The sequence below is a fragment of the Dama dama genome, chromosome 21 (genome assembly GCF_033118175.1).
Source record: "Dama dama isolate Ldn47 chromosome 21, ASM3311817v1, whole genome shotgun sequence".
Lineage (NCBI taxonomy): Eukaryota > Metazoa > Chordata > Mammalia > Artiodactyla > Cervidae > Dama > Dama dama.
The window spans coordinates 16,672,988-16,777,500 of record NC_083701.1 but is presented as its reverse complement, the minus strand read 5'-3'; the positions used below and the strand labels follow the sequence as shown (position 1 = coordinate 16,777,500).

Sequence of the window (104,513 nt, the reverse complement as noted above, 5' to 3'; positions counted from 1 at the left end):
CACCGTCATCCTGAGAGTCAGTCAAGCCAGCAACTCTGTGCTGTCTCTTCCTTGTTCCCCACCTCCTCCCCTTTGTGCATCAGTCACTGTCCAGCTCCCTGTGGGTTCTGTTAGCTTGTTTCCTAAGTCCCTGCTGTTCTATTAACAGCTGTAGCTCATCGTGGGATGGGAATAGCAGCGCGTCTAAACTCTCTGGATTCCTCCATCCTTCCCCGGGCTGCCTGCAGAGTGGTCTTCCTTCAGCCCTCCCCTGGAGGGGTTGAGCATTCATTTGTTGAGCAAACCTGTGTTGGTTACCTTCTCTGTGTCAGGAACCAAGGAGACAGATGTGGCCAAAGCAACCCTGTTCTTCGTCCTCATGGGACTTCCATTTGGGTGAGGGCATCAGCTAAATAAAGTCAGGAAAGCAAATTAAACAATAAACAGTTATGATTAAAGGTATGAAAGCTAGACAAAGGGGTGAGAAAGAATAATGCAGTGGGTGGGGTGGAGGCTGTATTTTATTGTAAACAGTTGATTTTTTTCTTTTTTTGGCTTTACAGCATGCAGGATCTTAGTTCCCTGACCAGGGATCGAACCCTATCCCCTGCATTGGAAGTACAGAGTCTTAACCACTGGACTGCCAGGGAAATTCCAGAAGGTATTTTATATAGGGTTTCAGGAAGGTGCTGAGGTGAATCTGGAAGAGTCTTGTGATACCTGAGACAGGTAATATGGGTACAGTGCTTAGTAAGGGGGCAGTAAATGTTAGTCATTGTCATTCATGGATTACTTCACTCAGCAAACATTTTCTGAAGGCTAATTTTTATACTGGCTTCCCTGATGGCTCAACAGATAAAGAATCTGACTGCTAATGCAGGAGATGTGGGTTCAATCCCTGGTCTGGGAAGATCCCCTGGAGAAGGAAATGGTAACCCACTCCAGTATTCTTCCCTGGATAATCCCATGGACAGAGGAGCCTGGCAGGCTACAGTCCATGGGATCTGAAAAGAGCTGGACACAATTTATCAACTAAAAAGCAACTGTTACACCTATGTGCTCAGACCCTGGTGGTCTCAGTCTCAAGTGGAGAATTATCTGGGCCTTCTCAAATCCACTAGCATTCTTAGTTTTGCCCTGCAGATAAGTTAAGTCAAACACATCTATAGCCAAAGTGGGAATTAATTCTGTTTTCTTCTCCAGCACTTCACAAAAGATAAGTGTCTCAGAGGCTCCGCTAATGAATTCTACTATTTTCTCCTCAGTCTTATCTTGAGTATAGATGTCTCCACGTTGCCTCACTTCTAGGCTGTCTCAGAGGATTTTGATTTTGCAATTGCCCTGGGGTGGCCTCTGGGCTCTGAATGTGAGGAGAGCCAGAGGGTCTTTTGGGGAAATTGCAGAAACAGCCTCCAGTTTTGAATAGGACCAGGCTCTTGTGCTTGCATCTCCCTAACTTACAAACACTTGGGATTCTTGAATCTCTGTCCTCAAATCACCATTTTCTGGACCATCAAAACTTGTTCTGGGAGCATCACTGGGGATTTCTGGACTGTAGGCCCTGGAATCCTAATTAAATCAAACAAGTGAAATGAAAAAGAAAAGAGACTTGTGGATATCTTTAGGGAAAACAAAACCCAAACTCCCTGCATGAAGAGAGTGACGTGGTGTTTGAACGGGAGACTAGAATTCCTATAAGATTGCGTGAGAGCTGACATTTCAGAAACCAGATCCCTCCCTCCAGCCCCCTCAGCACTGGCTTCTGCGTTAAGGTGCAGCCTCTCACGACGTCACCCCAGAGGCTTATGTTGGCTAAACCGAGAATAGGACGTGGTGGTGAGATTGTGCTAACAGATGAGTTCTCTTAGATCATTTCTTCTGCCTGATCCTGGGCTTCTCCTCGCAGACCCTGATTCCTTCTTAATAGGCATTTGGCGAAAGTTGCTCACCTTGGGATTTGGGCAAGCTGCTCGAAAGCTCTATCTTGTATACATTGACCGTGGAGTCCATTAAAGAGTTGCTAGTCCCTATGAAATGGTTTGGTGGTGGTTTAGTCACTCAGTTGTGTCCAACTCTTTGACCGCATGAACTGTGGCCCACCAGGCTCCTCTGTCCATGGGATTCTTCAGGCAAGAATACTGGAGTGCATTGCCATTTCCTTCTCCAGTGAAATGGTTTAGTTCAGTTCAATACACATTTACTGAGTACCTTCTCTGACATGGTCCCCACCCATGATATGCCCCTGATGAAAAGGGAAGATGAGGAGGTGTCTGTCATGGTGACCTAGCCTGGGACTGAGGATGGTGCAGGTCATCAAGATGCCTTCTGGGGAGAATGTTGTCTATGTGGGATATATAATGGCTTCTCCCCAAATTCATGACAACTCAGAACCTCAGAATGTGACCTTGGTTGGAAGTAGGGTCTTTGCAGACGTAATAAGTTAAGGGTCGAGATGCGATCATACGAGTTAGGGTAAGCCCCAATCCAGTAAGAGACAGAGGAGGACATGCCAGAGAAGGTTGTGTGATGATGGAGGCAGAGATTGGAGCAATGCAGCCATCAGCCAAGGAAAGGCAGTGTTTTCCAGGAGCCCCTAGAAGCTGGAAGAGATGAGGCAAGATTCTTTCTTAGAGCCTTCAGAGGGAGCCCAGCCCTGCCCATACCTTGATTTTGGGTTTCCAGCCTCCAGAACATGGGAGAACAAATTTCTGTTGTTAGAAGCCGCCGAGTAGGTAGAGTTTGTTATGGCAGCCTTGGGAACCCCTGGGAGCCAACACAGTGTCTGAGCTGAGTCCTAAAGGAGGTATCAGAGTCTTGCCCTCATTCCCACACTCTTTTCCCAGGTTGGAGCACATGCAGTTGGGAAAACTCCATTGGTCTGTGACAGCAGGAGCCTCATTCACCTCCTTACCACTGTGCCTGGCATGTAGGGGTTTCTGCTCAGTACTTGTTGAATGCATAACAGCTTATAAGTGAATGAATGAAGAAGAGAGCAGTGCTCTCAAAGGAGGATCAGTGAGCAAGAGGAAGGAAATGGGTTTTTAGGTGTGAGAAACTGTGGCAGCCAGAGGGGAGGGGCTGCTGAGGGTTATCTGTGTCAATTGCTTCTCCTTGGTCCAAGTGGGTACTGAGTGAAGTTTTTCATGGGGGACGTGCAGACTGGCCAGTGAAGAAGACAGAGAAATACCTAATACAGGGGAAGAGAAGGGAACATGACTGTGTCCATTGTCCACTCAGTGTCAGACACTGTACTGTGTCTGTTAATGGCCATCATCTGTCTTGTCATTCTCCAGACAATCCCTCAGGTAGGTAAAAGTCCACCCATTTTCCAGATGTGGAAACTGAGGCTCGGAGAAGTGAAGTAGCTTGTTAGAAGTTGCACTGCCAGGGAGTGACAGACCCTGAATCCAGGCCCAGGTCTCTCCTGCTCCCACATTTCTGTTCCTGCTTCCACAAATAAATAATTGTGCAAGGGAAGGTCGTTGGGGTCCCTGAGGCTGGGGAAGGACGCAATGCTGTCCAAGTCCAGATGACTAGATTGAGTGAGGGGAAGGGGTAGATTCTCTGAAAAGTGATCCAGGTGGGTATGTGGAGTGCTGGGGACCTGGATCACCTGAAGGCCATTAGCTGTGCCATTGTGAATAGTGTTCCCGGGGTTAAAATCAATGTCATTTTCTTCCCCATAATATTTCATACTGCTTTAGTCTGTGTTTTTCATTGTTCTCAGGTCAGTCTGCAATAATAATTTTTAAAACTTAAGCACCATCGGGTTCATTCCTGAGTTAAATGCACCAATGCATCTGATAATTAAGCCCTACTTCTCACCCACAGCAGCATGAACACCCCAGTGGTGTTTAGGGCCTGTTCATCTGTGCAGGCACTCATTCATTCCACAAGCACTTCAGCGTCGTCTGAGTGCCAAGTATGATTGTACTTGGCCCAGAGGTTTGTAGGGCACTGAGACTCTGTCTTCGCCTCCATGAAGAGCACCCCTTCTGGTTTCATTCCAGGTCTCTATGGTGCTATAATATGAAAAGAGCTGGAATAAAGGGAGGGAGGGAGAGGGAAAGGTGGGTAGAAAAGTTAGAAAGGGATCCATGGAGGAGGTGAAGGCCAAGTCAGAGTTCAGTAGGTAGGGCTGGGGGAGGCATTGGAGCAGAAGAAAGTACCATGTGGAAAGGCCTGGGGTGTGTCGGAGCTGTGTGGAGAGGGTGGTGTCAGACGTACTGAGAACACGTTTGAGTCTAGCCAGTTATCATCCTTCTCAGGGTGTGACAGAGTTTTACTATAGGCGGCAAAGGTAAACTTAGTCTCCAGGGGTTCTTGGTTTTTAAAAGGTGGATATTTGGGGCTTGCTCTTGTTCATCAGACAGAGCATGTGCTCATGCTCGGTCACACAGTTGCGTCCGACTCTTTGGACCCCATGGACTGTAGCTCACCAGGCTCCTCTGTCCATGGAATTTTCCAGACAAGAATACTGGGGTGGATTACCATTCCCTCCTCCAAGGATCCCTCCCACCCAGGGATCGAACCCACGTCTCCTGCGTCTCCTGCATTGGCAAGCAGATTCTTTACTACTGAGCCACCTGGGAAACCCTCATCAGACAGAGTGGATATAAAAGGGGATGAAGCAGGATTATAAGGGGGAGACCATCTGGAGGGGAGACTGGACCCTCCAGGAGGGGGTTCACCTTCTGAGTCACCACCACTCATGGGGATGAGAGTCAGGAAGGGTCTGCATGGGGTGGGGCCAGGATGCCAGCAACTGTCTCTCACTGGGGCCATGTAGCTCTGCCAGGGGACCGCCGATGTCGTGTCTGCTGGTCATTTCCTGGTCAGTGTGTGGCCTGATGGTGGTCTCAGCACAGCAGACGTCCTTACAAGATGCCTGCTGGGAGCCAGGGTTACGCGGGGGGGACATGTCTTGGAGCTGGCAGCCCTTCCTGCGCCCCACTTACTCCTCCCCTGCTGCAGTTTCTTTCCTCGGATGCCGTTTTCTCCGCTAGTCGCTCTCCTGCTCCCTGGTGTGTGTTGGGACCGGGTGTTTGATGTTTTTGTTGAAGTTTTCTTGCTTCACCCTCACTCTGCTTCATTTCCCCCTCTTCCCTTGTTGCCTGTTGAGATGATTAGTCAGCCTAGTTGACATGTTTCCACTTAAAATGTTTCACTGCTCCTGGCTAAATATATTTTGACCTCAGCTCTGGACCGTGACTCTCTCCTCGACCAGCAAGACTGAGGACACTTTGTGCCAAAACCTTCTCTCTCTCTCGTGTTGGTCTGAGTTTACCCTCAGCAGATGGGAAAGGAGTCCTCACGTCCTGAGGGTCATTTTGCAGCCCAGCTCAGATGTGGGGCTTGACCTCGGGAGGCCCAGGTGTGTGGCATGCACCTGTCACAGAGGCATCTGATTGGACGCACGAAGCTGGCCTGCGATGTGTGTCCTAAATGGGTTTGGCTGCGGGACATCTTTCTTTATAAATCCCAGCAGGCAATTTACATAGTTTTGTTGCCCCAGGGAGACTTGGACGAGCTCTGAGTAGCCACAGACTCTGGCAGCTTATTAAATATTGGATGGAGACGAAGGGAAAAGAAAGTCAAAGCATTAGCAAGTCTCTGACAGAAGGATTGTTGGAGGCCACAGAAGGAGTTTATAGATGGCAAGACACCTCCTTCTAATTCCAGGCAAATAGGGCCCTCTGGACAAAGCCTCCAGGCTTGACTGAGGTAGGCTGTGCCACCCAGTCTCCAAATTTGATTTACGAGGGGAAAGGAGAGGGAAAGAGGGAGGGACAGAGGGTTCCCTTAGCAGAGGGCCTGGGGGAGCTTAAAGTAGTGCTTATGCATACTTACCTCTGCGTTTGAGATGGAGATCTCAGAGATGGTGTTGATTCAGCCTCTGTGTTCATTTACTAATTCTTTCATCCACTCATTGCATGTTTATCGAGGATCTATAATCCATGTGGCTAACACTGAGTCCAGCCAGCCCTGGCTCTGGGAATGCAGAGGAAAATGGGACAGACTATAGAGGGGAAGATGATGATCCAATTATCATCATAGGGTGATGATAGTTATCATAGGGTGATATTATCATCAGTTCAGTTCAGTCACTCAGTCATGTCCGACTCTTTGCGATCCCATGCACCACAGCACACCAGGCCTCCCTGTCCATCACCAACTCCTGGAGTCCACCCAAACCCATGTCCACTGAGTCAGTAATGCCATCCAACCATCTCATCCTCTGTTGTCCCCTTCTCCTCCTGCCCTCAATCTTTCCCAGCATCAGGGTCTTTTCAGATGAGTCAGCTCTTCACATCAGGTGGCCAAAGTATTGGAGTTTCAGCTTCAAAATCAGTCCTACCAATGAACACCCAGGACCGATTTCCTTTAGGATGGACTGGTTGGATCTCCTTGCGGTCCAAGGGACTCTCAAGAGTCTTCTCCAACACCACAGTACAAAAGCATCAGTTCTTCAGTGCTCAGCTTTCTTTATAGTCCAACTCTCACTTCCATACCTGACCACTGGAAAAACCATAGCCCTGACTAGACACACCTTTATCATAGTGTCAAATTATCATAGGGTGAGGGTTTCAAAGGGGTCATATCAGAGACAAGAGGGTCATTTAATAGGAGAGTTGACCCAGGCTGGGGTTGTGGGGGCCATGGAAGACCTCCTAGATGCAATGACTTTTAAATCTGGAGTGTTAAGTATAAGTTTAAATTACATTAGGTGAAGAGGTGAGGGAGGTGGTGTGTATTAGGCTGGGGCAAGAACAAGTGTAAAGGCCCTGTGGCAAGAGAGAGGAGGGGGACTAAGAAAGGATGACTGAAGCAGAGATGACTATGGGGAGCAGGGAAAGCAAAAGATGAAGTCAGAGAGACAGGCAGGGGCTGGGTCAGAGAAGCCCTGGAGGCTAAATAAAGGCTAGATTCATGCGAAGGTCTCTGAAAGACTTACCATCATTTTGAACAGGAAAGTAACATGATCAGAACTGAATTTTTGAAAGAATACTCTGCCTGTTATTTGAGGAACGATCAGAGGGACAGGAATGGAAGCAGTGAGTCTATTGGGAGGCTGGTAGGAGGAGGGGATGGCTGCACTCAGAGAAGCAGCGATGGAGACAGAGGGGGCAGAGGTATTGGTGGTCTATTTCAGGGGTGTCATCTGGTGACAGGACCAGATAAGGATGGATCAGATGCAGGCCATCAGCAGAGACTCCAGGGAGCAAACCACATGGTTATGACCTGGGCAAGCATTTTCTGATGGAGGGCACAGCAAGCTTGGAAACAGAAAGTGGAGAACTGCTGGAAATGTGTGAGCTGGAGGCTGAGGCTGAACAAGAAATGGGGGACATATTGGGAGGTGAGATCAGGAGATGAGCTCAGGAGATGAGAGCAGAGAGAGGGCTGGGGCTGGTGGGGGAGTGAGCTTGCGGGTTCCTGCAGGCGGCCTGAGACAGCTGGGAAGGCTCTGGAGGGAACAGGGGAATGATCGATTCTGTCTCACTTTTGTGTGTAGCAAAGGTCACTCCAGGTACATTGCAGGCAGGAGAAGGGGACGACAGAGGATGAGATGGGTGGATGACATCACTGACTCAATGGACATGAGTTTGCGTAAACTCCAGGAGTTGGCGATGGACAGGGAGACCTGGTGTGCTGCAGTCCATGGGGTCGCAAAGAGTCGGACACAACTGAGCGACTGAACTGAACTGAACTAAATTGAACTGAAGGGCACTCAGGCTGCTGTGTTGAGAAGAGGTTCAGGGGCAAAGTGGAAGCAGAGAGGCTGGTGAGGAAACGATGGTGATGGTTTAGCTGGAATCAAGGTGACGGCCAGGACCAGAGGCAGAGCTGTGGGTGGTGAGGCACTGTCAGTCTCTGGATATTCTTGGAACAAACAGAGGGAGGTGTGAGAGAAAGAGCCAAGAGGAGTGTCTGAGACTTTGGGCCTGAGAAACTGGGAGAGGGTATTGCTCTCTCCCAGAATGGAGAAGCCCATGGGAGGGGTCGTCTTGGAGAGAAAAGAGTGATCTTGAACATGTTTAGTTTGAAGTGTCTCCTTAACATCAACATGGAGATGCAGGGCAGGCAGTGGGGACTAGAGACAGAGAAAGTTGCCAGTCAGCAGTAGTGGGGCAGTGTGGACGGCCAGGCCCTGGGTGAGCTCGTGCAGCCGGGGAGTGATGTACTAAGTTGCTTCAGTTGTGTCTGACTCTTTTCGAGGCCGTGGACTGTAGCCTGCCTGGCTCCTCTGTCCCTGGGATTCTCCAGGTAAGAATACTGGAGTGAATTGCCATGTCCTCCTCCAGGGGATCTTCCTGACCCAAGAATCAAGCCCACGTCTCTTATGTCTCCTCCATTGGCATGTAGGCTCTTTATCCAGGGAGAGACAGTAGATCCAAAACAGCTCTCAGGGCTAAGCACTGAGGTTAGGAAAGCACCGCATAGTCTCCAGGAAAACAAGGAGACAGGCGTGAACTGCAGGGAGAAGGAAAAGAAGGAAGAGAGAGTGGTTGTTCCAGAGGCCCAGAGAGGAAGGTATTTCAAGGTGCAGGGAGGGTCCGCTGTGTCATATGCTGCTGACCATTCAGGTCAGATGAGAAGGGAAAGTGGGCTCCTTGTGTGGGTGCTTATGGAGTCACTGGTCACCTTCATGGGTACAGGGTCAGGGGAGCGGTGAGACTGACAGCCTACACAGAGAGGTTCAAGGAGAAAAAGCTGGAGTAAGGCCGCCAACAGCTCAGGCGCTGACCATCTGGGGAGGGTGTCTGGACAACAGGGCAGAGGGTGGCCCCCCAGAGGGTGCTCTGGGGAGCAGGGCAGAGCTTCCGACCTCAGCAGGAGAAGGAGTGTGAAAACTACAAACTGGGAGGAAGTGAAAAGTCCAGACCATGGTCCTGGAGAGCCAGGTGGGGAGGAAGGCTTCAGCTGGGGGGCACCGGGATGCAGGCCCAGGGCAGCAAGACCCATTCTGGACACTTCCCTTGGTGGGGAGAGGACGTGGCCTCCGCCGCTGGGCTGGGGCGGGGCCGGCAGGACAGGATGGGACTGGGAGCAGCACGTGAAGGTCTTCAGTGCCCGTGACTGAAGGGTGGTGGTTCTGGACCTGAGTGCATGCATGTTAGTCATCTGGGACGCTCTTCAAAAGTACAGAGCTCTGGGGACTTCCCTGGTGGTCCAGCGGTTAGGACGCCGTACTTTCATTGCCGAGCCGGGCAAGGGTTCAGTCTCTGGTTGGGGAACTGAGATCCTGCAAGCTGCGTGGTGTGGCCGAAAAAAACAACAACCAAAAAAAAAACAAAACAACCAGAGCTCTGACCCTGCCTCTGAGAATCCACATCTGTGCATCCTCAGTAAGGCTCGGCCCCATTTTCAGACTTTTTCCCAGGTGATTGTAATGTGCCAGCAGCTTCAGCTAATTCCCACGTGTGGGACTGAGCCAGCGTGGAAACACTTTGAGAGAAAGAGGGCCATAGGGACATGGCCAGCCTTGGCACTGGAATTGGCCACGATTGCGGTAAACTCGGAAGAAATTTGTTGGCTTTCCTTAGGACAGCAATTCTTATAACATTTACCAAAATGAAAATCTTGATACATTCTGCAGGTTTATAACTCCCCAGAGGCTGGAGAAAAACATCACCTGGCAGCAGAAACACACTTTATTTTTTATTTTTTTGTGGTGGTGCAGATAATTTTGCAAATACTAGATACTGAATTTCACATACTCTTCTGGCATTCCAATGCCCTACATCCTAGAATGCAGAGAAATAGTGTGTGGATGTGCTTAGTCACTTCAGTTGTGTCTGACTCTTTGTGACCCCATGGACTATAGCACGCCAGGCTCCTCTGTCCATGGGATTCTCCAGGCAAGAATACTGGAGGGGGTTGCCATCTCCTCCTCCAGGGGGTCTTCCCCACCCAGGGATCGAACCCACATGTCCTGCGTTGGCAGGTAGATGCTTTACCTCTGAACCACCTGGGAAGCCCACAGAGAAACACAGTCAAGACCCGTTGTTCCTGATGCCCCCTGGAAGAAGGGCTTCCAGGGACCCTGCTGGGTGTCTTTGCCCTCCCATTCTGAATTTCCAGGATGTTCTGGAAAGATGTGGTTTTGTGAGCTTAGCATTTATTTCTTGCACTGGGAAACTACTTCTATCCATTATGTTCAGTTTAGATAGATTGTCAGCAGCGATTGTTAGCCCCACCTTAGCCTGTAGAGACACAATCCAGGACAAGCCAACTATAGTAGCACAGTCACTGGAAGTGGTGATTGGCTCAAGAGGGAGGCTTGGAATTCAAAAAGGGCCAACCCGCATCGTTCTGGGGGAGCAGTTATTATATGGATAATGGTAAAGTTCTTTTCTGAAGCTAGACAGTGTGGGTCTGGATTGATCAGTTGCCATTGTTCCCACACGGTGTGGATAAAGAAGCCTTACAGATGAGGTAGAGAAGGAGGGAGGCAGAGAGACAGAGAAAGAGAGGAAAGACAGAGAGACAGAGATCGAGCAAGAGACAGAGAAACAGAGCTCTGTCAGCAGCGTGCTTGGTCCCAGGCCTCCGGGCTCTGGAACTTTCCATCCTGTTAGCTCCCCCGGCACCCTGCTCGGGTTAAGCTTTTTGGAGGTGGACTCTGTCTCTTGCAACCAGAGCATGTTGACCAGGGCAGATGACTTCTCAGTTTCTTGAGGACCTCAGGGGACGGTGGAGTGGTGGGGGATGCACTGCAGGGTGAGGCAGGCGTGGTCAAAGAGCTTGTGAGGCAGCTGCCCCTGGGACGCCCAGGTGTCTGTCTCGGGGTCATAGCAGTCGAAGGAGGCCGAGTCCTCGATGCTGCAGTCCGTGGTCAGCCGCCGCCCGCCCGTCACGTAGAGCTTGTTTCCCATCACCGTGGCCCCATGGTGCATCCTCCGGTCTTTCATGTCCGCGCATTTGACAAATTTGTTGGACTGAGGGTCATAAGCAAGGATCCTCCTCGTGTAACCTGAAAACCAAGTGGCATATCGAGAAGGTCAGCGATGCTTATTTGGGACTGGAGGTGGGCGGTCCGGGGACCTGTTTGACCTCTGCCATTGTCTAACCCTGAGGCTATACTTTGAACTAAAGCATGGAATGTTTCATTAAGCTGGGGTCTGGACCTGGATCTATCTGACTTGAGTCTCTGCGTCTTTTTTTTTTTTTTTAATTTTCTTTTTGGTCATGCTGCGTGGAATGTGAGATCTTAGTTCCCCAACCAGGGACTGAGCTTGTGCCCTCTGCGGTGGAAGTGTGGGGTCTTAACCACTGGAGTGCCAGGAAAGTCCCAAGTCTCGCATCTTAACTCAGAGTTAGGGCAGCACACATGTCATTCTTAAATTGAGAACTGAGATTCCAGTGGCCTCTCAGCTTCATTGGCTTTTTCATCTTTCACATATGCTCATTCAAGAGCCTTAACTATTCCAAGAAGGAGCTTTGGGAACTCAGAAATGAGTCCCCACAGCAGCCTTATCTGGTGTGTACTTTTAGGACCCCCATTTTACAGATCAGCAAACACAAGCACAGAGATTAAAAACTTGTCTAAGAGCATACGTCCAATTAGTAGCAGAGTCAGGGTTTGAACCCAGATCTATCTGCCCACCCCCCACCCCCCAAACCAGCCCTCTTAACTGTAACATCCTGCAATTGCAGAGAAATTATCCCTCAGCAGCTAGTCTTATTTACAATAGCAAGTTAGTTTTTGAGTTTTTGCCCTGGGTCTGGGATGGTGCTAAGTGGTTTAGATAGGTGAGCACATTTTATGATCACAACTCTGTACATTATTTCATTTCTTTTTTACAGATAAAGACAGGGAGAGACTTCAGGATGAGAAAATAGCTTTGTCAAGTCATCCACCCTCCCCTAGCTGGATAGATGTGCTTTTATTTTATTTCCTTATTTTTTTATTTTAATTTTTATTTTATATTCGGGGGTATAGCTGACTTACAATGTTGTGTTACATTCAGGTGGACAGCAAAGTGGTTCAGTTATGTGCTTTTAAAAAGGCTGTCTTATAGGACAACACCTGTCTATCAGTGACCCTTTTTCCATGAAAGATGCCAGGTTTGTGTCCGGCCTCGTGATCCTCCGTCCAAACTTACCTCCCACGATGACAATCCGCTCCCCAAGCACCACGGCAGGGGCACACACATTCTTGATCATTCTCGTCTCCATTTTGAACCATGTGTTTCTGGAAATGTGATACACCTGAGGGAGAAATAAAATCATGGCACTGCATTTTAAAGTGATATATGTTTTTAAGAAGTAGAAGTAGTAGTTAAGAGGGTAGAAGAGCAGTGATTTCTCTTTCTTTGCCTTTTTTCTCCGGTTCTGAAAATATAGGTATCTTACCATCAATAAACAAAATATAATGATATAACAGGAAGAAGAAACTGTTACCAGAAATTGGTCTTTATGTGGCCTGTGAGCTCAGTGGCTGTGCTTCTGTGGACTGGACCGAGAGTCATGCATTTTAGTTGATAGTATTGTGTTTGCTCACCTTCTTGGAACATTTCTTTCTCTTCAGTGAGAAATGGAGCAGCTTGGACTTGCATAAAACCAATGATCTTTGAATCATTTTTATTTCTGGCTCGTGTTTAGATTTCAACATGTTCCAGTGTATCTGAGAGGGTCTTAGGGCCAAGAATAAATTTGGGTCTAAACGAGGAAGGCTTTTGAACAGGTCATGCCTGAAAGTCATTAGAACTGTACGGGAAAAAAAAAAGGAAGCACGAGAAAAGGAAGAAAGAGTAAAGAGATGGGGGCAGGGTTTCTTGGCCTTGGTCTGGAACAGAGCAGCAGATCGTGATTCTCAGACGTGTGTGTGCGTGCTCAGTCGCTTTAGTCGGGTCCGACTCTTTGCGGCCCCATGGACTGTAGCCCGCCAGGCTCCTCTGTCCACGGCATTATCCAGGCAAGAATCCTGGAGTGGGTTGCCATTTCCTCCTCCAGGGGATCTTCCTGACCCAGGGATCAAACCTGCGTCTCCTCAGACTTCTGCATCACAGGTGGACTCTTTACTGCTGAACCACTGGGAAGCCTTCCCAGACATGTGCTCCTATTAAATCCCTCGGTTTAAAGTCTAAATATCAAATGTAAATTAGTTCATGAGAGATATGAGATGGACTTCACGTAAGAAAAGCAGGAACAAAACCTTTCCAATATTCTTCACCGAAAGTTCTTTCTGTGTGAAATATAATTGCCACCATGCTCAGCTCAGCCGCTCAGTCGTGTCCGACTCTTTGGGGCCCCATGGCCTGCAGCACGCCAGGCCTCCTGTCCATCACCAGCTCCTAGAGTTTACTCGAACTCATACCCATCGAGTCAGCGATGCCATCCAGCCATCTCATCCTCTGTCGTCCCCTTCTCCTCCCACCTTCAGTCTTTCCTAGCATCAGGGTCTTTTCAAATGAATCTGTTATTTGCATCAGGTGGCCAAAATATTGGAGTTTCAGCTTCAACATCAGTCCTTCCAATGAATATTCATGACTGATTTCCTTTAGGATGGACCGGTTTAATCTCCTTGCAGTCCAAGGGACTCTCAAGAGTCTTCTCCAACACCACAGTTCAAAAGTATCAATTCTTTGGCGCTCAGCTTTCTTTATAGTCCAACTCTCACTTCCATAAATGACCACTGGAAAAACCATAGCCTTGACCAGACGGACCTTTGTTGGCAAAGTAATGTCTCTGCTTTTTAATATTAAAGCCCTTATATTTTATCATTTTACCAAATTTGATCTTCACAACCTTCCTATGACATGGATACCACTACTTTCCTCCATTTTTTATATTAGACCATTAAGGCTGAGAGAGGTTAAGTAACATGTCCAAGATCACACAGCTAGACTGAGTGGGAGAGCCTGGAGTCCATGCTTTTATTCACCACACTCATGGCTCTGCTTGGGGCCATGGAAGTATGGCTTTTCTTTTCTTTTTAAAAGATTTTAAAAAATCGTGCACTACTCTAATTTGCATTTATTACAGTATTAGTAGTGTTTAAAGATATTTGGTGCTTAGTCAAGCTTCCCTGGTAGCTCAGCTGGTAAAGAATCTGTAGTGTTTAAAGATATTTGGTAACTATATTTTTGGCCACACCATGCAAAGCATACTGGATCTCAGTTCCTCAACCATGGCTCGAACCCATGCCCCCTGCGATGGAAGCTCAGAGTCACTGGACCACCAGGGAAGTCCCTTTTGTAAGTTTTTAAAAATCAAAGTATAGTTGATTTACAATGCTGTGTTAGTTTCAGGTATTGTTGGTTGTCTGTTTTATATGTAGTAGTGTGTATATGTTAATCCCAGTCTCCTAATTTATTCACCTGCTTTCTCAGCTTTCTATACCCCAGCTTTCTTCTTTGGTAACCGTAAGTTTGTTTTCTATGTTTTTGTGTTGTAAATATGTTCATTTGTAGCTCTCTCTGTCTTTTTTTTTTTTTTTTTAAAGATTCCCCATATAAGTGATATTATATGATGTTTGTCTTTCTCTGTCTGACTTAGGTCCATCCAAGTTACACAAATGGCATTATTTCATTCTTTTTTATGGCTGAGTAATATTCCATCGTATATATGTACCACATGTTTATTCATTTGTTGATGAACATTTAGGTTGCTTCCATGTCTTGACTATTGTAAATAGTGCTGCAATGAATATTGGAGCCATGTATCTTTTTTTTTTTATGTATCTTTTTGAATTATGGTTTTCTCCAGATATATTATATGTCCACAAGTGGGATTGCAGGATCGTATGATAACACTATTTCCGTTCTTTAAGGAACTCCCATACCGTTCTCCATGGGAATCCTTCGTGGTGCATCGGTAAAGAATCTGCCTGCAGTGCAGGAGATATGCGTTTGATCTCTGGGTCAGGAAGATCCCATGGAGAAGGAAATGGCAACCCATTCTTGCCTAAGGAATCTGATGGACAGAAAAGCCTGGCAGGCTACAGTCCAAGGGGTCGCAAGAGTTGGACATGACTTGGCAACGAAACCACCACCACTACCACCACTGCCTTACTGCTGCAACAATTTACATTCCCACCAACAGTGCAGAAGGGTTCCTTTTTCTCCTGTGTGCCTTTTCTTGACGGAGGCTTTCGAGACTGAAGCTCTCTTGAAGTCTCTGTCAGTTCTCAAAGTTGTTGAACCATAGAAGAGGCCACAGCTAGAGACAGGCGCAACCACAATGGCTGGCAAGCCTTGTGTTTTAAACCATCTGCAAATATGCAGGTGACACTCTGAAAAATGAGATCCTTGGAGGAAAGCAAACACTGATTGTATTTTACTTGAGTAACTGCCTCCTGGCTTGCTCTTCTTTATCAGTTTAGAGGATGGTTTCAAAAATAGATTAAACATTTGCTCACAATTCTCTTGATACCCTCAGAGAGTCTGAAGCAAGGACAACAAAGGATGGTTTGTGACCCTGGAGGAAGTGATACTTTGTTACGGTAGAGGGTTTGCTTAATGCCCTCCAGTAATAGAAACAGAAAGAAGGCCAGGTAGACACACAATTTGCTCAGTAACCCCACCCTCCCCAGGGCAGTTTAGTCCTTTAAAAGAATGCTTGCATGCAGGTAAACCATCTGATGAAGAAATCTTTGTCCCTATATCTGAAAACTCAACCTTCCCCATCAAGTAACCCAAGCATTCATACTGAACTATATATCTGAATGAGTACAATTTCCATGACAAAGCTAAATGCTAAGTAGATAAGAGCTTCCAAACTGATACTTTTTCCATTTTCCCCTTCTCTGGACTGCAGGGTAAAAGGATCACTCACATGCTAGTGTTTTGGGTTTTGGTTTTCGGTTTTTTAAGATTCTTGTTTGATTGTCTTGTGCATTTCTGGATGAGTTAGCTTATATAATCTTTTGAGTTTTGTATTTATTCTTAATAATTGATATCAATTTTGTAATGTGAAAATCATCAACATATTTGTTGACTTTATTTTGAAAAATAGTGTTTTTTTTTTTTTTTTTTTTTTTAAACAGGAGGGGCTCTAGCTTTTCATAGAAGCACTTTGTTATAAATCTGAGTGGTGTGGCCAGAGTTTGGAGGGGCACAGAACGTGTCTTTCTTGGCTCAAGTACACGAGTGAAATCTGGAACCGGCTTAGAATCTGCCTAGATGGTCAGGGAAACATGGGCTGGAGAAGTGACGGGAAGAGAAAAACAAGGAAAGGATTGAATAGAAATGATCACTTTTCTCTGTCATCACTGGCACCAACTTAGCCCAAGTTGCCATCATCCCTTGCCTGGGCCTCTAGAAAGACCTGCCTTTGCCTATTCGGGCCTCCTCCAGTTCCCTCTTCATGAAGTGTCCAAAGAAAATTCTAAAAATGTGAATTCGACTACTTCATCTGCACTGCTGCTCTCAGGATTGAACCCCAATTCCTTGATGAGGCCTGGAAAGCCAGACCAGCCTCATTAACACAAACACTCATCTCCTCAAGAATGTTCTAGAATTTCTGTAGGAAGGGCTCAGGGGCAGCAATCTGGGTAGAGGGAGCTGCTCACTATGACCTGGGAAGGGGCTGATGGAGATTACAGGGGGACTGACCATCCCCAGCTCCGCCTTGGTGCACAACCTTTCTGCCCCTTCCTCTGTGTTACAACCGTCTTGTCAAGCTTTTGGTTCCTCCAGGGGATGGGCTGCATCCCCTTTCTGCTTTAGGGTCTTCTGCCAGCTGTCCCCTTACCCAAGAACACCACCCCTCCCTCAGTAGAAGAGTCTGACTCCTGCTCCAGACAGCAGACTCATCTGCTCAGAGAAGCTGCCTGCCCATCTCGGTCCATGTCAGAGTCCTGTGTCCACCATGTGTCCTCTTCCTCTTATACCCTCCATCCTCACCTCCTTCTCTCTTCTCTTGCCTCTCTGCTAAAGTCCACTTAAACCAACCTCACAGAGTTCTCGCCAAAGGCCTCTGAATCCTCACACCCTCCTAGATTCCCCCCAGACTGCTTTAGGGGGCCCGTTAGAGCACCCCTCTATTCAGCAACTGAATCGCAGTTCTCTCCTAAGCTCCTGGAGAGTAAGTGGGATTTACAGCTCATGCCCATGTCCCCAGGGTGCCCAGTGTAACTCCTCTAAATGAACAGAGGAGATCTCAGGGGCCTCCTTGATTATCTTTAGGAGAGGGACTTCCCTGGTGGTCCAATGGTTGGGACTCTGTGCTTCCAATGCAGGGGGCTTGGGTTCAATTCCTGGGTGGGAAACCAAGATCCCACATGCCACATGTGTGACAAAAAAGTAAAAAAATAAAATAAAATAGAGGCCTTTTATTAAAGGTGAACTACAGAGATTAGAATGTGTATAAAGTTGGAAAACACTCAATATTCTGACATTTTGATTTTTATTAATAACACTTCTCAGGGAGCTTGTAAGTGAAATTGGCATCTACCTATCATTTAAGGCAGGGGTTTCACAACCTGGCCTGTACCTTAGAATCTCCTATAAACTTTAATAACACTGAATATCAGGATCCCACCCTTGGAGATTCAGATTTTGATTCAGCAGATCTGAGGTCTGGCTCCTGGACTTTTGGTAATAGACAACGGACCAGGGCTTGAGAATCTTCTTTTAAGGCCTTACTGATTTGGGTTAGAAGCATCTGCAATATTTCTATTTTGTTGTTGTTCAGTTGCTCAGTCGTGTCCAACTCTTTGGCCCCATGGACTGTAGCCCACAAGGCTTCTCTGTCCATGGAATTCTCCAGGCAAAAATACTAGAGTGGGTTGCCGTTTCCTACTCCAGGGGATCTTTCTGATCCAGGGATTGAACTCATGTCTCCTTCTTGGCAGGCAGATTCTTTATCACTAAGCCACCTGGGAAGCCCTGTAGGACTTCACTATCTGGCATTTGATGTGTTCTAGCTAGATCCTTTAGATGTATCTAATGTACATTTGTATGTATTAATCTAACACAAAAGAATTCATAAACGGATAAATTCTTGTTGAAATTAAACTTTCTTCCTTCCTCCCTCCCTTCCTTCCTCCTTTTTCCTTTTCCTGCAACTAACAAGCATGTATTATATCGGTGTATGTGCATATGTATGTGTATATGTGTATTCATGTATTTGTGTATATATACATGTGTTTGTGTGTGCACGTATGTATGCACACGCAGGTGCATCATGCACACACATGTACATGTATGCGTTCACGCAGTGCACACATGTGTGTATCAGTGTGTGTCACGTATACGTTTGTACATATATGTGTGTGCATGCATGCACACATGTGTGTAGGTGTGTGTAGACATAGTGGGAAGAACCATTTACCTGGATACATGTATACGTGTGTGTGCATGCGCACAGGTATAGTGGGAAGGACCATTTACCTGGATACATGCATGCATAAATGTGTGTGTGTGTGTGCATGTATGTGGGAAGTACTGGTTACCTGGATAAGGCGCACAGGGTTCTGCATGATGTCCTCTCCTCCGAAAAGGTAGAGTCTCTGGTCTTTGACAGCGACCGCAGGGTGGAGAACCCCCACTGGCATGCTGGCCATCATCTCCCAGACGTTGCCGACACTGTCGTATCTCTCCATGGAGCCCATGACCTCGTGCCCCTCACCAATCCCCCCAATGGAGAAGATGAAGTTCTTGTGGGCAGCGCTTCTGTGGGAGTAGCGGGCCACCAGCATGGGCTGCCCTGGCCTCCACTGGTTGAGCTTCAGGGAGAAGATGTAGACCTTGGCAGTGGGCACGCTCTTCCCCACAGCCATGCCCCCCAGCATGTAGACGCTGCGGTGCAGGGAGACGGCCGAGGCCTTATACAGGCGGGCCGGGAGTTTGGCAAGGCTCTGCCACCGGCCGGTCTGTCCGTCATACAACAGGACGTCCCTGGTGGTCTGCTGGTTGTCCTTCCTTCCACCCAGGAGGATGAGGAAGTCTTGGTAAGAGTTTCTTGGCGGGACATGCCACAGAGGTTGGAGGCCTGCGGAAGTAGTGGTACTGTACAGGGAAAACACCTGCCTCTTGGCGGTCTCCAGGATGGTCTGGCAGGGGGGCGAGGACTGGAGGAGGGCGTCGTTGGCGATGAAGTGGTGGAAGAAGGCCGGGTGGACGTACTGCAGCCTGACCTGCTTGAACAGTTCCTGCACGTATCGCTTCCGGGTCTGGAGGTCATGCTTGACCCAAACCATGAGGGCCTCGAACACCTTCTCCTCCTCCCCGCACAGCCCATCGTCGCCCAGGTAGTCTCTCAGTTCCAAGGCACAGAGCTCCTTCAGGTCAGCCGACGCGGCCACCTCTGGGAAATACGTCAGGGCCACCTCCCTGGCTTTCTTCCGGAGGGTCTCACAGCTGAAGATTTCAGAGAGTCTGGTCATGCCCAGGCAGTTGCTGGGGGTCAGCTGGCTCTGGAGGAAGGAGGAGCAGGCCTCAAACAGCTTAGGGTACTGTAGCATGGATGCGGCCTCCATCAGGGGCAGGACGCTTTCCACAGTGATGTGCGCCTCGCCCGTGTACACATACAGGACGATTCGCTCCAGAGTCGAGGCGTCGACGCCTTTCAGCTGGACCTTGGCCTCTCGGCTCTCCCGGAAGTTGCTGCAGAACATGGCCCTGAAGTAGGGGCTGCTGGAGGCCAGCACGTTGCGGTGGCAGGGGACCTCCGAGGCCCCGGAGCAGATGCTCACGTCGGTCAGGATCCGATTTTGCCTCAAGTCATTGAGCTGCCTCAGCAAGTCAGAGGAGAAGTCATGGTCTTTGAAGAGGAGCCCCTCTGATGACTCCTCGTCCATCCTGCAAAGACGGGGAGAAGTCCCAAGAGGGAGATCGTCCTGGAGGGTTAAGCTGTGGAGGCTCCGAGACTTAGAGCACGTCTGTCCATTCACTAAGATGTTTGTGGATACCACCAAGAATACTGCTTGGTGAAGACTGGAAAATGGGACCACCTAATGCATGGGTCTCACAGCGAAAATCTCTCTATTCGGTTATGATTATTCTCAAAGATAACAGAGAACTACCATCTGCAGACAATCTGAAAAAAAAAGAAAAAGAAAAAAAATTTTTAAAGAGAGAGAGAAGGTGGTTGGGTAAGTTGGGAGAGTCGAAGGTGGCAAGTGGTCACAGGGGCTGAAACGTTAGCTCAAAGCAAGATGACAGTTTGTGCATTTGAAGCAGAAGTCTATGAAACTTTCTCCGGATTCTCAGCATATCTCTTACTTAGTACACTCATCCAAACATCTTTCTGGGTGTTAGTCATTCCCCACAGATGTCATGCTGGGGGCGTGGCCTCTGGTATCGGGACAGAAATGAGGGATGGAAATGGACCTTTGCGATGTTTTGTTTTTATTTTTAAACATGACCTCATGGAGTCTTGTGGGTTTTGTTTTTAAAATGAGATAAATAGAAAGCAGAGACCAGACGATGCCCTGGGCAGGGTTTATTGGATGACATCTGGCCACCCGTCCACCTGCAGAAGAATTAAACATTAGAGCTATTTACCTCATTTTCCTGCAGTGACAACCACCGATACCTGCCGCGGCTGGTCCCTCCGGAGACTTTCCACCTCTGGCTCCAAGTGAAACCATAAACCCAGGCCTTTCCTTAAGCTGGCAAATAATTTGTCCTGGGAGAATTCTGGATTTGTTTATGCTGAAGGCACTTTCACAGTGTTTTAGAGCTTTGTGAAAGAACTGCTGGGCAGAGAGACCGTGTATACATTCCAGGGCTAAGAATAGTTGCGTATGTACTTTCCACTGTTATGACATGTGACTTTCCATTTGCCTTTTGCAGCAACCCGAGGGCCTGTGGGGCCGGCGCATGCCCACATGCCTTGTTTCCTTGGCAAATGTTTACATGGGCAGAAATAGATTTGGAGGAACAGCTTCTCTTAGATAAGACTTTGCTGCCCACTTGGACACATCCCGAGTCCCTTGTCCTAAAAGTGCCTGGGAATTCTAGATGTCTGTAAACAGGTTGCTGTGACCTGGGAAAAGTCACTGAAGATAGTTCTGGGTGAGTTTAAGGTGGCAGATGGTCACAGGGAAGCCAGAACATGGGGGCCCAAGGGCATTGCTCAGTTGGTCTCTATTTCCTACCGTCTGCGGGCAGGATTGTTGGAGGAGGGCTGTGAGTTCCTCCTCCAGGCTCCAAGGGTGATGGTCTTTGTGATGAAGACTGTTTTAAATATTTGTGAAGCACACCCAGGGTTTCCAGACTTGGGGAAGACCAAAGCATCATGGATCCTCCTTATCGCAGGGGCTTCTGTTTTAAAGTGGCCAGAGCAGTACTCTTGTGGATCACACCTGCTTCTCACCAGAGCCCTGCTGACTGTTCTTCAGTTCATTTTTTTAAAAAAAATAGTTCAGTCTTGCTTTTCTGTTTTATTTTTCCAATTTTTCCCATCAGAGAGGCTTGAACTATAGGAAGGAGGCAAAGTATGTTGCTCCAGGAGCAGAGTGTGGGCAGAAGAGAGAGTGAGGATGAAAGGAAGGAGAAGAAAGAGGAGGGTGAGGAAGAAGAGGAGGAGAGTGCTGATGGTGATGGAGTAGGATGCAACCTCCAAATATAAGCATTAGAGCCATGCTGGAGGGCTGTAGAGCCGCCAGGGTGAGTTAAAGGGACCCTGAATCTATCCTGGCTCTGCGCTCAGGGAGGTCCTGATTGAGGGTACCAGCAGTGAATGATGGCAGGGAAGCCTGGCTTTTTCTCCTTCTCAAGTCTTGCCGGGACTATTGCAACAGTCGCTCCTAACCCTCGCTCCTTGTCTCTCCCTCCAGTACATCCACCCTGTCACTACATTGGTCACCCCCGAGAAGTCAAATCGGAATATGCCCGTCCCTCAGCATCATGCCCTGACTGCAGGATAAAGTCCAGACTCTTTAGCAAGAATCAGATTGGCCTCCTGCCCTCCTCCAGAACCATCTCCTGCCACTTCCCTGTCCCACTTATGTTTTTCACTCTGGTTCCCTCAGACAACTTGCAGATCCCTGTAGGTGTCTGGTCCCTGTTGGGGAAGCTGGGCTGGGCTGCCTTTAAGGGCACCACAGAGCATGGTGGCTGGGGGCTGTCTCACATAGTTACACATCACAGAGTAGAGAATGCCCAGAAGAGTCTCGAAAATCGAGATCAGGAAAACATATCCATCACAGGTCACTGGGGCCAGGTGCCTAGAGGTCAGAATTAAGAGCAGAAGATCTGAGCCAAGGGCGGTCAGAGACCCTGGGAGGCAGAAGCAGGGGGCTGGAGAGAGCAGCTGTCAGAGTTGGTGGCTGTTTTTTGCACTTCTGCCAATGAAGAAACTGACTGCCAATTCAAGAGATGAAAGAGACACGGGTTCGATCCCTGGGTCAGTAAGATCCCCTGAAAGAGGAAATGGCCACCAGTTCTAGTACTCTTGCCTGAAAAATTCCGTGGACAGAGGAGCCTACAGTCCATGGGGTTGCAAAAAGTCGAACGTAACTGAGTGACTGAGCACACTTGCACTTCTGAGCTATGCTGGGGATATGTGAACGAGTAACCACATTCCTTCAAGGGCCTGAGATCCTTCTATATGTGCTTCCAGGCCTTTGCACATGCTCTTCCCTTTGCCATCCTTTCCATTTTCACTTCTGAACTCCTATTCATCCTTCAAAACCTTGTTTGTGTATCAGCATCTCCAAAAGTCTTCCTTGACCTTCTGAGTACTCAGTACTCCTCTGTACTGTTTCCATCCCCTCTACACACTTCTAGGGACATGCCTCACACCCTCATTGCAATTATGTTTGCCTATCTGCGTCCATTCTGTTAGAACGTAAGTGTCTGGACAGCAAGAACCTTTTCTTAATTGTCTCTATCTGCAGTGCCTAGCACAGTGCCTGGTACACTGTGGCTGGATTATATATAGTTCCTGAATTGAGCATGACAAAGGGGAGACTGGGGAAACAGAGTGAGTTCTGCTGGGTGCCCTTCATGCCCCCTGTTTGCCAAATAGGATTAGCCGGGCTGCCGTGTTCAAGACTTCCCTGATGGCTCAGTGAGGAAAGAATCCGCCTGCAGCGTATGAGACACAGGAAATCCAAGCTCAGTCCCTGGGTTGGGAAGAGCCCCTAGAGGAGGAAGTGGTGATCCACTCCAGTATTCTTGCCTGAAATATCCCATGGACTGAGAAGCCTGGTGGGCTTCGGTCCAAAGGGTCTCAGAATCGACTGAGCAACTGAACATGTGCATGCACAGCTTGGTACGTGTCCATTAGAACACAATGTAACCAATGCTCTGGAGCAGTCCTGGATGTTCCTCCTTTTAATCAAATCCAATAACATGGTGAAGTGAAAAGGAAAATGATTGCTTTATACCACAGAGCGAGAGTTAAGTTCAAGTTTGGGAACTGAACTGTGAAGTCTTCCCAACTCCAAACCTAGTGTTTTGGTCTTTGGCCTTGCAGTCAGCACAAGGAAAACCATAATTTCCGTATTGCTCTGAGGTTCCTGTATCATTTCTCTTCCAGACAGTGGGCAAGCTAAGATTTGGTGGGAGGGCAATAGGTAGGGATTTCTGTGCGTGAACTAACATGGCACCACCCATTGGTAGGAACCTTGGATCGTCCCCTACATTCTCTAATTAGACCTTCTGGGATCCAGCCCTGTCAAGTGTTCAGACGAGCCCTGGTGTGTAGCGTCAACGTCTGACCAACTTTAATACATCTTTTGGATTCTAAAGTTTTAGAAAAAACAAGCCCCCTTCTGTTGGCCTGCCTATGAGGAAAATTGCTTTTGCTTAGTCACTTTAGTTATGTCCAACTCTTTGGGACCCCATGGACTGTAGCCCACCAGGCTCCTCTGGCCATGGAATTCTCTAGGCAAGAATACTGGAGTAGGTTGCCATGCCCTCCTCCAGGGGATCTTCCCCACCCAGGTATCAAACCATGTTTCCTGCATTGGAGGTGGATTCTTTTACTGCTGAGCCACTGAAGAACACTATGAGGAGAATTCTACATTCAGTTCAGTTCAGTTCAGTCGCTCAGTTGTGTCTGACTCTGCAATCCCATGAATTGCAGCACGCCAGGCCTCCCTGTCCATCACCAACTCCTGGAGCTTACTCAAACCCATGTCCATTAAAATGTTTGGAAAAGACACAGAGTCTTGGTGTTTACCTCCTAGCAGGCATACATGTATAACACTAAATACATAAACACTAAACCCAACTCCAAATGTGTATCTACTACCCCCACCCCAGTGTAACCCCAATTGGCTAATTTCAATTCATGAATCTATTTGTGTCCAATAGTCTTATGCTCTTTGTCTTAACTTTATTTCCTGACCTTCTCTGGAAGATGTCTTAGTTTAGGGTCTGAACATATGGGAACTTAAGATAAATGAGCACATTCAGCTCCTTGCCCCTCCTTGTGATGAAAATCAGTGTCATAAGGACTCAACAGTCAGGCTTCAAAGGCATGAAGACTCAGGAGAATCTTCACATCTCCTCTCCGCATCTATGTGGTCTTGGGCAGGTAGCTTATTCTTAACTGAAGTATAATTAGTTTATGATATCATATTAATTCACTGCATAGTGATTCAGTATTTTTACAGATTGTACTCCATTTAAAGTTATTGTAAGATAATTGCTATAACTTCTTGTGCAGTACAATATGTCCTTGTTGCTCATCTATCTGATACAGAGCAGTTTGGATCTCTTTATCCCATACCCTTAATTTGCCCCTCCCCTTCTTTGGTAACTACTTTTCCAGCCTCAATTTCTCCATATGTTAAATGGGGGTAACTTGATCACAGAGAAATAATGTATGGGAAGCATCTAGTAAAGTGCCTGGCACAGCGTAGGTTCACAGGAAATTGTGGTTAGTGTTATTCTATTACTCTGAAAATAATCTCATGAGATCCCAATATTTCCTGTACTCAGTTTTCAGCATCTAATTTATTCTGCTGCTCACTGTGGCTGTTTCCTTTGCCCTAAGCAAGTGCCATGTTCCCTATTATCTAGTCAGCTTTCAGGAGTCCTGGATTCCAAGCTCTGCCAGGGTCAGGCTGTATGTTTTTAGACCAGTCACATAGCCTCTTTGTGCTTTGTCTCTTGGCCAAGAAGGTATGGGTGGGCAACTTCTGAATCCTGCCTCTCTCAGCTCACCCTGTGGTTTGTGACCTGAAAAGACCAGTGAAGGGACTGCTAGGACCTGAGCCTCAGCAAAGGGGCCTTGTCAGAGCTTCTGCACATCTCTGGCCTGAAGCCGAGACTCTGGCCTCCACATTGGTCAAGCTGCCAGCTGGTACTCTTTATTATTTTGCTCGCTGAAGTAAGTTCAGAAAGCTTTCAGTTTCCCCGTGGAGTTTTGCATTGCTGTCACTCGGTCTCAGGAGGTCTCTGTTTCCTGTCCTGAGCTGGGCCTGGATTCTCGTGGAAGGGCAGTGCTGCTGGCTCAGGTCTGACAACTACAGGCAAGGAAGTCACAAAATATGCTCTGCCACACGTGGCCAGTCCTCCTAACACCCCTCGAGACAGTCAGAAGGTGTTACCCTCACACTAACCACGGAATTGTGGCTGGGGCAGTTCCCAGGACCTGTGTTTCAAGAAGGAACATATGTACACTTAAAGGCCTAGGAACAACTCCCTGATACCTGGAAGACTGTTCTCTGTTGACATCAGAGTATCTGCAGCTTCCTCACTCTGCAGGTGCTGGAGAAAAGTGAGGAGCAGATAAATGAGGTTTCAGTGATCTGGATCATCCAAAGCTGTAAGAAGGAACTTGCCTCTTGAGATGTGGCTTTTAAACTTTTCTGTGTCTGTGAGTGCCTGGCTATCAGCATCTGTACCTATCTGACTGGGTATGTTTTTTTGACCAGCTTGTGGAAAGCTGAACAAGGACTTTGTGCTGCAGACAGTGGCCAAAAGGCACCCTGATTCTTGATTCTGGAGTTGCCATGACAACCATCCTCTGAGAGCTACAAGCCCAGCTCCTTTTACTAGGCCAGTAGTGCAAACGACTGCATTCCCAACTCTTCCTCCATCCTGTCCCACTGCCAGGAAATATTTTTTACTTTCTTGCCCCTGGGGAGGGCAAGGGGGAGAAAGGGCCGACAGAGATGACGTCAGGACTGCTAGGGGATTGTTGGTATATAACCCGGCCGTCTGGCCCCACTTCTCCCCACAAACTCAAGTCTGACCTCATATATCATTTATGCCACAGGTCAGCTTTCTGGGCTCTAAATCAAATCAGGAATAAAGAAATAGTATGATCAAGGATACATTCTCACTCTCCCATTTTAGCACTGTGAGTCACAAAAAATAATACACTGCCTTGGTGTTTCTGTTTCCTAGGTCGGGTGCTCCCTGATGGGGAGATAGGAATTTAGGCAGTAGCATCACTCTCTCTAGGCCACTGAGGCTTGATTTACCCACCCATACCTTCTTGGCCAAGTGACAGAACACAGAGAGGTTAGGTGATTGTTCTAAAACCCAGAGCCTATCCCAGACAGAGCCTGGATTGGAATCCAAGACTCCTGAAGTTTGGCAATTTGCAGCTGTGGTATAGAAGGTGGATGACCTACAGAGGAAGGTCTGTTGGGAGGGTAAATTTTAACCCTTTGAAAGTAGGAGTGATTAGAATCCCCAGGGCAATTGTGAACTGAACAAGGTAGGAGAAGGCGACAACAGAGGACAAGCTGGTTGGATGGCATCACCGACTCAATGGACGTGAGTTTCAGCAAGCTGCGGGAGATGGTGGACAGGGAAGGCTGGCATGCTGCAGTCCGTGGAGTTGCAAAAAATCAGACACGACTGAGAGAACAAAAACAAAGGGTCTAATTAACTAAGGGTCCATCCATCTGTCTATCCTATCGTCCATCCATTCATCCATCCTCCATCCATCCCTGGACCACCAGGGAAGTCTCTTTTAATTCTATGTTTGATTACTGCTTCTACTGAAGCTTTGTTTCTTCATGAACAACATTGATATATTATTTTTAACTTGGCCCCCTCATTTAAATTATTATCTCTTGTAAAATATTTACTTGCTTGTCCTTGCATTCTAGAATACCAACCCAAATTCACCTTTTATACCGTTGGTGTATTATTCCATATGGTTAGTTTTCCTCTTTGCTGCTTCTAGTGCAGAACTGAAATATGTTCCTGCATTTTTATTCCTCCAAAATAATCCCATAGCTCTTCTAGCTCTCTTCCTGTCTCAATCTGATTGTTATGGACTTCTGCCTATTTTACAGAAGGAATGGCATTTTTCTTTCTTTTGGTGCTGAAGGTTTTGAAAAGGTTTCTTCTGGACATACTCTTGAGTCTTCAGAGTGGTGTTCTCTTTTCTTGTCCTGCAGTATATGTTCAGTCTGTCTCTTTTCTTTATGCATTCATCTTTGAATGAGAAAATTTATCCAGACCCAGTGATGGAGCAACTAACAGACTACAGAGCTTGCCTTTGGAACTGTTAACTATCCCCTTGGGTGCTACTTGAATATCCTTCTTACTTCTACACTTGGAAGGATGGCTGATCATTCTTCCCACTTCCTAGCTCCATTCCCAGAGTTTAGTGACATCCATGAAGTTTGGCCCTGCTGGACTGATGAGTGATTTTCTTCTGTCTGCAATGTATTTGTGAGTCTATAGCCCCAACTCTCTAACAAATGCCTCCAACAGACTTTTCTGTCTCCCTCCATGGCTTTCAGAACTTTATGCCGATTGCACTCCACTTTTCGGATGCAAAGGGTCCCTGGCAGGGACTTTCCCCACCATCTTCTACATCCTGTCCTATTGGTTGCTTGAGAGTTGCAGTCTGTAAAAGGATAAGGAAAGCTTTTGTGGGATACATGTGTTGTGAATAAAATTGAACTCTGGCTCCCTCAAAAGATATCACTTGTGTAATAATGGATAACTGGTCAGTTTTTTTTTTTTTAATTCATTTTATTCTTGGCTGCATAGAGTCTTTGTTGCTGCATGCGGGCTTTCTCTAGTTTTGGTACATGGGCTTCTCTCTGCCGTGGTTTCTCTTACCGAGGAGCAAGGGCTCTAGGGCTCTAGGACTCAGTAGTTACGGCTTAGTGGCCCCACGGCATGTGGAATCCTCCCAGACCAAGGTTTGAACCTGTGTCACCTGCATTGGCAGGCCGATTCTTAACCAATGGACCACTAGGGAAGTCCCTAGCTGGTCAGTTTTAAGATTAGTCTAGTCTCTGGTTCTCTGAGTCAAGGAGCAGAAGTGTCAAAGAAATGAACTCTTCACTTACTTTCAAAGAATTGAATCTCCTCTCTTTCATGAGGTAAGCATGAATAGGTCACTCACTCTTTCTCACAAGCCAGCTGTACCTGCTTCTGGTATTGAGTTGATTCTGATATTGAGCTGTAATCAGTCCTACTTTTCTGAGGTTGTGGTGGGTGTTCCCCATTCCTTGTAAATAATTTTTGGTGGGAAATAGATGCTAACAGAGGGACACTTGTATATTAGCTTTACACAATGTTTTTGAGGTTCAGTTCTTAGAACCTATGAGGCATTCAGGAGCCCTCTGGGTAAAGTCTTCCCTTGTCAGCTCTTTACTTTCTCCTACACCTGAATAATCAGAAGGTAGGAAAAAAAAAAAAAAAAAGAATGGGCAAAGACAGATGCAGTTGATGTGGTGGCTCATACAATAAAACATCCACCTGCAGTGCAGGAGACCTGGGTTTGATCCCTGGGTCGGGAAGATCCCCTGGAGAAGGGAATGGCTACCCACTCCAGTATTCTTGCCTGGAGAATCCCATGGACAGAGGAGCCTGGCAGGCTGCAGTCCGTGGGGTCACACGGTGTCAGACACGACCGAGCGACTGAGCACAGGGTTACACACGATTGCTAGGAAAGCTTGTCCAAGCTTCCTGCGCTTTGGGTAAGGAGGTAGGAAGTATCTTCTTGTGTTTTCCATTCCAATGGGCAGGCCAGCACAGGCTGTGGAGTTTCAGACATGAGCTAGAGGTCAGGGAGTCTGCTATTTAAACTTTTCATGACATCTAGTGTGTTGTTGGTTGCCCGAAGGCATTACACAATATTGGTAATAATCATAGCAGTCAGAAACCTGCCATTCTACCTGGGAGACATGTACATTTTCCTATTGTCATCTCCAGAATTTTCTTCAGCACAAGTACCTGAAGGGAATCTTTCTCAGTAGCTCCCGCAGAAGAACACTAGACAGTGGAGGTGGCGGGTGGTGATGGTGGGCAACCAATGACACGACTGAGATTCCCAGTTGTTAGTGGGTGTTCCTCCAGAAAACATTGTGTAAGAACAGTAATGAGGGTGATCTTTTCTGAAATTAGGAAAGACACCAGGGCAGGCTAACTGATTAAATCGTCCCGACACAAAATGATTGAATGCCTACTGCACACCTACTGTCTTTACTGAAGACACGCAAAGATCTCATTTTTACCCACTCTTCTCCCTGAAAAGCATTGCTTACCCCAGTTAGAGCAGGTCATGAATTAGACAACAATGGGGAGAAAAGTGCAGGGGAGAAGGGGAAAAGATTGTTCCAGAAGATGTTTGTTGCTGTTGTTTACTTGCCTCTGACTCTTTGTGACTGTATGGACTGCAGCCCACCAGGCTCCCCTGTCCTTTGCTATCTCCAGGAGTTTGCTCAAACTCACATCTACATTAAGTCGGTGATGCCATCCCACCATCTCATCCTCTGCCACCTCCTTCTCCTCCTGTCCTCAATCTTTCCCAACATCAGGGTCTTTTCCAATGATCCGGCTTTTCACATAAGTTGGTCAAAGTATTGGAGCTTCAGCTTCAGCATCAGTCCTTCCAATGAATATTCAGGGTTGATTTCCTTTAGGATTGACCGGTTTGTGTGAATGAGCCCTAGAAAGAATGTCCCAGCCCCGTGGCTAGTTTGTCACGTAGGACTGAGGGTCTGAGAAGGAGCCCTTTGGACAAGTAAGCAGAGCAGTGCAAACCAGGGAGGAGGGGTTGGGGGTGAAGATGGTGCTTTTCTTAGAACTACGAGGGGATTACTGGGTAGAGGGGCGGCCAGCCTTGGTATTACTGCTGAAAAGGCAGAGGAAAAAGTGGCGAAGACAGATTTGTTGCCTTCCCAGCTGTGCCTGAGGTTGTCTGCGAACCTTTGAGAAATCATCCCCTGGGCTTCATGCAAAGCGCCCAGATGTTCTGATTTAGGCACAATGGGCCTTCCCCATTGACATTTTCCCATAAATTTTCTTCATGGGTCTTCCCAGGTCCTGTTTCTCTCCTTTTCCCCCACTCTCCACTATCTCCCCATCTCATTTTCTCCTCTTGCTCAGCCAAGTTATTTCTATCTGCAAAACTTCTCTCCTGTTATCTCCTCTATTATCGTTTCTCATGAGGGACTTTTCTGGACTTGAGTGGTTTGGCCACTGGATTCTACCCTTTGCCCCTGCTTTCCTTGGGGGCAAAGAGAGAGCAAGAGAACCTCACCTACCGAAAGGAGCAGTGTTTTCTCCTGGTGAATTTGCTTATTAAACTGTGAGTCAGTAATCCATGGTGGCTATTTTTCTGCTTTGCATGAGGGTCCAGGGCAGAGTTTGTCTGCCAACTCTGTTATATAAAGGACAAAAGGCAGTCTTTGAACAGACCTAGTGCTACACTCCACCATAGTCAGGTATCTTTGAGCACTTTATATCCTGTGTGTTCTTTACTTCTCGTGATAAACCTGGCAGGCAGGTCTTGTTAAGCTAGGGTTTTCAGCATAAGTCTGTCCCAAATATTGTTCAAGATGTACTTATGCTAAAATACTTTCTCGTGATTTGAAATTCAAATTTAAGTGCGCTTCCTCTACTTTCATTTGCTAATTCTGGCAACGGTTAAGTCCAAACTGCAGAGGAGGTAATGTGACTTGCTCGGGCGCTTGATCACGTTAGTTTCTTACTCCTGTCCTTCCCCATCTCCACCACTCAAGCAGTCCAAAGAGTGAAGAAAAGAAAAGAAATATTATGCAAAATGAATGAATATTCTCCAGCCCTCTGCCCACGGACCATTTCATTAAACACTTTCATCTATTATCAGCAGCATCCTGGCAGCACAGAACTCACTGGAGGGCACAGTGATGATCTGATACTTTGGCTGAATCCCGAACCAGAGTTTTGACCTTTCTGAAAGGGACGTGGTGAGGCAGAAGCCTGGAGGCTTTGGCATCCACAACCGTGAATAATTGCCCTGGCTTCGGCACCCACTGAATCTATGAACCAGGCTACCTCTGTTAATTCTTTCATGAGTTTTATTTTCTTTGTTGAAAAGTTGAGAATGGGACTATTGACCTGCATTCTTCGCAGGACCAGGCGATGATGCAGTGCAACTCAGCAGCTGGTACTGGACGGACCCTGGTTCGAATCCCAGCCCTGCAACTTACCAGCTGTGTGACCTGGGGCGAGTTACTTAATCTCTCTGTGCCTTGGCTTTCTCATCTGTAAACTGGAGATAATGTGAATGCGAATTAGACTGAAGACTGTGAGGTCTGGAGACAAGGTTTACTAACGAACTCATGCATTCGAACAAGCACTGAATTGCTAACAACCTAATCAAATCCTCCATTAAGAACGCTGGTCACGGGGTTTGAATGAATGCTTAGCTCTGTGCGAGGAAGGACTAGGGATACAGGGGAACAGAAAACCTGATTTATGCCCGGAGAGGCCAACAGTCCTATGGGAGGAGACCAGTTGTACCTAGGTGAAACAAGAAGACAACAAAATCAAGGGTGTGATGATTCAATGCAAATTCAGACAGAAGGCTCAGGAGGTGTGAGTAGCAACAATCGAGTCTTATGCTTTTACCCTCATTGTAGTTCACCTGGGGCATTCATAGACGTATACGGTGAAGTAACAGGCGGTCAGAATGTGGAGGGTCTGGACCCGGGAAGCTACTTAGAGGAGGGAGTTCTTTTAGCAGTCACAGATCTGGATTGGAAGATGGCATTTCTGATAGGACGAATCCAAAATGTGAAGGTGGGGAAGCTGGTGGCCCCCGGTGGACAGCAGAGGCGTTGAAGTGGCCCTACAGGAGACTGAGGCTAGGCCTTTTACGTATTTCTCCCTCAGGGAGTCACACGGCTGGCTTCTCAATGCTCAGGACTTGGCTCACATTATCCCATCACATGTATCTTCCCTGGCCACCTGAAGTGGCTTGCATTCCCTCACCTGCTGATGTCATATCACCCTGTTTTATTTTTTTTTAAATCATACTTTATGTTTTATAGAATTATTCTATTTATTACATTAGATTATTTATTCTGTCTCCCCTAGCAGAATGAAAGCCTCATGAAAGCAAGAACATAGAACCTGTAGTGATGTTCAATGAATATTTGTTGGATGAATGTACAAGCAGGTAGAAAGATGGCTCAGAATTCTAGCTTAAGGAATTGGGATTTTTATAGGAAATTATGAGGACTTCAAATAAAACCTGTATCAAGGTACGTCCTATGTTCCCAGAAGGCCCTCTTGTAACAGGAGTCAGTGAGTGGTCCTTCCCTTTTCTCTTTGCTTAAAATGAGTCTGGAGAATGATGCGAGTTTCTGGGAGTGTCCATGGGTAAAGACACGGGTGGGTTGCGGAGCCATCAATCTGCAGCTGTTTTAGGGCAGTGGTTCTCCCCCGAGCTTCCCATTAAAGCCCTGGGGAAATTAAAAAATTCCCAGTTCCCCGGCTGCACCCCTAAAATCCAGATCTCTCGGAGTGGGGCCCAGGCTCTGCATTCTATAAGCTTCCCTGGCAATCGTACTGTGCAGCCAAAGGTGGAAAACGCTGTGCTGGATCCCACTCACGTCACTTATAAACTCAGGCAGGAGCAACTAGCCTGTCTTACTCGCATTAAGATGTCAAGTAGAAACCATAACTCTTCTTTTGATCTTCCTTACAGACACCCTGCCCAGAGGTGAAGTGCGGCCAGCTAGCTTCTTGGGTACATTTGTATATTTGATAACCTGTTTGGAATTAGCCATACATTTCCGTCCGCTGGGGCAGGCCAGTCCTAGCCAGGACCCATATGTCCTCTGATGAAACGTTATTTTGGGGACTGGCGGTTGGCAACTCCTGACCTGGCTTCTGTTCTGCTGACCCCATTGGCTGGCTCAGTTCCAACCTCCACTTTCTCCGCCCTTGTGGTGGCCACATGGTCCAACTTCTACTTGTCACGTCTTCAGCAATGCTGGGGACCTAAGGTGACTTAACAGGGTTAATATTCATTTCATGTCACATGGAAGATGCCAAGCCGACGTCGCAGCAAATCTCATGTCCCTACTCTCTCCAGCTGGCCCAGGTTGAAGGGCCTGGAGAAGGCCAGGTGACCTGAGGTCTCCCTCTTGGAAAGGGACGGTTGAAATGCCTTTAAACCTTCTTGGCCTTTGAGACCTGTTTGGCTGAGTGTCGTCCCTTCCCCCACCCTCTGTGTGCCAAGATCTATGTTAATCTTCCCGGGCTGCATAGGCCATGTGACCTCTGATGAAATTGAACATCTGGGCAGTTAATCTACAGACCTGCTTCTAATTGGACTAATTGGCGTGGAATTGGTAGAGCTGTAGAGAGACCTGCTGCTCCTGTCTGGGCTCTTAGTGCCAAACAAAAGAAGCAAGCGGTCAGTCCTTCAGGCTGTGGATGCCCTGGAACAGTTGAAGAGCCTGTTTACTCAGTAGACAACAGTCTACTTGCCTCTTCTCCCCTCCCCTTCCCCCTCTCTGCACCAACATGTGCTTCAGAATGTGATTTTCATGAATCATGTCCCTGTGTCTTGTTTTGAAAACCATGAGTGACTGTTGTAAACATAGCATCGAATGCCCCTGCTCTTTGGGTATCCTGAGATATACAGGGGCCACAGTGGCTAATTGACTGACAGTTCTTCATTTAACAAATGTATTGAATAAGCCCATTGTGAACAGATCTTTATTGAGCACCTACTATGCGTCAGCCACTGTTTTAGTCACCAGAGATATAGTGCGGGGGACAGGTAATGTTAATAGATAAGCAGAACAAATAACTGAGTAACTAGAGATGAGATGATTTGGGATGATGATAAGTGCTACAGAGGTGGCACTGCATAGAGAAGAGGGTGGAGGAAAAGATTAGATATGAAATAATCTCGTGATCAGGGCTTCCCAAGTGGCTCAGTGGTAAAGAATCTGCTTGCAAAGCAGGAGCCACAGGAGACATGGGTTTGATCCCCGAGTTGGAAAGATCCCCTGGAGGAGGGCATGGTAACCCACTCCAGTATTCTTGCCTGAAGAATCCCATGGATAGAGGAGCGTGGTGGGCTACAGACCACAGGGTCCCAAAGAGTTGGACGCGACTGAAGCGACTTAGCATGCAAGCACGTGTGATCAGGGCTGGCAGGGCGGTGAGAGATGTAGAGAATTGCTGTGTGGGTTGGGCCTGGAAGGCCGAGGAAGATGTGATCCTTCATCTCACGGATCTCCTGGTCTACTTGGGGACGTGGACGAAGAGAATGATGAAGAATAATACTTTAAGGGGTCTGATGGAATTGTGTAAAAGGGAGAGCTTAGAAGGGGGGACTGGCGGGGCAGGCAAGGCAAGAGTGTGAAGCTACAACAGAAAAGAAAAGTGGAAGTCAAAGGATAAAGTTGGGGGCCTTCCTTGGCGATCCAGTAAGACTTAACATTCCAATGCAGGGGATGCAAGTTCAGTTCCTGGTTGGGGAGCGAAGATCCCACATGCTTCACAGCCAAAAAACCAGGACATAAAAAAAAAACACAACAGAAGCAATATTGTAACAGATTTAATAGTCTTTAAAAATGGTCCACATAAAAAAATTCTTAAAACACACACACACACACACACACACAAGATAAAGTTGGCTGGAAAAGGGGAAGAAGGAAATTGTGCTAGGTGTTCATTTCTTTCTGGTAGTCATGTATGGATGTGAAAGTTGGACCATAAAGAAGGCTGAGCACCGAAGAATTGATGCTTTCGAAATGTGGTGCTGGAGAAGACTCTTGAGAGTCCCTTGGACAGCAAGGAAATCAAACTGGTCAATCCTAAAGGAAATCAACCCTAAATATTCATCGGAAGGACTGATGCTGAAGCTGAAGCTCCAATACTTCGGCCACCTGATGTGAAGAACTGACTCCTTGTAAAAGACCCTGATGCTGGGAAAGATTGAAGGCAAGAGGGGAAGGGGACTACAGAGAATGAGATGGTTGGATAGCATCACTGACTCAGTGGACATGAGTTTGAGCAAGCTCTGGGAGACGGTGAGGGACAGAGAAGCCTGATGGGCTGCAGTCCATGGGGCTGCAGGGTTGGATACGACTTAGCAACTGAACAGAGACAACCAAGTCCCAGGCATTGTTCTAGGTCCTGGGGTTACAGGAGTGAACAGCAGAGTAAAAGTCCGAGCCCCCACTGGAACTTATATTCCAATGGGGGAGGGTAGACATGAATATGTAAACAAATAAGATAACTTTGGATGGTGACAACTGTGATGAAGATAAGATGCGATAATGTTGAAGGAAGAATTTGGGTGTGTTTGGAGGGCAGTGATGGGAAGGAGACTTGACAGGGTAGCTGGTATAGGCCTCTGGAGGGGGAGATGTATGCTGAGATTGGATCATAGGATGGTCTGGGAGAAGGGGAGTTCTAGGTGGAGGAAACTACAAGTACAGAAGTCTTGAGGCAGGAGGAAGCCTGGCAAGTTTGAGGAACAGAAAAAAGGCCAGTGTGACTGGTGCCTGGTGAATAAGGGGACAGTGGGTCAGTTCTAGGAGTCAGAGATGAAGCAACCAGGGAGGCAGAAAACACAGATATGAAGCCATTGTAGCGATTCTGATTAGAGAGAGTGGAGGCCTGACCTGGAGGGAGAGCTTTGGAGGTATTTTGAGTAATAGAACTAGCACAATAGGACTTCTGATTCCTGGCCCTTGAGGACTGAGGGATGGACTGAATCAAAGATGACATTGGCTTGAACCACTGGGTAGTTGGGCGTGGTTACCAAGATAGGAAAGACCGGGAAGGGAACTGGTTTTGTGGGAGAAATCAAGATTTTTCTTTGGATGCCTTTAGTATGAGATGTTAGCTGGACATCCACCCCTGGAGAGGAAGCATAAAGGCTTGAGGTATAAGAGTAGCAGACCCTTCTGGGAATCTGGGATCAGTGTGGGGGAGAGCTGTGGTTAGGAGCGCTGCAGTGCTGGCTGTGGGATGAGACAGGCTGGAGGAGGGACGTGACTGGAGGCGGGGGGAGACCACTGCAGTCTGTCTTGTTAGTCCAGGTGGGGAAAGGTGGGAGTCCTGAATCCATCTGGTATTTGCAACTTAGATTCACTTCCTCGTGCAATAGACTCCTTTGTGATTGCATTTCAGAAATCATGGCCATTTAGTGCAGAGGATGGGGTAACTTGGCTAGATAAAAATTCAGCAAGCATACAGGGAGCTCATGTGATGGGTCCATCTCTTTGCTAAGGCTTTCTGATACCTCATCTCATTTAACCCTCACCGAGATCCTACCGGGTAGGTTCAGCTCCTCTGCATATGAATGAAGTTGTTCCTGACGTTTTTGGTAGACTCAAAACGACTCTGAATCAGTGACCGCTGAAGACATCTCTTGTTAGCTAGGACCTCTGTCGCCTTGTTTGTCCTGGAGGTGATTGTTCTCGTCTATGGAGGCTCTTCTACCTCTGGCCTTGCAAAAGGCACGATCTGCCAGAAGGGAGGGCTTCCTGGTCAGTGCCCTGCTAGCCGCCAGCCTTCAGAGCATCCAGGACCGCCACCAAAAGACTCTATAGAGAAGATGGGGCATGCTACTTAATGTGGCAAATTGGTTAAGTGTGATTCAATTAAAAGATCTCCTACTGATAGAAATACATATACAGTGCTTATTTGTATGTACCAGACACTTGAAGTGAATGAAATACTTGTATGGAAATGATTTTGCTTTTCTAATTTTTGTTCCTTCTGGCTCTACCGTTCCCAAAGACTGGTTCTAATTTGAACTGGTTCAGTAGGATTTTTAAAACAACAACCTTGATTTTGTTTTCAGTGCAGTTAAAAAAAAATTAATATGTGGGTTGGGTTCAGAGTTCAGCCAATTAGTGTGTCCATTTTGGTTTGTGAGTCATATTATCTTGGTCCACATTACTCACAGTGAGGAATGATTCAAAACCAGTGCTTTTTTCCTTCTGAGCCCAGAGTCTAAAAATGCTTCAGGCCTCTTTTGTCCTGAGACATCCTTGTTCTAAGGAATCCTGAAGTTACATTTATCAGGGAACAAAAGTCATTTACAGGAAGAGACTGGCATGAAAACCCACTCTCTTATGATTCTGACACTAAAGATGGTCTTTGTTTCCCTTTCCTTGAGTTGTATCAGTATTGGCTGAACACATTTTTTTTTTTTTTTTTTGGCCACGCTACGTGGTATGTGAGATCTTAGTTCCTCAACTAGGGATCGAACCCATGTCCCGTGCATTTGAAGCATGGAGTCTTAACCATTGGGGAAGTCCCAGCTGAACACAGTTTGAACTCATTGAAAGTTGGTTACCTTAGGAACAGAAGACTTTTGGTTTAGTCACAAAGGAGCACTGGAGCACTGTCTTCAGAACCTAAGGACAATTCCTTGGGTACCTGGTAGGGAGGTCCAAGGACCACTCTGCCATGGCCTACCCTTTCTCCTGAGATCTGGGCACAAAGTCTGCCGTTCAAAATGGAGATCCACTCAAACAGTGGCACACGCAGGCCACTGTGGTTTCTTTGCTTCTTCCCATGGCTTCTTTTTCTAGGAACTTCCCTCCCAAAGAAAGGAAAGTTTGATAAAAGAAGAGTGAGTCCAATGCTGGCTTCCTGGGTGTGCAACCAGTGATTCTGAAAGACGCTAACTATGTGTCGTAGTCTCACAATGTTTTCAAGATGTCAAAAATCAGACTTCACTGGTGGTCCAGTGGTTAAGACTCTGCCATTCCACTGCAGGGGGAACAGGTTTGACCCCTGGTGGGGGAAGTTCTGCATGCAGCGTGTTATGGCCAAAAAAAGAAAAAACTCAATGCCATTTCTATATGTTAACAACATACTTGTGGAGAGCAAAATTTAAAAAAACACAATACTGTTTATTATTTTAAAAAATGTCAAATGTCCTCCTAACATGAGCAACGTGGTCCTGAATGAAAGCTGAAGACATGGTATGAACTCATGTCTAGCTTAATGTGGCTGCAGGTGGATTTATGTCTGTGTCTACATTTACATCTGTACCTGCGCAGCTATATTATCTCTCTACATCTGTGTATAAATAGAGATATGGGTGCACACCTGGGTTAGTACATGCACTTATATTTCCAAACTCTGTCTACTGAGTGGGTCTGGAAGCAATGAGCACATCCTGTGCCCAGACTTTGGTTTCTAATATCATTCTCCCACAAAAGGAACCAGGATTTCTTGTAGAAATGGCAGGTTGTAGGGCTGGGAAGGGAACATGCAAAATGAACATAGAGCATAATATAGTGCCAGAAATAAAAGACATATTCAAGAAGCAAAGCAAGAGGGCATGTCCAAGGGACATAGGAGCAAACTGCAGGAGCTCCCAATAGGTGATGATGGAACAATTTGAGCAATGAATAGTATAGTCTTGAATTATAACCCAAAGTTGTTGTTCAGTTGCTACGTTGTGCCCTACTCTGCGACCCCATGGGCTGTAACCCACCAGTCCATGGAATTCTTTAGGCAAGAATGCTGGAGTAGGTAGCCATTCCCTTCTCCAGGGGATCTTCCTGACCCAGGGATCAAACCCTAGTCTCCCGCACTGCAGGCAGATTCTTTACCATCCAAGCCACCAGGGAAGCCCATCTTTAGTTCATAAGTTGTGACAAATGTACCATATAAATGATATATTTGGGAAACTGGGAGGAGGATACATGGGAACTCTAATATAATTTTACTTTTCTGTAAACCTAAAACTTATAAAATAAAACATTTGCTCTGAAACCCTCCTCTCCCCTAGCCACTTTCCGTTCTCTTGACCCAATGTCTTTTTAACATGCTGGTCGTCACTCTGAGTCCTGGTCACCTAAGAAATTGTAGTGACACAGACAGGCAGCCTTGACATCTGTCTGACCTCAGTGTGGCAGTTCTTGCTGTCAGTGTGGAGAGGCGAATACCATTTCCCAGCACTGTTGTTTCTTGGCTTATCTAGCTTCTGGGGGCTTATCTGAGGCATTTTTATTGGCTGTAGTGTGATCTGAGAAATAGTTTGCTGCCTGGAGGAGTCCTGGGCATCGCTCTTTTGCTGCTGAAGGAGCCAGACTCTCCATCTCCGACACAGGAACACAGTGTCCTAATTGGGCTGATACCCTCCTGAAGGCAGCCGGGGTATCCCTTTCTGCTTTAGCATCTATCTCCATTTATGTGGTAAAACCTCTGTCTCATCTTCTGGATCGTTGTTCTCATCTTTTTCTTCTTAATCTTTACTTTTAAACACTCTCCTTAGATTTACAGGAATTGATTATATCACTATGTGGGGTGCCAAGAGGGGCAGACTATAATATTTCTTAAAATAAGAAGCTGGTAGAAGCATTTTGTCCAGGCAGGAGTCTGTTGATGGGCCTCTCATACGTAAAATAGATTATTTACAGTTCCAGGACCAGTCCATATTGACACCTCAGTGAATATTAGTGGAAGGCGCCCTCTCTAGGCGGCTGCAGTCTTAGGGCTGGATTTCAGGTCCCAAACATTCCCTCCGTCAGGCAGCCGTGTGCAGTAGACAACATACACAACCATTCATTGTGCCCCTAAAATGTATGATAGGTAGCAACCCATTGCCATGAGGGAAGAGGATAATCACTGTTCAGGATAATCACTTCTTATGCAGGTACCTGGGGACAGGGTATGAATTGTTTCAGGAGTCTTCTGGAAGAAATGGGATGGAAACTCACAACAGATGGAGTGCTAGTGTTGGCTCCTGTTGGTTCATGGGAGCCAATTGTTAATTTTTCACAAATTTGATGAGCTGGTTGTTAATCACAGTCACTGTTAAAAATTATATTAATGTAAGTTCAGTTCAATTCAGTTCAGTTGCTCAGTCGTGTCTGATTCTTTGCGATCCCATGAATCGCAGCACGCCAGACCTCCCTGTCCATCACAAACTCCCAGAGTCTACCCAAACCCATGTCCATAGAGTTGGTGATGCCATCCAACCATCTCATCCTCTGTCATCCCCTTCTCCTCCTGCCCCCAATCCTTCCCAGCATTAGGGTCTTTTCCAATGAGTCAACTCTTTGCATGAGGTGGCCGAAGTATTGGAGTTTCAGCTTCAACATCAGTCCTTCCAATGAACACCCAGGACTGATCACATTTAGGGTGGACTGGTTGGATCTTCTTGCAGTCCAAGGGACTCTCAAGGGTCTTCTCCAACACCACAGTTCAAAAGCATCAATTTTTCGGCGCTCAGCTTTCTTCACCATCCAACTCTCACATCTATACATGACCACTGGAAAAACCATAGCCTTGACTAGATGGACCTTTGTTGGCAAAGTAATGTCTCTGCTTTTAAATATGCTATCTAGGTTGGTCATAACTTTCCTTCCAAGGAGTAAGCGTCTTTTAATTTCATGGCTGCAATCACCATCTGCAGTGATTTTGGAGCCCCCCAAAATAAAGTCTGGCACTGTTTCCATTGTTTCCCCATCTATTTGCCATGAAGTGATGGGACCGGATGCCATGATCTTAGTTTTCTGAATGTTGAGCTTTAAGCCAACTTTTTCACTCTCCTCCTTCACTTTCATCAAGAGGTTTTTTAGTTCCTCTTCACTCTCTGCCATAAGGGTGGTGTCGTCTGCATATCTGAGGTTATTGATATTTCTCCCGGCAGTCTTGATTCCAGCTTGTGCTTCTTCCAGCCCAGCGTTTCTCATGATGTATTCTGCATATAAGTTAAATAAGCAGGGTGACAGTATACAGCCTTGACATACTCCTTTACCTATTTGGAACCAGTCTGTTGTTACATGTCCAGTTCTAACCCGTTGCTTCCTGACCTGCATACAGGTTTCTCAAGAGACAGGTCAGATGGTCTGACCTGGTATTCCCATCTCTTTAAGAATTTTCCACAGTTTATTGTGGTCCACACAGTCAAAGGCTTTGGCATAGTCAATAAAGCAGAAATAGATGTTTTTCTGGAACTCTCTTGCTTTTTCGATGATCCAGCGGATGTTGGCAATTTGATCTCTGGTTTCTCTGCCCTTTCTGAAACCAGCTTGAACATCTGGAAGTTCACAGTTCACGTATTGCTGAAGTCTGGCTTGGAGAATTGAGCATTACTTTACTAGCATGTGAGATGAGTACAATTGTGTGGTAGTTTGAGTATTCTTTGGCATTACCTTTCTTTGGGATTGGAATGAAAACTGACCTTTTCCAGTCCTGTGGCCACTGCTGAGTTTTCCAAATTTGCTGGCATATTGAGTGCAGCACTTTCACAGCATCATCTTTCGGGATTTGAAATAGCTCAACTGGAATTCCATCACCTCTACTAGCTTTGTTTGTAGTGATGCTTTCTAAGGCCCACTTGACTTCACATTCCAGGATGTCGCTCTAGGTGAGTGATCACACCATCGTGATTATCTGGGTCATGAAGATCTTTTTTGTACAGTTCTTCTGTGTATTCTTGCCACCTCTTTTTAATATCTTCTGCTTCTGTTAGGTCCATACCATTTCTGTTCTTTATTGAGCCCATGTTTGCATGAAATGTTCCCTTGGTATCTCTAATTTTCTTGAAGAGATCTCTAGTCTTTCCCATTCTGTCGTTTTCCTCTATTTCTTTGCATTGATCACTGAGGAAGGCTTTCCCATCTCTCCTGGCTATTCTTTGGAACTCTGCATTCAGATGGTAGTATCTTTCCTTTTCTCCTTTGCTTTTGCTTCTCTTCTTTTCACAGCTATTTGTAAGGCCTCCTCAGACAGCCATTTTGCCTTTTTGCATTTCTTTTCCATGGGGATGGTCTTGATCCCTGTCTCCTGTACAATGTCACAAACCTCCATCCATAGTTCATCAGGCACTCTGTCTATCAGATCTAGTCCCTTAAATCTATTTCTCACTTCCACTGTATAATCATAAGGGATTTGATTTAGGTCATACCTGAATGGTCTAGTAGTTTTCCCTACTTTCTTCAATTTAAGTCTGAATTTGGCAATAAGGAGTTCATGATCTGAGCCACAGTCAGCTCCCGGTCTTGTTTTTGCTGACTGTATAGAGTTTCTCCATCTTTGGCTGCAAAGAACATAATCAATCTGATTTCGGTGTTGGCCATCTGGTGATGTCCATGTGTAGAGTCTTCTCTTGTGTTGTTGGAAGAGGGTGTTTGCTATGACCAGTGCGTTCTCTTGGCAAAACTCTATTAGCCTTTGCCCTGCTTCATTCCGTACTCCAAGGCAAAATTTGCTTGTTACTCCAGGTGTTTCTTGACTTCCTACTTTGCATCCCAGTCCCCTATAAAGAAAAGGACATCTTTCTGGCCTGGAGAATTCCATGGATTGTATAGAACATGGGGTCAAAAAAAGTCGGACATAACTGAGTGACTTTTACTACCATCTACCCGGTGCCAACAGCAATCCCTCCTTCCCAAGAGAAGAGCAACCCCACGTCCAAGGAGCGGCGGCTATGCAGGCACAGGAGGGCCGAGAGGAGCTACTCCACGTTCAAGGTCAGGAGGGGCGGCCGTGAGGAGATACACCTTGTCTAAGGTAAGGAGCAGTGGCTGCACTTCGCTGGAGCAGCTGTGAAGAGACAGCCCACATCCAAGGTAAGAGAAATCCAAGTAAGACAGTAGGTGTTGCGAGAGGGCATCAGAGGGCAGACACACTAAAACCATAATCACAGAAAACTAGCCAATCTGATCGATCACAGGACCACAGCCTTGTCTAACTCAATGAAACTAAGCCATGCCATGTGGGGCCACCCAAGATGGTCGGGTCATGGTGGAGAGGTCTGACGGAATGTGGTCCACTGGAGAAGGGAATGGGAAACCACTTCAGTATTCTTGCCTTGGGAACCCCACGAACAGTATGAGAAGGCAAAAAAAAAAAAAACAGGACACTGAAAGATGAACTCCTCAGGCCAGTAGGTGCCCAATATGCTACTGGAGATCAGTGGAGAAATAACTCCAGAAAGAATGAAGGGATGGAGCCAAAGCAAAAACAACACCCAGTTGTGGATGTGACTGGTGATAGAAGCAAGGTCCGATGCTGTAAAGAGCAATATTGCATAGGAACCTGGAATGTTAGGTCCATGAATCAAGGCAAACTGGAAGTGGTCAAACAGGAGATGGCAAGAGTGAACGTTGACATTCTAGGAATCAGCGAACTAAGATGGACTGGAATGGGTGAATTTAACTCAGATGACTATTATATCTACTACTGTGGGCAGGAATCCCTTAGAAGAAATGGAGTAGCCAACATGGTCAAAAAAGAGTCTGAAATGCAGTACTTGGATGCAATCTCAAAAATGACAGAATGATCTCTGTTTGTTTCCAAGGCAAACCATTCAAACCATTCAACCAAGGCACTCCATTCAACCATTCAATACCATTCAATATATTATGTAAACCTACAATTAAACTGGGGCTTCCCTGGTGGCTCAGTGGTAAAGAATTTGCCTACCAATGCAGGAGACATGGGTTCAATCCATGGTCCAAGAAGATCTCCTGGAGAAGGAAACAGCAACCTACTCCAGTATTCTTGCCTGGGAAACCCCATGGATGGAGGAGCCTGACAGTGCTACAGTCTATAGACTTGCAAAGAGTTAGACACCACTTAGTGGCTGAGCAACAACAAAAATTATGTTAATAACAAGTGTAATAGATACTCAGAATTTATTACCTTCTAATTATTTACTACATTTTACTTGCATTCGTGCTCTTGAAGTCATTTGCATTTATTGTATCTGTATAATGGAAAGACTATATGGGTGTGCACTCTTCTGTATCCTATGTTCAGTGACATTAGTAACTTGAAATTGGCTACGGTGGAGTATTTACACCACAGAAATCAGCAAAGGCTAGAGATCAGCTACGCTTCCCCCAAGAGAATTAACTATGAAACATTTACCAACACACCAGAGCCCTTCAATGTGATCCACTGGGATCTGGTGTTTCTAGAAACTCTGTGACATGGTCACATGGTTCTAAGTCACTTATGGGAAGGGACACCAAATCTTCTAAGAGAAACTCAACACTGAGAAGAGGAAGGGTGGGATGTTCTAGGACTGTGCTTGGGTGATATCACCCCCACTCTGCCTTGATCTCAGTCATACTGGGAACCCAGATGGGTCTGCCTCTTAACCACAGAGCTGTGGGTAAGAGGTGGAACCTCAGAGTTTGAACGTGGGGCTCCCTCACGGGAAAGACACTTGGAAACAAACCCAGACACCTTACCGTGTCCTGAGGATCCCGTTCCTGCCTTGCTGACCACCCCTCACTCTGCCCTCACTCACAGAGCATCAGCCACACTGGCCACCAAGGCTTTCCAGACCACTCCTGCTCTTTCCCATGTTGTCCCAAGTTGCTTTCATCTGTCCTGGTTGCTGAATCTCCTCCACCTGAGATATGGTTATTGTTGTTCAGTTGCTCAGTCATGTCCAACTCTTTATGATCCTATGGACTGCAGCACACCAGGCTTCCCTGTCCTTCACTATCTCCCGGAGTTTGCTCAAGCTCATGTCCGTTGAGTCGGTGATGCCATCCAACCGTCTCATCCTCTGTCACCCCTTTCTCCTCCTGCCCTCAGTCTTTCCCAGCATCAGGGTTTTCTTTTCCAATGAGTTGGCTCTTCACATCAGGTGGCCAAAGTATTGGATCTTCAGCTTCAGCATCAGTCCTTCCAATGAATATTCAAGGTTGATTTACTTTAGGATTGACTGGTTTGATCTCCTTACAGTCCAAGGGACTCTCAAGAGTCTTCTCCAACACCACATGTTATTGAAAACATCAATATGGGTGATTCTCTGTTATTCCTTAGGTCTTAATGTTCAATGCTCCCTCCTCTGAGAAGTAGGTCCCAGCTGCTACATTTAAAGTGGTTCCTTTCTCTGTCCCTCAAACCCAACCATCACTTCATTCCTTTAATTGTTGGTATCATAATCTGTGATTATTTTCTCTCTTGGTTTGTTTACTTGTGCTCTTGGTGGCTCAGATGGCAAAGAATCTGTCTGCAATGTGGGAGACCTGGGTTTGATCCCTGGGTCAGGAAGATCCCCTGGAGAAGGGAATGGCAACCCGCTCCAGTATTCTTGCTTGGAGAATTCCATGGGCAGAGAAGCCTAGTGGGTTACGGTCCATGGGGTCACAAACACTAGGACATGACTGAGTGACTAACACTTTCACTTTGTTTTCTTGGTAAATGTGTGTCTCTCCCTGGACAGGAAGCTCTCTGAGGGCAGAACCAGGTGTGATTGACTCACCTTTGCATCCTCACGGCCCAACACTGCACCTGGCTAGTGGGAGGTTGTCTGTTCCTGCTCGGGTTGCGTGATTAGAATAGGAATGAGTCAGTTGCCCTCCAGCCCCTTTCCTTTGATAATCCTGAGTCCAAATGAGGGAAGAGCCAAAATAAAGAAGAGAAAAATGACAAAAGGTGGTCTGCCTTGAGGCTGAGTCAGGCCCCAGAGGTCTGGTTAGGTGGAGTCACCTGTGCAGCAGATGGCAGTCTGTGGGTATTGATGGGGGCGGGTAGTTTGCTCATTTGGTGTGATTAAGGCTCATGCAGGGTCCCAGCAGCCTGAGCTGGCTCTGGTCTCCTGAAAGGAGAAGAGATGGGAGGCTGGAGGAAGGTAAGAAGGCAAGTGGCAAAAAAAAAAAAAAAAGAAGGCAAGTGGCCATTGCCACTCAGAATGGCTCATGGAAAGGACTCCCTGCTCTGGGCCCCTCTCTCAGGGAAGATACCCTGTCTTCCCCTAGCTGTAGTTCTCCTGTGGGGTGGGGGGTGCATGGGGCTGAGGAGACACACTGGCCTGCAGTTTGAAGCCCCTTCTCTAGAGCTTGTCTTTGCTGGGGCCCTGAGATGGCTTCTAGGCAGGCACCAACCTCTTCCCAAGGTTCACAGCAGGGGTGTGGACGGCACTTGGGTGTGTGGACTGCATCGTTCCCACAGAAAGGGAACATCGAGGAGGTGGGCTGGGACCCACAAAAGCTGAGAGTGGGCCTGCATGAGGGGCTCCGGAGCCCCTGGGAGGAGCGGCCGGGGGCTGGAGCCTGCGCGGTGGGCTGTGGGACTCTCTTAGCTCCTCAGGGGGAACCTCTGCTTCTGCCCAGCTTCCCACAGGCAAGCGTCCCAAAGTCTGCGTCACCAACCAGCCGTGGCCAGGTGAGTCTCTGTGGGTGAACCTGTCAGGGCCCGGAAGGGACTTGCCCTGGGAAATGGGTGGCGAGTTACCCCATGCACCCATGGGACCTGCTCTTCCTGAAGCCCCAGAGGAGGGATTCGCACCCACTCCCCACCTCCTCAAACCCCCTGGGTGGCAAGAACTAGGGTGTCCCCAGTGAGCGGCCCCAGAGGAAGGGAGTGGGGTGAGGGCACGGGGAGGGGACACGGCGGGGTTGCCTGCCCCCGCTTCCTTCTACCTTTGTCCTCTCCTCCTTCCCTCCCCACTGGCCGCCTGCCCTCTGAGAGCAGAGCGGGGGCTTGGGGAGCAGGGAGGGGGACCCTGGACAGGGCAGGGGTGTAGCAAGGGAAAAGGAGGGAATTCCTGACCAGAGGACTGGAGGCTGGGCATTCGGGGGACAGGCTGGATGGGCGTTCTCTCTGAGGCAGCCCCCAGATCAGGCACAAAAAGCTGGCTTCTGCTTGTGAGTGTGAGCGGTGAGCATCATCAGGGAGGCCCCTTGTGCCTTTTGCAGCAAGCTTTGGGGGAAACCCCGTGTGGACGTGAGCTCGTGTGGCTCAGACATCAGGATCAGAAGGACTTGGGTTTGAATTCTGGCCCTGATTCATTCTTCTTATGTGTGACCTTTTTTATAATCGCAATGTCTTTTATTTTTTTTTTAATGCCATACAGTATATATAATTATACATATATTTATAAATTCACATGTAAATTTATAAATATAAATTTATATAATGTAAATACATATAAATTTTTAAATAAGTGTATGATATAAATTTTATAAACATAAAATTTATATATATAGACATCTATGTATATATTTATATAATATATATTTCTATTAGTATATATATTTAATTTTATGAGCAGCTCATACAGCTCAGTATTAGGAAAACAAGCAACCCAATCAAAAAATGGGCAGAAGACCTAAACAGACATTTGTCCAAAGAAGACATACAGATTGCCAATAAATACCTGAAAAGATGCTATGGGTGACTTTGAACAAATGACTTTGCTTCTCCATCTTCCTCAGCCTGCTTCCTTCGCTGTGAAATCCCTTTCCTCTCTTCTTCATGTCAATCATGTCCTTCAACACTCTTCGAGGATGGCTGTTTTCAGTAGTTTTTCATAGATCTCTTTGTAGCCCTTTTTTCTGTCCTTACTATTAGCTCAGATCCCAAGAACTGGTCATTTTTGTTTCTGTTTTTTTTTCAAAAAGCAAAGGCCAGCTTTGTCAACAAGTAAATATGAGCAAGCTTTGTCACCGAGCCATGTTACCTGTTAGAGCTCTTAGTGACAGCCGTGACTGGTAGGTAAACACACGGGTACATTGAGGATGGGGATGTTAATGTAAGTTCTTCATTGTTGATCACCCTTTTACAACCACTGGAAAGATACGGCTCAGTATGTTTGGGCTATATACTCTGTGGTGATTACACCACCAAAGTGATTTCCCAGGCCCAAGTCTGATGGTGTTCTCAGTCACTCAAACATTCCCAGTGACCACCATTGCCCAGAGGGCCAAGCCTACACTTGGGAAGCAAAGCCACCGCTAATGTGGCCCAGACATACACCTCGGCAGCTTCACTGCCTGCCTCCCCAACCCTCTCCTTCTTTTGCCCACATGCAAGCCCCGGAGGAATGGATTTACCGCCTCCTGAACTCATCATGCGCCATCATGTTTCCAAGCCTCTACACACATCGTTCTTTGTTTTTCTGGAGAATTTCTATGCATTCAAACCCCAGCACGACTGCATCTCCGTTCCCCCAGGCGGAGCTCTGGTTCGCTTCTTGCTCATGGGTAGAGAGCTTTACATGCCCCTATGAATGTACTTAGGGCTTCCCTGGTGGCTCAGTGATACGGAATCTGTATGCAATGCAGGAGACGTGGGTTTGATCCCTGGGTTAGGAAGATCCCCTAGAGAAGGAAATGGCAACCCATTCCATATTCTTGCCTAGGGAATCGCATGGACAGCGAGCCTGGCAGGCTACAGTCCATGGGGTCGCAGAGTCAGACATGACTGAGCGACTAAACCGTCACCACCATTAATGTACTTACAGGGTCTGGTGAATATTGAGGCTTCTGGCAACACCAGTGACCTGGGAATGAAATGCCCAAGGTGTGGCTAGCATTCTGTTTATCTTTGTATCCCCAGAACCCAGCAACAGTGATTGGCAAGCACTAGGAACTTCAGCAGGTAAATGAATATAGACCCATTTTCATGTGCTTTGTGTTATTTTCCCAAGAAAAGCAATTACTAGTGTGGATTCTGGACTCAACCACCTCTGAATGCAAATCTCAGTTCTGTCACTTGTGAATGAATTTAGCCAGGTTGTTGAATGTCTCAGCTGCTTCAGCTAATAAATGGGTAACAATATTAACCTTAAAGGGATGTTGGGAAGATTAAATATGAAAGTAAGCTACTTAGCAGTGCCAGGCACAAATAACCATCCAATGAAGGATGACTGTAATAATTAGACCAAAGTGCCCATGTTCTCATGACAGACCCCTTTATGTGGAGCTGCACGTGGCTATGAGACAACCATCTTGGAACAGAGATGCTATTGGTACAGAATTAATCCATTTAAGAGTCAGACCATTAACCTTGATCCTGATGGCGCTGTGCCCAGCCTGATTGCATTTGAAGATCAGAGAGAAGACTCAAGTGGGTCAGTTGTCTAGAGGAGCAAGAAAAACCATTTAAACCAGGTAGCAGATCAGTGAATTATACCCTTCATTACATTTCGTATTGACAAGTCCATTGTTTCCTTGCTGTTGGCCTTCATGTCTGTCCTTGGTGATTATCCATAAATGTAACTGTTTGCATTTTCCAAATATGTTTGAATTTCACAAGTCATATATTTCCCGGACAAAAGCCAAAATGGAATCAACCCAGTCTTTGAAAAAGCAGCTGATGAAGGCATAATCCACACCTTTAATTAACATTGAGGATTGAAACTGAGTACACAGAGGGAAAATGAATGAATTGCTTAATTTTGTCTTTCTTCTACTTCACCTAGTCTCTCTTTACCCAAAACATCCATGCCCCTGTATGACATATTTTTCTAAAGGTTTTATTACGAATGCATAGTTTTTTCATCAACTGCAGATTTTATTTGTGCTTAGAAAGCGTTCAGTTATTACCCTCAAGGAAAGTTAAGAGACTGCCCAGGTACTCACTAAGCCAGCATTCAAGGTGATCAATTCAAGCGTCTCGAGGTTGCTGCCCTTAACTTAAGCAGCTTGGCCTGGCCACTTGGCTCAAGCTGCCAAGGAAATAAACCAGGACCCTTGAGGGTGTTTCATGCTGGAGCTGTATTTGCAAATCTGGTTTGGGAGAGGTTTTCAACAAAGGTTCCATCCTCTGCTCTTGCTGCGCTGGGCTGGTTCAGTGCAAGAGGGCGACCAGAAGCTTCTGGAAGTCCCCAGAGGTGTCTGAGCGAACCATGTCAGAGAGAGACTTCTGGTACTTCTCTTGGAATCTGGCTTTTATCCCCTGAAGATCCACCTGTAAGAGAGATGATAGCCAATGGGATGTTTATAGTGTTTTCACCACAAACACAGGCAGCCACTGTTCTGAGCACATTATTCTCACTTGCTCATTTATGCCTCAGAGCAGCCCTTGGAATTGGAGTTATTATTCTTCCTATTTTGTAGCTGAGAAAAAGAAAGCTGAGTTCAGCTCCCCAAAGGTGGCAGAGGTGTCTGTGTGTCTGTGTGTATGTTCCAGTACAGCTTGGTTTATGGACACTAAAACTTGAATTTCATATGAATTTATGTGTTACAAAAATATTATTTTTCCTTTGAGGTTTTTATACAGTTACTTTAAAATAATCACATTCTGATAATAGAGCTGTATAAAAATGAATGGTGAGCCTGATTAAACTTGCAGGCCACACTCTGCTGACTCTTAGTATAAAGTTAAGAAAATTGTCACCACAGTTTGAAATGAAGGCCTTTTTTTTTTTTGGTCTCTTATGCCCTGATCAGCAAGGATATTAGTGCCAAACAACAAAATTCAAATCATCATCAATTTGTAGGACTTAATTTTGAATCTACAATTGACCCTTGACAATACAGGAATTAGGAACACTGACTCCCAGGCAGTCTAGAATCTGTGTTGCTACCTCTGCCTCAAAAATGAAAGAATTGGTCAATGACTCATACAAGGGCGGGAAACTGAAACAGTTTGAATAGAATCAGGCCCCAAACCTTAGTTCTTCTGATGCTACACATTGTGATCTCTGAGGGAACACAAGGGCCTCCCTGGTGGTGCGGTGGTGAAGGATCAGCCTGCCAATGCAGGAGACCTGGGTTCCATCCTTGAGTTGGGAAGGCTCCCTGGAGAAGGAAATGACAAGCTACTCCAGTATTCTTGCCTGGGAAATCCCCTGGACAGAGGAGCCTGGCGGGCTACAGGCCATGGGGTCACAAAAGAATTAGACAACACTTAGTGACAAAATAACAAGGAAATACAAACTTTTCCTCACACTTAGTTAATTTAAAGATCCGTAAAATGAGAACACAGGTACTATTATTTATTGAAAAAAATCTGCATATGGGGGCACCCACACCGTTCAAATCTGTGTTGTTCAAGGATCAATTGAAAAACTTGAAAAGGTGCCAACTAGGTGCTGGAGGTGGAGAAAGGACTTAAGAAACACGAATAAAAAGGAGATAATAGTTGTGCCATGGAAGATATAATTTCAGATAGAACACAGGGAGTCTCATAAAAGAAGCACAGAGCTCTCTTTAACCAGGAATTTTTTGGGGTTTTGTTTGCAATTTTGTTTGTTATCATTATTGTTTTTAAATTAGACTATATCTTGCTTTCTAGTGTTTGTTCAGTCGCTCAGTCATGTTGACTCTTTGTGACTCCATAGACTGTAGCCCACCAGGCTCTGTCCATGGAATTCTGCAGGCAAGAATATTGGAGTGGGCTGCCATTTTGCTCCTCCAGGGGGTTCTCCCGACCCAGGGATCAAACCTGCATCTCTCGCATCTCCTACATTGGCAGGCAGATTCTTTACCATAAGCGCCACCTGGGAAGGGCTTTCTAGAGAGAGCCACAAACCATTGCTCAGGTTTCTGGTTCTTTTTTTCTCCTACCCCAATTAGAGGGCCCAACAGGAGACAGAAAGGTGAGCAGGAGAGGGTAGTAGAGTAAGGAATTGTTGGAAGTGGATGGTGTGCAAGAGATCAGCAGGTGGCCGGTGTCCCCTGCTCCCTTGGCTGGCAGGCTGCTTGGCTGGGGGAGAGGGGTGAGTGCAGGGACGGGATGGGGCTCTCCTGGGCCCCGTTCTAGTATCAGGCAGCTTTGGGGGACTAGGGGATCTGGTCAATATAACTGTTTGGGCCCAAAGCATTCAGAGGGAATGGTCCCCATGTGGAGATGACCCAGGGCCTGTGGTCAGCCCTGAGCTAGGATAGAGCATGTTGGAATAAACACTCCATGCATGCTGGAGTGAACATGGCACCCTGAGGATCACTTGGAGAGCTCCAACCCCTGGGGTCTTTGGCATCCTCACTGGCCTTTGTCACCAACCTGCTCCTAGGAGTGTCCCAGGATCTCCAGAGACTCTGACTGGGCTTGAGATACCAAGAGACAGAGAGACAGAGAAGGCAGAGACGTAGAGAGATTAGGGAAAGAGAGAGACTCAGAGCAGCCAAAACAAAGTGAAGAGGGCGGCAGAGAGACTGGGGGAGGGAGCGAGGAGGAGGAAAGGACAGGGGCTTTAGGAGAGAAAAGGAAATATGAATCAATCGTGGAGGAGGAGAGAGGGAGGAGAAATTCCAGGAATAGAAATAAAAACGAAAGAACGGTCGTGTTGCTAAGTTATGTTTCAAAACAGTGTCAGATGTTAAGTATTATTTGTCAGAAATATGGGGACCAGAATTTGGGTTGGTATCTCTTCCCCCTCATTTAACACGTTTTTGAGGGAAGATGTCAGTGGTTTTCAAGTTCCACTTCACTCTCCAAGGTTTCTCTGCTGTGGATGAAACGCCACTTCCCCTCTCCTCGGTAATTCCTCCTCTCTGTGGCCCTGTATTCCGAATCTGAGTCTTGACAGTTGTTTCCAAACTTTTTTGGCTATTCCTCTCCCTGGGCCTTTGTTATGCTCAGGTATTCTCAGAGCGGGGTGATAATGCTCCCAAAAGGGGCAAAATTGGTTCTTAGAGGATGAAAAAAATCTGAATGTTTTAATGTAAATGTAACTATGTATATACATAAGGAACCTAAACAGATATACAGTGTATGCCATGTTAACATTTCTTGGAGGGGAATAAGGATTAGGAAAAAATGAGGTCTAAAAAGGCTCCCTCGTGCGGGGATCACTAATTTTAAAAAGATTGGGAAACCTTGTCTTGTACTGACGTGGTTTTTGTGCAGAATTGTGCTTCGGGGGTGTGTTTAAGGAAATAAAGGCCTAACTCAGGAGTCTGGAAAGGACTTGCTAAGTCTCCCCTGCTGGGTGACCAGTCTGTTGCCAAGTGAAAGTGTTAGTCGCTCAGTCGTGTCCAACCCTTTGCAACTCCTGGACTGTAGCCCACCAGACTCCTCTGTCCATGGAATTCTCCAGGCAAGAATACTGGAGTGGGTAGGCATTGCCTTCTCCAGGGGATCTTCCTGTCCCAGGGATTGAACCAGGGTCTCCCACGTGGCAGACAGATTGTTTACCATCTGAGCCACCAGGGAAGCCCTTAAAAATGAGCTTCGCTACCCAGACCAGCCCCTCCAGGTTCCTTCCACGCACCACCCCAAGCTCGCTGGAGGCACCGATGGCAGAAATAGAAGCTGCCGACTTCCCTGGGGGTCCAGTGGTCAAGACTCTGCATTTCCACTGCAGGTGGCATGGGTTTGATCCCTGGTCCAGAAACTAAGATCTCATATGCCCCGCAGTGCAGGAAAACAATGATGAAAAAAGGAAAAGACATAGAAGCCGCTCTCGTTATTGTATTTTTATAAAAAGAAACCTACTGGAGCCCAGCACAATGTCCTCCACAAAGTCTGCGGAAGCAAGGGCCGTCTCTGTAGATAGACCCTTAATAAAAATGACCTGTTGATGACATCCGTGGTGGCAAAACAAGAAGGTGGAGCCAAATGCGTCTTACCTCAGCCCGGGTCACAATGATGTCAATGAGGGTCTCCTCGTTGGTCCCTGCACCCTTCATGGACTTGTACAGACGGTCAGCAAAGTAGCCCTGGAGGTCCCGGGCACTCCTCACTGCGCAGGACAGAGGGAAAGAGAGCATGAGGCGGTCACGTTTTGTTCAAGAACAGAGACACGCTGGGGAGGAGCAGAGCTGGCTGCCCTTGGAGCGGATGGAATCATGACCTTTGAAAGGCGCAGACTTCACACTCTTGGTAAAGGATCTGGAAGATTCCCCCAGGGTCAGGGCACCCGACTCTTCAACCAAGACCCCTTCAGACACATAAGAACCTCTCCTATTCCCTGAAGACCCTGGGGAGGAGGAGGAGCGTTGTGGGCACCCTCAGGCTCTCCCTGCAATTTTCACAATTCTCACCAGCAGAAATGCCTTCTCATCTTTAAGAGAAATCTCTGATGCCAGAGTCAGGTCTAGAAGGGAAACACAGTGGTGGTTTAGTCTCTAAGTCATGTCCGACTCTTGTGATTCCATGGACTATAGCCTGCCAGGCTCCTCTGTCCATGGGATTTTCCAGGCAAGAATACCAGAGAGGGTTGCCATTCCCTTCTCCAGGGGATCTTCCTGACCCAGGGATCAAACTCAGGTCTCCTGCATTGCAGGTGGATTCTTTACCGACTGAGCCACCAGGGAAGCCCGCGATGGGGAACACAGACTGGCCGGCAACCTCTCCATAATAAAACTTGATAATCTTGAAGACTGATTCAGTTGCACTGTGATCCTCTGACCTGCCGTGCTAGGCAAACTTCCTTCCCTTCGTTTTTCATCACTGGGTTTTAGATGTGAGCTTCATCTCTGAATCTTTTCTGAAATCCCCACACCCTTCATCGTGTGTGGTCTGGAATGTGGGCTTGATGAAATATTTAGTCCTGTCTACACAGCATCTTCCTGTGATGCTGCTAATTGCTCTTTTCGAGCCCTGCCCCAGTCAGAAATGAATGAAGTATGATCTAGTCCACAAATGAACAAAGTATGGTCTCTATTCACCCATCAGGGAATGGGGTGTACCTCTGCTCCTAGGGATAAATCTTGGTTTGTCCCCCCTCCTCCCAGGTTCATAGGAGTCTAACACTTTGGGGGAATGAACTCTTTTCTGTTTATGTTGTTGATGTTTTGCCTTGAACAATGAACATTTTTGATGTTCAGTTCAGTCGCTCGGTTGTGTCCAACTCTGCGACCCCATGAATCGCAGCACGCCAGGCCTCCCTGTCCATCACCAACTCCCGAGTCTACCCAAACTCATGTCCATCGACTCGGTGATGCCATCCAGCCATCTCATCCTCTGTCGTCCCCTTCTCCTCCTGCCCCCAATCCCTCCCAGCATCCGGGCCTTTTCCAATGAGTCAACTCTTCGCATGAGGTGGCCAAAGTATTGGAGTTTCAGCTTCAGCATCAGTCCTTCCAATGAACACCCAGGACTGATCTCCTTTAGGATGGACTGGTTGGATCTCCTTGCAGTTCAAGGGACTCTCAAGAGTCTTCTCCAACACCACAGTTCAAAAGCATCAATTTTTGATGTTAGGGATAAGTAATAAGTAATAAATGCAGCACAAGTGTGGAATGCGCATCCTTACCATGTCCTGTAATGAGAACTCTTGTTTTCTAGGTAATTGACAATGGGATTGATGCTTATAAGCCAGAGGGAGGAACAGAACTAGGAAAGCAGAGTCTAGCTTGGGGGTCTGTCTCCTTATTTTTTAGGTCATGTGGTGGCCACCAGAGTGTCAGTGGAGAAGCCCAGACCCAGGCGTCTGAATCCACAAGCTGCTGAATTGGTGGTGGTTTTGGGGGTGAACCTGGCAATTTGAGGAGCAGCGTATCTGAGACTCACTGTGGCATCCCCCTCCCAGGCATTCTGAGCTGGTGACCTCACAAGATTTTCCTGAGGACCCTCTGCCACGCATTTATATTAATTGATGTTGAAATAATCATCTGCCTGGTGTCAATGTGTTCTGAGCCTACACTGGTGGTGACTTCTCCCTTGAATTCCTTCTTCCTGATACTTTGGGGAGAAAATTCCCAACTTTGCTGCTGTGTACAGGTTATACCTGGTGAACGAGCCCTGCTGTTCACAGCTGCAGGAATGCCCCAAAAGTTTGGATGAGGCTAGCTTGGGAAGATTTCCCAGACGGCTCAGTGGTAAAGAACCTGCCTGCAAAGCAGGAGTCACAGGAGGTGTGGGTTCGATCCCTACATCGGGAAGATTCCTCGGAGGAGTACATGGCAACCCACTCTAGTATTCTTGCCTAGAGAATCCCATAGACAGAGGAGCCTGGTGGGTTGCAGTCCATAGGGTCACGCAGAGTCAGACACGACTAAAGCAATTTAGCATGCATGCTCACACAGCTCAGGAGGATATGGGAATAAAACTGTTTGTGGCTGTGGGTGCAGGGCAGCCATATGCCCTGCTGTGTCCCCTGCTCCTCTGGGCATGCAGAGCAGGGATTCTCAAACTCCAGGGAAAGTAAGACAACCACACGGGGAGCTTGTAAAGGTGTGGCTTTGGGCTGAATTCCTGCAAGTTCTAAGTGGGAGACCTGGACTGGGACTCTGAAAACTGCATTTTCACATCTCCTTCCCCCAGGTGGTTCTGATGCAGGGTGTCGTCAGACCCCACTTTGAGAACAGCTGTTCCAGAGACTGTGAGCAGTGGGAAACATTTGGTCTCATAAACACCTCCTCCTCAATTTTAACTTCACACTGGCATCTTTACAAGTTAGGCAGGAGCAGGGTGGGGAAGTATCTAGAGAATTTAGTTATGGAATCATGTTCCACTCTCTTCGTGGTTCATTTTCAAGGTCTTTTCTGATCTCTTTCTTATTTGCTGACGGGGGAGTCCACCTAACTACTGCATTTCACGGTCCCCCAGCTGTCGGGATGGGCCCTTTCCTTCCTCTCTACATGCTTCGCTCTAATTGCTCTTATCTGTGAGCATTTGTGCTTATGCATGTGTGCCCAGTCGTGTCTGACTCTTTGCAATCCTATGGACTGTAGTCTGCCAGGCTTCTCTGTCCACGGGGAGTTTCCAGGCAAGAATACTGGAAGGGGTTGCCATTTCCTTCTCCAGGGGAATCTTCCTGACCCAGGGATCAAACTCGCATCTCTTGTGTCTCCTGCTTTGCAGGTGGATTCTTTACCTGCTAAGCCATCAGAGAAGCCCATTTTTATCTTTACTATAGCTCAGTCCATTGATTTGTGTGTATTTGTCATAACCTTGATGCTTCTTAAGAAGAGGAACTGGACCTATTTCCCTCTGATTCCCATGCCTGGCACAACCCCTGGCCCAGGCAGGTGCTAAGTAAATGTTACAAACTTGAATGGTTTTATTACCATTAATACTTAGTATCAATAAAGATTGATATTAAACTTCTGACTGAATTCTGGTGTTTTCCTAATTCTTTACAACTGCAAGTACAGAAAGGATTTGGAGCCTTGTAGCTGGGCCATGAGTAGATCTCTCTGTTTACTTGAGACACTCATCCTTAAAATCCTAAGGACAGTCATCTGTGTGTATCCATAGTGGAACAGGAGCAACATTAAGGATGCTCAGGCCTCTGTGTTGGATCACAACAGCAGAGCTGCTAGTTTGAATGCAAAATGTTGATGGATTAAAAAAATAATCAATTGCTGACATTGCTCCCAAAAGTCCCATTAAAAAAAAAAAAGCAAAACAAAAGAGTTTGGCAGCAAGAGGACATTTTTTAGCTTCCAGGGGCTGCTTTTTTGGTTCTTCCTCTTCTTCTGGGGATATTCTCTCCATTTCTTGTGCCATTTGGGATGCTGCCCTGGCCTCCGCGCCACTGGAGTGTGGACAATGGACAATGCCTTCCTTCCAGGACTTGCAGACATGAGAAAGGAGCCTGCCAGTCACAGCCCAGTACCCATCTCTCTGCTATTTCCTGCCTTGCGGGCAACGCCTGGAGAGAAGGGCCTGGCGTTTGCTTGGCATGGCCATGATCTGGTCTCCTCCCCCTTGCTTTCTAAACAGACCTCATTCATTCCAATGCTGAAGGGAAACAAATGGAAAAGGTCACCCTCGAGCCATCAGGCGCCTGCGAAAACTTGTTCACGGATCAGAACCTGAGTGTTTTCTAGTGTGTGTCCTGTGAGCCCATGCGGCCCTAAGGCTAGACAGTGGTCCCAGGCTGTTGATGGTTGTTGCTGGGGACCCACAGTCCCAGTGGGACCATAGTGGATGCTGTGGTGTGCCCCAAAGCTTCTGTCTTCAGGACCCTGGCACTCAGGCAGTGTTACATGCTGGCTGCTCACAGCTGAGCAGCTTCTCAGGAGGGAGGGAGTGACTGGGTCGTACGCATTACGAGTCAAAGCAGGTAGGTGGCTTCCCCGAGGCTGCACGTGCCCCGTGGGTGCAGCCAGGCAGCTGCTTGGTGTGGGGTGCGAAGGCCTGGGACCCTTGCCTCCACTTCAGACATCCTGACTTCAGGGCTTCCTGGGGACCAGAGAAGTTCCAGTTGCAGCTGCATCACACCCATTCTCTCCCTTCCCAAGGCTGCTTAGATGTGTTGTGGTTCCCAGACTATTACCTGAAGTCTTCCTGAACGCAAACCTCTGTCTCTGAGTGTGGTTCCAGGGAGCCTTACTGAAGTCAGGGGTTCTCTGGCTTTACTTACCGAGTGTTAAGTAGGCCTTCTGCAGGTCTCCTGATGTTTCTGCCTCAATGGCCTCTTCGATGTCTTTGCCGATGAGCTGGATAGAGAAAGTCTTGCTGTTAGTCCAGCTTTTGCTCTTGGCCGTGGTGCACTGGAGGCTTGTTCCTCCATGAAAAGACTCACCCAGATTTGGTCATGCAACGACCAAGGAAACTTTGAAACTCCCAGCTGGCCTCATCCCTTGCAGGGCTGGGGGTGGTACTCCCCCACCATTCGAGTGGGGGCTCTCATGGCTGTGGGAGATATGACCCCTAATGGACGTGACCCCAGGCAGGACCACTCCCTCAGTCTCAGTTTCCTCCTCCGTAAGAATCAGGGAGTGGAAGAAAAATAAATACCGAAATAACATTCTTTGTGTTTCTATAGTACATGAGTTTCCTATGTGTTTATAAAAACTCTTTCCACTTCCAGTTTTTCAGGAGGCTGTGGTTATAATCATCTCCTCCATTGTAAACTGAGACCGGGAGCTCAGGCGGCTACAGTCTGGGCGACATAGGTAGAGGCTGTCAAGTTCGCGGCAAGGACTTGGTCTAATGTTTCTGATACGATGGGGCTACGTGGGCTAGGAGCAGGGTGGGGGACGTGTAGGGGGGCTGACCATGTCAAATGCCAATTTCCCTCCCTCTGGGGAGACTCCGAATGATCTTACATTCACTCCCAGCTCGCCTATCATTCTGCTAGCATTACATGTTAGGTTTCCTTCCAAATATTTATAGAAGCTGAAGTTTAGAGTAAATTGTGACCACACTTAGCACAAGTACTGCCTGGTCCAAGCTCAGGGCAGGCATGTAAAGAGAAAGGAGAACCTTCAGGTTTGGGAAATGCAGTTAAGCATTAGAAACACTGAAACTTCTTTCCTAGAAATTATCTTTTGAGGATATGACACAACTGTGAGTCTATAAATAACTGGGGCCTTTGAGGACACACCAGCAGAGCTTATTCTGAAAATCCTGGTAAACAACATATTCTTTGTGGTGGGAGCACACTGGATGCAGGGGAGGAGGGTCTGAATTTAATGAACCCGTCGCTTGATCGCCTCATCATAGTTGGCCCATCTAGAGGTCTGGTGTGGAGTGGACCTAGATAAGATGGGAGTTGGGTTGGGGGGCTTTCAGTCCTGTCCCTTTCTTAGCTGTCCTCAGTTGTTTAGGGGTTGGATGCGGGAGCTAGTATTTCAGAAGAAACCGCTCTCACTTTCCCATGAACAGCGTTCTTGTTCTGTTGAAGGAGGTTGTGTTACAAAAGGAGATTGTATTCACACAGGTCTGTGTTTACTTAAAAAAAAAAAAATCCTCACACTAAACCACTTTCTGTTTTTATTGTTAATACTGGGCCAAAACAGTGTTTTTAAATTTTCTATAGCATCTCAGTCTACACAACAGATAAAAGCAGGAAAGCAGAGCTGTTCTAGGGAGGTGGGGGAGGGGTTCCTGACCCCAGCCCTAGACGCCAGGTTCCCATTCTCTGAGTCTCATCGCTGCCCATCTCCAGGGGGCGCTATTTATGAGCTACAAGGAGATGGCATTGTCCTTTCTTCTCTGCCTGTCTCTTGACCCTATCCCCTCCTGATAGCTCCCAAAGCACCTCCAGAGGCTCCACTGAACACAAATGGAAAACAATCCACTGGCCCAAGGTACTAGGACTCTCCTTTGCAAATGGCATGCTTCCCACTGGAACACTTAATTCTTAGGGGGCTCTTTGGACAAAACCCGGTTTTGTGATCTCAGTACAAAAACACATTGCCAGGGTGGATTCCAGACAAGCCTCAGAGGCTTCTAGTTTACCAGGTAGCATTGTCTGTGGAGAGATTATTAGAAGAATAGGGGAGATGTTTTTTTCTTTTAAAACCGGTGCCCCTGATTGACCACATGCCCACAGCACAATCATAGGCACTCTGGTTTTAATTATAAAAGTTAAGGGGCTAAAAGCTCTGGAATGGGCTTAGAAAAACTTTGGAAAGGGAGGGGAGAAGTGATGAGGGGTGCGGTGGGAAGGAAGTGACCTGGGGCTGAGGGTGTGTGTACCTACAATTTATACTGAGCCCTGTTTGGCCACGTCATAACTCTATAAGCCTCTCATGCTTGGTAGACTTGTGAAGAGTAATAACTTTTCACGATGCAGCACAGTTGGGAAGCTTTGTTGTTTGGGCTGGGATTTCTGACAGCGTCAGCAGTTAAGATTCAAGTTTAGAGGACAAATCAAGGGCAAAGTTTTTGTGCCAAAAATTAAAATTCAACTCTATGCCAGCACAACCTATGTCACATAATAGACTTCAATGATCTGACTCTAGCATATTAGTGCTTTTAGCCAGAGACCATGGGAAAATTTATGGAGCCAAGTTCCCAAGATCATGGTCATGGTGAACCCTCAAAATCAGTGATAAAGATGAAGAAGAATGATGTTCCAGCAAGGTTTTTTGGAATAGGCAAATAGGTATTAATAGCATTTTAAATCTGGTTTCATGTAAAGAATCCTCAGATCAGTAGATTATCTTCTTTTCCATCTGAGTTTCAGCTGGTTTTTGATGCTATTGGTTCACACAGGGAGACGCCTACTAACTGCTAATGTTAGCTGAGCACCTACTGCATGCCAAGCACTAAATGCTTTAAATCTGTTATTCATTTAATCCTTACTGACTCTGTGAAGCAGGTACATTATTATCCCTATTTTACAGTTGGGGAAATTGAGGCACAGAGCCCTTAGTAATTTGTCCAGGGTCATACAGCTAGTAGCCTAGAGCAGACTTCTTAAACTTTAACATGCTTCAGGATCTAGAAGATTTATTAAAACACAGATTGTAGGACCCCAACCTCAGGGAATCTGATTCAGCTGATCCAGGGTGGGGATTAAGAATTCTTGTTTTAAGTATGTTCTCAAGTGATACTGATTCAGCTGATTCAGGATTAACTTTAAGAACAATTGGCTTAGGGAGTGTCCTTAGATCGTCAGTAACTCACGTGTACACACACGTGCACACACACGTGTATGTGTGTTTCTATAGTGATGCCCAATGACAACCACCCCCAGAAACTCCATCCATGGCCCCTATCTAATGGGAAGAGGCTCTAGGTCATGGAGAAGGCTTCCAGCTCAGGCTACTTAGCTCCAAGCCCAAAGGCCAGGGGAGCTCAGGGTGAGCTGCCTTTGATCAGGACTCTGGGCACGATTTGAAAGCAGAGGGCCCTAAAGGCTTATATACAGTAATGATAAAATTCCAAAGCTTTCTTGTCTTTTCATCTGCTGGCAACACGTCGGAAACGCTATTCTGAGTGAGGAGCGGCCAGCTCTAGCCGAGGTAGGAGCTCAGGCTGGGGAATCTTGGAGCTCTCATCCACTTTCTGCTACTGACTTACTGTGTGGTCCTGATAAGTTACAGATGGCTTCTTACTCATAAAAGATTTCCCTTGTCCAGCAGTTGTGGGTAACAATGGCTGTTGAGCCTACATTCGAGTTACAGTATTGTTGTGAAATTGAAATGAGACACAGGGCACAGATGTGCTTTGAATAGTTAAAAACACTCCACAAATAAAAAGTACTAGACCCCCAAATATCTGATATTCCACAAAAGCCTTCTTGGAATTAAAGACTGATTTTCAGGGAGGGACTAACTACTAAGTGCCTTGAAATAACTAACTCACCTTGTTGGCTTAAAATGATCATCAGATTAAAAAATAATTGTATAAAAGCAATTTGTACACATCTTTTCAGGAACGTATCTCTGAGGTATTATTGTATCTGTCTCAGGCACTGTCTAGCCAATTGTCAATTGGAATAAAAATAAGGGCAAACATTTGTATGCTTACTACAAGCCAGATACTGTCCTGAGCCTTTTATATTCATCTTATTTAACTCTTAAAATAATCCCATGAGGTTGGAAAGATGATGTTCAGGCTCTCTTTTCACAAATGAGGATGGAGATATCTGTTCACTTGTTACAGTAAAACCAGGATTTGAACCTGGGCCCTCTGACTCTAGGGCTTTGCTCCTAAACTTGACCTGCTGTCCTAGCCTCTGCTGCAAAGTGGGGTTTCCCAGCCTCAGCACTGCACTGGGGCCGAATGGGTGCCTGTTGTGGGGAGCTGTCTTGTTCATTGTGAGATGTTTAATAGCATCCCTGGTCTTGACCCTCTAGATGCCAATAGCACTGCTCCCCCTAACACACCTAGTTATGACATATTTCCAGACATGATCGAATAATCCCTTGTGTGTGCTTGTGTGTGTGTGTGCTCAGTCCTGTCCAACTCTCTGTGACCCTAGGACTGTAGTCTACCAGGCTGGCTCCTCTGTCCATGGGATTCGCTAGGCAAGAATATTGGAGTGTGTTGCTATGCCCTCCTCCAGGGAATCTTCCCAACCCAGGGATCAAACCTGAGTCTCTGTCTCCCGCATTGGCAGGCAGATTCTTTACCACTGCGCCACCTGGGAAGCCCCAAGTATCCCTTAGGGTTTGCAAAATTATCTGTGGTTGAGAACTACTGTTATAAAAGACACCCCCCACCCCTGCTCCCACCGCTCAGTTCCGTATCCCAGATCTCGGCTTCTTTTAAAAATAACTTGAGACTCTGTTAGTGTGTGAACTCCTTGCCTTAGTGCTGAATCACTTACAGTTTGGTAGGCTTGAAAGGTGGCTCGTAACTGCTTGTGGCTTCTCTTGGCCAGGAGTTCATTGAAGGCAAGCTCTTCAGTGCCCCAGCGGCCTTCCCCTGCCTAGAGGACCGAGTGCAAACATTTTGAAAACAACTTTTGCAAAAAGACCAAATATACACAGCTGTGACCAGGCCTCACTCACAGGAAACAATAAAACATACACTGAAGAGAAGTCAAATTGATTGACCTAATGCTTTCAATTTCTAACCCACAAGTATACCTCACCTATCTATTTATATTATTTATACATCCCCTTGCTCCAAAATGGATCTGAGGTGGTTAACCCCAGAGTAAAAGAATAGAATAAGCAATTCTTTTAGGTTCACGAAGACAGTATAGATGAAAAATACTTTCAAGATTATACTTATTTCCCAAGTAATTCCAATTCACATAAAAGAAAGACATAATTGTTGAAAATCGTGTTAAATGAAAGAAAAGCATTTGCAGAGACTGGCACGCCCGCACACTTACGTCATACAGCTCTTTGGCATCCTGCCCAGCTAGGTCTTTGTCCACATTGTCTCCCTCATCACGATTAGCCTCGAAAAATCAACACGTTGTTATTAACTTGAGTTCCTGCTTGACCACAGAAAACAAAAAAGGGAAAGTCCTCGAGAAGGGGTGGTTTCAGAGCGGTAGCCTGAAAATTAGACTCAGCCTGGCAAAGTGGCAGCACTGCTCTTTGCTGCCATCTTTTGGGCACAACTGATAAACAGAGTAGCTTCTGTGACAGCACATTTTTTCCTTTTTTTTTTTTTTTTTTGTAGAAACCAGGGTCACTCACAAACCCGTCTGACCTCTAAGAAACCTCATGATGTCCCCTAGAATGAATCTGCTGGTCAGCTATCCATTTTCCTTCCAAAATATCAAGTTGCACCTCTCAGGGTCCCCGTTCTGAAGAACCCGGATGTTGGTCATGGAAGGTCTTGGAGGTCTCACATAAGCCCTTGGTGGCAGGCGGAATTCTAAGGTGACCCCGATGGCCCACCCTCTTGTCTGATCCCCTCCCTTTGAGTGTGGGCGAGGCCTGCAAACATGGTGAGGTATCACCCCTGCGATCGTGTTATGTTTATGTGGCACCAGGGATGTCTGCAGATGTAATTAAGGTCCCTAATCAGTTGTCCTGGGTAGGTCTGAGCCAATCAGGTGAGCTCTGAGAGGTCAGAGATGGAAGAAGTCAGAGAGATGAGCTCACACTGGTCTGGAAGAAACCATATAGCCGTGCTCTGAACCCTCTCTGGGGCCACGTAACAAGGGACTGTGTAGCCTCTAGGAACTGAGGGTCTTTTTAGTTGACAGCTAGCAAGAAAACAGGAACATCAGTCTTACAGCCACAGAGAACTGAAATCTGAAAATGACCAGTGAGCTTAGGAGAGGACCCCAGGCCTCACAGGAGATGGTAGCCCTTGATTCCAGCCCATTGAGACCCTGAGCCAAGGACTCAACTAACCTGTAACAGGAGCCCTGGCCCATGGAAACTGCTAGATCATAGATCCGTGTTGTTGCTAAGTCTGCAGTAGTTTGTTATGCAGCAGAAGAGCATTTATGTAGTCTTCCTGCTATAGCTCAAGCTTACTCTGTGTTCTCTGCTATCGATCTCTCCACGTGGAGAGTAATCAGAGGAAACACACAAAGCTCAGAAAGATGGGTGTGTCAGTGAGAGGTCAGAGGCCATCTGGCTGGAGGCCCGGGGGCTGCTTCCTCGCAGGGACAGTTCTGAAAACCCTGCTTTCCTGGCCAAGCGGTTCCTACAGGCTTAGACTCAGGGTGAAGCCTGGAAGTTAATTGTATCATGAAAAGGACCCTATTTGGGGTCAGATGAGTTGGCTCTTGCTCCCGGGCTATGTCTTACTGTGTATATACCTAGAGGTTCCTTACTGGCAAAGTGAAATGGCAATGCTTAATGAGATGACTCACTAACAGAAAGGGATTGTAGACTGCAAATGACAAGGCAGATTGTTACGAGGGGGGAAATCTCCACTGAATAATTTCAGAAGAGCTGGATGGACAGAAGACAGGTTGGTGGTTCATCCATAGCAGTTTAATAAGAGAAGGAAATGTTTATTATCTACATTGCCTTTTACATCATGGTTGCCTGTTGCCAAGGGCTATTTCTCAAGATCATAAAGCATCTTTACTCTTACCTGTAGCAGGGAGACCAGAATTCCTTTTAGGCTTCCACTTGTATCACCTTTGACATCTGATTCAAGGCTCTTGTTAAACACTTTAGGGGAAGAAGAAAGGAGGAGAGGAAGCAGATTTAGCTTCCCAGAGGTAGTTTGCAAGAAGCATTCTTTATCTAAAGTCAGAACAAAAGGTCACTTACACCTTTGGTAGGCCTCTTTAATGGCAATGATTTCCTAGGAAAGATAATAAAAAAAAAAATCAATACTTCAGAGCAGGGTTCATCGATAAGATAGGCAGACACCAGCCAAGATAAGAGGCAGAGCCTGTTTCTGGACACAGGATGCCTTCATGACTTCCTCCAAAGGGGGCAGTCCCTGAAGGTCAAGGTCCAAGCCTAGAGCAAGTCAGCAAGTCCCTGGCTATGTGGAGATAAGGGGTTTCCCTGGTGTCTCAGGTGGTAAAGAATCTGCCTGCAGTGTGGGAGAGTTCAATCTCTGGGTCGGGAAGATCCCCTGGAGAAGGGAATGGCTACCCACTGCAGTATTCTTGCCTGGGAAATCCCACAGACAGAAGAGCTGTTGGGTCACAGTCCATGGGGTCACAAAGAGTCGGACACAACTGAGCAACTAACACACATACACATCCTTAGTTAAAAGAGAAAGCATTACAGCTAAGCTGATTTAGTTTTTAAAGATTCCTCGATGTGGATCACTTTTAAAGTCTTTATTGAATTTGTTACCATACTGTTTCTGTTTTATGTTTTAGTTTCTTGGCCATGAAGATCTTAGCTCCCCACCCAGGAATCGAACCCACACACCCTACACTGGAAGGCGGTCTTAACCACTGGACCACCAGGGAAGTCCCTAAGCTAACATAGTCATTCACTGCCTTCTTGCTCCATCTCACTCCCCGTCTTCCCCCCAGGGAGCCAGATTTAGAAATTCTGAGCATATTTTCCCTTTGCATTTGTACATATATGTTTGTGCTACTGAAAATATATAGAATTGTTTTGTGTATGTGTTTAAAAACTGGAATACTGTATGTATTTGTTCAATTTATTTTTTTCACTCAGTAATATGTCTTTAAGGTCCAGCTATGCTTACGCACAATTAGTCACCTAGCATTTTTTTTTTTTTTTTAAATGGAGACAAAATGTTCCATCCTACAGTAAGCCCCAGTTTATTTAGCCAGCCTCTGACTGATGGACATTTAGGCTGTTTCCAATTTTTCTCTACTTCAAACAAGGCTGCACTTAGTCAACAATTCGCTATGTACTACAGTGCAAGTCTCTCCCTAGGGTGTGTGCTGGGAAGGACTGCCTTACACATGCCACCCTGATAAAACGAGTGTCATAATAAAGTGAACTACATGAATCTTTTGGTTTCCCAGTACATGCAAAAGTTACATTGATGTATATGTACGGTTGAGTCCTTTTGCTATCTACCTGAAACTATCCCAACATTGTTAATCAGCTATAATGCAATATAAAATAAAAGGTTAAAAAAATAAAAAGAAAAAAGTTATGCTGACACTCTACTATAGTCTAATAAGTGTGCAATAGTGTCTGAAAAAACAATGCACATACCTTAATTTAAAAATACTTTATTGCTAAAAAATGCTAGCCATCATCTGAGCCTTCAGCGAGTCATCGTCTTTCTGCCAGGGGAGGGTTTGAAATATTGTGAGAATTGCCAAAATAGGACACAGAGACAAGAAGTGAGCAAACGCTGTTGGAAAAATTATGCTGATAGACCTGCTCCAAGAAGCATTGGTGCACACACTCAGTTTGTAAAAATGCAATAAAGTGAAGTCATAAAGCTGTGTATGGTTGTATATTTCAATGGCTTGTCCCGAGGGGCCCACTTGGGAGCTGCCTCAGTTTACACTTGCATCAGCAGCATATAAGAGCCAGTGTCTCCCCACAGCATCTCCCGCAAACTGTTTAAAGTGAAAGTTGTGAGGCAGCGATGGGGAGAAGGGAGTCGGTCTGATGGAAGATGAGGAGCCAGGCGGGTGTTGCTGTGGTGGGCGGGAAGGGGTAGGAGGAGGTGGGGGCTGAACACCCGAGACTCTGCAGCGCCCTCCCCTTTCTCCTCCTTCCAACCCACTACCAGGATCTGCCTGAACCTGTCGCCTGCATTCTCCCTGCTTTTCTCCTTTTTACTGTCAGATCTATTTCATTGGGGAAAAAAAGAGCCTTGCTCATTATTTGAGACCAGGACCCCAAGGAAACTAGGTTGAGGGTGAACCACATGGGGACAAATGTGATTAGAAAAAGAATGACCAAATTAACCTTCTGGCCAAGGGGGGCTGCCCAGATACTGGCTGTCTGGTCACTGGCACTTTGGTGCTTCTGCAAAGGATGGGGATACTGAGTAAGGAGAATTGTGTGGTTATTGGACAGAAGCAATGCCATCTGCCTGTGCTAACGCTCCTCTAAACCACCATCCTAACCCCCAAATAGAGGGGTTTTATTATCTATGGGAAGAAGAGGAGTCCAGGGATGTTCAGGAAAGGGGTTTCCTTCCTCCTGTAGCCTGGACCCCGGTGGTGACTTGGGCAATGCGCTGGACAGCACAGGCTGAGCAGAAGGAACGAGCCTGGATCATCGACATTTGAGGCCTAAGTATTAACAGCCCAGTAGCATCAGAGCGCTGGGGTGGTTTTCCTCGCCGTCTGCTCCAGGCGCTGCTTCTGTTTCCTCCCTGGAGGAATCAGAACTGTTGGGTTTTCTTGGCACTTTCCTTGCTGGACCTCCCACTCTACATGACGGATGTTGCAAAAGAGGGAGGAAGATGTTGCAGAAGAAGAGGTCCAAAGAAGGACCTGGGGACCCTTTCTACTCTTGATGAAGTCCATGGTCCCTGGACTTCCCTTGTGGCTCAGACGGTAAAGAATCTGCCTGCAATGCAGGAGAGCGGGATTTGATCACTGGATCAGGAAGATCCCTTGGAGAAGGGAATGGCAACCCACTCCAGTATTCTTGCCTGGATAATTCCATGGGCAGAGGAGCCTGGCGGGCTATAGTCCATGGGGTCGCAAAGAGTTGGACATGACTGAGCAACTAACACACACACACACACAGCCCCTCTGGGTTCTGGAAACAAAGATGAATGGGCCTTCACAAATGTCCTTTTTAGCTCCTGAGATGATGGCATGTACCCAAGGGACGAGGGGAGAGGGCTGCTGATAGAAGGACATGGAAACCTCTGGGAAGGTGGTGGCAGCCCCAGGTGTTCCCTGGGATGCCCTTGGCATTCCCCCCCCTCTGCCTCATTCCTTTGCTCCCTGCATCCACACTTGGATTGCTAATTGCAGTAGTGGGACTAGGAGACCTGCAAAGTCAGGCTGGGCAGGTAAAGTAGGACTCGTATCCCACATATGAAACCATGCATCTCTTTAGAAAAATAAAACATGTTTGACACAGCTCTTCTGTAAGGCTCTATCCTGTCAAGCCAGGGGCAGTCACACCAAAACTGACCATCAGAAGATTGGAAGAGGCGTCTCTCCAGTGTAAACCAAGTGGGCACATTGCTTGCCCAGGCACTTGCTCGCCAGAGGAGGGGATGGCTAGGAGCACTTTCCCTTCTGGCTGCTGTCACCCTCTCTGACGGTCACATGGACGCTCCCTGGGGGCTCGGCTGGGACTCACCTTATTGGTTCTCGTGCATAGGACCTCGATGAGCACTGCCTCGTCTGTGCCCAGGCCCTTCATGGCCTTCTGCAGCTGCCGGGCAGCATACTCCTCGGGGCGATCCAGAAGGGCCAAGGCTGTCTTCTCAAAGTTTCCACTCAGCTCACTCTTGAGCACCTCCTCCAGGTCCTGTGGGGAGACGGCGGGAGTCCTGACTGAGAATGGCCTGAGGTCAGAAGGACAGGTGTCTGCTTTCCGCACGGCACGACCCCAGGGGCGACTGGACACCTTCCGTGGATGCCCAGGGCATGCTCTAGACAGGAGCTCTACAGGGGTGGGCGACCTTCTCTGGAGGACAGTGATCACCCTACTGCCCATCCATCTGCTGGGGACACTGAAGATGAGTCACAATGACAGCAAGCATTTGCAGAACACTTTAGAGTTCAGAGAGCCTTCTCATTGATCAAGACAGCCCTAAGAGGAGAGGTATTTATTGCTTTATCCCCGTGGACTGAACCTCAGTAAGATAAAGGACTCGTCTACAGACACTTGGATAGAGAGGACTAACACAGGTTTGTCCTCTACAGGAGACTGCAGCATTCATTGGCCAGATGGGGGTGCTTTTGAGAGGGAAAGCACATGCATGCTCAGTTGTGTCCAACTCTTTGTGACCCCATGGACTGTGCCCACCAGGCCCCTCTATCATGGAATTTTCCAGGCAAGAATACTAGAGTAGATTGCCATTTCCTTCTGCAGGGAATCTTCCAGACCTAGCGATCGAACCTGTATCTCTTGTGTCTCCTGCACTGACAGATGGATTCTTCACCAGCTGAGCCACCAGGGAAGCCCTGAGAGTGAAAGGGGGGCTCTACTAATAGTTGTCCCCTGTTGTCACAGGGGGACAACCGGAATAAAGGGAGACTGTCCTGGACACTCCATGTAGAGCCACTTTGGTGTTTTGTTAAATCCTGAAAGGGACACATGTGGGAAAGAATTCAGGTTGGGAAAGGGAAGTTCATGAAATTCTTCCTGGCATCCTGTTTTTGGCAAGCCCCCCTAATCACGAGTAGACTGCCTGCTCCTGCCTGCCTCCCTCTGACTAGATGGTTTAATGAGAAAAGGGTCAAGAATGGACGTTCAGTCCAGCTAGAGTTGTCCCAACCGAAATGAAGGACCTTAAAACCGGACTTTCATGCAGAGAGACAGCTCCGTGTGGGTCAGACTGGAAGCCGATAGACCAAGTTATAGCTCGAAGTGGGTCTGGCTACTCAGCTCCAGGCATGATGGCTAGCAACACAGTCATGGAATTCTGTGACCTCGGAAATGCGCCTAATTTCATCATCTCTCGGTTTCCTTTTTTGAAGAATGGGGAGAATAGTAAGACTCACTTTCTAGGGTTGTTGGGAGAATTAAATGAGACAATCCTTGTAGACACTGAACACAGTGCCTGGCACATTTTTGATGTTCAGTAAGTGATTATTATTATTGCTGTTATTATTATTCTATGTTGATGAAACTTTCAGAGAGAAGGCAAATCAACTATTCCTCAAATGAACCTTTGAGTTCCAGATCTGGGAGAAAAACCCAGAAGATTTTTATCCAAGTCCCTGGGATCTGCTGCCTCAAAAATGGGTTGTGATGTTCATATTACTAGCTTCATCCCATGGCAGTTGCTGCATCTAACCCTGACCTTGTAAAGACAGGCCTCTGGCCAGTGCTCTGGTGTGGATTCAACCGAAGACTGGAAATCATTTTTCAAGTCAGATGGGCATTATGTAGAACTGCAGAGAAGAGAGATTCCAGCTGCTTGCTCTTAGAAGCCACAAGCATGAAAACAAACCCCTGTGTGTTTACATTCTATTTGGACATAGGAGCCAGCTCAGGATACCTTGGCTCTAACCCTGGTTTCCTGCTAACTAGCTGTGTCACCATGGGATGCTTCTTCTCTTTGGAGCTCAGTTGACTGGGGGATTTAGATTTGTTTGTCTCTAATGTCTTCCAGGGCTTCCCTGGTGGCTCAGTGGTAAAGAATCTGCCTACTGATGCAGGAGATGCTGGTTCAATCCCTGGGTCAGGAAGATGCCCTGGAGGAGGAAATGGCAACCCTCTCCAGTATTCTTTCCTGGAGAAACCCCATGGACAGAGGAGCCTGGCAGACTACAGTCCATAGGGTTGCAAAACAGTTGGACATGACTGAACAACTGACAACACGACAATGACAAGAGATGTCTTCTAGTGATATGATTCTCAGTCACTTCTTTGGTGGTCTCAGCCATCTGCTACACAGCTGAGAATTGGAAAGTTAAAAAAAAATGATTGGCAGATGTAGGTATTCCAGATTTTGTGCTATAGTGTGCCCACTCTAACAGAGCCCGAGGTTCTGACTTTGTACCTGTTTACTTTTATTTTACTGCTTCCTAAGTGGTGCGGTGATCAAGAATACTCCTGCCAATGCAGGAGACACATTCGACACAGGTTCAGTCTTTGGGTCAGGCAGATCCTCTGGAGGAGGAAATGGCAACCCACTCCAGTGTTCTTGATGAAAAATCCCATGGACAGAGAAGCCTCATGGGCGACAGTCTGTTGGGTTGCAAAGAGTCAGACACGACTTAGCACACACACACACTCTGATTTTACACCACAGCTTGAGAAGCCTGTGTCTGACTTTCCATATTGGCAGGACAGAAGTAGACGCAGTGCTTGAGGGGCTGCTACAGTCAGGCACACTGACAAGGGTGAAAGTTCAATGTCATTCAATTCAATTCAAAGCAGCTAAACTGAAGCTTCACTTGTCTTCACCAGTGTCATCAATGAATGGCATTGACAAGCCTCGCTGGGTGGAGAGAAGCAGGAAAAATGACAAACGCACAGCTGTCTGGACCACTCAACGCAGAAAGAAACTGCTCCTCCTCTTACGGCAAGGGGTTCTCCAGACGCGATGGCTGGCCCTGGGGATGGAAGACTTAGACTCGAGGCCTGGTTCTTTTTCTTACTAAGTGTGTGGTTTTGCATCAGTCATTTAAATAGATGAGCTCCACTTTCCTCTCTGTAAGATGGAAACAGCCATCCCTATCAGGGCTTCCCTTTGCTGGAAGGTGCCAGCATTCCCCTGCCTGATTCGCCCAGCAACCTGAGATGGGAGGCAAACTTATCATTGTATTTGTGAGGAGACCAAGCCTGGAGAGATGGTTGCCCGCCCAGCGACAAATAAGTAAGAAAGTCCATTTCTATCTCTGTATCTAATTATACATATAATTATGGACACTGTAAAGATTTTCTAAATTTGGAATTAGAATGCAGCATAATTAATATTTATTTTGTAAACTGATCATTCTAATGACATCAAGAAAATGTCAAATTGTGTTAATGATATATTAATGAAGAAAATACTGTAGAAAGGATAATATATTCTTAAAGATTTCTATACATAACACTTTCAACAATAAGAATGAAAGAAATGTAAAGAAAGGAAAAGGTGTTGCTGCTTAATGAAACAGAGTGTTTTCGCTTTTTGGTTTTTTAGTTTTTGTAACGGTCATTTATGAAGAATATATCATTCTCGAAGACACCTGAATAAATGAAGAATTCTTATATAAAGACCCTCCCGTGAAAGCTGATTTTCAAATTACTGGCCTATCTATAAGTTAATGTGTGGAATTAGTCCAAAAGAATGGGGGAAAAATGACTGAGGGATTAATTTAAAAAGAAGTCAACTGAAAAAGCAATGAGTTAATATTGATTTTACAGGCTGTTGACAAGGCCATTTCAGTTTTTCTGAAGTCAATTAAAGCTCTAAATAGTTTTCTTGTTTTGTTTCTCCTGGGCTAACTAGATAAAGCTTTAAAGGTATCCCTCACTGTCTTGGGAACACAAAGGAAGCAGAAGAGACAGTTAAGACCAAGGCCATGTGCGCATGGCTGAAGACCCTTGGCATCACCTTGCCGTATGCTGTCTTGTACTTTTGTTTTATTTGTTGCCCCTCATTCGATGTCCTGCTTGATAAGATTTCAATGATGGCGGCTTCATCGGTTCCTAAAGTGCAGGAGAAAGAAATAAAACCACAGTGAGCAGGAAACAATATGGAAGTTTACTTAGTCCAGCTAGAGAAGCCAGGGTAGAGGTCACAGTCTTTGGTAGAACCTAGATGGACCCTTTGACTTTAATATCTTGTGTTGATAACTGTGTTCTCTTTATTCACGTAACAAGTATCCACTGAGGTCTCACATTGCATAAAACACAGTACTAGGCATTGTAGTAGAAAGAGGAACAAATACAGCTTATCCCTTAATTTCACTCCTCAACATAAATGGAGGAGAAATGAAAACTTATGTTCGCACAAAACTTGGCATTCAAATGTTCACAGCAGCATCATTCATAGTGGTCAAAAGGTGCAAACCACTTGAATGTCCATCAGTGGATAATGGGTAAATGAACCATGCCGTATTCATTTGGTGGAATATTACTTGGCCAGAAAAAGGAATAGAGTACTGATACATTTGATGATATGAATGGACATTAAGCACGTCATGGTGAGTGAAAGAAACCAGTCACAGAAGATGAAGTATTATGATTCCATTTATATGGAAGTCCAGCATAGGGAAATGTATATTAAGACAGAAAGTAGAACAGTGGCTGGAGGTGGGGTGGGCAGAGCGGTGATAGCTCAAGTGTAGGAAGTTTCTTTTTAAGGTGAAGAAAATGTTCTAAATTGACCATGGTGATGGTTTCATACATCACCACATTAAAAACAACTGAATACATTAAAAACAACTGAACACCTTAAATGGTTGGATTGTATGGTGTGTGACTTATGCCTCAAAAAAAACCCCCCAAAAACACTGTAAAAACAAATATGGTATATTCCTTGGCCTCCAGGTGCTTAAAATGAAGTGGAAGAGGTTAAGACAAAAGGCCCAAATTGCTACAATATCAAACCCATTCATAAACTTGTTAATTTCAGAGAAAAGTCCTAATTGGTAGCTTGAGGGGGTAGTTACCCCTTAGACTCATCTGAACCACACTTTTCCCCTGGTGCTCAAAGTAATCCTTGTTTATCATAGGTGAAAGTGAAAGTTGCTCAGTTGTGTCCAACTCTTTGCCACCCCATGGACTGACTATACAGTTCATGGAATTCTCCAGGCCAGAATACTGGAGTGGGTAGCCTTTCCCTTCTCCAGGGGATCTTCCCAACCCAGGGATCAAACCCAGGTCTCCCGCATTGCAGGCAGATTTGTGATCAATACCAAAATAATAATGACTAAGAAAGAAGGGCAGTGTATCCTTTTTAGAACCTGGATGCAGGATGGGAAGGGGCTTCCCAGGTGGCTCTAGCAGTAAAGAACCCTCCTGCCAATGCAGGAGATGTAAGAGATGCAGGTTCGATCCCTGGGTGGGGAAGATCCCCTAGTGGAGGGCATGGCAACCCACTCCAGTATCCTTGCCTGGAGAATCCCATGGACAGAGGAGTCTGGTGGGCTACGGTCCATAAGATGGCAAAGAGTTGGACATGACTGAAGCAACTTAGCATGCATGCATGCACAGGGTATGAAAGATGTCCCAGGGGTTGCAAATATGGGAATGAAAAAAGACTAATTGATCAACAAACCCTGAATTCAATTTCTTCAGACTGGGTTCAAGTCCTGGGCTCCACCCTTAAACCACATGACAAATTATCAGATTCTGGAGCGTTCCTGCCTGTTCCTAGCCCTCCTCTCATGTCTGCTATCTGCGAACAGCATGTGCTGGCAAGGACTTGAAGTGTTTGACTCTGGCACCGGCCCTCATCTCTCTATTTGGAAAGTCAGCGCTGGGACTTAGAAAGACTGCGCTGACCCAGTGGTTGGAGGGCTGTGTGCTGCTCCTAGGGACAGCCACAGCTCCATGTCCGTGGACCGTTTGAGTAGTCTCAAGGACTAGTTCCACCCTTACAATTCCAGGAAGATCTAGCTCTTTGATTCCAGCTGGAGAAACAGAAAATTTTAGGATGAGCTCACTTGCAAAAATAGCGTTCGCTGCCTGCCTCATTCCGACTCACTCCCAAAGCTATTTCTGCTGTCCCTCCTCATTTCCTCCTGCAGCCTCGCCTCCAGAATCTGTATGCAGTTACTTCCTCTGCGACATGATGTCTTTTTAACCTCTGAGTGTTGGAAATCTCACCTCAGAAGGGATTATTTTTTCTCATAAAAAATTCTCTGAATCCAACCCCTTCCTTTTTTTTTCCCACATGGGCTGCTCCATGGGGATCCTGCCTTACTCTCACTTTTTCTGGTCAGAATTCGCTGTCCTGAGTGGCCTTTCTGCTGAGCAGATCAGCCTGCTCACCCTTCTGATTCAAACCATTCCATCTAGGCCCCTTTAGATCCAGAACAACAGCCTGGACTCATCCCTCTGCCTGCAAGGCCTTCTGTTAGCTTTGCGCTCCTCACCTTCACTTCCGTTCTTCCTTCAGGACTCAACTCGCTGGAGTCTCCTGGGAAGAGATGGACTCTCCTTCCTGGTCTGTCCTATTGCCCTTCCTCTTCCTCTGTCCCGTCTCTGCCATCCCTCACTGCAAGTTCCATGGGAGCAGGGGGCCCTGCTCATTGCAATCTCCACACAGAAGACTCGCAGCATTCATCAGACCTGACTTGCTGAGTGAAGGAGTGTTTAAATGCATGGGGACGTTTGCACTGCATTTTGACGGAGCTGGTCTCTGCATGGGTGTGAAGCTGTGTGCTCTATTCAGGCCCTCTGTACGTAGCGGGTGATGTGACGTGTGTGTGTGTTTGTGCTTGTGTTGGACTCTTTTCGACCCTATGGTCTGTAACCTGCCAGGCTCCTCTGTCCATGGAATTCTCCAGGCAAGAATACTGGAGTGGGTTGCCATTTCCTTCTCCAGAGAATTTTTCCGACCTGGGGATCGAACCCGAGTCTCCTGTATCTCCTGCACTGGTAGGCAGATTCTTTACCCCTCAGCCCCCCAGGAAGCCTGTAGGGACCAACAGGAAATCCTCTGCTCCGAAGCTTTGGTCAACCTTTATCTGCATAATTCAGGACAATAGAGTTAAGATTTTAAAAGTAAGGCTTTTAAGACTTTCCTTCCTGCATTACTTCTTAGAAGGAGAGCAGAGCAGTTTGGGGCTGGCCCAGCAGCAGCGTGGAGGTGGGGGGGGGGGGGGAAGCCTGGAGGTGGGGGGGAGCCTGGAGGTGGGGGGGAGCCTGGGGGTGGGTGGAAATGACTTGACCCCTCAAGCTCTTTGAGTCCGGGCATTGGGTTTATCTGGGGAGCTGTTTCCACTGCTGGACCAAGAAGCGGTTTACTGAAGGGTGACCTCATCTTATATTTCACAGTATGTGTATCACACAAGCAGTCCAGGCAAGAGAACAATTTCCTGTAAACATTTACAATGGTTTGAGGCACCAGGGCCAGTCCCAAGCAATTCTGGGAAAGACTTTTCTTTTCTTTTTTAAACAAGGAAAGAAGGAACCTCAGCCTTGACTGTGCATAGGACACAGTAATTACACAGTTGAGGTCAGAGCCCGGTGACCGTCAGCCTCGGAGGGCCGAGAGCCTCCTGACTTTGGCTTTCCTGGCACTTTTCTGGGAAGACACGGAGCTGAGTTTCAGCAGGATGGTGGGGAGCTGAGTCTCTGCTGGGTTTGAAGCAATCTCCCTGTTACCCTCCCTGATGAGTGACCACTTCTCAGAAGGCCTCAAGGCCAGCCACAGCCACCCTCCAACAGCTCCATGGCAGCTTCTCCCTCTAAGACCCGTTTCTGTATTTTTTGGAAGGAGAAATGGCAAGCCTCCTCTTGCATTTCTGAAAGGATAATGAATGTTGGGGTCCGTGCACTATTGGATTAAGGCATTATCTACAGGAGGGACCTGCTGGGATGGAGGTTCACAGAGCCCTGAGAGGAAGGCCTAACAGAGGGTCAGTGTCAAGGGTTTGGGTTAACCAAGACCCAGACCAAGGGTCCAAGGTACTTAGGAGCCAGGGAAACATAAGCACCAAAGATGTGAAAAGGAAATCTGCCAGTTTAGCTATATTTGGAAAAATCAATTGTTATTTTATGGTATAGCATTCTTTTTTTTTTTTTATTGGAGTACAATGTTGTTTTACAATGTTGTATTAGTTTCTTGTTGTGTATCAAAGTGAAAGAGCCATACTTATACACATATCCCCTCTCCCTTGGATTTCCTTCCCATTTAGCTCACCAGAGAGTCCTGAGTAGACTTCCCTGAGCTATGCTGTGGGTTCTCATTAGCTATCTGCATTATATTGCAGTGGATGTAAGTCAATCTCAATCTCCCAGTCCATTCCACCACCCCTTCCCTGCTTGGGGTCCATATGTTTGTTCTCTTTGTCTGTATCTCTATTTCTGCTTGGCAAATAAGTTCACCTATAGCATTTTCCTAGAATCCACATATATATGTTAATATACAATATTTGTTTTTCTCTTTCTGGCTTGCTTCATTCTGTATGACACTCTAGTCAATCCATGTCTCTACAGATGGTCCAATTTCATGCTTTTTTATGCTTGAGTAATACCACATTCTTATTATTTTGACTTTCATAGGTGGGTGAATGAGTGGGAGCCCACATAACCTTTCTGATGCCTAGGGCCTCTAACCTCTCGCTATGCAATATGGTGGATGCATGTGGCTATTGAAGATGCAAAGTGTGGCTGGTCCAAGTTGAAATGTCCTGTAACTGTAGAATATATAGAGTCCTTTGATGACTCAATGTGAAAAACAGGATGTCAGGTATCTCATGAATAACTTTGAAATTGGCTATCAGTTGAAATGATATTTTCAATACAGTATTGAGTTAACTAAAATATATTGTTAAAATTAATTTCACCTGGATTTTAAAATTTGGCTTCTCAAAAATTAAAAATGACCTGTATGTCTCACCATGATGGCTATTGGACAGCTTGGCCTTAGAAATTTAAGTCCAGCCCTGGCAGGGCTGGTATAGCAATAAGATAAGTACTTGGTCTTACAGATGAGTTTTGCCAATGATACAATTTTGATTGGACTTACTCTTACTAACAGAGGTTGGAATTCTAGACCTTTATCCAAATGATAGCTTTTCAAGATGGCTCTAGGTCCAATCACCCTATCCTCATTTCATAACTTTTTGACTTTGGACAAATATTTAACCTCTGAGCCTTGGCATTCTCGTCTGTTAAGTCATTACAGTACAACTTTACAGGATTGTCGGGAGGTTACAAAAGATGATGTCTGCGTGGTGGTACCCAGTTTAGCACTTGGCATGTAGAAGGGACTCTCCAATAGTCACCAGCACAAGAGTGGCCACACCTACGTGGACGGAGGAGGAGAATCCAGTGTGACACTGATGTTCAGTAGGCGCTGCATCTGTGCTTGGCAAACTAAATTCGCGTGGTAGCTAAGAACTCAGGGATTTATCATAAACCACAGCTGACTCATCCCACACCCACTTCAGCCCCTGTCTCCAGCCCACATCCAGATGTCAGGCCCTCACTCAGAAGGCAGCAGGGAAACACCTGTGAGGCTGGCTCAGACCCTCAGAACTATAAACATCCTGACACTCGCAGGCAAGCATGCCTCCCAACAGCTGTTGTCCAAATAGAAGATCAGTCAGCGAGGATGTGAGCACGGACCAGTTCCTCTCTGCTGAGCTTGCCTCTGATGCCCCCAAACCGAACAACCTGGTTGTCATCCTTCATTTCCAGCCCTCCCACCTCTGATTTATTCAACAATACTTACTATGTAGAAATCCCTTCTACTACTTCCTGCCACATTGTCTCCAACCCCAGGTCTTTGAGACTTCAGCGTTTCTTGGGAAATGTAGACTATGCTATAGTTGGACAGTTCCTTCTACAGAAGCAAAAGATGTTTTCCTAGAACTTCCACTGTGGATCCCAGGTCTTTCCCCTGGAGTCACAAAAATTTTGAATGGCCATCTTCTACCACAATACCCATTCCTAGGAAAGTAAGTCTCCACTAATTTACCTCTAAGTAAAATCTAGCACTTGTCTTCATAAAACATTATGCCAAGAGAAAGAAGCCAGACACAACAGGCTACATATTGTATACAGTGAGTCCCCTACAGATGAACCTTCAAGTGTCGAACTTTCCAAGATGCAAATGTGCATTCTATCAATGCCAGGTGTGAGTGAAATAGCAGTCTGCCCTCCATCTCCTATTGCTGATGATGCTTCAACTCTACTGTCTCCCACCTCATCTCCCTCCTCCAGTCAGCACCTCTTCTATCCTCTTCACTCGATGCCCCAGTCCCTGTATGCTGGCTCTTGTACTGTACTACTGTACTTTTCAGAGTACTGTAAGATTAAAATGTTTTTCTTCATTTTTTTGTGTTTGTTTTTATGTATTATGTGTGTGAAAAGTATTATAAATGTCTTACAGTACAGTACTGTGTAGGCGATTGTGTTATTTGGGTGCCTAGGCTAACTTTGTTGGACTTAGGAACAAATTGGACTTATGAATGCACTCTTGGAATGGGACTCGTTTATATGTAGGGGACTCACTGTAATGTCAGGTGCATGAAATGTCCAGAATAAGCAAATCATAGAGAGAGGAAGTGGACCAGTGATTGCCTGGACCTGAAGGTGGAGTGGGAGCGGCTATGAATACACGTGGGGTTTCTTTTGGTTGATGAAAATGTTCTGAAACTAGAGGTGATGATTACAAAACCCTGTGAATGTATGAAACCCCATTGAACTGTACACTGCAAAAGGGTGGATTTTGGATATAGGGATTATATCACAATAAGAAAGAGAATCATTTAATAAAGAAGCTTTTGGATTTAGATGGCTTCTACCAGCCGTGTCTTCTCAGGCCTGACCCCACCCACAGCCGCTGTGTGGCCGAGGTGGCTTAGCTGCGGTGTCTCTAAACTGTTGGCACTTGGAGGCAATGACAGAAACTGGTTCAGTCCCAGGGCTCACCGCTACTGGTGTTGTGTCTTTGGGTAGGTTACTTAACTTGTCATGGCCTTTCCCCTCATCTGAAAAATGGACTTCTGCGAGAATAACTTAATGAGAGCTTATATATAAAGTGCTTGGCTCAATGCCTAGAATATTAAAAGTTTCTCAATAGGTGTAAGAAAGAAAATTGAGGAAATTCATCAACCTTGCCCCTCGTTTTTCTCCCAAGCTATTGCTGTTACTTCCTTGTTCTCCTGGAGCCCTTGATCAACAGGGTCAACCTCAGTTACTTCCTTGGGTTCCAGAGCCTCCTTTCATGGCCCAGCACTAGATGCTCTTTCCCTCATACCACTTTGTTCCTGGGTTTACCTTTCTCCTGATCTCTTGCTTGTTGTTGCTGTTTAGTTGCCAAGTCCTGTCCAACTCTTTTGCCACACCATGGACTGTAGCCCGCCAGGCTCCTCTGTCCATGGGATTTCCCAGGGAAGAATACTAGAGTGGGTTCCCATTCCCTTCTCCAGGGGAATCTTCCTGATCCAGGAATTGAATCTGCCTCTCCTCCATTGGCAGGCCGGTTCTTTACCACTGGGCCAACAGGGAAGCCCAACCTCCTGCTTAGTCTCCCATTCTTGGCCTTGCACTTAGGCCTGAATGTAAATAGCTGCTCCGGTGTGGCCCCTTGATTTGTGACCTTGCCGACAGTTTTAGGTCCACTTCTGCTTCCAGATGATGCTTCACGTCCCTAGTTCAGTTCTTATCAGCCCTGACTTCCCACCACCTCCCATGAAAGACATCAGAGGGTTTAGATGACATTAGGATTGTAGAAACTACACTTCTCATGAAGTTTCCCCACCTCAAGTTCAAATTAAATGCCATAATTTTCAATCTCCAGCTATTATGTTGAATCCTGAAATGTAAAAGGATCTGATAACTCTGAGAGCTTTTATAAAGGGAAACTTAAAAGCGATCAGCTTAGCTTGGGAGATATAAATACAAGCTAAGTGAGAGGTCATCTTCCTGAGATCGTGGGAAAGTCAGATGTGAGATCAAGTTTAATCAGCTTCAGGAGTGAATGAGAAAACAAAATATCTTTCATACCCATTCCTTTGCAGGCTTTGTTCAGCTTTTTGGCATCTTGATCAGCATCAAAACGCTGATGACTTTTTGCTTTGTTATCTCGACCGGCACCCAGGCCCTGATGACTCTTCCCTTTGGCCTAGAAGAAAAAATAATGGCAAAGGTAAGTGGACAATTTGTTGTTGTTGTTGTTGTTCAGTCATGAAGTTGTGTCTGACTCTTTGGGCATTAAAAATGATCTCTGGCTGAAATTGGCAGCTAAAAGGAAGACCAAGCAGACGCCCAGATGAGGCAACAGCTGCCACTGTACTCATGGGTACATGTGGAAATCAGCTGGGGAAGCTCTGGCCGCAGAGAGACGGCTGGTACCTCCTGGAGCCAGCTGGACTCGGATGCCCACAGAGAATGGGCCTCTCTGTTCTCAGGGACAATCAGCCCAGTCAGCTCTGGGAGGAGCGATTTTCTCATCGACTCCTCCGTGTGTCTGTCTCTGAAACAGAGAGTAATACAATGGGCCAGTGTCTTGGAATGCTGGTTTTTCCCCTTTGCCTTGAGACACAGCCTGTCTAGGGATTAGTTGCTGCTTGCCAGAAACTGAGGATTCTAGGATCTTATTACAGATCCATTTTGCAAGCTGGGCTAAAGCTTTACCATTCACACAATGAGAGACATACTATTTAATTTGTCAGAGATAACCCTATGGAACAAAACAGAGGTATTGGTTTTTACTGATCCTTGGGAAGAGAAAGTTCTGTATGTATACTAATCTAATGTTTCCCATATTTTAATCATTGGCATAGTATATCCACGAAATGTCCACAGTTATCTGCTGCTGCTGCTGCTAAGTCACTTCAGTCGTGTCCGACTCTGTGCGACCCCACAGATGACAGCCCGCAGCTATCTAGGTCTACATCTTTATTATTTGCTTATTATTTTTCTATCAATTGACCTAGTTTGTTTTGCTTAAAGTTATTTTCTGTTAGCACTGAAGTGGAAAGCCAGTGTGGCTTGCTTAAAAAGAAGGTAAGCATAAAAAATCAGTGCACCACTATTAAAAATTTAAAGACGTGAGGTTAATTGCAGTTATGCATCAGGGAGCTTTGAACACACCCTGGCTTTTCTCAGCTCTTTGTCTCTCCTCAGAGACCTTCTTTAATGACAAGTGTCACTCATTTGCCCTCCTTCCAGGAAAGTTGGCTCAAGTGTTACTGTCTACACTCCCCGATGCTCGGCTCCCTTCTTTCATTTCTGCGGGTGCCTATTGGGAATGAGCAGTAAACCACATGAAGCACAGAGGAGGTGTTGCGTTCATCTGCCTGGCAGCCCTGTGTCCTTTGAGGCCTTCCCCTCCCCTAGTCCATGCGGTCTCACTGGGGCCATCAGTCACGAGGCTGGAGCCCCGTTGTCCTGCCCTTGGGAGGACACGCGCCCTGTCACTCAGGCAGTAGTGACTGGTTCCGGAGTGGGGATGTAATCCAAGCAGGATCAATGAGAATTCTTCCTGCTCTGACAGATAGATTTGGGGAGAGAGATGTCTCTCCCTGCTGGGTTTGCTAAGCTGACTGAGCGTCAGTGTAGGGAGTGTTGGTGGCCATGTTGTCCACTCCAGGGAGGAGGCATGGGTTCAGTCTGAAGCAAAGCAGAGGAAATAAGAGTGGAAATATGGAGAGAGAGATTGAGAATATAACTAAGGACTGGAGGAGGGCTGACTTTTAGGTTTTGGTTGATGGAGAATCATATAATTTTAGAGCCAAAGGGATATCAGGACCCCCTATCACCCCATTGCCTTTTGGAATGTAATGTATAGCCCATCTTCCCCCCCCCCCCCCCCCATTTTTTGGCGACCCTGTGTGACATGAGGGATCTTAGTTCTGCAACCAGGGATCGAACCCATGCCCCCTGCAGTAGAAGCACCATGTCTTAACCCCTGGACATTTAGGGAAGTCCCACCTGGCCCATCTTAAAGTATCTATTCCTGAAACAAGCTGGAGCGGGACTCATATTTGTTGAGCACCTGCCACATGCTAGACGACTCCTTCACTGACAGACCTTTCATCATGGGGAAGAGTAGGCGTTAGTCATCTGATTTACAGACGAGCAAGCCTGGGTTCACGCAGGTCAGAGCATCTGTCTATGGCCTTGCAGGATGCACCAGCTCACTTTGTCTCCTAAAGCCCATGCTCCTGTGTCTCCCGCACCATCCTCTGTGTATGCGTGCTCAGTCACTTCAGTTGTGTTCAACTCTGCACCCCTATAGACTATAGCCTTTCAGGCTCCTCTGTCCATGGAATTTTCCAGAGAATACCAGAGTGGGTTGCCATGCTCTCCTCCAGGGGATCTTTCCAACCCAGGGATCAAATCCACAGCATCTCCTGCGTCTTCTGCATCGCGGGCAGATCCTTTACTGCTGAGCTACCTGGGAAGCCCTGCACCATCCTGCCTCACATCTAATTATGACTGGTACCTTCACATTCAGCGGAGGGATGGTGTGTCCCATTTTCCTTTCCCAGTCTTTTGTCAGCTGTAAGAAAACTATCTGGGACTTAGGAAGGCTTGTTGGCAGGACCAGAAATATAATTTGTGGAGCTCAGTGCAAAATGAAAATGTAGGGCTCTTTGTTCAAAAGTGATTGAGAATTTCAAGGGCCATCAAAGCACTAAACCAAGAGCAGGGCCTTTGTAAGCGTGGGGCCCTGCAGCTGCCCAGGCTGCGCACTGACCAAGCTCACCCCGCTCTTTGATCACGTTCTGAAAGGGCTGGTTCTCTGCGTGGGAGTGAGGGAAGGAGCAATCTCAAAGACGTAAATTGCGCCTCTGCTTTTCATCAGGAGTATTATGGGTGGCTCCGGAAGCGAGGTGGAATTGAACCAGAGCAGCAGAAATCTCCTAGTAACAGGCTGATTCATAAACAGTTCTGTAGGTCACTTTAGCTTCATCCATGCAAGAATTCAGTGGAACTATTATTACCTATCCCACTTCCCAACTGACAAGTTGAAACAGAGATGGGGGCTCTGTGAATGGTTCTGGTTATGCCTGAGGGTCCTGGCCAAGGGGCAGCGAGGGTGGGGAAGGGTCCAGGTGGGTTTACGCTTGCCCGGCTCTGTGCTGGCAGGCTGCTTCTCCCCCAGGGGGAGACTTTTTTCCTCATTGACACAAAGATGCTGCCAGGGCTTGCAGAAGCCATGAGGAGACTTGTTCAAGATCCCCTGGCCAGGTAACTGCGGAACTGGACTTTAACCAGGACTGTCTGGAAGTCAGCTATGGAATGCCATTTGGTTTCTGTTTTAGTAAGACGGTTCCATCATACAAATATCACGGAGTTGTAAGAGCGGAGGGATGTGAAAAGGAACCTCGGAACAGGGGCAGTTTGTTTATCCAAGGCCGGAAAAGTAAAAATAAGTGTCCTTTAGGCCAAAATAATACTGAGTCTGGCCAAGGTGGGGGGACCATGGTGGGGGGAAAAGGGGCTGGTGGAGGGTGTGCATTGGGAGAGAGCTGAGCCACACGTCAGGAGTAAAGATGATGTTGAGACTTCATTGTTTCCTTTACAACTAATGCAGCATGTAAGTCTAGATCAGACGTACGACTCTCAGCAGGGCAGGATAAAGGAACTGCCCCCTTCTTGTCATGACTCTTAGCTGTCTTGGTTATCTTTCCTTATCAGAAGAGAATTCCATCTTGTTCCTAGTTGTTTAGTCGCTCAGTCGTGTCCAACTGTAGCCCGCCAGGCTTCTCTGTCCATGGGATTCTCCAGGCAAAAATACTGGAGTGGGTTGCCATTTCCTTCTCCAGGAGATCTTCCCAACCCAGGGATGGAACCCACGTCTCCTGCATTGGCAAGCAGATTCTAACAGCAGGATATTCGATGTCAGAGGGAAGGCATTGTGTGATGTGATTTTAAAAAGAAAAAGAGAAGAAAAAAAAAAAACAGTCTGAAAGGAATCTTCCCCTCGGCATGGCTGGGACTGTGTCTACAATGGCTGCATTCATCAGCCATGGCCCGTGTTGATGTAAGGGCTGTCCTTGGCTTGTTCCGATGAGCTGGGTAACAGCTTCTCCGGAATGCACACGGAGCAGACATTCATCCTCTATGGTTCATTGTTAATGGGCCGGGCAGCTGACTCTGGGGTCTTGGGCCGATTTGCTCATCAGAAGATTTTGTTCTGAAACCTGAGGCCACTGAGCAGAACTTCCAGTACAAAGCAGGTCTGCAGGAATGCGAACCAGACACAAAATGGCAATGCAGGAGACCCCAGGATGGGGACGAAAGGTTGAGTTTGTGAGGGCTGAGGCGAACACATGGTTATTCTACCTGCTTTCTACAACAAGGCATCAAAGAGCTGGGGCAACATTCCTTTTTTGTTTTGTTTTTTAAATAGCATTTGCACTGACACTCAGGAGACACATAAAAAAGACACGATGCTAGATGTTAATAAAAAAGATTACAGAGCCTGGGTTCAAGGCCACATAGATTCAAGTTTGAATGTGGTCCTGCTCCTCTGCAGCCATGTGACCTTGAGCCAATTAAACTCTAAGCCACTATTTCCTCATCTGTAAAGTGGGGGCAGTGTCTGCCTTCTGAGATCAGAGACTTACTTGAGATAACATTTCCAGTGCCAGATAAGTAGACAAGCCACAGACATGTTAGTCCTGTCTCTGCTTCTTTGGGCAAACTCTTTTATTTTTTGTCTTGTAGTGACAGTTAGGCTTTCACTACTGTGTATTTTGACTTGGCAAATTTGGAAGGTATACACGTATTTTCTAAACTTGAAATTATGAGATTCTATGATCTATTTATTCATCCATCTATCATCTATCTATTATCTAGATATCTATTCATCCATCCATCTATTATCTATCTTGCAATGCCCCAGAAGACTTCATGTTTATAATAGGTAGCCACTGAGGATGTGTTAATGGGCTTCCCTGGTTGCTCAGTGGTAAAAAAATCCCCCTGCAATACAGGAGACACAGGAGACACAGGTTGACCCCTGGGCTGGGAAGATCCCCTGGAGGAGGGTATGACAACCCACTCCAGTATTCTTGCCTGGAGAACCCCATGGACAGAGGAGCCTGGTGGGCTGCAGTCCATGGGGTCGCAAAGAGTTGGACACGACTGAAATGACTTAGCACACATATACAGGGATATAATAGTCAACTTTAAGAACACAGCTTTCTAGTCAGACGGGATTTGAATCCCATGGGGACTGCTTGTTTCCTCTGTGAACTTGGGCAAGTTTGGGAAACTCTCTGTGCTGTGGTTTCCTCATGGCAAAATGCAGATGATATCGCCTACCTCGTAGGTCTCCTGTGAGAGTTCAAATAAAGTCATTCACGCAAAGCATCTGAAAGGAAGCCTAGCAGAGGGCATGTGTTCAATAAATGTAAAAAATATTTGTTGAAGGCAGATCAGCCGTGACCTTTCTAGAATATTCTAAACCTTTCCTGCTTGAGGGGTTTTCACCTTGTAAATGGCTCTCTAAGGATCAGTTTTTCACTCATCACCTGCAGTGTGGCTCCAGGTTCTAAGCATGCACTTCACTGGGGGCAGTAAAGTGGTTAAAAATTCAGGCTGTGTGGAGTCCAGGTGATCTGGGCTGACACCACAATCACATTCTGGCCAGCATGACAGTTTGCACCCACTAGTGTGAGGGTCCCATTGAGATACAAGGCTGGCACAGAGCCAACCATTGCACTGCTCAGTCCAGGCTCAGAATGAAGCAAATACTTCTAACATTACAGAGAGCACTGCCTGGTACGTGATTCCTCTGGGAGATTTTTGTTTTTTCCTTTCTTGTCTACATGTCACTTTTCTGTGTTTTCATGTCCTTGCATCTCAAACAGGGACACCAAGGATCCATTTTTCTGGAGGAAGGATGCAAAGAAAGTAAATCGATTCTAGGAGCCTAGGAAGCAGTGCCACCTGGGCAGAAAGATTGTTGAAAACATCACTCCGAATTGACTCAGGTTTAACACAGTGATTGCCCAGGAGGAGAGATAGCTCTCTATTGAGTTTTGACATCTTTATCGAGTTTTGATATTTCTATCGAGTTTCAATACCCCCAGCCAGAAGGATGCAGGGGAGGAACAGACACCCAAAGGCTTCTGACCCTGTGCAGTTCAAGCAAGGCTTAACTCTTATGATCAAAAGGGAATATTTTACAAAATCTTCCTCCAGCTCCCAGCAAACTCTGGTGATGGAGCGTGTTAAAACAAGGGATATGATTTGCAAATTGGTTGCTCTATGTATTATATCATAACTAAGATTTTCCAGATAGGTTACCCAGCCCGAGTACACTCATATTTAAATACAGTCCCACTCATCAGTAGGTGTAACCTGCTTAGGTGACCTGATCTTCTATTTGGTTAACATCCAGACTGGAAAATAAGAATACACTGTCTCGTGAGAGACATGTGAATTCATTCAAAAGCAATGCACTGTAGGCAAATTAGACTGTCCTCTAGCAGTTCCTCCCCTTTCACCTGCTTTCTTGCCTCCCTTCTCTTTTTCCTTTTCTTTCTTCCCTTTTCTCCTCTCTCCTCCTATTTTTCTTCCCTCCTCTTTCTTCAACAAACAAGCGCTGAAGATCTATTAGGTGGCAAGCACTACCCCAGGTGAGGGGGACTCAACGGGTCTATTAACTGTAGTCCCTGTCCTTAGGGAAATAAACACAGAAATAGATCAATGACCATTGCGTTATGATATGGTAAGCACTTTGCCTGCAAACAGCTGAGAGGAGAAAGAGGAATTTATATGGAGAAGCTGACATTTGTGCTGGCTCTTCAAAGATGAATAGGAGTTAGGCAAGCACAAAAAGTGGGGAAGGGGAAGGGTGGAAATGGAAAAAAAGGGACAGTCCAGCGAGAAATGATAGCATGGTGCTTCCTGGGTCTGTGTGCATGCGTGCTTACTGTGACCTGTGACTGCACTGCTGCAGAACAAGCATGATCTGAATGTGACATAAAGACAAAATGTGAACTTGGGAGTCAGTCCCACTGTGTTCAGTTACGCTTTGCCTCTTGCTGGGTGTAGGCCTGCAAGCAAGCCGACCCGTCTGTCCGAGGCTTCGTTGTCTCATCTTCACAGCGGAGCCGCACCAGCTCACCGTAGCATGCACTTTAGCTGTGGTCGTGTTCAGGATGCAGTCGCACCATGCCAGGTTACAGTCAGCACACGGATGGTGGCACGTAGGAGGTGGGGTGCCAAGTGACAGAAGGATGTAAGGGTCGTTTGTAAACTCTGAAATATTATCAAAATGTAATGGGAGTGGCACTTGGATTGTTTGCTCTTTCCAGCGCTGGTCTCCAGAAGACTTCACTGTCTGCGGTCTGCTGGGTAAATATTTAAAAGTGGTTGCTTGGTATCCAGACTCTGAGACAGGAAGTCTCCGAGGTACAGCTGGGGAGCAGAGGGCAGAGGGCTCACTGTACACTGATCTGAAGAGGCCTGCTGTGTGAGCTGACGTGGAATCAGGAGGGGATGGGGAAGACTAGTAACAAGGGGTGGGATTAGAGCTAAGCAATGGCCTGGGCTTATTAAACAGGAGCAAAACGAAGGCTGGACTGGGGAGACCCTCAGACACGCCTGCACTCTCCTCAGCATCAGCAAGACAGACCATTGCCATGCTGGTTTATGGTACCTTGAGTGAATGTTGGCCATTTGGGCTAAACTTGCCTTGTATAGAGTTGGAGCAACTGTGGTTCATTTTGGGTCAGAAACTTTTTTCTGATCACATAGGTAACCGCCCCACCCCCACCCTGCTTCAAGATATCTGCCTTTGAAGCTGATGTGATGCTGGTTCTTTCCTTATCCTTTCAAAGTCTTTGTTTTCCCATCTGCAAGATGGTAATAATAGTATCTCTCTCTTGTGGGTTGTTGTAAGGATATGGGTCAAAAGTGCTTAGCAGGATACTCAGCATGTGGTATGGGCTCAGGGTTATTTTAAGCACTTCCTTCTATCTTGACCTGATTCCTGCTGTGTTGAAGAAGCCCCTGACATGGTGCCTTGTATGCCAGCTTTAAAATAGCTCATTACATAATTTTGTCCAGAAACCATTTTGTACTTGTAGCTAAGTAGTAGCAGGAGCTGAGAGTTTAAGAGAAATTTATGGGAGAAACACTTCAAATTGAGAATGACAGCTGAATATAACACACTTACTACTTGCCTGGCACAGGTCCAAACAGTTTACATACACTCACTCAGTCTTCACAACAACCCTATGAAGTAGGCATTGTTACCTCCTGTTTTGCAGATGAGGAAACTGGAGCACAGAGAGGTTAATTAATTGCCTGAGGTCACACAGTTGGTAAGTGATGGAATTCAAACCTACACAGTTTGGATCCAGAAACTCTACTATTGACTTCTCATCAACCAATTTTTTGTCCCTGTCAAAATTGTTTATTTAAAAAAAATTTAATGGTAGAAAAGCTCATTTCAATTCTCAAAATGCTAGTTTTTAAAATGGAAACGTCAGTGGAAACCTGTGACTGGTCTGCTGACCAGGGAAGCTGAGGACCATGTGCATGGCCATGGGGTCAATAAATGTTCCTGATGATGAGTCAATAGGAAGTGAAATGAAAAATAAAGGCCAGTTATCACTATTTGCAAGGCAAAAAGGAAAACCTCTCCCAGGGCAAAGTGTGTGTGCAGGGCAGATGTTATTGTCAAACTCTGCTCCCAATATTCCTTCTGAGTCAGATGAAATTGTATTTTCAGCTTCTTTTCTGTAAAGTGGGACCAATATCTACTGTACCCAGCAGAATCTCAGGAAGAAAAAATAAGACGAATGGTGTTCACAATGACAATGCAAATATCATTCACCATAGCCAGGATTTAAAAACAACCTTATGGGGCTTCCCTGGTGGCTCAGATGGTAAAGAATCTCCCTGCAATGCAGGAGACTCGGGTTCAATCCCTGGGTTGGGAAGATCCCATGAAGAAGGAAATGGCAATCAACCCCAGTATTCTTGCCTGGAGAATTCCATAGACAGAGGAACCCGGCAGGCTACAATCCATAGAACTGCAAAGAGTTGGACATTACTGAACGACTAACACTTTCACTTTTCATGTGTCTGTCAATGGATGAATAGATAAAGAAGATGTGGCGGATAGCTAGCTAGATAAATAGACAAACAAACTTGAGATATTATGTCACACACACACACACATATATATATATAATGGAATATTATGCAGCCATGAGAAAGAAGGAAATCCTGTTATTTGCAACAACCTGGATGGATCTTGAGGGCATTATACTAAGTGAAATAAGTCAGAGAAAGACAAATACAATATGATATCACTTATATGTGGAATCTAAAAAAGCTGATAGGAACAAACACTAGAATGGTGGTTACCAGGGGCCAGGGGAAAAGGAAAGAGGTTAGCTAAAGCATACAAACTCGCAGTTGTAAGATGAATAAGTTCTGGGGATCTAATGTACAGCATAATGGTTATAGTTACATAATACTGTATTATACACTTGAAAACTGCCAAGAAAGTATCTTAAATATCCTCACCACAAAAAAGAAATGGTAACTACATGCCATGCTGCAGGTGTTAGCTAATGTTATGCTGGTAATCATTTTGCAATATATAAGTGTATCAAGTCAACACGTGTATTAAACTTACATAATGTTATACACCAGTTTATTTCAGTAAAGCTGGTAGGACTTCCCTGGGGGTCCTGTGATTAAGACTCTGTGCTTCCACTGCAGGGGGCACAGGTTCAGTTCCTAATTGGGGAACTAAGATCCCACATGCCACCATGGCACAGACATAAATAAATAAATAGCAAAGATTATGTTTTTTAAAAAAATAAAACTGGGGAAAAAAGAGAACATGTGAGAACTGGAGAGAGCGCTTTCATTACAGTGATCAGAGTTGGCCAGGGAGGGACTGACTTTTCTGACCTTCTCCAACAGGCTCTCGGGACTCTTCCTCCTCTCCCCATCTCATCCCAAGTCTTCCAGTTACCCTTTTTCCTGCTCCTAAGACATCTTGCCATAGGGATCATCATCTGAGGACCACAGTGTGCCAGGGAACTGAATTTTAGCAGAGACATTGTGAAGACCTAGAAGGCATGAGGCCAGCGCAGGACCAGTTTCTGATGTTTGCCCCCTTGGGGTGACTGCTTACCAGCCTGATGAACTGTCAAACATTCTCACAGGTAAAAGGTCACTTCTGCCCACCTGACACAATCTATGCAAAAACAACTGCAGGTTTGTCTTACTAGCCAGGGGCCTGTCCATGTGAGGGACGGGAAACAGAGGGCGGGTACTGTGATAGATGGATTCCTCTGTCGTGCCTGAGTCTGCAGAGGGCCAGAGGAGCTTAGAAACTGAGAGCATGGGGCCTCGTGTCCCTTTGTGTTTTAAACACCTGGTTGCCCACCGTTGGTTCTATGGGCAATGGAGGAGAGTGGATCTACTTAAGGAAATCTACTGAAGCCTCATCTTTCTGAAACTGTCCTGACTCTCCTGGAAAGAAATGAGGATTTTCTGCCAGTGGTGGGCTGGCACTGAGGCCAACAACCATTTGACTGCCCACGATGGAGGGTTTCCTGGGAAATCCTGGGTTTTCAGTGCTAACTCTGGGACAGTCCAGGTAAACCAGGATAGGTGGTCACCCTAGGTGAAACTGACTGTGCAAGTTTGCAATAGCCAGCATGTGCACACACAAATGACTGAGTCCTATTAAATCTGAATCATTAAGATATACATGGCTTCCCAGGTGGCTCAGTGGTAGAGAATCTGCCCACCAATGCATAGGAGACGTGGGTTTGATCTCTGGGTCGGGAAGATCCCCTAGAGAAGGAAATGGCAATCCACTCCAGTATTGTTGCCTGGATAATCCCACGGACAGATGAGCCTTGCAGGTTGCAGTCCATGGGGTTGCAAAGAGTCAGACAGTACTAAGTGACTGAACATGCATGCAGATTTACTAAGAATAGGTATTTTAAAAATTCTCCAGATAATTCTAATGTGCAACCACGGATGAAAACCACTGGTCTCATGAAAATCAAGACATTTCCAACTGACATTCCAATGAATGAGAAAGCTTTAAAAATATACACACTGAGTGTTTGTATAAGTAAGAAATCCTAGACTTTATCCAGGGTGCAAAAGATAAAAGGGAGAGTTTTATCAGAGATTCTTAGGTTAGAAAGTCAACCAAGGGTTTTTCAAAGTGGATAACATGGAACACTGAAGATATTAAAACCCACTGGATTTCCAACTGGGAGAGGAGTTCCTTTTAAAATTCTCCCTAGATTCTTGTGAGTAGTCGGTCTTTGTCTGGTAATAGTATGTTTTTCACAGTTTCCCAGTCCAGGAGCTGGCAAACTATAGCCTGGGGCCAAATCGAGTCCATTACCTATTTTTCTAAATAAAGTTTTACTGGGACATAACCAACCCACTTATATCCATTTGGTCAATGAATCCTCCCACACTACAATAGCAGAATTGAGTAGCTGCAACAAAGGTTGTAAGGTTTCCCTGATGGTTCAGCGGTAAAGAATCGGCCTGTAATGCAGGAGACACAGGTTTGATCCCTGGGTGGGGAAGATCCCCTGGGGAAGGAAACAGCAACCCACTCCAGTATTCTTGCCTAGAAAATCCCATGGACAGAGGAGCCTAGTGGTCTATAGCCCATGGGGTTGCCAGAGTTGGGACTTTAGACTTAGTGACTAAACCATTACCAACAACAAAGATTATGTGGCCCAGAAAGCCTCAAATAGTTACTTTGCAAACAGCTTCTCTGTTTTATGCAAACAAGTGTTTTTTTTTTTAAATCAGAAAACAAATGACAGAATCTGAGCCTTTGACTGGCAATAGTATTTAGTTTGAGTTTAATACACTCTTCTCACTTTTTGTATTTATGTCAACTGACACTAGTTTCCCATTTATGGTACTAATACAAGGTTTTTTTTTTTAAGATAAATTTGTGTCAAAAAGATGAGTGGATTTAAAGAAAATAGTTAGAACTATTAATAAAATATGTGGCATAAGTATTTGGAAACATTCCAAAAGGTCACACTTAAGTGTGAAGTCTGGGAAACATTGTTCATTGTATCCAATCACCTCGTTTTACAGATACACTGAAGCTTGGTGGTGAAGTCATCTGCCCAGAGTCACTTACTCGATTACGGAAGAAACTGGATTCCTCTCTCTAAGGACAATGTTTTTTTACCCCTAACTGGCCACTCATTTGTACTTTGAAACCAGTTAGCATGAATGCAAAGTGTTGTACTATTTAAAGTCGATGAATTTAGAGCTAGATACTGTCCTGGTGACATTTCCACAGATACATATAGTAGACACTGAGGCAATTTGAAACACAACAGAGGGGTCATTCACCTCTTTAAACATGAATCTTGGGTGATTAGTGGCATATTGTTTCATTAAGTTGATTGTTTCTTGGCCATGGTTCCCTTGAAACAATAAGTTTGATTAAAAGTCTTGCTTTTTTTGATTTTAAATCAAAATCCACTTAAATGCTTTCAGAACAAAAAGTTAAACTATTAAATAGAAAAAAACATGTATAGTAGTGTACTCTGTTGGGTATATTTAAGCACAGTTTCAATCTTACAAGAATATTTGGTAATTTTTGCCATGCAACTATTCCTCCATTTTAATTAGGACTTGCCGTGGTCACATTGACTAATAGCAAAGCTGATTCCTCTGTTCATAGATCTTCTTTCCACTTGAATCAGCTTTTGAAGTCTATTAGCTAAGGATGCAGACCAGATAGCTAGGAAAGCGTGTTAGGAAAGCTTTGAAGGGTGCTGAGAACCAGGGAGCTCTTTGTTTCTATTGATTCGTCCTTTCAGAGATGGAGTTTTGAAGTGACAGGTGTGACTATTAAAGGCTTGGCCATCACTCTGTTAGTGTTAGTCTCAGTCGTGTTTGACTCTTTGTGACCCCACGGACTGTAGCCCTCCAGGCTTCTCTGTCCGTGGAATTCTCCAGGCAAGAATACTGGAGTGCGTAGCCATTCCCCTCTCCAGGGGATATTCCCGACCCAGGGATTGAACCCAGGTCTCCTGCATTGCAGGCAGATTCTTTACCATCTTTGCCATCCGAGCCACTAGGGAAGCCATCACTCTGGATGAGTACAAATATTTGCAAGACCAGGCAAATAAGGCTGAAAATAGAAAAAGCATCCCCTTGGATCAGATCTCAAAATGATAAACTTACATACACTGTGTGTTCTGAAAAGTAAGTGAAACTTTTTAGATTTAAAAAATGATCTTTCTATTAAATTTGGGGTTTCTATAAATTTAAATTTTATAGATTGGCATTTTAAGAACACCTCTTAAATGAAGACTGGCATTGTTAGGTCATTTTCCAGAAAGACACAATTTCTTAGGCTATGCTCTTTGGGTTATACATCTCAGTGTGGTATTTATTGTCAAAAGTGACTATGAGGTTGAGACTTGACCTTAAGGAGATGTGAACTTAAGACTCATCAAGGTGGTGGGTGCCATTGTTTCCAAAGGTACTAGCAATACACTCAGAAACGCAAACAATGTGAGAAGCCTACCATGCCCTGTCTCTGGTCTTGAAAGTCTTGCTTTTCAGGAGTTTTAAATCCAAATCCACTTCAATGCTTGTCAGGGCAAAAGTTAAACTATTATTAATAAATAGAAAAAAATACATTGCAGTGTACTCTGTTAGCTATATTTAAGCACAGTTTCCATTTTATAAGAATATTGGTAATTTCACCATGTAGCTACACCTCCATTTTAACTAGGACTGGCCAAGATCACACTGACCAATAGCAAAGCTGATTCCTCCGTTCATGGGGAGATTGATTGGGGCAAGTCTTTGAGGGGGCTCCACCCAGAGGAGAGGTGAGCAAACTGACTCCTGAATATTTCAGACAGTGTCTTTCCAGATGAGCAATGCTCATCTAGGCAGGAAAACCAGTAGCTCGGCAGTCTTGTTCCTGGGTATTTCTGCAGGGAAGCTCTTCTCATTCTAGCTATCAGAACTTAATTAATGAGCTAATGACCTTTGGGGTTGGGGGAACCACTGCCTCTCGATTGCTGATGTCATCAACAGGAAGACAAGGGTCAAGGTTCAAGATGAATTGGCTTTTACCCTGTGATAAGAGGGGCAATCAGTGGGAGAGAGAGCCTGGGCCAGAAAGGCAGGAAGGCATGATCGCTGGTGGAAGCTCAGCCAGATAAGGACATTATAGGGACTTCTTCTGCCCAGTAGCCTTGCTTTCCCATTTAAGGTCTGTGTCTCGTGAAGTGGTTCTCAACTGACAAGGAGTGATTTTGCCCCTCTAGGGACATTGGGCAGTGTTTAGAGAGTTTTTAGTTGCCACAAATAGGGGAGTGTTGGTGGTATCTAGTCACATATGCCAAGGGACTCTACTAAACATCCCACAGGGCACACAACACCCCCCTGCAGCAAAGAATTACCTGGTTCCACGTGTCAGTAGTGCTAAGATCTGATCTGTGAAGGGTCTACAGCCCTGATCGCATGGCTGTGACAGCTCTGTCCACATGTTACCTGAACGTGTTGAGAAGGCTGAGCTTCTGGTGGTAAATGACACCTAGGTAACAAGGTCCCCAGTCACAAAGAGGGCATTGCTGTGGTTACTTAAAAGAGGGGATTAGAAGTGGACCATGGTGTCTTTCTCTCTCTGATTTTCTTTCAAAGGAACCCAGATGACACGTCTGAAAGATGAGTACTGGGATAAGGTAACTGGGAGGGAGAGTTCAAGTTAAAGTTGGTCCCGAGGGAGAGGCCTGTTATCCCCACTGCTTCTTTGAATCACAGCCTCAGCTGACAGCCCCAGTTGGCAGCTCCTTTGGGAGGCCCTCAGTACTGTGTTGGGCTGGACAGCCCCAAGTCTCTACTAGAGGCAGAACACAATGGGTGTCTCAAAACCAGGTTTTGTGTCCTGGGGGAAATGTCTGCTTTGAGGTTGTTCACAGATTGTTTGGGGATTTAGAGGCCTCTAAAGAGTGTTAAACCTTCAGATAGCCAATGACTGCTGTATTGCCTTAACAAAAGTGCACTTGGAGGATATGGTGGTGATGGGGAGATGAGGGCTATTTCTCAACTATGAAAGGAGCCATGCCTTCAAGAGCGATGAAAAATGGAGCACTTTTCTCATTAGAAAAGAATTGTCCATGTCCTTCTTCTATTGCCAAAGGCTGTTTTTTTTTTTCTTCCAATTCAATGAGCATATCAACTTGGGATTCATTGCTTACAGGAAAAAAGGAAGTAAGTGTACTCTGAGATCCTTCAGAGTCAATGATAAGTGGGCAAATGGAGTTGAAAATTGAAAATATTAGGGGCTGAGCTGAGCCACTGCAGCATTGAATAGTGCTGGGTATTATTCTTTGCTGCAGGGGGTTGTGATACATTTTGTGAACAAGTTCAGATTTGCTGAAAAGGAAACAAGGTGAAAGAGTGAAATTTGCTTTAAGCAGATTTTTGTCTCCTCTAGAATCAAAACAACGAATGCTATTCTTTCCCCTGGTAAGATAGTTGAAATATGCATTGGATCCAAACTTCTTAATTATTTCTCTAAAATTCTTTTAATCACTTTTATCTTCCTTTTCATTCCCACCACAATCCAAACCCACATCACCAGAGGAGTGATTATTCTATTGCCTTCCCATCTGATCTTCAAATCTTCATTCTCTTTCTATTTTAATAGTAGTCATATTTGTAGTTGTAGTAATGTTAATAAAAACTATAGTTGGGGGTGGGAGGGAGGCTCTGGAGGGAGGGGATATATGTTTATATATAAGTGATTCCCTTTGTTGTACAGCAGAAACAACAGTGTAAAGCAAGTGTACGCCAATAAAAAATAAAATAATAAAACTATGACTCTACATTTAAAAACAAAAAAACAGCAGTTATAAGAAAGCAATACTAATAAAGCAATGCCACCCATCCCTAAGAACAGGTAAGGCCAACCCTGGCTAAGGTCCAGGAAGTAGGTACATACCCAAGCCAATCAGAATTGTCCTTGGCATTGTATGTATGGATGCTTAGAGAAAACTCTTTTCCTTAGGGTAGTTAATCTGGAGCTATGTGAGGCTGTGGAATTCTCTGTGGTGCCTGAACTGTCTGTGGCCAGGTCTCCCTCTCATCAACTCTTTTTGCCTTCCCCACTATTCAAAAGGAAAGGTTCATTTTCGATAGGAGAGAATGAGGCCAAGACATAGAAAGAAGGAGAGAGTGTGAGAGAGAGAGGAGAGGGAAAGACACTTACTGACAAGATGATTTCCGCAGCACTCGGGATGAATCGTGATCCATCACCGTGCTCTTCATCTTTGTCAGTCATTGGTCTTGGAGTGGGCTTTTGACCAATTCTGGCCAATGGGATACAAAGGGATGTCTGCCTGGGGTTCCCCAGAAGATTATCCTCACTGATAGGGGACTGTTTACAGGAAGAGAAACCCACTTTTTCTCTACCCCTTTCCTTCTTGCTTGTGACCCTATCCTGTGAGATCGCAAACCTGAACACACACGTGGCCATTCTCTTGCATCCATGAGTGGAGATGTTGCCAATACCTCGAGGGTGGCAGAATGGAAAGGCAGAGGTACCCTGAGTCCCTAGTGATGGGACTGCACTGCTGAACCAGCCCTGGAGTTCCCTGCATTCAGACTTCCTGTTAGAGTTAATAATTTAAGGTCATTGTTATTTAAGCCACTGTCAGTCCAGTAGTTTGTGAACAAATACATACTCGGTTAAAAACAGCCCTCCCCCCCCGAATTTATAGTTACTAACCACCTCAAACCCAGACTTCTCTCTTGAGTTTCAGATCCAGCTGTGCTAGGTATAATACCCAGATATTTCAAACCCAACAGATCCCCAAACCAAATTCATCCTTTCGCCTTGCAGACTTGTCCTCCCTCCCAGGGTGTGCCACGGTCAGCCACCCGCATTCACAGCCAGGTACCTGGGGAGCCCCATGGAGTCTTTCTTGTCCCCCACCTCCCATATCCTGTCAGTCAGCAAGTTATGTCCATTTGACCCTCCCATCTGTCCTTTTCTCTCCAATCCCATTGTCACTGTTTCAGTTCAGGGTAGGGGTTCATCATCTTTCTCCAGGGCCACTGCCTTTCAAGGGCTTTACTTGCCTTCGGTCATGTTTCTCTCCAAACCTTTCTCCACCAGCTTCCAGCATGGTCCATCCATAATGCCCACCTTATCATCCCCTTGTCTGAGATTGACTGGGACTTCTCTGTTACCTAAGATAGTAGTTCTCCAGGTGTGGTGCCTAGGCAGAAGCGTCAATATCACCAGGGAACTTGTCAGAAATGCAGATTCTCAGGCCCCACTATAGAGTGTCTACTGAATCAGACTCTCTGCAGATGGGGCCCAGCTCTCTGTTTAAATAAACCTTCCAAATGAATCTGCTATGCAAAGTTTGGAAACCACTACTAGCTTAAGGCAATGAAACCCAATCTCCTTGGAGTAGTGGGTTGACTAGCGCCCCTGAATTCATGTCTACTCAGAACCTCAGAATGTGGCCATATTTGGAAATTGAACCTTTGCAGATACAATTAGTTAAGGAGTTTTAGATGAGCTCAGACTGAGGGAGGGTCCTAAATCCAGTGATTGATATCCTCATAAGAAGAGGAGATTCGGGTTCGATCCCCGATCCAGGAAGATCCCACATGCCACAGAACTGCTAAGCCCATGCACCACAGCTCCGGAAGCCTGTGCCCTAGAGCCTGTGATCCGCAATGAGAGAAGCCACTGCAATGAGAAGCCCATGCAGTGCAACTAGCGAGTAGCCGCTACTCTCTGTGAGTAGAGAAAACCCAAGCAGCAACAAAGACCCAGCACAAAAATAAATAAATGTAGTGGGAAAAAAGAAAGAAAACGTAGTGAATTGATGACTTCATTCACATTTGCTGTGTGCCAGGTATTGTGTCGATACTGGGGATGCTAAGACGAATAAGACACAGTCCAACCCCCAGGGCAGTTGGAGCTGTCAGTCCAGTTCTGTCCACTGATGTATAAATAGCTCCAGAAACACTTGGGAGAGAAGTGATGGCATTATACACAGAGTATTATGGAAACACTACAGAAAAGCATCTATTCCAGGGTGGGGATGAGGAGAGAAGGAGAAAGCTCAGAGATGGGGTAAAGACATAACGAAGTGATAATTCAGTTCCATAGTTGTAGACAGCCCAGTTGGTTAGCTTGTAGTTAGTGTAATAGGAACCCAAGACATAGTGTGAAAAATTTCTACCCAAACCCTAATTCATGTGTACCTCTTATTAGATATATTAATACAATCTCAGACAAATAACCTAACCTCTCTCTGCATCACTTTCCACAATTTTTAAAGAGGACTAATAATAATAGTACCTTCCTATTAGAATTGTTGTGTGGATGACACTTGTACATATGGAGTGTTTTGTAAAGGGCTCAACTTTCGTGGACCGCTGTGCTCGAAGCTCTTCATTGTCTCACAAGAACTTAAAAAATGTCTGTTGTCATTATCATCATCATTTCAAAAGGCCCTTTTCAACCTCCAGTGATGCCCATTGTTGCTGGGCGTTGGGCTCATGTTGCTGTGCTGTGGAGCAGAGAGGCTTGGCTGTGTTGGGGTGTGCTCGAATCCATCCTCTACCCAAAGTGCCCCAGCTCCTACACCTTCAGAGTTCCTGGGTCAAGTTTTCAGTTGCATGCTCTTCCTTCTGTCAGTGTATTTGTCCTTGCCAGTCTTTATCCCACACCTCTTTTAAATGACTGCTTTTAATCTATTATTGCCAAAAAACCTCCAAAGCCAAGACTGTGTAGTTTTGCGTAAAACGTAGCTAGACTTCATGTGGGAGAGTCGTCATTAAATAAAGCTTGCTTTAGTGCATGTCATGTTTTGACGGCAGAGGTCTTTTTTGTTTCCTCTTTTGGATGGTGATGATCTAAAGGACTAACATTCCAGGATAAAAGTTTTCCTGGTAGGAGAGATATTCCTGCGAAGTCTAGGCTGGTTTCTATTTGGGGGTCACTGTGATTCTTTGAGTTTGGGGATCACAGTGTAGAGCACTCTTGGTTAAAGCCATACTTACTTTTGTCTCAAATTCCCTATCACATTTCAGCTGTCTTTAGAGCCTCGCTTCTTTTCTCAGGAATCTTGACCTAGGCCCCACCTGTTATGTATCTCCCGGGTGTTCACAGTCCACCACGTAGTCTCCATTTCAGACAATATTTGTGTTGGCTAAATATTAGCACAAGCGAGTCATAAATGTGGCATCTTGACAAACACCCTGGGGATCCCTGAGCAGATGTTCTGACATTTACGAGTTGGTTTTCATTTCCAGGCACTCACAATGACACTTCGCTCGTCAGCAGTGTGCTGAGCTGGTCTCGCCAGGATCGTGCTGTGAGGTTCACCATTTTCAGACTCTGGGCTCATCAGCATTGCCACGGGAGCATTCAGAAATCCCAACACCCAGGCCAACCACCAGACCAATTAATTCAGACTCTCTGGGGGTGGGACTCAGGCCTCGCTGGTTTTTAGAACCCCCGGATGACTCCAACATCCAGGCAAGTTGAAGAACTTGTTCCCCAGGCTGGTACTTCTCAACTTCAGTGTGCGTGGGAAACACTTGGGGATCTTGTTGAGTGTAGATTCTGATTAAGTAGGTCTGGGTAGGCCTGAGATTCTGTGTTTTTTTTTTTCTTGGTCTGTGTTAGGTCTTAGCTGTGGCTCATAGGCCCCGAATTGTGAGGGCTTCAGTAGTTGCTGCAGGCAGGTTCTCTATTTGGGGTGTGTGGGCTTAGCTGTTCAGCGACATGTGAGATCTTAGTTCCTCGATCAGGGAGAGAGCTCTTGTCCCCCACATTGCAAGTTGGGTTCTTAACCACTGGACTACCAGGAAAGTCCCAGATTCTGTATTTCTAAAAGCACGCAGGCCGTGTGGACATTGCTACTAGCCTAGGGTCCATGCTATGAGTAGAAAGTCAGTAGTAATTTTTTAGCACCTGTTCATTAGTCTGGAAAAAATTTTCCAGAAATCAATATCCTCTTGAGTTTCTGATGATTTCCACATTTATCTATGGCACCCCTATATCTTGCTCCCTATATTTCAGTTCTTGTGACCCCTACAGCCACACTCTTGTGACTAAGTCATCTCACTCTTTGTTACAATATTCTATTTTTCTCCAAACGGTTATTCTTTTGAAAATAACTCACACAGTGGAAGAGTCATCTGGCTGAACCTAAGCTTTTTTCATGAGGATCTATTTTTCTGTCTCTGCACAAAGCTCATTGAGCAGAGACATGGCCTCTAGGCTAAGCAGACTCTGAACACTGTGTGTTTCAGCAAATGATGATAATATGCCAGTGTCCGTTCTTACTGCTCCAAATAGGTTAGATAGAAACACTATGTCTGGAATTCAGAAAAATCAGGGATGATGGCAAAAGGATTGGAGAAAAACACAAAGGAAAAAAATTTTCAGCTTTCAGAATTGACTAGGATTCCATATCAGAATACCTTGGAAAATATGATTTCCAACTTTCAAATGGCTTTAGACCAATATTTGTCAAACAGTTATCTGTGGATCCTGCTTTATGGACATATTTTGAGAGATTCAGCTTTCCTGGTAGGCTTTTTGAACTGTGGTGTTGGAGAAGACTCTTGAGAGTCCCTTGGACTGCACGGAGATCCAACCAATTCATCCTAAAGGAAATCAGTCCTGAATCTTCATTGGAAGGACTGATGTTGAAGCTGAAGCTCCAATACTTTGGCCACCTGATGCAAAGAACTGACCCACTGGAAAAGACCCTGATGCTGGGCGGGGAAGATTGAAGGTGGAAGAAGGGGACAACAGGGGATGAGATGGTTGGATGGCATCACCGATGATATGGACATGAGTTTGAGTAGGCTCTGGGAGTTGGTGATGGACAGGGAAGCCTGGCATGCTGCAGTCCATGGGGTTGCAAAGAGTCAGACACGACTGAGTGACTGAGCTGAACTGAACTGAAAAACTAGCATGAAGCATGCTGGATCATCAGGTTGAGCAAGCGCTAGCTAGCACATGATCTCAATGCCTGTGTTTGTGTTTCTATTTATAAAGCATGCCAAATAACATACTTTAATTGTTACAAGCTCATGATAAAAGAACAAAGAACAGAAGGAGGTTTAATGTAAAAAGCCTGCATTTTAGCCAAGAGAATGCCCAATTGTCTTACAGGGAGTCTTATAAACAAAAGTTTCTCAGCAGTTAGGATAGAGAAATGTGATGGGAGAACTAAGAAGTCACACACCACATCATATTTCAGAGATGCTGTAACTCAGAAAAACCACATAATAGCTATCCGTGCCATTTTTGCATTGAGCCCAGCATTTAACCTCAGCACAATAACATTATCTATTACACTAAATCAACAACATACTTTTGCACATCATGGACTTGTATTTTGCTAACGTTTAGTTTGCAAATGTGTTTTGGTTGAGTGTGTGTATGTGTGTGTGCTCAGTTGCTCAGTTGTGTTGACTCTTTACAACCCCATGGACTCTAGCCCACCAGGCTCCCCTGTCCGTGAAATTTTCCAGGTAAGAATACTGGAGTGGGTTGCCACTTCCTTCTCCAAGTGATCCTCCTGAACCAGGGACTGAACCTGAGTCTCTTGTGTCTCCTACATTGGAAGGCAGATTCTTTACCACTAAGCCACCACCAGGAAGTATAGTTGCTTTAAAACTATAAGCATCTTAGTTTTAAGTTTGTATATATTCAAGTCATTTTCTAATGCAGTCATTTGTCCTTGAAAAAGATTTTGCATTTACTTATCTAGAAACACAATCTTAGAACATATCATTCTTTATGCATGTTAAATTCCACTAATATTTTCTACAGTGTCATAGGAGCATAGTGTAGATCACATTCCCTGTTCCCGGGCACCATTAAGGGACGCTGTTGGGAAAGGAAGCTCAGTTCCTAGATTAAATTTTCACCTTTGCTGCAAATATGGTAACAAACATTTTCCAGGGAAAAATGTCCCTGCTTGGAAGGAATGCCTCATGGGGATCTTTTCAGATTGGAGGGTTCAGCATGACAAGTCACTGGTGAGAAATATGGGGCCCATGAGAAAGCCTGGTCATACCTATGGTTTGGAGGGAAAATAAATGCTTACAGGCTGGTGGGACTCTGGCTCTCCACTCCCTGACGGGTGGCTGAGAGGCTGCACATCTGCCGAGGGTAGGGCCTGCCCTTTGGGCAACTGTTGACTGCCTTCTGGCAGGGAGTAAGATTGGCTCTGAGGATTCAAAAAAGAAATACATGAAATGCTAGACCACTCACACAAGCCACAGCCCCATGGGGTTGACTTTCAAGGAATGAAAATACCCTCTGAAGTAGCTAAGGCAGGGGCCAATGATTTTTTCTGAGGTCCTCTGCACGGATCAGAAGTATCTTATTTTATTTATTTTAAAAAATATTTAAAAAATTAAAAAAATTTTTTTTTCTTTTGGCCACACCACACAGTTATGGGGATCTTAGTTCCCCGACCAGGGATCAAACCCATGCCACCTGTTTTGGAAGCTTAGAGTCCTAACCACTGGCCCACCAGAGAGTTCCCAGGATCAGGAGTATTTTAAAAGTAGGTTTCAGTTTCATTGAAAGACCAACTAAATGGAAGCCTCATAACCTTGGCTAGTATGATAATGGTATTTACAAAGGATTTTAAAAATAATGCCTCTCTGAAGACAAATGCTTGTAGGTTTGCAATCATCTGAGTGCAAGTCTGATGTAGGGCAAAGGAGAAATATCTTATAAATAAAGTTCTACTTCACAGAAAATTTTGGATTTTTATTCTCTTCCCCTTATTAGTGTACACACAATAAATCCTTATTCCTGTGGTAAGTTACAGTAGGTGTAGCAAAACGTTATTAAAATTCTTATTGCCATAGCTTTGGGTATACCTTTTTCACTGTAAAAAAAAAAAAAATTAAGATTTGACTCTGAACTGCCTTGTACCTAGTTAGTTCCAAATGGTAGTATTTTCATCAATTTTTAGCCATTTATAGTTTATGGACATGCTATTCACATGGGCCTAGACATTCAGAAGAAAAGTAAAATATTAAATCTACTCTGTGAATATTTACAAATACCTGGTTGTTTGGTACTGGGATATTTTCACCTTTCAATCCAAGCTATATAGGCTTGTGAGAATCCCTGTAGCTTTGTCTAATGATATTTACAACATGAATCTGTATTCCCAAAACATTGAGGGCGACATCTATGAAGCTTTGTGTAGTTTTGCTACAAACTAACAGCTTTAATCACACATTCCTTAAATACCATTTTAACCACTTGCTCTCTGCAAAGCATTGTTTTCCACCTTGTTCCAAATACTTCTCTTTCATCCCTCCTAAAATATTTCTAATGGAAAAAAAATACATTCCAAATGCATTTTCAAAGCATAGTTTGCTGCTGTGAAAACCAACAATTGGGAGCGATCACAATGATAAAGTATTAAAGTATCAATCATGATTTCATAATTTAAATTTCTCCACATGTTAACCAAAATTAGAACTTGGTTTGAGTCCTGAGAGCAATAAATACTTACATGACGATTGCCCATTTTCGTTTCTTCAGAGAGAGTTGTTCTGTATTTCGTGAAGAGATCAGTTCTCCTAAAGGCCAAGTTTATAGTGGTTTTCCCAGGGCATAATATCTCTTGAGTTTAATAAGTAACCATTGGCACTGCATTTGAATACGTTGCTGGGGATGGGCAGGGAGTGACTCCAGCAGCAACTGATCTTAACCTGCCCACGCTGCCTTGGTTGGCCGTCTTTTTAAAAGTAAGATATTTTTTTAAAATAAATTAATTGTAGGCTTTTAAAGGTGATCTTATTCACAACTAAAGGGCTAGACCTGTCTCAGTCTTGAATTATTGAAAGCGCTACTCTTTTTTATTTTAGGTGTTCATTTAAAATTTTATACTTTGGAGTGATAAAAGCATTAACCAAACAAGACTAAAAATCTTTTTATTTTACTAACATCACCATTATTGTTACAGAGGATCTTTTTGAAGGCTGCACTGAGTATGCTACCATC

General features: G+C 45.9%; 2 protein-coding genes across 3 annotated transcripts; both read right to left on the bottom strand.

Annotated features, from left to right (window-relative positions):
- Nucleotides 1-9,665: 9,665 nt before the first annotated feature.
- On the bottom strand, nt 9,666-20,573 carry KLHL38 (kelch like family member 38). Its single transcript, XM_061122797.1, has 4 exons — nt 20,436-20,573; nt 18,383-19,968; nt 12,090-12,195; nt 9,666-10,957 (listed from the first exon to the last, which is right to left on the bottom strand). Exons 2-4 carry the CDS (start codon nt 19,727-19,729, stop codon nt 10,668-10,670), a joined length of 1,743 nt encoding a protein of 580 aa, XP_060978780.1. The 5' UTR covers nt 19,730-19,968; nt 20,436-20,573; the 3' UTR covers nt 9,666-10,667.
- A 28,564-nt stretch (nt 20,574-49,137) lies between these two features.
- Nucleotides 49,138-104,170, bottom strand: ANXA13 (annexin A13). 2 transcript variants are annotated; one of them, XM_061123252.1, is made up of 12 exons: nt 104,023-104,170; nt 102,589-102,711; nt 80,483-80,600; nt 72,408-72,502; nt 68,489-68,659; nt 65,036-65,069; nt 64,854-64,933; nt 63,181-63,249; nt 62,668-62,769; nt 58,024-58,099; nt 53,339-53,451; nt 49,138-49,733 (listed from the first exon to the last, which is right to left on the bottom strand). In XM_061123252.1, exons 1-12 carry the CDS (start codon nt 104,035-104,037, stop codon nt 49,614-49,616), a joined length of 1,116 nt encoding a protein of 371 aa, XP_060979235.1. In that variant the 5' UTR covers nt 104,038-104,170; the 3' UTR covers nt 49,138-49,613. The 2 variants fall into 2 exon arrangements, with proteins under 2 accessions (XP_060979235.1, XP_060979237.1); XM_061123254.1 differs by lacking the exon at nt 102,589-102,711.
- Nucleotides 104,171-104,513: the final 343 nt, after the last annotated feature.

What these genes read in the sequence shown, in the direction of transcription:
- KLHL38 (XM_061122797.1), bottom strand. Translation starts at nt 19,729, where the DNA reads ATGGACGAGGAGTCATCAGAGGGGCTCCTCTTCAAAGACCATGACTTC. An exon ending in ACCCTGTGCGCCTTATCCAG is followed by an intron (nt 12,196 to 18,382) that starts GTAACCAGTACT and finishes TTTCTCCCTCAG; the next exon opens with GTGTATCACATTTCCAGAAA. An exon ending in GCGGATTGTCATCGTGGGAG is followed by an intron (nt 10,958 to 12,089) that starts GTAAGTTTGGAC and finishes CTTGGTTTTCAG; the next exon opens with GTTACACGAGGAGGATCCTT.
- ANXA13 (XM_061123252.1), bottom strand. An exon ending in CAAAGCCTGCAAAGGAATGG is followed by an intron (nt 72,503 to 80,482) that starts GTATGAAAGATA and finishes CCTGCACTTTAG; the next exon opens with GAACCGATGAAGCCGCCATC. An exon ending in ACAAGACAGCATACGGCAAG is followed by an intron (nt 68,660 to 72,407) that starts GTGATGCCAAGG and finishes GTCTCCCCACAG; the next exon opens with GACCTGGAGGAGGTGCTCAA.